This window comes from Hemiscyllium ocellatum, chromosome 9, assembly GCF_020745735.1.
Source record: "Hemiscyllium ocellatum isolate sHemOce1 chromosome 9, sHemOce1.pat.X.cur, whole genome shotgun sequence".
Classification (NCBI taxonomy): domain Eukaryota; kingdom Metazoa; phylum Chordata; class Chondrichthyes; order Orectolobiformes; family Hemiscylliidae; genus Hemiscyllium; species Hemiscyllium ocellatum.
The window spans coordinates 63152883-63297061 of record NC_083409.1 but is presented as its reverse complement, the minus strand read 5'-3'; the positions used below and the strand labels follow the sequence as shown (position 1 = coordinate 63297061).

Genomic DNA, 144179 nt, shown 5'->3' with positions numbered 1-144179 from the left:
AGGTTATAGTCCAACAGGTTTAATTGGAAACACACTAGTATTCGGAGCGACACACTATCACCTACATACAGTGTGGAAACAGGCCCTTCGGCCCAACAAGTCCACACTGACCCGCCGAAGTGCAACCCACCCATACCCCTACATTACCCCTTGTCTAACACTACGGACAATTTAGCATGGCCAATTCACCTGACCCGCACATCTTTGGACTGTGGGAGGAAACACCCGGATCCCTGACACTGTGAGGCAGCAGTGCTAATCACTGTGCCCACTATGCCCCCGGGTAAAGGAGCGGCGCTCTGAAAGCTATTGCTTCCAATTAAACCTGTTGGACTATAACCTTGTGTTTTTTAACTTTGCTGAAAATGTGTTGCTGGAAGAGCGCAGCATCCAAGGAGCAGGAGAGTCAACGTTTCGGGCATGAGCCCTTCTTCAGGAATGAGGAGAGTGTGCCAAGCAGGCTAAGATAAAAGGTAGGGAGGAGAGACTTGGGGGAGGGGTGTTGGAAATGCGATAGTTGGAAGGAGGTCAAGGTGAGGGTGATAGGCCGGAGTGGGGGTGGGGGTGGAGAGGTCAGGAAGAAGATTGCAGGTCAAGAGAGCAGTGCTGAGTTCAAGGGTTGGGACTGTGATAAGATGGGGGTGGGGATTGAGAAAGCTGGAGAAATCTGAGTTCATCCCTTGTGGTTGGAGAGTTCCTAGGCAGAAGATGAGGCACTCTTCCTCCAGCTGTCGTGTTGCTATGGTCTGGCGATGGAGGAGTCCAAGGACCTGCATGTCGTTGGTGGAGTGGAAGGGGGAGTTGACGTGTTGAGCCACGGGGTGGTTGGGTTGGTTGGTCCGGATGTCCCAGAAGTGTTCTCTGAAACGTTCCACAAGTAGGCGACCTGTCTCCCCAATATAGAGAAGGCCACATCGGATGCAGTAAATGATGTGTGTGGAGGTGCAGGTGAATTTGTGGCAGATATGGAAGGATCCCTTGGGGCTTTGGAGGGAAGTAAGGGGGGAGGTGTGGGCGCAAGTTTTGCATTTCTTGCGGTTGCAAGGTAAGGTGCCGGGAGTGGAGTTTGGGTTGGTGGGGGGTGTGGACCTGACGAGGGAGTCATGGAGGGAGTGGTCTTTTCAGAACACTGATAGGGGAGAGGAGGGAAATATATCCCTGGTGGTGGGGTCCATTTGGAGGTGGCGGAAATGATGACGTTTGATACGATGTATATGGAGGTTGGTGGGGTGGTAAGTGAGGACCAGTGGGGTTCTGTCCTGGTAGCGATTGTAGAGGCGGGGCTCAAGGGTGGAGGAGTGAGAAGTGGAGGAGACGCGGTGGAGAACATCGTCGATCACGTCTGGGGGGAAATTGCGGTCTTTGAAGAAGGAGGCCATCTGGGTTGTACGGTATTGGAACTGGTCCTCAAAAAATCAGAGCTGAAAATGTGTTGCTGGAAAAGTGCAGCGGGTCAGGCAGCATCCAAGGAGCAGGAGAATCGATGTTTCGGGTATGAGCACTTATTCAGGAATGAGGACTCCAGCATCTGCAGTCCCCACTTTCTCCTAGATGATTTTTAACTTTGTCCACCCCCTTAGCGTCAGCAGCCCCCACGTGATGCGACCCCAGTCCCAGATAGTCGTCATTGCGCAAAGCCCGCCCCAGCAGCGTCAGGCAGCCCCATGTGATCCGCCTCCAGTCCAAATGTCGTCATCGTGCAAAGGCCTGCCCCTTCTCACGGACTCAGGGAACCAGTGTTGCAACTGCGGTGCGTCGTAGAGTGTGCATTTACAAAACAGGACAGATTGGAAAACCTAGTCAGACTGTTCATGGAATGAAAGGAAAGTGACAACCAAATTAAGCACCCTGTCTCAAGTCTAAATGAAATTTCTGTATTTCCTATTACGATCTCCGGCTCCTGCTTTAAATATCGGGAGCCCATATCTAGGGCATAGGTTAGGGAAGAGAGGGAATAGAGTCGAAAGGGACCTAAGGGGCAACCTTTTCAAGCAAAGGGTGGTTCGTATATGAAATGAACAGGCAGAAGAAATAGTGGAGGCTGGTACAATTACAATATTTAAAAGACATCTGAATGGATACATGAACAGGAAGGGTTTAGAGGGATATGGGCCAAGTGCTGGCAAATTGGACTAGATTAATTTAGGATATCTGGTAGGCAGGGACGAGTTGGACCAAAGGGTCTGTTTCAGTGCTATACATCGCTATAGCTCTATGACTCTATGTGAAACTGTTGATTATTTATTTAAAGAGGTTTCACAATCAAATACAGCACAAAACATAATTTTTAAAGATGTACTGACAGCTGATGATTGTAGATTTTTAAAGACAAATTCTGTGATGAATTCATGTTAATGAATTGTTTGGTAAGTTGTACTTCTCTATCTGATAACTGCTAATACCGGTTATAGGTGTTAGCCTAAGTTCAGTGATGGCACTCCCGGTTTTATAGTCAAAATATCTCAAACAAAAAGTGTTCAATCCCAGAAATCTGAGCACATCATCTAGGCTAGCACTTCAGACATTAAACTGAAAAACTATATATCCACATCAGGCAACTCTAAAAGATCCCATGGTGCTCTTCAAACAATGAAAGAGTTCTTCTAACTTCATATCTATTGATGACCTTAAGAATTGTTGCAATGTGGTGCATTATTGTTTTTGTAATCATATTCTATGATATGTATTGCTTCTTCTGAGTTTATGAAAATAAATAGTAAAATGCTGATCCACACATCCCATGCATTCAGATGGGACCACAGGACATCTTCTTTCTTTGTGATTTCACTATCTTCTATCTTCATTAGCTCTTCCATGACACACCCAAAATAATTATACTGCGACAACTGCATTTCACAAGATATACAAAATCACATAAATTATAAAACACGTTTTTTAAAGTTTAAATTTCAAAAGAGAAGCAAGTTTACTCATAAATTACAAATTTTGAACGAAACCTTTATTAATTAGTTGAATTTTATACAATTCACAGCAAAGACTGTTTGAATGACACTTATTCTCCTCCTAATTATTGCATCATTTTGTAATTACCATTGTTACCACATCTTAGTTTACCTGTCAATCAAATGAGAAACAAGTTTGATTAGTAAACGTAACTGAAGACATTAAAACATAACATCAAATATCACTTCATGCAGGTGAAAGTATGCTCTACTAGTGGCAATCACGATGCAAATCCAGTGCGAATCCATTGCTCCAGCAATCTTTCAGTCACAATACTAAACAAGCGAAGAGAGGGGCCGGAGGAGCATGTAACTCCATCACGCAGTGTTAATTTAATGTGATTATAATTATACAACTCTTCCTTGAGACCTTTCCCTGCTTGGTTGATTCTCTATAATTTCAAACCTGAAAGAAGTAGTTTTTTTTAACAACGAGTTGTAATTTCACTGAGGAAGGTACAAACCCATTCACGTCGAACATCTGCAACTCTGCTCACATTTTGGCAGCTGTTAAAAATAAAATGATAGAGTGAATGCATCACAGTTTAAAACAATCAACATTTCAAATAAAACAATCCACATTATTTTGAATCAAAAAGTATACTTGCCCTATTTCCCAATCTTAGTGGATCCTTTAAAAATTCCTGTCACCAAGAAATTATCAGCTTTTCCTTGGGCAATAAACTAACTGTATATCAACTTTTTAAAAAAAATCTGTGAATTGTCTTTTGAGAGATTGTTTGCTGTCAAGCACATCACCACCTCCCACCTTCAGACGTAGAGATAATCAGAGAAGGGCTGCTTGATAACAAGCTGCTATCCATTCTTCACCGAGTTATTGTCTTGCCCACACAATCTAATTACACATGGCCAGCTTTCATAAAATAGAAGCCATGTTACCATGAAGAGTATTGAGTGTGGTGCTGGAAAAGCACAGCAGGTCAGGCAGCATCCGAGGAGCAGGAAATCATTCCTGACGAAGGGCTTTTGCCCGAAACATCAATTTTCCTGCTCCTTGGATGCTGCCTGGCCTGCTGTGCTTTTCCAGTACCACACTTTTGACTCTAATCTCCAGCATCTGCAGTACTAATTTTCTCCATGAAGAATATCATTGAATAGATGTTCAACAAGGTTAATGATGTAAAGATTCCAGTCTTCTGGAGGGGATGTCCAGTATATTATGAGTAGCCATCCCAATTCATGGTGGACTGTTGTAACATCCATCTCAGAAGGAGAAAGAACAAGGAAGCTTGTACGTGTGTGTCCCAAATGGCTTTTCTATAGATTCTTAATTTGACTGTCTCCTGTGATTAAAACCCAGATCCCTACTGTTCAACACTTTCATAAATTACTATCCCTCTGTTACAAAATATTGTAGGGTCCTTTTGGTATCATTCTGCAGAAATGATGAGGGTACTTGGTGGAGTGCATTACTTCGTCACACTATATAAACTAAATGTTATTACAATTGTAGAAAATACTGGAGAAATTCAGCAGGTCTGGCAGCACCTCTGAAGAGCGAGACAAAATTAATGTTTCACATCTGACAGGACTGTGAGATGCTGGAAATCTGAAACAAAAATAAAAATTGCTGGATAAACTCAGTGGGTCTGGCAGCATCACTGTCCTCATGACTTGTCCTACCTGCCTATCTTCTTTTCCACCTATCACTCCACCCCCCCGACCTATCACCTTCATCCCCTGCCCCACTCACCTATTGTACTCTATGCTACTTTCTTCTCACCCCCACCCTCCTCACATTTATCTCTCCACGCTTCAGCTCTCTGCCTGTATTCTGATGAAGGGCTTTTGCCCGAAATGTCGATCTTACTGCTCCTTGGATGCTGCCTGAACTTACAGCATCACTAATCCAGAATCTGGTTTCCAGCATCTGCAGTCATTGTTTTTACCTCGTTGATTTTAACCCTACTGCAAATCCTCTTGCAAGGATGCCTGCCTTGAAGAAGTTTTCCTCCTCTCTCTACAAGAATCTCAGGGAGTCCCTCTCCCACTGCAACTTCCAGGTCATTTCCTCTGTCCTGAAGCTCTTCAACCATGTCCTGAAACAAACTCGCTACCACAGCCACATTTGCTTCTTCAGTGCCTGCCTCCGTAACCAACTCATCTCACGTGGACTCTGGACCACCTTTAAACCAGCAGAGTTCGGACACGAACAGAACAAACAGTACAGACTACAGATTCAAAAACACCAGCAACGGTTCTCCTTCAAGATCCTCCGCTCCACACTCGCAGCAATGCGCTGGCACCTCTCTACAGTCTGCCCTGCCTCAGCTGAGGACCACACTCTCTCAGAATTGCAAAGGGCCCACTCTGCACTACATCCTCCGGAGAATTCATACTCTCAACAAACCTCCCCCAGGCTCCGTCTGATGACAGACGCTTAGTGACTTCTGCCCCCGCTACTGCCGTGTTTGCCACCACATCCGCCTCAACCAACGCCACTCACCTGCATTCTGCTGACACGCTCCCCACAGATCCCACTGTCGCCATCCCCTCCCCCCAGAACCCTGAGGGGAACACCACCCCTGCTCATGACTCCACCCCCATTCCCCCCACCACCACACCCACTCCAGTTACCGGCTCCTCCCCCACTCCCACCTCCACACCCACACCAGATACCATATCCCAGCCCTGCTGAGTTTTCACCATCCCTCCAGACCTTCCCCTCACTGAGGATGAATGATCAGTCCTCAGCAAAGGATCTCACTTTCATTCCCTTCTTCCACGCTTCAATGAACTTAATACACGCCGTGACGTCGAACACTTCTTCTGCTGCCTTCGCCTCCGAGCTTACTTTCACAACCAGGACTCCCGCTCACCTTCCGAGGACCCCTTCGCCCACCTCCAACACACTGCATCCACCTGGACACCCCGCACTGGCCTATTACCCGCCCTCAACCTCTTCATTTCCAACTGCCACTGGGACATTAACTGCCTCAACCGGTCTACCCCCCTCCCCCACTCCAACCTCTCACACTCCAATCTCTCTGCTCCAATCCCGACCTCACCATCAAGCCAACAGATAAAGGGGACACAGTGGTAGTCTGGCACACCGACCTCTACACCACTGAAGCCAAACGCCAACTCAAGGACACCTCTTCCTACCGCCCCTTCGACCATGACCCCATTGCCCATCATCTCCCAGACCATACAGACCCTCATCACCTCAGGAGATCTCCCACCCACAGCTTCCAACCTCATAGTCCGGGAACCCCACACTGCCCGGTTCTACCTCCTTCCCAAGATCCACAAGCCTAATCAACCTGGCCGATCCATTGTCTCAGCATGCTCCTGCCCCACTGAACTCATTTCTACCTAACTTGACACTGTCTTATCCCCCCAGTCCAGGAACTCCCCACATACGTTCGAGACACCACCCATGCCCTCCACCCCCTCCAAAACTTCCATTTCCCCGGCCCCCAATGCCTCATCTTCACCATGGATATCCAATCCCTCTACACCTCCATCCGCCATGACCAGGGCCTTCAAGCCCTCCGTTTCTTCCTCTCCCGATGTCCCCAACAATACCCTTCCACTGACACTCTCATTCGTTTGGCCGAACTGGTCCTCACCTTTAACAATTTCTCCTTTGAATCCTCCCACTTCCTCCAGACCAAAGGGGTAGCCATGGGCACCTGTATGGGCCCCAGCTATGCCTGTCTCTTTGTTGGCTATGTAGAATAGTCGATCTTCTGTAATTACACCGGCACCACTCCCCACCTCTTCCTCCGCTACATTGATGGCTGCATTGGCACCACCTTGTGCTCTCGCGAGGAGGTTGAGCAATGAATCAACTTCACCAACACATTCCACCCTAACCTAAAATTTACCTGGACCATCTCTGATACCTCCCTCCCCTTCCTAGACCTCTCCATCTCCATTAATGACGACTGACTTGATACCGACATTTTTTACAAACCCACCTGCACATCCACCAATATCATTTATTGTATCCGTTGCTCCCGATGCGGTCTCTTCTACATTGGGGAGACTGGGCACCTCCTAGCAGAGCGCTTTAGGGAACACCTTCGGGACACCCGCACCAATCAACCACACCTCCCTGTGGCCCAACATTTCAACTCTCCCTCCCACTCTGCCGAGGACATGGAGGTCCTGGGCCTCCTTCACCGCCGCTCCCTCACCACCAGACGCCTGGAGGAAGAACGCCTCATCTTCTGCCTCAGAACACGTCAACCCCAGGGCATCAATGTGGACTTGAACAGTTTCCTCGTTTCCCCTTCCCCCACCTCACCACAGTTCGCAACTTCCAGCTCAGCACTGTCCCCATGACTTGTCCTACCTGCCTATCTACTTTCCACCTATCCACTCCACCCTCCCCCTGCCCCCGACCTATCACCTTCATCCCCTCCCCCACTCACCTATTGTACTCTATGCTACTTTCTCCCCACCCCCACCCTCCTCTCACTTATCTCTCCACCCTACAGGCTCTCTGCCTGTATTCCTGATGAAGGGCTTTTGCCTGAAACGTCAATTTTACTGCTCCTCAGATGCTGCCTGACCTGCTGTGCTCTTCCAGCACCACTAATCCAACATCTATGGAGAGAAAGCTGAGTTCTTGGTTCAAATCCAGTGACCCTTCTTCAGGACAGGTTCATCAGTTCAGTTCTGAAGAAAGTATTCTGGACTTGAAACATTAACTCTGCTCTCTCTCCACAGCTGCTGCCAGAGCTTTTCCAGGAATTTCTGGTTCTCTTCAGTTTTCTGTCTTTTTTTCCTCAAGAGAACTGTGGCTGAGGCATCCGGACTTGAAAACCCTCAGGTAAGATATGGCTCCAAAGACTTCTCTAAGTAGTCCCACACTTCCTCCCAGTGATGGGGTAGGATCCTCAACAATTTGATGCGTACATCTTTGGACATCTGTACCTCTTCTCAATATTTACCAATATATTCAGCAAACAATTGACCAACTCAACTTATTTTTCTCCTGAAGGAAAAGGCTGAGTAATGAAGCATGCATGGATTTCCAAAAGACATTCTATGAGATGCGACATATTAGGTTATTCAGCAAGATAGACTCTGACAGAGTCAGGATAACGAACAGAGGATTGGGTAATGGACAGGTGTGATCATAAATAGGGCACATTCAAGTTGACCTGTGACTAGTGGATGCGATCATTGCTGTGATCTCAGCTTTTTACAATCTTTATTATGGATTTAGACAAAGAGACTGTGAATAGTGTGTCTAAAACAAAGAACTGCAGATTCTGGAGTTCTGAAGCAAAAAAAAAACAAATTGCTGGTGAAACTCAGAAGGTTTGGCAGCATCTGTGAGAAGAAAGCACAGTTAACATTTAAAGTCTAATGACTCTTCATCAGAACACAATGCATCTAAGTTTGTTGATGATAGAATAGCTATATAGAAAGATAAGCTGTACAGAGGAGGCAGAGAGGTTGCAAAAAGATATAGGTAGGTGAAGTGACTGGGTAACATGATAGAAGGTGATTTTTTATTTGATTTGATTGATTATTATCACATGAAAAGTTTTGTTTTTGCATGCAGCTCAGGCAGACCATATCATACAAAGCGCAGTAGGGTAATAAAACAGAATGAAGAATACAATGTTATAACTGCAGAGGAGTTGCCCTAAAGTGTGAGATCAACATTAAATTAAATGTTTGAGAGGTCCCTTCAGAAGTCAAATAATGCAGGGAAAAAGCTGTTCTTGAATCTGTTGGTATTTATGTCCAAGTTTTTTGTATTTTCTGCCGAATGGAAGAGGTTGGAAGAAATTTTAACTGGAGTGGGAGGGGTCTTTGATGATGTTGGCTGCCTTGCCAAGGCAGTGAGAAGTAAAGATGGAGTCAATGGATGGAAGGTTGGCTGTGTTCACAACTCTCTGGAGTTTATCACGGTCCTGGGCAGAGCAGTTGCCATACCAAGCTGTGATGCATTGGGATAGAATGCCTTCTATGGTGCTTTCATTGAAATTGGTCTTTATAGAGATGCTGATTTTCCTCAGCCTCCTGAGGGAGTAGAGGCATTGCTGTGCTTTCTTGATCAAAGCATCAACATGGGTTGACCAGGACAGATTGTTGGTGATTATCACTGCCAGAATCTTGACTCTGTCAATTATCTCCACCTCTGCTCCATTGATGCAATCATGCCCTTCCACCTTGTTTCCTGAAGTCAATGGAGTATGATGTTGAAGATGAAGTATGATGAGAAGAACTGTAACTTTATTTACTTTCCATGTAAGAATGGAAAAGCAGTAGGTTTTTTAAAATGTGTGAAACTTATGTGTTGACATACAGAGAGATTTGGGTGTAGCTGAAAATGTGTTGCTGGTTAAAGCACAGCAAGTCAGGCAGCATCCAAGGAACAGGAAATTCGACGTTTTGGGCCAGAGCCCTTCATCAGGAATGAATTCTTTCATTCCTGATGAAGGGCTCTGGCCCGAAACATCGAATTTCCTGTTCCTTGGATGCTGCCTGACCTGCTGTGCTTTAACCAGCAACACATTTTCAGCTCTGATCTCCAGCATCTGCAGACCTCACTTTTTACTCGAAGATTTGGGTGTACTCTTGCAAGGAACACAAAATGTTAACTTGAAGGTACATCAAAAAAATTAGGAAGACAAATGGCATGTCAGCCTTTATTACAAAAGGATTGAACACAGAAATAAACAGCCTAGCTACAATTGTACAGGGCATTAGTAACCCCAAATCTGGAACAATGTATAAAGTTTTAGTTTTCACATTTAATAAAACACATGTTTGCATTAGAAATGATACAGCAAGGGTTAAGTAAATTAATACATGGGATGAGAGTCTGTTCTACTGTGACAGGCTGAATAAATTGAATCTATAATCCCTGAAGTTTAGAAAAATGAGAAGTGATCTCAATGAAATATACAAGGTTCTAAAGAAGTTTCCTACTGTAGATGCTGAAAGAATCTAAAACACAGGGGCAAGTTTTAGAAAAAGAGGCCAATCATTTGAGACAGATGGGTGGAAATTTATTTACTCAAAGTGTTTTGAATCATTGGTATTCTCTACCCTAGAGGGTTGTGAATGCTCAACTATTGAGTAAAAGCTGGGATAGGCACAGTTTTGGTCTCTCGGGGAAACAAGGGATATGGGAAGTAGGAAGGACAATGGATTAAAAGTCCAAGGTCAGCAATGACCAGGTACAATAACTCATTTGATCCAACCATTCTCCTATTTATTGTGTTCTTATGACCTAATAAAAGTATTTAAAATTTTGAAATGTTTTGCTCGAAAGAACACAGACTGAATGTTTCCTCTTGAGGCCAACTAAGCCCAATAAATTAGTCAGTAAGAGAACTGCTAGGAAATCCAGAAAGAATGTCTTTGCCCAAAGAGTGAAGAGAATGTGGCATTTGATACTACATCAAGTGGTTGAAGTAAATTATACAGATGTAATTAAGAAAAGCTGGACAACTTTATGAGGGTCACAGAAATAGATGAGTTCATCACATAGTAATCGGTCAAACCCATTTTGTGAGTATGTAAATGTTTTGTTTGTTTTTTAAAAAGTATTTAAGCTTCAGGCTCAGTCGGGACCTGGCCTCCAGCTGTTAACTGACTGGATAGTTAGCTTGCCTGTCACTACATCTGCCATGTACAATTGCTTAGTAGTAAGTGCTCAACAGATTGTGACCAACGGTCAGTTTGTAATTGATACATCACAGAAGGGTGGAACAGAGATGACCAATGATATAAAAAGTGAATTGAGTGAACACTTGAGAGCTTTGGATTTTGTTATGACAGTGGTACATATCAAATGTTAATTTTCAACTTCTGTCATCTAATTGTCATACCTTTGACCTTTCATGGTTTAAAATTAGGTTTTAAGATGGAAATGTTCGGACCTAAAATGGTTGCCATGGATCCCTGATCACAGATTGAGGAATGACTACAGGACTATTGGAATAAACAAAGCCATCCACATTGAAATTACCATTTTGTTTTAAGAAAACAAATCAGGCAACTGAATTGCATGAAGCAATTTACATCTTTTGTAATTCACGTTTATATGATCATTTCATATTTGGAGATGAAAGACATGTCTGCCAGTTAGCCAACTTGGAATGATGATCATGCTGGCAGAGAGTAGGTCAAAAAGAGGGGCACTAAGTTACTCCGTTTCACCTGGTCATAGCAGGATAGAGATGGAGAACAGCACTGACAGGATATCTTGACAGAAAGTCTGCATACATTTAATGGATCAAATGTCCTTATTTGGTGCCATTGTATTAATGAATCGGATATGGGATAGAAAGTACTCCACCAAATTTATTTATGACACTCACATATGAAGGAAAGTTGCAATGAAAAAATAAAAAATGGACAAGTGGATATGGATAGCTTAGGTGAAGAGAGGAAGATTTGCAGCTGAAGCTTAACATGGATGAGTATGAGGTTAACCATTTCATTCAAACGAATAGAAAAACAATTTATTGTCTAAATGGAGAGAAACTTCAGTGTTTCAATGCAAAGAAGTCCAGATGTTCTCATGCATGAATCACAGATAACTCGAATTGAAGATACAGCAGTAAAAGGGAAGGCAAATGAAATTTTGACATTTATTGGTAAAGGAGGGATGTAATTGTATTGGAGGCAGTTCAGAGCAAGTTCACTAGATTGCTTATAGAGATGAGGGATTTGTCGTATGAAGAGAGATTGACTAGTTTAGACCCATACTCTCTCGAGTTGAAAAAAATGAGAGAAAATCTGATAGAGGTAAATATGATGCTAAAGGGGATTGGCAAACTAGATTTAGAAAAGATGTTCGGGTAAAAGGGCTTATGCCCGAAACGTCGAATTTCCTATTCCTTGGATGCTGCCTGACCTGCTGTGCTTTAACCAGCAACACATTTTCAACTTAGAAAAGATGTTCCCCTATTTGGGGAAATCTAGAAAGCGAGCTCATAGTTTTACGATAAGGGGTAGATTTAAAACAGAAGTTGAGGAGGAATTACTTCTCTCAAAGGGTTGTGAAAGTCCATGGCCAAAAATCTGCAGTCACAAACTCAACTTTTACACTATAGCACATCTGCATTCTTATGTATGCAAATATATTTCCATTTATACTCGGAACCTCACCCACATTATGACCAAGGTGAATCCAGAATAGCAACAATCTTGTAAAACTGTATGGAATTGCTCACCAGTGAATCCAAAGACTAAAGGTTGTTCTTATTCATCATTGATTTGTTTATTACTGAGAAAAGTGTTACTGTCAAAACACTTGTAAAATCTCAAAATTTAATTTGAACAAAATATGAAGAGCAAATCCATGTAATTCATTTGAACAATGATTTTGTTAATTTACAGTATGACTCAAAAGAAGCATACTTCTTTACAAATCTCTATTCAATAATTCTCCAGGCTTGATAGCTATAGCATATGTTGATTATGGATTTAAAATAATTATCTCCAATGGTAAACATTTTTCACTGCCAGTTTCTTGCATTTTTTTGTTTACTTTGCAGTACCCCCAGTGCAAACATAATATGTGGCTGAAGTGGGTGGCTACAATTCAGACTCATTGACAGTACATAATACTCTAGAACTTAAAATGCTGTAAATTCACCAGGACAAGTGCCACCGCAACAAGGTCAAGTGAGAAAACTACTATGCATTAATCAAATTTACTTTCAGAACACACTACATCACATTACTATAATGATTAATTCAAAAACAACCAACTGATTTGGAATATATTTATTCCATGAAAATTAAGGCCACATTTTCACCACAGAAATTTTCTGACTCAGGAATCCCATCCTTACTTAAAAAGCACCATAGGACCCAACTTTATTCCAGAGATAGAGAGTGGGATGAAGTAAAACCTACTCGGTCAGAAGCAGATCATAGATTACTTCCTTTTGGAAGCTATGAAGTCTTGCAGCCCTCCCCCTTACAACCCAACATACCCATTCACTCCCCATAAGCTCTTCTTAGTGAGATACCTGGGCCCTTGGGTTGATACCTCTATACCAAATTAGCCATGATCAACAATGGCAGAGCCTTGAAAACATCAGAATAAACTTCTAGCAATCCAATATATCTCACTTATACACACTGAATATGAGAAGAACTTGCTCTTATTTATGAAACTAATAAAATCATTAAATCTCCTCAAGGGGTTAACCTGTTATAAAAATGAATATTTCTATTTGGTAGTTACACTGAAGAAAAGTTATTCTTTAAATAGCTTCGTTAAATTGTTCATAAAGCTGTGAAATCAGAACCACCTGCTGAGATAAACTTTAGATTTTGAAACTTCGTTATGTATTCATAATGACAACCCATAATAACAAACTCATTTGAAAGTATGGAATAGGTGCTCATTTTTTTCTAACTTCCATCAGGTGATCTGTCAATTAAAACAATTCGACAGACAATTTTCAAAATTCTCTCTGACATCGTGTGCCTGGATTATTTTGCAAATTTAAAGAGGAGGGGATGAAATAGCTGAAACTGATGTTTTTACTCTTTTAAGAGTATTTTAAATTTACTCTATCCCAAAAAGTTAAGTAATAGTCAAAAGGGGCCTGTTTGAACTCAGTAATAAGTTGCAATGACCCTGCTGAGTTCAGGTTTACCACACAGGAAGATCATATACATTCCCAGCAAAAATATTTCAGAAAGTAGGTGGGAATTTTGGTGCTGGGCCCTGCATGTAATTTGTGAAGGGCTGTGAGGTCTTCCTGACTCCATGGAAATCTGGGCCTTAATCTCAGTGAAATTAATTCTTTGTTCTTCTACTTTATCTGTCATTTTCTCATTTTTTTCCCACCCTCCCTTGCAACTGACAACTTGCAGTGGAATCAAGATAAACAGACACTATAAAAATTTGCCCCAAGTACTTTCCTTCATTTGCAAGTTTGAACATTGTGAGTGGGCAACTGTTCCAACATTGATACAGCAGATTTGAGCTGCTTCCCCTTTAATGAAACTCCACGAAGCACTGCACATGGAAATGAGGTCATTGGATAGCTATCAGGATTGAAAACAGTAGCTACGTAGAGAAAGCAGAGTTAATGTTTCAGGTCCAGTGACCCTTCTTCAGAACTGGATCCAAAATGCTACCTCTGCTTTCTCTCCACAGATGCTGCCAGCCCTGCTGAGTTTTTTCAGCAATCTCTATTTTTGTTTCTGATTTCCAGCATCCACATCTCGCTTGATTGTTTTGAAAACAGTAGCACCTCTTTGTCTTGCTTTTCTACAGGTGCTGAGGCCACACCCTACGACATTAACTGAATCTGGTAAAGTCAGCTCCATTCTTCATCCAATGATTTGCAGAGGTATAGTTGGTGCATGTATGGAATGAGCTGCCAGAGGAAGTAGTGAAGGCTGGTACAAACTAACATTTAAAAGACATCTGGATGGCCAAATGAATAGGAAGGGTTCATAGGGAAATGGACCAAGTGTTAGCAAATGGGACTGCATTAATTTAGGATATCTGGTTGGCATGGACAAGTTCGACCGAAGGGTCTGTTCCTGTGCTGTACAACTCTAACACTCTAATTAAAATGATGAGATTTGATAACTCCAGGTGAAGATTTAGCACCAGCATAGACCTAATGGGCCTTTTATGAGCTATTAGTTTCAATGGTTTAATGAAATGGAAAGCTTTGGCTGATAATGTTCATCTGTGTGTTGAGATCCAGACTTTTCCCCCTATCTTTGTCTCAGGCCTAACACAAAACCAAAGAAGAGCACCATGCTGCAAGGCAGAAGTGAAATAGTTTCGGACATAAAATAATTTAAATTCAACATTTTCACTGGAGTTATGAGCACTGAGATAACATTGCCTCAAATCTCTAATTTGCTCAATTTTGGGAAAAAGAAAAGAATAAAGGATGTTGAGACATGGTTTTATCAAGTAATGAAGATAGCCAGTTGTTTTTGCCTGTTGTCAAGTATGTGCATTTTGTATAAATTGACAATGTGTTTTAATTTGTCATGATTTGTAAACTAATAAGATAAGACAGAATAAAACAACTGCTTCCACTTCCATAATATATACACAAAGTGAATGGCCTTGAAATCAAGGTTTTTGGAACAAAACTAAACTGTCCAAGCTATATTGAATGATTTATGTCATCATCTACACTGCAATTATTGTCACATATCTGATACCTTACTCTGCAACAGCATATGAAATGACATAGCAGACTTTGTCAACATTATCAACAGTATTTTCACACCAATTAAAGTCATAAGGATGTTGACTGTGTAATTGTATAGATTATTTAATCATTTAATCATAGATTCCTAGAGCAAATAAGAGGGTAATTTAACATATTGTGCCTAATCTGGCATAGTGTAACAATTATTTAATTAGTCTGTTCTCCATTGTTCTTTTTCCATAGCTTTTTCAAGTATGCATCCTATGTCTTTTGAAATTTATTATTGAATTTGTTTCCATCACTCCTTCAGGCAATATACTGTAGAACATGACAACTCATTAAATAAAGAAAAAGATCTCTTCTTCCAATTATTTTGCCAATTATCTAAATCTCTGCCTTCTAATTATTAACTCTCCTGTTAATGAAAAGTTTCTCAATTCACTCTGTAAAAATGTTTCATGATCTTGAACCCCTCAATTCTAAGCGAACAATTTCAGCTTCTCTCTACAAGAAAAATGGACCATTGGATGAGCTGATGAGGCAAACCAGCTCCTAGAACTTCCAGATTACAGATCCAGCCTTCAGAAAGATGTGGAAAGGAAAAAGAACAGAAGGAAAAACAATGTGCTGGGAAGTCCACAAGTAATTAATAGCAAAATTGTTGGTAGAAAATAAGCAGCCCATTTTATATCACTCCTGATTCTTAATTATCAATCTTACATTTCCAAACAAAGTTCAAGTTGACCCTCTAGTGTTTTACAGCAAAGTTATTGTTCACTTTTAAATTAATTTGTCTGTTCTTGAAGTTGCTACTTTCAGAATAGTTACTAATTTTGTCAGCTGGCAGAAAGACATTGCAGAATTATCTTTTTTTCGGATTTACTTCTCCAGCTTTTTAATCTTCAGATGTATTCCATTTTTCGAGCGGAGGACTATTTGGGGTGTTTTAATTGGTAGATTTATTTCATCAACCTCCAGTTCAAATCGATTAAGAATTAGAGCGGCAGCCACCTTCATTTCATTCATGGCAAAGTGCTGACCAATGCAGTTCCTAAAAATAATAAATACACTGGAGTTTACAAGTGGGAGTTATTCAATCTTTCTTCAAAAATCTACATAATCAATAAGTTAATATTCTTTACATAAATAATTACAGGATAATGCATTCTGCTGAACTGAATTGAATTCTGTTCCTGGTCAATTTGGTTATTTGTTTACCATTGTATTAGCCATCTCAGTTTTTGACAGGATAGGTTAGCACCCATTTCTAAACAATGTTCCATCATTCTGATAATTCACAGTATCCCAATAATCAGACATTGTCCCATTTCTTTCAAATCACTGTCATTACATACCCCAGGACACTGTAGAAATTTTTGTGGTGAAAAATCTGTACCTCAACATTCCAGCATAAGTTTTGGAGTATACCTAATCATTAATCCCTCTGATGTTTGTGGGTCAGGGAGAAATCTTATGATTTAAGTATCCTGGGCAAGTTTTTGAACAATTTGATGGAAAATCTTCAGTTCCATCCTGCTGAGCGGCAACAAAATGGAATAGTGAATGCCAAGTATTGGGGAATTGTTGCCAAGGCTTTCAGAGAAAAATATCAGAAGTGTTTCATTAGCTCCGTTGCTAAGGGGGTCAGAGGCTTTTTGGAAGTCATCAGCAATCACCAGGGGCTCAGGCCACAATCCTTGCCTGGATCATTATTTGGTAATCTGATATATTTGGTCTCATTTGGACGACTGGCTTTTGGGACTTTGAGAGAATTTTTTTAAAAATTGTTCACGTGATGTGGGTTTTGCTGGAATGGTCTTCATTTATTGCCTATCATACAGTTAAGAGTTAAGCTTCCTGTAGTTTTAGAGTCATATGTAGGCCAGACTAGGTAAGGATGGTAGTTTCTTTCCTGTAAAGATCATTCGTGAACCAGATGGGTTTTTAATAACAATCAACTGTGAGATTAACATCCATATGAATATCTATGGGCTAGCTTTTGACTCGTGCTTCTTTTTTTTACTGAATTCAAACCTCACCATTTACCTTAATTGGATTAGAACCCATGCATTAAGATCATTAACCTCGGATTCTGTGTTACTTATCCAATGTCAGTACCATGATGCCACCACTTATGTTTACTGAGGACTCCCATGTCATATTAAGGTCACACCCAAATCTATGGTTCTTTTGTCTAACTCTCGCCAATCCCTTTATTTCCTGAACCCTGCATGGCATCATTCCTCTCAACTTATAGAAACATACATAGAGACATAGGAAACAGGGCTAGCAATGGGGTATTCAGTCCTTCAAGCCTGTTCAATAATTCATTTTGATCATGGTTGATCATCCAACTCAATAGAGTGTTACTGCTTTTCCCCAATGTTCTTTGATCCTTGTAGCTCAATTTCCCAGATCTATCTCTTCATTTGATTTTATGTGACATATTCTCCATTCTGAAACACCATAAGTTATTCATTGAGCCATTCCCACCTTTGGAACTCTCTCCCTAAGCTTCTCCAACTGGATCTGATTAATCTTGCTTTGCTAACCTCATAACATTTCATCCTGCCTTTGGTCTCTTTCCATTAATGTCTTCTCATCCCATCCCGATAAACACAATTTTTTTTAACACGAGAAATCTTTACCTCACATCTCCCCAAACTTTATAATTTTTATCCTAATATTGTAGATTTCAGTATTACATATTACTTAACAGTAATAGAAGGATATGAAACTGTTCTGCTGAACTGGAATACATTAATACACCTGCTGTAAACTAGGTTTATATAAAAATAATTTGCGTCACGAACAACATCAAACTGGCAATCGACACTCTTATTATCATACCTTGGTCCGACAGAGAAAGGCATGTAGGAATGGTGGTGCCTATTTTCTGAATTTTCTGGAGTAAACCTCAATGGGTTAAATTTCTGATAAGAAAAGGCAATAGTAAACATCAGTTAGAAATGTGTAGTAGATGCTTGTACAAATATCAACAAAAAGCTAGGTTATGGTAAATCAGCTTCATAAAAATCCATGATGTTTATCATGTGATAGTGTTGCATGTTTACATCATCATTTAGAGAGCTATAGTATACTGAATTTCAAAGGGTACTTGACAGAAACTATAGATGAAGGGGCCCAAACAGTTGTTGGATAACATATATCAGGTTGGAATTTTCTCAGCCAGTGTGAGACTTGACCTTGGAACACAGATGCCGGCCTTTTGAGTATCGTTTAATTAGTTACTGTCAAGCTTATCATGTAATTAAGAATGAGAGGGTGGTGGGGTGCTACTCTTTCAAACTGCCACTTCAGTCATAGGGTCAGCAGTTGTGAAGCTTTGGCACCATTACCAAGGAAGTGCACTAACTGCAGTGGCTCTAAGGCAGGCAAAGTGCCTAGCTCCATTTTGAGCGACGACCTTCGTAGCTGAAAACTGTTTTTCTGTGCTGGGGCTTAGCAGGTAAGCCCTGACAACTGAAGGTGCTGGGGGCAGAGGTGGGGAGTGGTAGGGGTGCAGCATTAACCTCCACTGGTGGAGTCAGAACTGTGGGCTGGCCTTTGCACCACTGCTCCTTTGTTATGCCAAGGCCTCTCAAAAATGATGGTGTCCCAGTTGCTGGGAAGTGACTGGGAGACTGTTTCCATGCATTCAGGTGCTTCATCACATTGCAGGACTCAATCCAACCCTGGTAGCCCAGAAAAACTAGCCTTTAATTTGACCTCTAATTATTCAATACGTCTTCTGACCCTGGTCAGCAGAGTGGGAAGCCACTGTCATTATCACCTAAAAAGGGCTTGACAGTAAGACTGCTCCAGGGAGCCCTCCCAATGTGCTTCCCTGGCATTTTGCCACTGTCACCATAACAACCTGCTCTTCCAAGCTCACTTCTGATATGTATTTCTCACTCTCAAGTATAGTCAATTTTACAAAATTCTACTTGTAAATCACATTTTGGGTAGAACTGAACGTTTTCTTTCACCTCAGTAACTGAAATTTTGCATTCTACTGTGACACACAGTAAAATACTTCTCCATTTCAATCCTGTCCAAAGCAGAATGAATAATAGTGCTCTTATTTAAATTCTGTGATTAGGTTGTTGTAGAAATAATTGTTTATCACCATCATTCAGATCCAACTGTAAACAAAAAATACTTTAAATAATTGTAATTAATGATAACTTTATGTTATAGATAATAGCAAGTAAGCTTCAAGGTACCACCGTACGAAGAGACTGAGATCCCATTGATAAACTACAGAAGCTTTGTCCTGGTTGTTTGTTTTCTTTGATGTGTTTCTACTTTGAAACTTGCTACAATATGTTGTATACTATCCCATTTATGTTTTATTTTGGTCTCAATAATTCAAAAAAATCTCACAGCAATTCCTTAGCATGATTGACTTATTTTGATCTCTATCCCATTTTCAGCTGGTGATGTTCTTACGTGTTAAAGGCTGTGCTTGTGGGATTATTAGCAGCAATGAGGAATGTTGCATTTTACAGACAGCAACAGCTCATTCTCAAATGGGAATGCTCTCATCCTTGGTTTACTCATCTTCAGCTGCTTCACCAATGACTTTCTTTTTATTGTAAGGTTATAAGGGTTTTTTTCACTGATAACAATGTTCAGTATCACACATGAATCCTCAGATACTGAAACAGCCCACGTCCAAAAGATCTGAACAATATCCAAGTTTGGGCTGACAAGTGGCAAGTTACATTCATGCCACATAAGTACCAGGTAATGTCCATTTCTAACAAGGTAAAATCTAACAAGGTAAAATCTAACAATTGCCCCTTAACATTCAATGGCATTACCATTACTGAATCCTTCAGTTACCATTGACCAGAAATTGAACTAAACTGGCAATAAATATTTTGGCTACAAATGCAGGTCAGAGGCTAGGAAGCCTGCACAAATGACTCACCTCCTAGCTCCTCAAACCTATCCACTTTCTACAAAGTACAAGTCAGGAATGTGATGAAATACTCCTTACTTGCCTGGATGAGTGCAGCTTCAACAACACTCAAGAAGCTTGACACCATCTCGAGCAATGCAGAGTCACTACATGCACACCTCCTTATCAAAATAGTCCATCTCTCACTCTATGGAGAAGTATGTACTTGGTTGGCATCACGTCCACAAAAACTCATTCCCTCCATCACCAATGCTCAGTAGCAGCAGTAAGTATCATCCACAAGCTGCAGAAATTCACCAAGGTTCCAAAGACAGCACCAACTAAACCCAGTATTACTATCATCTGGAAGGACAAGGGCAGTAGATACATAGGAATGCCACTACCGGCAGGTTTCCTTCTAAGCTATTTAACACCCTGACTCAGAAATATATTTATGCTTTGTGAGGTCAAATTTCTGGAACTCGCTCCCTAACAGCATTGTGGGTCTACCTACAGCAAATCGATTACAGGGGTTCAAAGCTCACCACTTTCTTCTCACGGCTAACTAGGGATGGTCAATAAATGCTGCCACGGCCAGCATTGTCCATATTTGATGAATGAATAAAAACAAAAAAAGTTGGATGTATACACTTCTCCAAAGAGTGAGAAATGGAGCATTTTGGTAAGGAGGGGCCACGTATTGACTCATCTTGATACTTTGACATAGGATCCTATTTTGATGAGTGCTCCATCAGTCATGAGACAAAGTAATAACACTTCATCTAAGTGCTGTATGTGCAATGAACTCTTCTCCTTCAAGCATCACCTAGCATTACACATTTGAGTTTATTGCATTGTTCTTCTAGTCCATGTGTTTTGCACCCTGGGAGCTCTAGCATTAGCTGTATGCAATGTGACCCCAGATACCTCTTTTACGGTTGCTTTTGATTACTTCTGCTTCACCGAGGCTTCTATCTGCAATTTGCAAGGATCAACGACATAGTCAACATTGCCTTTAGACAAGGTGAATAGCTGAAAATGTGTTGCTGGTTAAAGCACAGCAGGTTAGGCAGCATCCAAGGAACAGGAAATTCGACGTTTCGGGCCAGAGCCCTTCATCAGGAATGAGGAGAGTGTGCCAGGCAGGCTAAGATAAAAGGTAGGGAGGAGGGACTTGGGGGAGGGGCGATGGAGATGTGATAGGTGGAAGGAGGTCAAGGTGACGGTGATAGGCCGGAGTGGGGTGGGGGCGGAGAGGTCAGGAAGAAGATTGCAGGTTAGGAGGGCGGTGCTGAGTTGAGGGAACCGACTGAGACAAGGTGGGGGGAGGGGAAATGAGGAAACTGGAGAAATCTGAGTTCATTCCTTGTGGTTGGAGGGTTCCCAGGTGGAAGATGAGGCGCTCCTCCTCCAGCCGTCGTGTTGTTATGTTCTGCCGGTGGAGGAGTCCAAGGACCTGCATGTCCTCGGTGGAGTGGGAGGGAGAGTTAAAGTGTTGAGCCACGGGGTGGTTGGGTTGGTTGGTCCGGGCGTCCCAGAGGTGTTCTCTGAAGCGTTCCGCAAGTAAGCAGCCCGTCTCCCCAATATAGAGGAGGCCACATCGGGTGCAGCGGATGCAATAGATGATGTGTGTGGAGGTGCAGGTGAACTTGTGGCGGATATGGAAGGATCCCTTGGGGCCTTGGAGGGAAGTGAGGGAGGAGGTGTGGGTGCAAGTTTTACATTTCCTGCGGTTGCAGGGGAAGGTGCCGGGAGTGGAGGTTGGGTTGGTGGGGGGTGTGGACCTTGACTCCCTCATCTTGAGCTGAGATTCCAACATTGAAAATCTGTTGCTGGAAAAGCGCAGCAGGTCAGGCAGCATCCAAGGAACAGGAGATTCGACGTTTCAGGCATAAGCCCTTCTTCAGAAAAGGTAGATTCCAACAATCTACCTTACTCCTAAACTACATCTGTCCAGTTTGGTAATGTCCATCGTTGTACAGCACAGATCATCATCGAGGCCAGTGGTGGGGAACATTTGTCACCCATTCTCCCATAGCATCCCAAGTCATCCCATGTACTACCAACTTCCCCTCTACGTAGATATCAAGTTTCCCTCTGCACTCCAGGCTGCAGCCTACAATCCTCAGTATTGATTGCCTCCACATCTTTACATTAGCCCAATGCCCTGACTGTAATGAGGCAGATTCCCTATCTGTGACTGTCCAAATGACAGCCTGTGCCCAAGCCCTACTTTGTGATTGGTTGCTGCTCTTGAATCACTTGACTGACAGCCAAGCCCCATGACTCAACTGAGGACTATTCCCTTTTGACTTGGAGGCATGACTATTTGATTGATAAACATGCAGTATGTTTGTCATGTAGACTGCTGGCACACGCTGTACATGAGTGATGGACATAACATGGCGTCATAAAGCAACACGTATAGCCTTTGACTAATAATTGTTGACAAGCTGACTACCATTGTGCCTTACTGTTTAGGGTACTACCTTAAAGCCTTAAAGTTTGAAAGCAGCCAGACAAAAAGTCAACAAGGCAAGACAAGGATGCAGTGAACATCCATGTGGGAGCTGAGTGAGTGATTGCCAAGAAATTGAGCAATTAGACCTGAGATGCAGCCTTGCCTGAACAGTGAGTTGACTGACCATTTCTGTATGCAAAACACCCTTGCACCAACATTGCAATGATAGTTGCCACGGTGATTCAAAGTGCAGCATTGAAGGACAGTAGCATTCTGTGAGTGGGTTTGAGGTATACCATGGTAAGTTGTAGCACACGTCAGATGCCAATCTCCATGGATGCAGGATGCATATGGCCAGTATCCATGAAGCATGTCATAGAGCCATAGACATGTACAGCATGGAAACAGACCCTTCGGTCCAACCCGTCCATGCCGACCCGATATCCCAACCCAATCTCGTCTCACCTGCCAGCACCCGGCCCATATCCCTCCAAATCCTTCCTATTCATATAACCATCCAAATGCCTTTTAACTGTTGTAATTGCAACAGCCTCCACCACTTCCTCCGGTAGCTCATTCCATACACGTACTACCCTCTGCGTGAAAAAGTTGGTCCCTTACGTTCCTTTTATATCTTTCCCCTCTCACCATAAATCTATGCTCTCTAGTTCTGGACTCTCCCACCCCAGGAAAAAAAAACGTTATCTATTTATCCTATCCATGTCCCTCATGTCCTGGGACATTGATGTTGTATGTCCAAGATGAAGGTTTGGAGGAGCATGCAGCAAGCTGGAGTCAAAAAGCACCCACCGTAGCTTTCATGCTGGGAATTCTCTGTGTCAAGTTTCTATCCAGTGGGTGGTAAAATAGGAGAGTGTAGATTAAATAAAACAAGATTAAATACTAATGCAGATGATAATTTGTGACGATTCTTGCTCATAGGGGTCTCGCTGCTAACCAGCAAAAATCTCAATCAAGGTCGGGAAATCTGTGGAAAATGGTACTTTTTGTTTCTGGTGATGAGAAAGGCCTATTTTAAATTGACACACAATTCTCCCAAATTTCTAGTCATAGGATCTGGTAAGATTCCACATAAGCTCTTGTGTGTCAGTGGGTATTGTTCTTTGCCTCTGAACTAGAAGTTCCTGAGTTTAAATCCTACTTCAGGACTTCAAAACCACAGAAAGTGCATTGATAACAAAGCTAAACACTTTATCAATCTTCAAATCCTTCTATCATGCCTATCTCAGATAATAATGGTAGAGAGTCATAGTCAGCCATACTTGATGTAGAATGGCATTATTATGTTCTTGGTTCATACTAGTGACCTGTTTTAGTTAAAACAAGCTACATACAGAAAACAGATGTAAACATGGACTTGGTCCACCTCAAGAGTATCTAGATGTTGGAAGTTATTTAAATTTGATTTGATTTATTATTGTCTCATGTACTGAGATACAGTGAAAAGTGCTGTTTTGCGTGCTTTACAGGCAGATCATACAAAAGTGCATTGAATAGCAGAACAGAGTGCAGATACAGAATGCAGGGGGAGAGATCAACATTAACATTTGAGAGATCCATTCAAAAGAATGATAACAGCAAGGAAGTGGTGGATAATAAGATTTCCATCATAAAATATTACACCATTTGGTTTATATTCAAATGTCAATGAGATACTCAGAAATATTACAGATAATACTCAAAAATTACAAATTAATAAATATCTAAAGTATTGTATCTTTGTTAAACATAAAGCAGATAAATTTGAGACTATTCAAATTATTGGAAAAAGTGAATCAAAGAGTCTTGTTTTGGAGGTCGGTAGAATGTCTAGTGACAGTGCACTAACAGGATGGAGTTCATGTAATGACTCTGTCAACTAATGTCTCAGTATTAGAAAATAAATTACCTCAGGATCATCCCAGAAATTTGGATTCCTGTGGAGGGAGTAGATACTTAATGCAACCAGACAACCTGTGAAAATATAATTCACACATTCAGTAGCAATTTCAGGCATATGACTCATTCTTCTTATTCTCCAAACTTTATATTGCACACTATTTCCCAGGCTATGGGGCAATCAGGTAGTCTGCTCTAAGGTTCCTGCTGGTGAGGCAATGAGTCTTTGAAGATACAATGGAAGCCTTTTGACATTTCCTCTTTGGGGAAAAGTGTCTGATTTCTTTCTGGCATTTTCCTGACATCTGAGATGTTGGAATTTGCTTATGTCATGTCAGTGACATACTCAGTAAATCATGAAAATCTGTGGAAACGTTTGGAATAATTATTGTACATAATTTCATCAATGAGCTTCAAAAAAATCTGATTATTAGAATTAGGTTAATGCTTTGAAATTCATTTCTATCAATTCTATTTCTAGCATTCAATTATTGCACATTCTTGCAGCTTCACATTTCTGTTCTCTGTTGCTTTTGAGACCATTGACTCCTTCATCAGGATTGAACAAATTATTTAACTGTAATTTTGGCAATGCTGAAGAGTTGGCTCCTTTATTGGTCCTACCACTACTTCTGCCACACTTTCTAGACTCTATAATATTCAGATTCCTCATCATCGTGTAGTAGCACTCAGAAAACGGAAAACGAAAGGAGGAAAAACTGAAGCAGCTTTTCCTCAGCAGACGCATTGATAATACTGAAGATGTTCCAGCAAGTAGGTAGATACAGCAAGTCATTATGTTGTAAAGTCATTCCATCAGCAAACACCAGGAGGTTCAAGGCCACCAACACTAAGTACCCATACAATAGCCAGTCATCATTTGCTTCACCAATTCAGGTAGCACTTGGACACATGCACAAGATTAGGATAAAAAGAAATGTGGCAGATAGTGTCATTAGGAGAAACAAAATGATTTGAGTCAAATAATGCCTAAGTATTAGCAGTGACACATTGAGTGACAACAGTTCACACAGCAATTGGAAAATTGAAGGTCCATGGAATTAGAGTCCAAGGAACTGATGAGAAAATTCACCAAAGTAAAATGTCCTTGAAAAAGAGATTCCTCACTGCACAATTGTGATGTTTACAACTGTCATTGCATCCATTCTTCAAACCTTACTGAGATTATAAGTTTACAGCCATTTTGAGGAATGTCCTAAGTAATCTTGCACTGTAAATTTGCAAATGCTCAGAATCAAGGAGGCTAAAACTCATCACTCAGAATCTCACTAAAACTGTTGGATACATTCCAAAGTTTTGACAGAAAAGAATCAATGATTTTCTTTGCTTGATTTTCACTAAGCAGACAAATGATGTGATGGCTATAACAGTGGCAGTAATCATCAACGCTTCGCGAGTGTCCATATCATCGTACATCTTTTCCATGACCCGTTAGCAGTTGTTTGCAGATGGATAATATTTAAGAAGAATGAGTACATGATTTATAATGAAGTACTTGACAATAATTTATGCAAATAATAAAAGATTCTGAAATATAAGACCTGCAGGTACTTGCTTTCCATCAGGGAATATGAGTGGCTTGCTCAGTTTCCTGGACACTCCTGGTAGAGGGGGATAAAGCCGTAGCGATTCCTTTAGGCACATTGTGGTGTAAGGCATATTACTTAAGAATTCCCTGAAAATAAATATTGAATACTTAATAGCAAATAAACAAAATTGGTTGACATATATTATTTGAATTAGATTAATTTTGCTAGCAGCAGAAACAAGGCTGCAATCAAAGTGCTAATAGTAAGCAGAACCAATTCTGAAGTTTGCAAATAAAAAATACTCTTTAATAAGACCCAAATCCATAAACTGTGATGCCCATAAAGCTGTGTTGCAAGCAGACAGTGAGAAAACAGCTAAATTCACTGTGAAACTTACCTAAATAATAGCATTTGTTTGCACTGACCATTAACAAGCATTTTTTTTTATCTCAGTGTGACATGGCATGGATCAGATATTCTGTTCTGACTTTTCTGACCCCACATTTATTCATATTGAGGTCTTCATTTACTAGAAGAGTCTCAGAAAATTGAGATTATGTTCTCTGACTCTACTTTCCTTGCTTAATTTAAAGTATTGCTCACTGAGCCCCCTGTTGTCTACCTTTCTCAATGGATCACTTTGTGTCACTCATCTCTGTTACAGTGAAGCAGTCCTGCTATTTTTCTCTTCTTCTTTGTCGTTGATTATGTTTTCCCCATGTTGTTGTGCCCAGAACTCAATGCAGCACCTGATATATGGGCTGAGGAATTTTACATCCTTAATCAAAGCACAATGGTGTAAAAGAATTCCATTTGAGAGTTTGTTTTTACATCCTATAAACACAGACAAGAGCAAAATATGCCCCATAATTCACCATTGAAATTTCTCCTGGCCCCCGAGGAGCTCCTGGATCTCTTGTCTACACTTCTGCTGGTGTTCTGGGTGTTGAGCCAAACAGTACAAGAGCCAGGAGATTCCACTCGCTGTAGTGTCATGGCCTTCAAACATGAATGTATCAACCTCTGCTCGTAGGTCTTCATCGGATAGTCCAATTCCATTTTCATCCTAAAGCAAAATTATCGTTACAATGAGTCAGAATCGATTGTCTGGCATTGACCGATTTTTATTGGAGAATTATATTTTTTTCAATTATTCTTAATCCATGCCAAGTCATGAGAAAGCGAAATGAGTTTTTTTCTTGATGTTTTAACATAGTTGCCTCAGAAATTGACAGTAGGCCTTACGTCTTACTGTGACCTGTACGCAGGACTTCCACACATTGAGTCTCTCCAGTGCTGAGCCTACAGTCACTTTCAAATGTCAGCTCACTTGATGAGTCATTTGTAGTTACAACTGCTTAACTTGAAAGTACAGGATTGGAGAGTGATGGTTGGAAATTAGGAATGCTGAGTAAATTGGGAAACAGCAAGTAAATCAGGTAGTTTGGCTTATTGAGCAGGTTGTTAGGTTATTGAACTGATTGGTTTATTGTGTGATCTGAAGTACTTTAAGTATGCATTTTCAAGTGGAAGACGTGGGAGTTGCCCAATGAAGCAAGTCAGGTATTGAGAAGGGGCAGTGTTAATGAGATCAACCGTCACTGTCTGTGGGATAAAATACAAAAAATAAATTAAAAAAAACACTTGAGAAAGAAACATCAAGCTGCTTGTGGAGGGAGATGACAGTGGTACATGAAATATGGCTTCTCTCAAACCCTTGGACTGCAGATATGTATTGGGGAAAAAAACATCATCTGATAAAAGGTGAAGTAGCATTCTTCCTTTACTTCCTTGCACTTACAGGCAGGAACATATCATTTGTTTTATGAACATTCTGTTCTATTGTTTATTATCTGGTAGATTTGCTGCCACCATCTTCTTTCCTGATAGGGATCAATAGGATCTGTTGGTCTAGTGTATTAGAGGAAAACAACGTGGTATCTATTGAGAAGAGACTCTTGTCTTAAACATGAAGTAATTTATTGCATGATAGCAACTAGTTAGAAGTTAAACTCATGTGATTAACATTAGTTACAGTGGCACGGTGGCTCAGTGGTTAGCACTGCTGCCTCACAGCATGACGGACCCGGGTTCAATTCCAGCCTCGGGCGACTGTCTGTGTGGAGTTTGCACATTCTCCCTGTGTCTGCGTGGGTTGCCTCTGGTGCTCCAGTTTCCTCCCGCAATTCAATAGTGTGCAGGTCAGGTGAATTGGCCATGTAAGTTACCCATAGTGTTAGGTGCATTAGTCAGAGGGAAATGGGTCTGGGTGGGTTGCTACTTGGAAGGTCGGTGTGGACTGGTTGGGCCGAAAGGCCTGTTTCCACACTGTAGGGAATCTAATCTAATCTAATGAACATTGTTACAGAGACTATAAGGAAGACCTAGATGGTAGGTACTCTTGTGATGCAGCAGTAGCATAGCTATCTCCGAGACTTAAGGCCTGGGTTAAGGTCCCAGCGGCTCCAAAGGTTTGTAATCACATTTCTGAACAAATTGATTAGAAAATATCAAGACCTAGACGGTAGGTCTTACTCCTTTGAGATCCTAATCTGTTCATCCACTAAGTGTGTATGACAACATCATATTGAATGGGGCTTAAGGAAATCCACAACATTAATTCTTTTAAATTCTTACCACCCTTATAGAAAGTACACACCTTCTACAATGCTGCAGCTCAGATATTTTTGGAAATGTCACAATGATCAGTTTGGCCTAGCCCTCTCAGCTTAAAAATCAATGTACATAAGCAAGATTATTTACAGGTACTGACCCTTGAACACAGAAGAATATCTAAGAAATCACGATGCTTCTTTTCTTTGATTCGTTCAAGTTCCTTTTCATCTTTCAGCGCCTCCTTCCTCTGATGTATTACTTTATCTAATAAAAGAATAGTTTAATGTAGAGAAATGTCCCAATTGAAGGATACATGGAGTCATAGAGACATAGAGATGTACAGCACAGAAACAGGCCACTTTTGGAAAATTGCGTGCAATTCTGGTCTCTTTCCTATCGGAAAGATGTTGTGAAACTTGAAAGAGTTCAAATAAGATTTACAAGGGTGTTGGCCAGGATTGGAGGATTTGAGCTACAGGGAGAGGCTGAATAGGCTGGAGCTGTTTTCCCTGGAGTGTCGGAGTCTGAGGGGTGACCTTACAGCGGTTTATAAAATCATGAGGGGCATGGATAGGATAAATAGACAAAGCCTCTTTCCTGGGATGAGGGAGTCTAGAACTAGATGGCATAGGCTTAAGGTCAGAGAGGAAAGATCTAAAAGAGACCTAAGGGGCAACGTTTTCACGTAGCAGGTAGTACGTGTATGGAATGAGTTGCCAGAGGAAGTAGTGGAGGCTAGTACGATTGTAACATTTAAAAGGCATTTGGATGGATAAATGAATAGGAAGGGTCTGGAGGAATTTGGGCCAGGTGGGACTAGATTGGATTGGGATATCTGGTCGGCATGGATAAGTTGGACCGAAGGGTCTGTTTCCGCGCTGTACATCTCCATGACTCTATGACTCTATAACTTATCCATGCTGACCAGATATTTTAAACTAATCTAGTCCTATCTGCTAGCACTTGGCCCACATCCCTCATAAAATCTCCTGGACTAAGTTATATGTTTCTGATGGAAAAAGAGTTTGCGAGATAAGTGTGAGGAAACATTGGTTGAAAAACATGGCCCCGAACTGGCAAATATGGCACAGAGTCTTGACATAATTAACCAGTGGAGCATCAAGTAGAAGTAATATTTCTATTCATTCATGGGATGTGGTTATTGCTGGCTATGCCAGGTTTTATTGCTCATCCCTAGTTGCCTTGGAGAAGATGGTGAGCTGCCGTATAGAACCGCTGCAGTCCCTGCAGTGTAGGACACTCATAGTGCCGGAAGCAAGGGAGTTCCAGGATTTAGCCCATACAACAATGGGGAAATGTGAACATAGTTCACTCTCAGATACTGTGTGACATTGAAGGGAATTTGCATTTAGTGTCATTCCCATGTATTGGCTGCTACTGTCCTGCGAGGTTATTGAGGTTGTGGGTTTGGAAGGTTAAAAGGACCCATGGCAAGATTACTGAGCCTGGAATGAGCTAAAAGGCAGGAAAACTGAAGGGGAGAATTTGACTAACCATAGAAAACATGTATAGGTATCTTGGTACATGGTTAGCCCATGATCATTCATCTCATTCAGACAGCATAATAAATGCATGGTAGCTGGTGCTTTATTATTGCATGCAGCCAGCTTTGGGCCCAATACTGAATAAGGTGCTCTGAGCCAGTGGGTAACTTTAAAAGAAAGGTAGATAGTGATTCGAAAAATTAGTGGGAGTCACTTGAAAAGGGAAGCTCTGAGCTGATACATTGAGTAATGATTAAACACATGAGTGTACAGCATCAAGCTTTTCAGACACTGTTTCAGAGGGCTTGGTACAACATGTGGTGAGGCATCCTTCTTTCCTATGGGATGGGTGTGGGTGTGTGGTGCAGGAGACCTCTACATATATGCTAGTGGAGTAAACAGAAGAGCAGCAAGAATACCAGAAATGTCTCTGCAAGAAAAGAGACATTTTTTTCAGGTGCAGTGCAGATGTTTAGCAACATCACATGGATTGTGAAGACTAGTGAATCCAACTTCAAATGGCATATTCTACCACTGCATCAATTTCATTACTCATTGATAAAGTCACCTAATATCTGGCATGCCTCAATCCCACCCATTCTCATGCAACATCCAAGTTAATATTTTTGAAAGTATATTAAATGGACAACTGGCTAAATGATTTTATATCTCTTCATTCTGATACTTTTTAAAAATTCTACAGCTTGTGCAGTTTGGTATTGGCTGACCACGGTCTGTGGGGAAGTCCTGCTTACCTGTGTGTTCATGAGCCAAGTTGCAGGCTCTCCGGAATCTGATCCCATTAGGGGTGAGGTAATAGATAAGGTCATAATGATGCTGGAAGGTTTTAAATCGTTCACTAGCTAGGAATCCAAGTTCATAGACAGCCTGGATATATGAGTTGTTACTGGAAAATGAAAACAGAATTCAGGTAAAAGAATTGTTGAACTTCCATTTAGTTAATGACTTCTGTCACACATCATGAACTACTATACTACTGTCATTTACAATAATGTATAGTAGTTAAGAGAGGCTTAAGAGAACAAAGAACAAAGAAAATTTACAACCCAGGAACAGGCCCTTCAGCCCTCTAAACCTGAGCCAATTCAAATCTATTGTCGCCCAATTCTGAAGCATCTGTATCGCTCTGCTGCCCACCTACTCATGCATCTGTCCAGATGCATCTGAAATGATCAAAGTTTGTGAGAAGATTTGTAGTTTGGGTGCTCATTGTTGTGGTTCTGTCAGCATTTCTGAACTGACAGCCAGAATGAACCAACATGAATTCGATTGGGACAACACTACTATTATAGGATAAGCCAAACAGAGAACAGCCAGGGAATTCCTAGAGGCGTGGCACTCACCCACAGATTCAATCAATAAGCACATCGACCTGGACCCAATATACAGACCACTGCAGCGGACAGCAGGAACTGACAACTGGAAGCGGCAGATTCAAACCACTACAAATGCCGGAGGAAAGATCACAGAAGCGCTTCAAAGGAGGCTCCCAAGCACTGAGGATGTCGCCTAGACAGAGGATGAAATGTCTGCAACACAAATTCCCAGCTTGGCGAACAGAACCACAGCATCTTAAATGAATCTACCGTGCCTGCCTCTTCCACCTCTTCTAGGCACCTACCACCCTCTGTGTAAAGTACTTGCTGCATGTATCCCCCTTAAACTTTTCACCTCTCACCTTGAAAGAGTGACCTCTCGTTATTGAATCCTTCACCCTGGGAAGAAGCTTATCTCTATCTACCTTATCTATACCCTTCATAATTTTGTAGACCACTCTATCTACCTGTGCAGCAACCTTCACGGTACAATGGACCTGAACTCCCAGATTTCTCTACTCATCAACTTTTCCCAAGGTTCTTCAATTTACTGTATAATTTGCTCTAGAATTAGACTTCCCAAAATGCATCACCTCACATTTGCCTGGATTAAACTCCATCTGCCACTTCTCCGCCTAACTCTCCAGTCTATTTATATCCTCCTGTATTCCTTGACTGTTCCCTATGCTTTCTGCTACTGCACTAATCTTCGTGTCATCTGCAAATCTGCTGATCATACCAACAATGCTCTCTTCCAGATTATTTATGTATATCACAAACAACGGTGACCCCAGCACTGATTCCATTTTGAGAAACTCCCCATAACTACTACTCTATGTCTCCTGTTGATCAACCAGTTCTTTATCCACCTAGCTAGAACACCCTGCACACCATGTGACTTCACTTTCTCTATTAGTTTACCATGGGGAACCTTATCAAGCACCTTACTAAAATCCATGTATATGACATCTACAGCCCATCCTTCGTTTATCAACTTGGTCACTTCCTCAAAGAACATTTTAGTGCAGTTTCCCCTGCACAAAACAATGTGGCCTATCACTGATAAGCCCATTCTTTTCTAAATATCAATAGATTTTATCCCTCAGTACCTTCATCAGCAACTTTCCCACCACTGACGTCAGGCTGACTGGTCTGTACTTACCCAGAATATCCCTAATACCCTTCTTGCACAGGGGGACAACATAAACAACTCTCCAGTCCTCCGGCACCTCACCTGTGTTTAAGAATGCTACAAAGATATCTGTCAGGGCCCCAGCTTTTTCCTCTTTTGCCTCCCTCAGCAACCTGGGATAGATCCCGTTGGTCCTGGGGATTTGTCCACCTTAATAACTTCTAGCCTACCCAACACATCTTCCCTACTTACGTCAACACGATCCAGAGTTATCAAACTTCTATCTCTAATCTCAACATTCATCATGCCCCTCTCCTCAGTGAACACTGATGCAAATTAATCATTCAGAATCTCACCCATTCTCTCAGGTTCAACACACAGCCTTCCTTCATTATCCTTTAGTGGACCAATCTTTTCTCGAGTTACCTGCTTTGGGATTCTCCTTAATTCTGCTCGCTAAAGCTATTTCATGACCCCTTTTAGCCCGCTTGATTCCTTGTTTAATACTGGTCCTACTCTTCCGATAATCCTCCAGGGCCTGTTCTGCTCTTAGCTACCTGGACCTTATGTATGCTTCCCTTTTCCTCTTGGCTAGTTGTACGATTTCTCCTGTCATCCACGGTTCACAAATATTGCCTTTCCTATCCTTTGCCTTCAATGGACCATGCCTATCCTGCACTACTGTTAACCTATCTTTGAAAACTTCCCACATGTCAAAACTGGACTTCCCTTCAAATAGTTGCATCCAATCCACATTTCCCAGCTCCTGCCCAATTTTGATATAATTGGTTTTGGCCCTGTTTAGTACTCTTCCCTTAGGACCACTCTCATATTTGTCTACTTATATGGCACCATGAAAACAATATAAAATTTCACTCTGTGAAAGTTGAGTTTACTAACATCTCTGGGACATCCTGAAATTGCGAAAAGCATTAATCATTTTTCTTTAACTAGTCAACTTGTTACTCTTTTGGGATCTTTCTGTGTGTGTAAGTTGGTTATTATCTTTGGTTATACAACAACAGTGAGCATATTTCAAAAGTAATTAACTGGAAGTGATTCTGATTGGGTAATAACAAATAACACTCCTAACAAATGCAGATTGGAAATACAGTACAAATGATGAAATATCATGTGCTGACTTCCAATACCTGCAATTGATCACAAATTTATTCCTTAGATAGATGTCAATTCTTTTTTTTCTTGAAAGCAGAATGGTTAATGTTCCTTGCAACCTTCCAGAAATCCCTTTCTTGCCACTACTTGATCATCTGATCTACCGACACTGGAAGATGTCTGATTTATCTGCAGATTGGCAATTGAATGAGCCATGCAGCAAAAATACACCAGACCTGAAACTCAATCTATTAAATCGTCTTTGCTCTGATTCTGCATCAACTTCTGCTTGAAACTTACTGTGATTAAAATCAATCCCATGGAGATCCAAGATGGCGGCGACTCAGCAAGTCTGAGTCTACAGAGCCCTTCCCAAAACCTGGGAAAAGTGGGTTTCCTGCCCCCACCACACTTGCCAAACCACCCAAAAAATTTCTTTAATCTTAATTAGCTGCTGAATATTATATTTAAATAGTCTAATACTGAGTGGATAATGAGTAAATCAAAGGGACCCCGCAGCTCTCAGAAAACAAAGACCCCTCCCCCACCCTCCTCTCCTCCGGCTGCAGCTGATGTAAAAACAGGCCTTATAGAGATGATTGCTAGATTGGAATCGACACTCGTCAATTTCATCGCAGAATCCAGACAGAGATGGAATGCATTCGAAGAAAAGCTGCAGAAACAGAATCACTCTATGGGAGAATTGCAGGGCCGAGTGGAGGGGGCGGAGCTAAAGGCCACGACCTCCGAGGCTGCAGCACAAACAGCTGCAGAACAGGTGCGAGCTCTGGAGCAGAGAATCAGGGCCTTTGAAATCTACATGGATGATATTGACAACAGAAATCGGAGAAAGAATATTCGATTGCTGGGCCTTCAAGAACAAGAAGGGAAAGAACAGTTAGTAGTATTTCTGGAGCGATGGCTGCCCCAGCTTTTAAACCTGGGGGCTGAAACTGACTGGGTAAGGGTGGAGTGGGCCTACCGGGTCGCAGCACGCGGATCTGGCCCAAACCAGCGCCCACGCCCGGTCCTGTTCCGGCTGCAGAGTTATAGGGAGAGGCAGATACTCCTGGATGCCTCCAGAAAGCTTGGAAAGGATCCTAAAGCTATGATTCATGAAGGATCCAAGATTATGTTATTTCAGGACTTCTCCCCAGCTTTGGCACGAAGAAGGAAGGCGTTTGATGAGGTGAAGAAATGTTTAAGGGACTTAGATATTCAATACACCTTACGCTACCCAGCGACGTTATGTTTTACCCACGAAGGATCCGAGTATAATTTTAGATCATCGGAAGAGGCCAAGAAACTTTTAGACTCTGTTAAATAAATCGTAAGAGACAATTTATGTTGGCTTGCCTCTCCCACACTCCGTGGGGAGAAATGGATACTTTATTCTACTTTACTTTTGCCTCTGGGAGCGGGGTTGTCTTCCTTGCTATGTTATTATACTTAACTGTAATCTGTTGGAGTTGTAATTTTATAGTTATGTGTGTTTGTACGTGGCATTGATGCTAGCAGATATACTCAGGTATGGGTGGGGAGGGGTGGGGGTGCAGCGCTCACTGTTAACTCTAGCTCGGTATTATATCTAAATCCTATTAAGGAGCGCCCGGGTTGAGGGTGGGACACTGTTTGGGAGAGGATATGGTGGAACGTTGGAAAGGTAGTAAGGCCCCCTGAGAACAAGGGGGAAGATCTCCATTCAAACATGTTTAATTTTTTTTTGTTCTTATTGTTTGGAAATAACTTCCTTTTTATCATACTGTTATGAGTGTATTAGAGAACATTTTCTCTTATTTGAAGGATGTAAGCGACTCAACTATACACTCTGGATGATTGTGGATTAGTTGAATTTTGATGATTATATATTTAAGATCTATTTTTATATTAATGTTTGTGCTTGAAAATTCTGCTTATTTTTGTAAATTTGTCAACATGTTAAATTCCCAATAAAAATATCTATATAAAAAAAAATCAATCCCATAGAGATTCCTCTGATTCAAATCTAGCCAAGTGAAATGAATGAAGGGCAATGGGAATCCATATTGGATTTATTTTCCACTTGTGGTGAGGATTCTTCATGTCATTTCTCATTTTGTTCCCTCACAATGAGCAGCTCTCCACTTCCTCCGCTCCAACCCCAACCTCACCATCAAGCCAGCAGACAAGGGGGATGGGGGCACACTGACCTCTACACCACTGGAATAATGAAGGCACCACCCTCCGGATCTGTCCATCACGCCCTGACCAATCACCTTCTCCCTCACCTTTATCCACCTATTGCTTTCTCAGCTACCTTCCCCCCAACCCTCCCCCTCCCATTTAGCTCTCAACCCTGGCCCACAAATCTCATTCCTGATGAAGGGCTTATGCCCGAAACAGTGATTCTCCTGTTCCTTGGATGCTGCCTGACTGGCTGTGCTTTTCCAGCACCACATTCTTTTGACTCTGATCTCCAGCATCTACAATCCTCATTTGCTCCTATTCTCTTCACTCCTAAGCTTGGCTGCATTGACCAGTACAGCATTCCCCAGAGTTCAGGCCCGGGCAGTCAACTGGGCTTTGATCTTTATTTCACCGCCTCACTTCAAAATTGCCTCTTTCCTGTTCCTGAAATTTTGTGATTTCTATCTATAACATAATTGAGTTTCCCTCATTGTTTGTCCATTTCCACCTCTTTGTATTGAAGTAAACATCACATAATTACAAGAGATCCATTCTTTCTCTCAACTGCAGCCTCCCTCATCACTGTCCATAAGTCATCAAGTTTGCCATACCCCATCGCAGTTACACTGATTGTTAAATATCACGCCCATTCAAATGCAAATATGACAAGAACATGTTCAAAAGCCCATGATGGAATGATGACATAGGTTGTCAAAATCTGACAAATCTAAACCAATTCCAACATGTAAACAAGTAGCCACATTGACTTTACAATTTAACCCAGAGATATGTGCATAGTTCCAAGTTTTGTGATTCATTGCTTTAAGGGAGGTGACCAAGTCCCTTACTTGTTGAACTGGCTCATCTTTGATTCTGTTGGAGATCTCTGGGTCATCAAATTTAAATAATATTCAGCTGGACAAACAGCAAGTGATATTGAGTGATAACTCACTAATATGCACTCCATCTTCAAACACTTCAATGGTATTCGCAAGGTTAATAAAAGTGTGACTGCAGCATACGTCCAATGCTGTATGTTTCAGAGGTTTCAAGCAACAGTCCCACCTTCATTAAAAAATGCTTATCTGAATTTAAAGTAAATTGTCATTACCTTTTTACAGTCACTTCCTTTGACAAGAGGTGACACAGTGGCTCAGTGGTTAGAACTGCTGCCTCAATTAGCACTGCTACCTCACAAAGGGTTAGATTCCAGCCTTTGGAGACTGTGTAGAGTTTACACATTCTCCTGTGTCTGCATGGGTTTCCTCCCATGGTCCAAAGGTGTACAGGTTCAATGGATTGTCCATGCTAAATTGCTCATAGTGTCCAGGGATGTGCAGGCTGGGTGGTTTAGCCATGGGAAATACATGGAGAAGAGGGTTTGGGGGGGTGGGGAGAGGTGTTGAGTATTGGTAGGATGCTCTTTGGAGGGTTGGTGTAGATTCGGTGGGCTGAATGGCCTGCTTCCGTGTTGTAGGAATTCCATTATTCTACCTGTTACAGCACTGGGAATTTAGTTACTGTTTAAGAAGTGATAAGTTAATCCTTAAAGTTTGATCATAGTTTTCATCCTTTGCATGTTAATGTTATTTTAAGATCACTGCAGCTTTAAATGCAGTCAAGGGCAGTCAGTCCCCTGAAACTTTGTCCCAATTATTTGTTACATTTTAGTCCATCTAGTCCACATCCTTCTTACTCCATCACCTCCTCACTTACTCCCCATGCAATCTCCTTTCCATCATGCCAGTACATGATCCACATCCCCTCCCAATGGCCCATCGCACCTCCCATATCAACCCACAGGATGTCTCAATGGATTCTCCATGTCTCACAGTGTGATAGTCCAATTGCTGATGGATTTGTTTATCCTGTCCAGCAATATTTAAGCAAGCGAAACTCGTATTTATCGTACATAGAATAAAATCTTCCCACACAATTCATATTGACAGATGACTAGAATTGGTGACTTTACTTGAATAACATTTTACTAAAGTTATGTTTCTTTTCACTTTCTTTTCGTCAATGCCTCAATGTTTATTTGCTTAAGCCTAAGAGGTGTGGATTGCTTCAAGTTTATGTTACTGATACAATTCTGTTACTGATCCTTTAGTGATCTGTTTCATCGACACTTTTGCAGTGTTGTGGGACAAATTCTATTTTCCAAGAATTATGAATTTCCATGCATGCTATTATTGCTATAGAGTTCATTGTTTCTGTACATTGTGTATATTAGGTAAATGGGCATGGACGTACTGTGGGTTGATATGAAAAGAGATTACCCTCTTCCCCCAGAATGAATATTATGCCATTTAAGACACTTTATAACAAACCAAGTATGGCAAGCCAGGTCTCAATTCAAGCTAGCCATCTCAGTAATGAAAATCCAGGCCCAACTGTCCCAATGAGATATGATTGGTAGCAGGTATACAGAACATTCCAGTTCAACTGTGTTGCAAACATCTTAAATCTAACACCAGCCCCAAACAGTCCTCTCCGCATTCCCAACCTAAGTCCTCCCAAAACCCATTCTCATTTAAAATGTCCCCAAAAGAAAGAAGTCAAACATTGATGAGGACCTGAGAAATGTATGAGTTACACAAGGCAGTGAATGGGAGAGAGATGGAGAGAGATGGAGAGAGAGAGAGAGAGGAGACAAAATAGAAACTACATGATGTTATCATATGAATTTCTGTCTTTGGTATTTTTAATAAAAGAATAAAAATTGAAATCAACGGTTTCATGCTGTGTTAATATAGCAGAGAAGAATTAGAAACTAGTAGGCTAAGTGATCAGGCACCTTTGTTCAATTCATTATAAGACTAGTGAGGGGATGAAAAAAATGAATTAGGAAAGAGACAGTTACAGAAAGAGGCAGACATTCTCATTTTATCTGATCCTACAATTAGTCAAAAGTATGCATAAAAGTTACTTTTTAAATCTTTCAAATCCTAACCTTTCAAGCTGACAGTTGCTGTGAAAACTGAAGGCACATTTCAGAATACTATCCAATGTCATCAGGCTGATGTGATGGTAGAGTTCCACAGACTGCTCTTTTGTGCTGAGTAGCTCCCATTTGTCCTGTGGAGACAGATATGATTAATTCACACCCCATCCAGGGCGGTAATAACACAGTAATTAGCTATTTTCTAATCAATCAGTTCAGTGATGTTATTGCATAGCTCTGGAGCAGGTGTGACTTGAGTATATGGTAAGTAAGTAAAAAGCTGGCAGAGCACCGAGAGCTGGGAAGTTCAGGTCTGAAGCATTGGGAAGCAGGGTCTGCCACCTTTCTGCCAAGATAGAATCCTGTAGCGTGTGTGGGAGAAGGTTGGAAATGTGAAGGATAGTGCCTGTTGAGTTAAGAGTAGAGAGAGAGAGGCTGCAAGGAGATAGCAGAGAATAGGAGGCTGAAAAGCTGTCAGAGAGAGAAAGAAAGAGAAGGAGAGAGAGATTGCAAGGAGGATTGGATGGGGATAGAGAGGGGGAGACTCCAAAGTGGGGGAGGGTTCGACAGGGAAGCTGCAGAGAACAGTTGTAAACCTATTGATAAAGGAACACTGAGACTGGGAGGGTGCAAGTGGTGGAGGTGGGAGATACAGAGACCTCAGGGGAAGCCAGTAAAGCTTGAAATCAATGAGGAAATGAATTGTTTGCAAAAGAATGTGGAATCTTTACCTTAAGGCTGCATAAATTCAGGAATTAATTTATGGGAAAAATGCAATGGATGCTCTTGTAACTATGCCAATTGTTAAATTTAAGTCTGAGATTGAGATCTGAAAGATGTTACAAATGTATTTACCATACTCTAATTTTGTGAATATGCGATGGAAAATGGGAAAGCTATAACCTCACTAGCCTAGAAGGTCTGTTTACAGTTGTTTGTGTATAGAAGAGTGTGCCAGATATTTTTTCAAAAAACCTTGTTGTTATTTTATGCCTGTTGTCTTATGCGAATTTAACTGCTGTGGTATAGAACATAGAACAATACAGCGCAGATGTTGCGCTGACCTGTGAACTATTCTCAGCTCGTCCCCCTACACTAACCCATCATCATTCATGTGCTGATCCATGTGCGTATCTAGGAATTCCTCGAATGCTCTGGCTTTGGGTATTAATGGAATTTTAATAATTGAGGATATTGATGAATTTTTCTGATCTACTTCTGTGAGAGCCCAAATACTCCATCTGGAAACAACTTAATATTATTATTTTAATATTATTATGGCAGGAAACCAGAGGAAACTCATAGGGAGAACATGCAAACTCCACACAGATAGTCACCTGAGGCTGGAATCGAACCAGAGTCACTGGTGCTGTGAGGCAGCAGTACTAATCCTTGAGCCACCATGCCATCCCAATACCAATGGAAATGGCGACACTCCCACCATCAACTTCTCTGTCAGGACACTCTCTAGAGGAACATAATTCTCCTAATGTTTCTTTGTATTATACTTTGGGCTGTTCCATTATGTTAAAATGGGATGTTTAATATGGGTTTATATAGTAACCCATGCATTGTTATTGCAGGCAAAATTGGCCACCAGATGGGGACATCTTGATATTAAATAACTTTCTACACTGAGCAAACTGAGAAGCTACAGCGGAAGCTGGCCCTAGAAGACACCAATGTTGATTGACAAGGTAATAGCACCATGTTTGGTGGGTGCACTTCTCTACAATAACACGGTTCAAAAGCCTTATCTGTCTCAATCACAACATTAGCTGCCTGAGGAAGGAGCAGGAGTTCCGGAAGCTTGTGGTTTCAAATAAACTTGTTGGACTATAACCTAGTGTCTTGTGAGTTTTGACTTTGTCCACCCCAGTCCACTGGCACCTCCACAATAGGGCTTTGCTGACTCATTCTTAGCAGACTGTTTTTTGGTGGATCCATCACATCAAATATCACGAAGGAAAGCCTGATGATTGTGAAAAGGAAGATGATGATGATGAAGAGAAGTAAAAACATCTTCATAGACTATGCTGATGATGATTGTAGAGAGAATAATGAGGATGAGCAAATATTTAAGCCCACCACAGTTCAATGGAACTACATTGTGCCTCAACTTTCTCCGATAGCTCCTTGTATAACTTGCTTATTCACTCCCAAGCAACACCTCCAAACATGAGTCAAAGTGAAGTGGGGGAAGGTGGCACTAAAATTAGTGCTGGCAAGGAAGGGTACTGATTGATTCATAGAGCAAAGAGGTGTAAGGTCCTTCAGCCCTTATGGCAGTCAAAATTAACCACTTATTCCATTCCTATTTCTAGCACAGCATGGGAAAACAAAAGGAGTGACATGCCAATGAACTGTGTCAGCTTCCTGGAGGAAGAAGCTCACTATAGCTATAGAGTTATGGGGCATAGTTGAGGAATAGTCACTTGAAATAAAGTCACATCAACCTGGAGCTGAAGACTTAATTCCGAAGATTTTGCAGCAATTGACAGCAGTGATTCTCAATTCTACAGCTCACTTTTCATCTAATTGAGAATTTAGGTCCACATTTGGCAAAGGCAGAAATTACATTCCCGGCACTTGTGCAGCTACCTGCGGGGTAAACCCCACACACAGCCCATGATCAGCCATGCATCCCACAGCCACAGAGCCCAAGCTTTCTGAACCAGTCGGTACTTGGCCATGCATTTCTGTCCACAGCCTCGGAGCTCCAGGAATATTGGAGAATCAGGAGATTGGCTGAGGGAAGGGGAAAGGAGGCCAGGTGGCATCAGCTCTAGTCAAATGTGGAGTCCAATTCCAGGGAGTTTACAGTCAGGAGGATCAGGCAGTGAGTTCTGGGAAGCAGACAGCCAGTCCAGAAGGATGTAACATGTACCAGAAGTAACAAGTTGCAATTTCTTTTCTTAAGATGAGGTTAAAATATTTTGTGGGGAAGCAAATGGGTCTTCAAGCTGGTTAGAGTAATCTTGTGTACATTTCAAGGTCTTGAACACCAAAATGCGATCTTTAACACAGAAAGAGGTGTGAATCAGTGAAATCTTCACTTATTGTGAAACCAACATGTTGTCCTATGCACCATTTGTTCCAAACCAAGTTTGGCACCAGGAAAGTGTGAATGCTTGGAAATCAGATTGCCCCCAGCAGCATTTGTACAGAAATTGCACATTGGTGCCATTATTAGTTTATAAACTTAAAAGGTGTAATTTTTAAATGCTTACCAAAACATCAAAAAATCATAAAATGAGGGAGAACTCTACAGAGCACAAAAAACCCAATCCTGATGGTGGAAGTTCTCATCGATGCTGTATTTGCAATAATGGTAAATGTGTCGCATTTTCTATGCAAATGATTCATGTCCATGTTGCAAATTAACATAAATTATTGAAAGTGGCAAGAATTATGCCTTTGAATTAAGCTAATGCAGTAATCATTTAGTAACAGATTCTGGTTGAATTGCATGAATCATGTTGTCATACATTGATGCAAGTAGAGACATTTCAGCACAAGTAATGTTAATTTTATAGATCAAATTTCAACCAGAATTTGCACTTGTTTACAGGACTCATTGTCTTTTCAGGACTTTTAAAAGTGACTGCATGTGACAGAGTCTCCATTGTGATAGTAATGAAGCAATTTTATTGCACAGTAACTTTGATTTTCAGTAGGTGATGTTTAAATCAAACAAGTGTGGGTTATACTTTAAAGAACTGTGGAACATCAGCAGCAGTATTGCAACTTGAAATCAAACATCTTTCTGAGTAGCATTGCATTGTTCACTGAAGATCTGGGGAATAGATGATACTTGAAAAAAGGTCTCAGTTATGCAAGATATTGTATACATTGTTCTGAGAAGCATTTCAATGTTTCGTGGTCAACTGTGAAGAAAGGACAATGCAAAGAATTGCCAGTATCACAGTGTGATCCAGTGGCATTTCGTTCTCTGATTAAAGTGAGGTGGCTGTCAATGTGAATCTCCAATGTCTTGACCAAGTATTGTCCAGGACAAGGGAGTAAGTGCAGTGACTTGGAGACAGTGAGGATTGCAGATGCTGGAAAGTCAGAATGGAGTTGGGAAAAGCATAGCAGGTCAAGCAGCATCAGTGGAGGAGGGGAGTCAACGTTTCATGTCGGGACCTTTTATCAGGTCTGAGGAGGGGGAAGGGGGCTAAAGCTGTGGGAAAGGTAGGTGCAGTGATCCAATCAACATTATCTGAAAATGCTCACAAAGCCACAACACCATGTCACCTTAACAACCCGTATGGTGTTTGAGTTCAACTGGCAACACTGTGCAAATTCTTGCAGAGAAACTGTTTGGCAACAATTGTAGCTGTGCATTTTGCAAAAACCAAGGTTAATAAACTGAAGTCTCAGTTTCAGATGAACACTTTTATTGGAATGATGAAGTTTAAGAAGATTGTCTTTTCTCGACAGTGATGCGCTGCTGCTATCCTTCAATTTGAGACTGCCTGGAAAGCAGATTTCCAGAAGTGGAAATATTGGAGTGGCAAGCATTTGGTTAGGCTGCAATCACCACAACAATCAGTTATGAATTTGGAAAGGACCAGTATTGAGCAACTAATATCAAGATACTCCACCCTTATAACAAACTATGGTGAAAGAACTATGCTCTGATTACATGGTTGTGGAAAATGTCAAGACTGGTTCCATTCAGATGTTCAGTGATTTGGTGGACAAGACAAACAATTTCTCCTGGACATATGTGAAGCATTTCAGGCATCAATTGCTGACTGTGAGTGTAGATTTTGCCTAATGAACTCAATTAAATCTAAACACAGAAATCGATTAGAAATAAATCACTAAGACAACTTGATGTGAATTAAATCATACATTTCACCTGAACAAGATATTAACCTGGATGCAGTTCACAATCATTGGGGCAGCAAATAAAACTGCATGAAAAGCTGCCCACAAAGGCATGAATAAATTACTAATGTCAGCGTTTGGTCACATGTTTTTACATGGTGCACACAACCTTACTATTAAAGAGGTCCCCTGACATCTGTACCAAGCAAACTATTTTTAACAAGTAGAATGCCTGTAACTGTAAAATAATAAATGCACACTTTAATAGTTAAACAGCGAAAGAAATTACAGTATGACCTCTGCTCAATGTGCCATTCATACTACTCCAAAGTCCTGAACTGGCACTGGAAAACTAAGAGGAAAATTTAACTGGAAAAGATTCCATACATTCCACCTCCAAATCCAGGACGAATCATTTTGGACAGGGGAGCACTAGGAGTGGGTTAAAGCTTGTATATGCATGGTTCAGAGGCACCTGTTAATGTAAAAGCACAGCAGTCTTCAAACAGGCCAAACTCCATCAGTAAGATATCAGAAATATGACATTAGGTAACCTTCAGAAGAGGCTAAATGTCCCATTGAAAAAGGATGTTCTTTTGGGTGGGGGGGGGGTTTCTAAGTCTTGTGAGAGGTCAGATGCCTTTTGGGAATGTTCAAAAGTAGACATGAATGTGCTTTAAAGTGGCTTAAACTCAGTGGAACTGTCGAGGCACTTAAATCTCCAAATTCTTTAAGTGTTTGCAAGAAAAAAAGTGAGTTCAAAAAGATCACTGTTTCCAATTTGCAAAAGGCTGAGGGCTACTATTGATAGAATTTGTGTGTGTGTGTGTGTGTGCGCACGCACGTACGCGCTCATGCTTGTGTGAGAGAGAGAGAAACATGAGAGGGATTATTTTGGCTTCCTTTAAAACAGTTGGGATGAAGTTCTGGAGCACCAAGGAAGGCCTTCTAAATAGTCCCTCTCTTCAATTGGCAGCTCCTGTGGCCACCCCCATCCTGTTTCTTGGTTGGAGGGCCAAACTCCTGTTACAATCTACATCCCACAACCCCCACCTACCATAGAATGAAAATCTAAATATCTAGGGCACTTTCTTCTGAGTTGGTTTGGAGTGGGGAAGCTTCCTGACTGCATGTCCCCATCATGGAAAAAGATTTGGCCCTTAGTTTCAAATCATAAATGCAGTCAAGATTTCTCTATGTGACTGTAACTTCATCACATAAATTGGACTTCCACCAAACGTAGAAAAAAGGAATGAGAAAACCATAAAGAAATTCACCTCCTGACCCATTTTAGTGCTGAGATGTCGATCTATCAAGAAATGGTCCAAACGCATTTCACTTTAGAACTTTACAAACAAGTTAAAAGTGAAGACTTTCATTCATCTGTCTCAGCTGGTTTTAAATGTAAGGCCCACGAGTGAGATGTTGGCACGCTAGCTGACTGCAATAATCATGGCTGTCTCGAACACTCTTGTCAGAATACCACAGTCTTATTGTTATCATCAGAAACCTCATTTTAAAAAACATACCAGCATGATCTTGGTGGACTCTGCAATCTCTTGTACGTACGACTTCAATATATCATAATGGAATCCAGGTGTCAAGAGTCGCCGATGACGATACCACTTCTGGCCACTGTTTATCAGTAAACCATCACCTGAAATTCATAGAACATGACTAAATACAGAAAACATAGGCATTGCTGCAATGCCACTGGGATAGTTACACTTCTGCTCTCATTTTATAAATAACTGAATGGCTAATACAGAAAAAAAAGCAATCATAAAATCATTTTGAATACTTATTTGGTGAGTGCTTTGCAAAACAGGGAAATAAGCTATAGAAATTAGGAAAATCCTGATTTGATTGTTTAAGTTATCTGAACTCAGCTAGCACAGCAATAGATTATTTAATGGGTCCAAATCCTTGAGGTACTTAGAATTAAAATCAGGATTACTATTCCTGATTGCTTTCCAGTTCACTTGAGATAGCACACCTGTGTGAGTGTTGTACTTGGACAATGACGCATGTCTGTGATGGCCTGTTATTCAAACATAAGAAAACAAGAAATCGGAGCAACAGTAGGTCATTCAGCTCCTCAAGCCTGCCCTGCTATTTAAGAAGGTCATAGCTGATGTGTCCCAGGGCTCAACTTCTCCTTCATGCAGGCTCATCATACTCAGCTCTGCAATTGGCTGAGAGGTGCGAGGGAGGAGCGAAGGACTTCTGGGAAGTCATATATTTGTGTGGTTACATTACCCGAAACACTACTTGGGTAGTGTCTCCCATCCATGCTCCTCCTCTAACCAAAAAAAAGGTTCTGTGTGCCAGATTGTTAAGGTAACAAGTTTATTTTTTATTCCTTATTTTTCAACAGTCTCTTTGGGAATTTAGAATAGTAGGAATGGAGGTTAGGGCAGTTGAATGTTCCTCCTGCAAAATGTGGGAGCTAAGGATCACCACTAGTGTCCCTGCTGACTACATCTGCAGGAAGTGCACCCAACTCCAGCTCCTTGAAAACCACATTAGGGAACTGGAGCTAGGGCTGGGTGAACTTCGGATCATTTGGGAGACAGAGGGGGTTATTAAGAGGAGTTACAGGGAAGTAGTCACTCCTCAGGTACAAGAAAAAGGCAGATGGGTTACAGTCAGGGGACAGGAAGGGAACGGGCAGGCAGTGCAGGGATCTCCTGTGGCCATTCCCCTCAACAATAAGTACATCGTTTTGGATACTGTTGGGGGGGGGGGACTTACTAGGGGAAAGCAGTGGGGCACAGGGCTCTGGCACAGAGTCTGTCCCTCTGCTCAGAATGGAAGGGTGAAGAAGAGCAGAGCAGTAGTCATTGGGACTCCATAGTTAGGGGGACAGATAGGAGGTTCTGTGGGGACGAGAGAGACTCATGGTTGGTGTGTTGCCTCCCAGTTTCCAGGGTTCGTGATGTCTCTGATCATGTTTTTGGGATCCTTAAGGGGGAGGGAGAGCAGCCCCAAGTCATGGCCCACATAGGCACCAATGACATAGGTAGGAAGAGAGATGGGCATTTAAGGCAAAAATTCAGGGAGCTAGAATGGAAGCTTAGAGCTAGGACGAACAGAGTTGTTGTCTCTGGTTTGTTGCCCGTACCACGTGCTAGTGAGGCAAAGAATAGGGAGAGAGAGGAGTTGAACATGTGGCTACAGGGATGGTGCAGGAGGAAGGGTTTTGGATTCTTGGATAATTGGGGCTCTTTCTGGGGTAGGTGGGACCTCTACAAGCAGGATGTTCTTCATCTGAACCAGAGGGGTACCAATATCCTGGGGGGGGAATTTGCTAAGGCTATTGGGGTGGGTTTAAACTAATCCAGCAGGGGGATGGGAACCAAAATTGTAGTTCGAGTATAGAAAAGGTTGAGAGTAGGGAGGTCCAAAATCAAGTGTCAGGGACACAGGATGGCACCGGCAAGCAAGAAATTGGTTTGAAGTGTGTCTACTTCAATGTCAGGAGCATTCGGAATAAGGTGGGTGAACTTGCAGCATGGGTTGGTACCTGGGACTTTGATGCTGTGGCTATTTCGGAGACATGGATAGAGCAGGGTCAGGAATGGTTGTTGCAGGTTCCAGGATTTAGATGTTTCAGTAAGAACAGAGAAGATGGTAAAAGAGGGGAAGGTGTGGCATTGTTGGTGAAGGACAGTATTGCAGTTGCAGAAAGGATGTTTGGGGACTCATCAATTGAGGTAGTATGGGCTGAAGTTAGAAACAGGAAAGGAGAGGTCACCCTGTTGGGAGTTGTCTATAGGTCTCTGAATAGTTCCAGAGGTGTAGAGGAAAGGATAGCAAAGATGATTCTCGATAGGAGTGAGAGAGACAGGGTAGTTGTCATGGGGGTCTTCAACTTTCCAAATATCGACAGGGAACACTATAGTACGAGTACTATAGATGGGTCAGTTTTTGTCCAGTGTGTGCAGGAGGGCTTCCTGACACAGTATGTAGACAGGCCAACAAGTGGTGAAGCCACATTAGATTTGGTACAGGGTAATGAGCCAGGCCAGGTGTTAGACTTGGAAGTAGGTGAGCACTTTGGTGATAGCAATCACAATTCTGTTATGTTTACTTTAGTGATAGAAAGGGATGGGAATATACCACTGGGCAAGAGTTACAGCTGGGGGAAAGGCAATTACGATGCAATTAGGCAAGATTTAGGAAGCATAGGATGGAGAAGGAAACTGCAGGGGATGGGCACATTAGAAATGTGGAGCATATTCAAGGAAAAGCTCCTGAGTGTCCTAGATAAGCATGTACCTGTCAGGCAGGGAGGAAGCTGTAGAGTGCGGGAGCCGTGGTTTACCACGGAAGGGGAATCTCTGGTCAAGAGGAAGAAGAAGGCTTACGTTAGGATGAGATGTGAAGGCTCAGTTAGGGCACTTGAGGGTTACAAGGTAGCCAGGAAAGACCGAAAGAGAGAGTTCAGAAAAGCCAGAAGGAAACATGAGAAGTTGTTAGCAGATAGGATCAGGGTAAACCCTAAGGCTTTTTATAGGTATTTAAGGAATAAAAGAATGACGAGAGTAAGATTAGGGCTGAAAATGTGTTGCTGGAAAAGCGCAGAGGTCAGGCAGCATCCAAGGAACAGGAAATTTGACGTTTCAGGCATAAGCCCTTCTTCAGGAATTGTAGGGCTTATGCCCGAAACGGCGAAAAAGAAGGGCTTATGCCCGAAACGTCGAATTTCCTGTTCCTTGGATGCTGCCTGACCTGCTGCGCTTTTCCAGCAACACATTTTCAGCTCTGATCTCCAGCATCTGCAGACCTCACTTTCTCCTCGGAGAGTAAGATTAGGGCCACTCAAGGATAATAGTGGGAAGTTGTGTGTGGAGTCAGAGGAGATAGGAGAAGCACTAAATGAATATTTTTCGACAGTATTCACTCAAGAAAACGACAATGTTGTCGAGGGGAATACTGAGATACAGGCTACTAGACTAGGTGCAATTGAAGTTCACAAGGAAGAGGTATTAGAAATCCTGCAGAGTGTGAAAATAGATAAGTCCCCTGGGCCAGATGGGATTTATCCTAGGATTCTCTGGGAAGCCAGGGAGGAAATTGCCGAGCCTTTGGCATTGATCTTTAAATCATTATTGTCTACAGGAATAGTGCCAGAACTCTGGAGGATAGCAAATGTGGTTCCCCTGTTCAAGAAGGGGAGTAGAGACAATCCTGGTAATTATAGACCAGTGAGCCTTACTTCAGTTGTTGATAAAATGTTGGAAAAGCTTATAAGAGATAGGAGTTATAATCATTTAGAAAAGAATAATTTGATTAGGGATAGTCAGCACGGTTTTGTGAAGGGTAGGTCGTGCCTCACAAACCTTATTGAGTTCTTTGAGAAGGTGACCAAACAGGTAGATGAGAGTAAACTGGTTGATGTGGTCTATATGGATTTTAGCAAAGCTTTCGATAATGTTCCCCACAGTAGGCTATTGTACAAAATGCGGAGGAATGGGATTGTGGGAGATATAGCAGTTTGGATCAGTAATTGGCTTACTGAAAGAAGACAGAGTGGTGGTTGATGGGAGATGTTCATCCTGGAGACCAGTTACTAGTACCACAAGGGTCGGTGTTAGGTCTACTGCTGTTCGTCATTTTTACAAATGACCTGGATGAGGGCGTAAAAGGATGGGTTAGTAAATTTGCAGATGACATTAAGGTCAATGGGGTTGTGGATAGTGACGACGAAGGATGTTGTAGGTTACAGAGAAACATAGATAAGCTACAGAGCTAGGCTGAGAGGGCCAAATGGAGTTTAATGCATACTAATGTGAAGTGATTCACTTTGGTCGGAGTAACCAGAATGCAAAGTACTGGGCTAATGATAAGATTCTTGGTTGTGTAGATGAGCAGAGAGATCTCAGTGTCCAGGTACACAGATCCTTGAAAGTTGCCACCCAGGTTGACAGGGTTTCCATCCAGGCATACAGTGTTTTAACTTTTATTAATAGAAGGATTGAGTTCCAGAACCACGAGGTTATGCTACAGCTGTACAAAACTCTGGTGCGGCCGCACTTGGAGTATTGTGTACAGTTCTGGTCACCGCATTATAAGAAGGATGTGGAAGCTTTGGAAAGGGTGCATAGGAGATTTACTAGGATATTGCCTGGTATCAAGGGAAGGTCTTACGAGCAAAGGCTGAGGGATGTGAGGCTGTTTTTGCTGGAGAGAAGAAGGTTGAGAGGTGACTTAATAGAGACATATAAGATAATCAGTGGGTTAGATAGGGTGGACAGGGACAGCCTTTTTCCAAGAATGGTGACAGTGAGCCTGAGGGGGCATAGCTTTAAATTGAGGGGTGATAGACATAGGACAGATGTCAGAGGTAGTTTCTTTACTCAGAGAGTAGGACGTGTGCGGATTGCTTTGCCTGCATCGATAGTAGATTCCTGATGAAGGGCTTTAGTCCGAAACGTCGAATTTCCTGTTCCTTGGATGCTGCCTGACCTGCTGCGCTTTAACCAGCAACACATTTTCAGCTCGATAGTAGATTTGCCAACTTTAAGTACATTGAAGTTGTCATTGGACAAGAATATGGATGTACATGGAATAGTGTAGGTTAGATGGGCTTCAGATTAGTATGACAAGTTGGCGCAACATCGAGGGCCAAAAGGCCTGTACTGCGCTGTAATGTTCTATGTTCTATGTTCTAACTCCTCAATGTTTAAAAAGTCTATCTATTTCCTCTTTAAATACCATGAGTGATCAAAATCTCTGGATATAAAATTCTAGACATTCATTATCTGCAAGGAGAAGAAATTAACATTAGATTCCCTACAGTATGAAAACAGGCCCTTTGTCCCAACAAGTCCACAATAACCCTCTGAAGAGTAACCCACCCTGACCCTATATTTACCACTGCCCAATGCACCTAACACTACGGACAATTTTAGCATAATCAGTTCACCTGATGTGCACATCTTTGGATTGTGGGAAGAAACCAGAGTACCCGGAGGAAACCCACGCAGACATGGGGAGAATGTACAAACTCCGCACAGATAGTTGCCCAAGGCTGGAATTGAACCCAAGTCCTATTGCTAACCACTGAGCCACCGTTATAAATGGTTATAAATGGGTATCCTCTTGCTTTGAATCTATGTCCCCTGGTTTGAGATTCCCTCACTAGTGGAAACATCTTCTCAACAGTTACCCTATATAACCCTCTCAGGATGTTGTATTTTTCAAGAAGATCACCCCTCACTTACCTAAATTCTAGAGAATAAAGGCCCAACCTGTTCAGTTGCTCTTGATAAGTCAACCCCTTCATTCCAGAAATAAGCCTAGCTAATCTCTGCTGAACTTTTTCCAATGCCAGAATATCCTCTTAAATATGGGGACCAAACAGTGCACAGTACTCTGGGTGTGATCTCTCCAATACCCTATACAGTTGTTACAGGACTTTCCAATTTTTAAACTCCCACCCTCTAGTGAAAGGCAAAAATTCCATTTGACAGTTTAATGACTTGCTGCACCTGGATGCTAACCTTTGTATTTCATGCGTAAGGATACCCAGACCCCTCTGCCTTCACTGTTTTGGATTTCTCTCCATTTAAATAAGTCTGCCTTTTGATTCTTTCTATCAAAATGCATGACCTCTGTACTAACACCTTCCTTTATTAATAAAGCTACCCCACCTCCTTTTCTCTTTTGCCTATTTTTCCAGAATGTGGTTATTCTTGAATATTGAGTTCCTAGTTTTAGTTACTCTGCAACTCTGGTATAGCTATCAAGTCATATTCATTTATTTCTGTTTGTGTTGTTCATCTATCTTGTTACAAATGCTGTGTGCATTCATATAAAGAACCTTAGTTCTTGATTTTTTACAATTATTTGTTACTCTGGCTCTAATTTCTGCTGCACTCTTCTGTGTATATTTTCTACTCCTTCATATCTGCTTGTCACTCATCTCTTCCTTCCCCTGCACCTCTGGTCTCTCCTTTCTTTTTTTAAAAGTCCCTTCAATTGAACTCTCCCCTATAAACTAACTAGTTTAAAGGCAAAAGTGAGGACTGCAGAGCTGGAGAAAAGCCTTATCTACAACAGTAGTTATTCGATTTGCCTGGATGCTGATCTCAGCATGATGTAAACAAAGTCCGTGCCAACAGAACAGCTTTCTTTTCTCCCCCAGTATTGGTGCCAGTGACCGAGGAATTAGAATCCGTCTCTCCTGCACCAGTCTTTGAGTCACACATTTAGCACTGCTGCCTCACAACGCCAGAGACCCGGGTTCAATTCCTGCCTCAGGCGACTCTCTGTGTGGAATTTACACATTCTCTCTCTGTCTGCGTGGGTTTCCTTCAGGTGCTCCAGTTTCCTCCCATAGTCCAAAAATGTGCAGGTTAGGTGAATTGGCCAAATTTATTTGCCCATAGTGTTAGATGAAGGGGAATAGATCTGGGTGGATTGTGCATCAGTATGGACTTGTTGGGCTGAAGGGCCTGTCACACTGTAAATAATCTAATCTTATTTACCTTAAGCCAATTTGCATGTGGCTTGGATAGCAATCCTTAGGCTATTATCTTTGTGGTTCTGCTTTCTAATTTAGTCAGGAGCTGTTTTTAATCCTTCAGCAGGACTACATTTTTGGGAGAATCCATGTGGACCACAACAATTCACTCTCACTCTAAGTTCTTATCCAGACCAGAAAAGATTTGCTTAACCTTGACACTTGGTAAGCAACATAACTTGCATTGCATCAAGACTCTTTGCACTTGCCTGAATACAGGTGAAAATGATTGTAATGGGATACGTTTCAGTGTCTGGTAAGACTTAGTGGTCAATTTATAACTCAGAGCCAAAAGATGTACTGCATAGTATTAATAACAGCGCTATAATATATAGTGGGGATTATTCCTATATAGTTTCCTGATGAAGGGCTCTGGCCCAAAACGTCGAATTTCCTGTTCCTTGGATGCTGCCTAACCTGCTGTGCTTTAACCAGCAACACATTTTCAGCATTATTCCTACATATGCAATGAAGACTATACTAATAGGCAATTAATATCAAATAAGAAATATACTGACTAGTGACCTGCTCTATTATATGTATCTCCTATTTTAAAGTATTCTTCTGAGCAGAGAGCAACAACAAGCTGTTTAAAACCTGTACATCTAATGATAAATATACAGACTGAGGCTTGACTGGCAGCTTAAACATGGCCTTAAGAGGGGAAGTAGTCAAAGTTACCCTTCAGCTGAAGCTAGTGAGAAGAACAGCCAGAAGAGACTGTTCTTTTAAACACCAACTTTTAACTTTGGTTGTGAGGTCATGGTGCTCTTTTTCACAAGGAAAGTTTAAGTATCCCCTGAACTAGGCTCCCCCTTTCTTAATTGTGAGACCTATTTACTTCAGTTTCAGTAGTGATCTCCTGCTAAATGATATTCTGCTTTTGCACATTGCTGCTGCTACTCCCTGCAGGATTTGGGCAGACTACAGACCAAATCAGACAACTAAGGTTCAAGCGCAAAAATCTCCCAGGTCTCATACTGCTGAGATCAAAGGTCATAGAGCCATAGAGACATACAGCATGGAAACAGACCCTTCAGTCCAACTCATCCATGCCGACCAGATATCCCAACCTAATCTAGTCCCACTTGACAGCATTTGGACCATATCCCTCTAAATCCTTCCTATTCATATACCCATCCAGATGCATTTTAGATGTAATTTTACCAGCCTCCACCACTTCCTCTGGCAGCTCATTCCATAAACACACCACTCTTTGTGTAAAAAGGTTGCCCCTTGGCTCCCTTTTGGATCTTTACTCTCTCACCTTAAACCTATGCCCTCTAGTTTTTGACGACTCCATCCCAGGGAAAAGATATTTACCTTATCCAAGCTCCTCATGATTTTATAAACTTCTATAAAGTCACTCGTCAGCCTTGGACACACCAGGGAAAATAACCCCAGTCTATTCAGCCTCTCCCTATAGCTCAAACCCTTCAACCCTGGCTGCATCCTTGTAAATCTTTTCTGAATCCTTTCAAGTTTCACAACATCCTTCCTATAGTGGGGAGACCAGAATTTTGCATGCAATACTCCAAAAGTGGCCTGACCAAAGTCCTGTACAGCTGCAACATGACCTCCCAACTCCTATACTCTTTGCACGTTCCTCAGCTGTTGTCAACTTGATTTCTACTCAGTGAAAATTAGGGTGTGGTACAATGAGACAATTAAATAATGTGGTGTAAGTGGTCCTCAAATCAAATAAAAGCACAAAAATATGGAAAGCCAGAATAATATTTCTCAAAATATACAAGCGATGTTATCTATTCAGAAACACAATATGCTTTTTCTGTACAATTTAATGCATAAAAGAAAAACACTCAATGTTGCTACTAAAGCTATGACCAAAGTTTAAGAAAATGCTCCAATACAATGATGCAGGAATAGATTTCACAATACATACCGATCCAAGGAAGCATAAACCGGTATGCCACATCATCTTTTGGTTCTGTAAAATATACATTTACATACGTATAAAACATATAGCACATAGTTTTGCAATCACAGTCCATCTTGTCTATTTCTGCATTCCACATTCCTCTCTTAAATTTAAAAAGTAGGACTATTTTCAGTCAAAATTTCTCTATTGAAAATAATTTCAGTTGTATGACTTTCTTGATTTATTAAAACCCCAACATCTGGGAATTTTGGAGTAGGTCAGTTAGCCTGTCGAGCATATTGCAGCATTTACATGGATTGTGGCTGGTCATCTATCTCATTGCAATTTTTCTGTGCCATCTATAAATTCCTTTAACAAATTAGTCCCCAAAGATCTGTTGATTTCTGTCTTGAACCTGTTCAATTAATGAGCTTCTACAGCCAGCTGGGGCAGAGAATTCCAAAGATTCATCACCTTCTGAATGCAGAAATTCCGACTAATCTCAGCCTTAAATGGTCTGCTCTTTATCCTGAGATTGTGTGCTTGGTTTTAAACTCGCCAATTGGGGAAACATCAAGGGCCAGGTTTTCTAAGCAGTGGCAATCTCAGGATAAAAGGACGGAGCTCCACATTTCTGAGAAGCGATTCGTCTCGGGAATCCTTCAGATGTACAGTGCCATACTTCGTTCTGATGTTCTCTAATTGTGCATTACTTGGGGGGAGGCAAACCACAGCCCCTTTTCACAGAGTCAGCTGCCATATTTTGACATTTGTAGGCCCAGACAGCCACTTTGAAAGCTGCTGTCAAACAGTAAGTGCCTAATGTAAAAGTGATGTTAGGATAAATGTAAATGTCATGTTAGGAAACTGGGAGGGTATGGTGACATGGCTGGGGGGTGGTGGCTAGTAAAATAACTTTACAGAGGCCAGTATCCCATCATCTAACACCATCTATTTATGCGCACGGAGTCCTTGACACTGATCCAACTTCCTAAGAGCCAGTTCCTCGTATGAACAGAATCTCTGACATTCGTATTTATATCTGTCTGCCTGGGATCCCTGACTGGACCAGATTAACAGCCCCAATCAGGGAGCTCATATTCTATGAGATCCACCTGGTTGATTGCATTACAATCACTACAGGTAGGATGCCAGATGGCTAAGTTGTCAGGTAGAATAGGAGGACTCATGCCCGAAATGTCGATTCTCCTGCTCCTTGGATGCTGCCTGAGCTGCTGTGCTTTTCCAGCAACACATTTTCAGCTCAGGTAGAATAGGATGTCAGGTAAGTAGTGGGTAAGGTGCCAGGGGATATGATGCCGTTTGGTAGGATGCCACATCGGAAGGGAAGGGGTTGGTGGCATAGAGTAGCATTGGGTCCAGCAGCCGTTAGCAGGAGATGAAGAGGGAATTCGGGTGCAGAATGAGAGAATAGGGGGAGCGGCATCCAATGGAAGAGGAATAGGGGTCCAGCCCAATGGTGGATGAAGAGCTGTTGGCTATGGTGGGGTCAAGGGGGCAATGTGTCCAATAGTGAGGGAATAGAGTGTTGGGTGTGGAAATGAAAAAGAAGGTTGAAGGGTCAAAAATGATCCCGTGGCAATGAGGGGAGGTTGGGTGCAGAATAGAGAAAGGGGGTGTCATTCATGCCACTGCTTAGAAAACCTGGCCCTTGATGTTTCCCCAATTGCCGAGTTTAAAACCAAGCACACAATCTCAGAATAAAGAGCAGACCATTTAAGGCTGAGATTAGTTAAGGCTAGAGTAGTGCAGTTGGTTGTGTCAGGTAAGTATGGGGTCAGTTTGATAGTTACTCAGAAATTATATTATGCATTTAATGAATTTCACAAGAACCTTTCAAATTCTCCAATTTAAATGGGGAGTTTTGGAGGATTCCAGGCATTGTGGAATTGCCCAGCGGAACCTTCAATTTGCCAGGCAGTTCCTTCAAAGTCTACAATGAAGGCAATTTCATAGGGTCTCCATGCACAACTCTAATCTACAATGGAATACTGACTGTCTGGCCATTGGAAAATCTGGGCCAATTATCTATATCCACTTTGTCAAACACTAAGAAACTTGTAACTTTCAGATAGAGCACCATTGACTCTTTGAACCTGTTAGAGAGTACAGACCTACTTTTACTAATCACTCCTCATTCCTCATGACAATCATACCATCCCAGGAATTAGTTTGGTGAACCTCCATTGCATCCCCTCTATGCAAGTATATTCTTCCTTACACAAGGAGACCTAAATTGGTCACAATACTCCAGGTACAGCCTCATCAAGGCACGACACAATTGCAACAAGACATCTTTACTCCTGTACTCAAAGCCCCTTGCAATGAAAGTCACCAAACAATTTGCCTTCATAATTGCTTGCTGGACCTGTATGCTAGTTATTAATAACTAATGAACATGGACACCCAAATGCCTTTGGACCCTGAGCTTTCCAATTTTTAAAACTTAAATATTGGGCAATTCTGTGTTGTTTCTACCAAATCTATTCTTTCACGTGTTCATCATATTCCATCTGCCATGTTCTAGCCCACTTACTAATGTCCAAGTTCTCTTTAGATTTCTTGTATGTGTCTCTTAACTTACATTCCCACCCAATTTGGAAATAAGACATTTGGCCCCTAGCGCTAACCTTTGTAGTATCCAATAATAATCGCCTGCTATCCTGAGAATAATCTGTTTAAGGTTGTTCTCTAATTTCTATCTATTAACCAATTCTCAATCCATACTAATCTCATGTGCTCAAATTTTAATTACTAACCTTCTGTGTGGAACCTTATCAAGAACTTACTGAAAATCCAAATATACCACTTTCATTGGTTTTCCTTAATTTGTGCTAGGCTAGTTGGTTAACACTGATAGCTGGTTTGTGATACAGAATAATGCCAACAGCATGGGTTCAATTCCCACACCAGCTGAGGTTATCATATAGGACTCTCTTTCTCAATTGTTACCCCACACTTGAGGCATGGTGATCCTCAAGTTAAACCATCATCATTCATTTCTCTCTAATGATAGAGAAACCCCATGATCTAGTGAGACTGTGATGACTTTACCTTTGTTATAATGCAACATCATCAAAATGCTGGAAGTTGCTCGAGGAAAATCAATTTATTTTTCTTTTGCTAAATACATGCTCTCCATTTTGCTGTTCTAGACACTTTGGGAGACTATTCTAATAATTCCTGCTCTTTTGAACATGATATAAGAAAACTCTTATTGTCTGATCTGTAACCTTTCTCTCACTCCTAGTCTATAATCTTTCTCGTTTCATTGTAAACTTTGTTACACGCAAACGGTATCAAAACTGTTAATGTCATTGCTTCATGAATTTTACATTGGCAGTATACATATGTATATTTTTACAACACTTAGAACAATAGGATAACTTGATATAACAGTTTTACATTTAAGTATCATTAAAAACATAGTGCTAAAAAAAGTACTGCATGTGTTAAAAACTTCCAGAATAAGACTTTATATAAGTTCCACACATTCAAGAAGCAAATTACTTTTAAGATTTATTGGGTTTGTTGATAAAACATCATAGAATCACCAAAATAACCTTGTTTCCTTTGCAAAGTGTGGCATATTTCCTGCTAGACAAATTGATAATCTTCTTTAACAATACAGATTAAGATGCACAGCTCATTTATATTGAAATAAATCTGTATTTCCTACCTGAGGATGCAAGCAATGCCTTAGCATAGTCAGGGTGGTATACAGCTAAGTATGCTGTAAATGGACCAAACCACACTTGGTGTCCATATGGATATTTCTGTGACCATACCACAGTCTTATCTAGATCTGTCCCATCTTGAGAAAACTGTAATGAAATCCAACAAGGTGAAACAAAAAAAAGCTAAACAAATCTTGGAAGATTTTCTCTCTGGAACCAAAGGCAATCTTGGCATATTCAGGATCCATCCAAGTAGGAAACAAATGGCTCAAATAGAAAGATTCAGCAGAAGAACACTGTTTTGACGACTGGAAATGAGCTAAAGCAGCATTCTTAAAGCAAAGTGAAGATAGTGCGGGTCTGGTGTCCTGATGTTAGATTTTTTTTTCCTTCCTCTCCTGAAAATGTTGATTCATACTAGGGCTTCACTGTAACAATTCCAGTACTTTGTTTATATCCTACCCAAGTGAACATTTTTCACAAGTACCCCTGCCTAGACTGTAAAACAAACAGGATCCAGGTCAAGCTCTTACATTTTCCAGCATGGATTACTAGATAACGAGGACCAATCTGGGATGATTTAATCTTCCTTTGCCCAGGATCATCTAGGCCAGAGAAGTGCCTATGCTGCTGTCCTATTTGTGGATTGCTGAAAAAAGGCCCATTTTGTTGAAGTTTTTCGTCTTGCACTAATCAGGGCATCTTCCAAGAATGCAAATTCGAGGAGAAAACCCATATTTATACTGCATGAGAGGAGATTGGTTGATGAGCTACTGAACTTTGATTAGGAGAGACATCGTCATGGAGAATACAACCTGTAAAAACCAAAAGAACTGTGAATGATGTAAATCATAAACAAAAACATAAGTTGTTGGAAAACGTCAGCAGGCCTGGCAGCATTTCTGAAGAGAAATTAGAGTTAACGTTATAGGTCCTGTTACCCTTCCTCAGAAAGTCACTGTAGCTTGTTCTTTGCTATCATATCTGCAAATTATGGGGCAATGAAACTGTTAGTCTTTGCTGTAGTTACGCTGAAAATTATAGAAACTTCTCGCATAGGTATATGCACAGTTAAATGCTGAAATCCTTTCAGAAGTTCTTTCAGTAATCCCTGTCACTCTACAGGATGCATTGTTATGATTCTCAAATAATTCATCAAGACTCCTTAGACAGCACTTTCCAAACCCACGACCACTGCCATCTAGAGGACAAGGGCAGAAGTTACATGGGAACACCACAACCTATAAATTTCCCTCCACATCGCTCACCATCCTGAACTGGAAATATATCGCTTCACCTTCAGTCTTGGAACTCTCACCCTAATGACAATGTGGATTTAACTACACCAAGGAATGGCAACTGCTACCACCTTCTCATAATAAATAAACGGATAATAAATAGTGGTCCAGTCAGCGATACCCACCTCCTATGATTAATAAAAGAAAATGGAACCAAAGAGGCAGAGATTTCAGGGACAGGAAACAATGAGTGGAATCCTACAAGATCTTTCAAGGTGGGTTTGGAGTTTGGATTGCGAGGGAAATAGGAAAGGTTGATGTCACATTTCTTGAAAGTGCCTATCCAACGGACAGAAAAACCTGCATCTACAGCCTAAATAAATCTGCCAGTGATTGCATTTCTGCTACACGGTTGGAGTGGGGGTTAGGGGAGGTTCACTACTAGCTTTGTCCCATGTAGCTCTAAGCACCCACCCATTAAAGATATTCCCGTGCTTTCCCTGTTCCCTGACTTTGCCCATCTATCCTGGTCAGGCTGCCAGCCTTCTGCTACAGTCCTCTGGTGGGGACCACAGGGAGCCACCAGTTAAAAGGCTGCATCTGGGAAGACTTTGCAACCGAATGAGACCCACTGAGCGTTCGGGAGAGAATCTTCATCTGTTCCAGATGGAAGAACATTTTCAACAAGTGATAAATTTGCACCCATTGCTTCCAAGAAACAGGTGAGACAATTCCATGGAGGAGGAGCAAAGTACTTCAATATCATTTGAAGAAAACGGTATCTGCTTCACACAATGACTCATTTTTTTATTTGAAATGACTACTATGTTCTAGGCAATTATTCCAACAACAGCAGTCTCTGATAAAGAGAAATTAATTGAATAACCAACTAATCTGCCTTCTTGGTAGCACTGACTGAGGGGAGGATTATGACATTCTCCCCTCAGCCTCAATGAGTTTACTTCAAATAGTGCCACAGATCTTTTGCTAAACGGACTGGGAAAAAAAAATTTCCAGACGGTTCTTGCTACAATTTCCTAACATGTGTTTCCAATGATCAAAGATCCCCACTAAAATGATTCATTTCTCGGAGGAGCTCTCTAGCAATACAATGCTGCTTCAGTACAGGACTAGAGCATCAACCTCAAATACTGTTTTAAGGCTAAAACTCAAAATCTATTGCTTGGAGGCAAGAGTGCTACTAACTGAACTGAGCAGTCACTTTGATACTTTAGGGTAGAAAGGAGAGAAATGTTCTCTCATTTTCTCATATTATTAAGCAGTGTTTTGAATAGTAATAAATATGGATGAATAACAAAATCATGAGAGCTGGAAGTATTGGCTAGTGTTGAGAGCATTCTAAAAGAATAAAGGCAACACCATTTGAATTATTTGTTTATTTCATACATACCTCATGTGCATGTCCATATAGCCAGTGTGCTGGGGGTCCAGGAAAAGGTTTCATTGCTGCTATCAACTTCCATCTCTTTTGAAAAAGTTTCAGTATCTTCATCAGAATACATGCTAAACAAATAAGAACTATTAGCTGAAATAGCTGAATTAGGTCGATTGTAAATGAGAACATTTTCTGCAATTGTGGGAATGGTATTTGCTGTCAAATCACTTGCAGGTCTGGAGTTCCGAGTGAGGAGAAGTTACTTGAATCTGCCTTTTAAGAGCCACACCTCCAAAGCAAATTTTGATAGCCAATCCACAGCACATCCGAGTTTTTTTTAATCCTACTATGTTTTCGCAATCAATCAGCGTTTTACCTGTAATCTGAGTATCTTTTTATCAATGATTTGATACAGTAACTGCAAATATTGTGAAATTTGCACCTAATACTAGGGTTACTAGTGTGGAACTTAGCCCTCATATACATCACTGTGACATTGTGGTTATCTTGCAATGGTGTCAAATTATGATCTAAGGAAAAACAATTGAAAAATACCATGAAACCTTCTAGAAAAAAAAGTATTTCAATGCAAGTTCCCACAGTAAATTTTCACGAACAATCCAAATATTGTGTAAAAAGAAGGCTGTACCAAGATTTTGAGGATTGGATATCATTCAGAATATTATCTAAAGGTGTTGCCCTGATTAAAAATGCTATAAGTGCCATTATTCCTGGCACACCCTGGTCAAGAGTAAGACAGGTTGAATGTATGATACAAACTCGTTTGACGCAGACTTAACAATTTCTGTAACTTTCAACTTAAAAGGGCAACTCCCTATGGCAGAGATTTTTTGCCTTGTTTCACAAACTTTAGAAAAAACTGCAATTTCACAATGACATGACATTGGACAAAATAACTGTTAAGTCATTCAACTTAAAATAATAGGAAATGTTCACAAGTCTTCCTAAGGATGGTACTAATTTTATTCAGAAACAAACTCAACAAAACCTTTCTTTTCTGAGGATATTACAGCCGGACTACTTTTTGCTGCTGTTCTCAAATTTAGATTTTCATGAAACTACTGACAAAATCCTCTACAAAAGGTTTATTTAACAATCAGTTGCATCCATTTCTTTCATCTCAGTCCACAGGCCAAACATCTCCTAAGTGCTTCCAAGTTTAGCTATAGTCTGGAACAGGGCATCAATGAGATTGTATCAAGAATAGTATGTGCAGTTTTTGTTCCCTCATTTAGGGAGAGATGTCTGTGCATTGGCATCAGTTAAGGGTTGGTTCATTAGGCTGATTCCCTGAGCTCAAGGGATTGTCCTATGGGGAAAGGTTGAGCAAGTTGGGCCTTTATCTACTAAAGTTCAGAAGAATGAGCGATGATCTGATACTTTTCAAAAAGAATGTAAGTGTATTTGTCTTTGTAGAAAATCTGGAACTCGGCATAATTTCAAAATAAGAGATTTCACACATTGAAGCTGGAAATGCAGAGAAATTACTTCATTCAGTGGGTCATTCGTCTTTTGAATAAGTTTTTTAGAAAGAACAATGGAGGTTAGGTCATTGAAGATATTCAAGACTGAGTTCGACAATTTTTGATCAGGGAGTTAAATGTTATTGTGGTGGTGTTGAGACAGGTTGATAAGTAAAGCCACAGTCAAATCCATCATAATATTACTGAATGGCAAAGCAGGTTTTCAGGTCCAAATGATCTTGTGCAACTCCTTTATACTTATGATCTTAGAATCTTCTCACCCTTTTATAAATCTGTATTTATACATTTACAAATTATCAGCAAGCACCCCATAATTTAACAATCCAAGAGATTGCGAGAGAGACTCAGCAGGTTTGGCAGCATCTGAGGAGAGAAAACAGAGTTAATGTTTTAAGTCCAATGGCCCTTCTTCAGAATTGAAGATTAAATCAACATCTATTTATAACGGAACAAGTGAATCCTAAAAACTTACAACTTGCCTACACCTAGACCCATCAATATACAATGAACAGTTGGCTCTATTTCTCTACCTGGTTACTGTCAGACACTGAATCAGATATTTCACAACCTTGTCATCCTATTTGACTCAACGATGTAAGGGGTATTGTGGTGCAGTGGTGGCATCCCTACCTATAAGACCAGGAGGCCTGGGTTTGAGTCTCACCTACTCCACAGTTATGTCATAACATCTCTGAACAAGGTGAATTAGAAAAAAATATACCCTGTGATGAGCTCTGACAATATATCTGTACTATCATCAAGACCACCGGATTCTAAGTTCATAATGTTATCGGTTTCCAGCTCACCTGCTGCAGAAACCTTTATCCTCACTTTTGTGGTCTATGGATTTGCAGTTCTACATACTCTCCTGGTAAGCCTTCCAACTTTCACCCTTTATAACCTTGGACTCTTCCAGAACCCTGCTGCTTATTTTGTGACTCACATCAAGGGCTGGATATGTAGGTACAATCTATCATGCCTCTTTCCTGTAAGCAATCCCAGTGGCAATGAGTTGAATCAGGCCTATTAGTGAGCCAAATTCAATGAGTTCACTGAAAGTTCACAGAGGGAATGTTGAGGTTTTAATGGAGGCTCATGATCTACATGTTCAGTGAGGAGCTGACCAAGTGCATAAAGATGGAAAGGGGAGCCATAAAACCATAAGATATAGAAGTAGAAATAGACCAGCCCATTGAATCTGGTCTGCCATCTGATCATGGCTGATATTTTTCTCAATCCATTCTCCTTTTTTCTCCCCATAATCTTTGATACTAATCAAGAACCTATCTATCTCTGTGTTAAATACACTCAATAACTTGGCCTCCACAGACTTCTGCATCAATGAGTTCCTCAGATTCACCACCACCTGGCTGAAGAAATTCCTCCTCATCTCAATTCTAAAGGGTCATGCCTTCACTCTGAGGCTGTGCTGACAGGTCCTAATCTCTCCCAGTAGTGGAAACATCTTCTTCAACTTAATCTATCCAGACCATTCAGTATTCAGACAGTTTCAATGAGATTACCCCTCACCCTTCTAAACTCCATCAAGTACAGAACCAGAGTCCTCAACCTCTTCTCATATGATAAGCCCTTCATCCCTGGGATCATTCTTTTTAACCTCCTCTGGACCCCCTCCAACATCAGCACTTCCTTCCTTAGATATGGAGTCCAAAACTGCTCACAATATTCCAAATGCAATCTGACCAGAGGCTTAAACAGCCTCAGCAGTACATCTCTGCTCTTGTATTCCAGCCTCATGAAATGAATAATAACATTGCATTTGCCTCCCGAACTGCCATTCGAGCCTGCATATTAATCTTAAGAGAATCCTGAACCAGGACTCACAAGTCACTTTGTGTTTCAGACTTCTGAAGCCTTTCCCTGTTTGGAGAATGCTCTACACCTCTGTTCTTTTGACCAAAGTGTATAACCTCACACTTTCCCACATTGATTTCCATCTGCCACTTCTTTGCCCACTATCCTAGCCTGTTCAAGTCCTTCTGCAGCTCTCCACTTCCTCAACACTACCTAACCCTCCAACTATCTGCATGTCATCTGCAAACTTAGCAGCACCACCTTTGTCCAAATTGTCAATCTATAATGTGATCAGATATGGTCCCAACACAGGTTTCTATCGAACTTCACTAGTCACTGGCTGCCATCCTGATAAGACATTTTTATCCCTACTTTCTGACAGTCAGCTCATCCTCTGTCAATGCCAATACCTTGTGCCTGACACCATCGGTTCTTTTTTTAGCAGCCTCCTGTGTGGCACCTTTTCAAAGGCCTTCTAGAAATCCAAATAGATCTCCTTTGTCTAACTTACTTGTTATATCCTCAAAGAGTTCTAACAGAATTGTCAGGCATGACCTTCCCATGATGAAACCATGCTTACTCAATCCTATTTTACTATGCACTTCCAAGTACTCTGCAATCTCATCTTTATTAATGGACTCTCAAATCTTAGCAATAATCGAGGTCAGGCTAACCAGCCTTTAGTTTCCTGTCGTCTGCCTCCCTTCCTTTTTAAACAGGGGTGTTACATGAGCCGTTTTCTTGTTCTTTGATGATGGTGGTTCCTGAAAGATCACCACCAGTGCCTGTCCAATCTCCTTCAGAACTCTGGGCTGTAGCTTATCCGCTCCATATGATTTATCTACCATCGGACCTTCCAGCTTCCCTAGAACATTCTCCATACTGATGGCCATGACCATCATCTCTGCCCCCGACTCTCTTTAAGCTTTGATACGGTGCTGGCGACTTCTACTGTGAAAACTGATACAAAGGATCTATTCAGTTCCTCCACCACACTTACTTTGTTCCCCATTACTATTTCTCTAGCTTCATATTACAAGCTAGCTTACTCTCAGAATGCACTTTCTCCCCCACTATTGCTTTTACAGTTTGCTCTGCTGGTTTTAAAATGCATTCCAGTCCTCTGGCTTCCCACTAATCTTCACCACATTGTATGCTTCTTTTTGCTTTTATGCTGAGTCTGAGTTCCCTTGTCAGCCATAGTTACCTCATCCTCCCATATGTATGCTTCTTCTTCTATGGGATAAATTTCAGCTGTGCCTCCTGAATTACCCCCAGAAACTCCTGCCATTGCTACTCCACTGCCTTCCTTACTTGGCTCCCCTTCCAATCACGTCTGGCCAACTCAGGTCTCTGTAGTGAACTTCACTCAATTGTAAAACTGTTACATCTGATTGAGCTAGTCATGATTGACTCATAAAAATTAGGCAGGCACATAAAAGGGTGAATGCCTTAGGTACCATTGTGGGTCTGCAGTAGTTGCAGGGAGAGGGGTAAGGGCAGAGGGACAATTGAGGCCCAGAATAGGAATTACAATAAAAAGAAAGATACTTAGATTTGACAGAGAACCGGTGTTGGTCTTTTGAAGGTATGGTTCCATTGCCTTGACTAGTCAGCTGCCACTCTGCAGTACATTCTGGTAAGCTTTATGCACATTGTGGTGGTCTGCTGTGTTCTTTGGAACATAGCCCTCTATGGATGGGTGGACCCTGGAGAGGGCATTCATGACATTGACACATTTATCAGAGAAAGAATAGGAGGAGAAGGAAGACGAACAATACAGTGACACATTGACAGCAAAGCAGGATGACTAAGCCACTAGTGCAGACTTCAAGGTTCTCAAAAGGATTCTACCAATGTCAGGAATTATCTGATCTAGACCTGATCAGCTGAGCTCTTTGAATCCAGAAAAAAAAACCCATGGTCTGGACCACATGTACAGCTGCCTGTGAGAGCATGTCCATTTAATGCACAGCCTCATACTCTCAATCAGGAATGTACATCTGTCCAACAATCTCACCAATTCCTTCGTCAGGTTTAACTAACCCTTATTGCCTTGCACTAGTTCATCACTCTATTCTTGTCCCACCATTAATAAAAGGAAGCTCAGATTTTATTTGATGATCAATACTTACCACTGCTCTGAAATACTGAAAGGGCCTACTTACAGGTGAGACAAACTCAGAGTTCTGGCTAACACCACGGCCTCTGTTCTTTGCCACTCATATACAGTGCTTCTCTTGTGGTCTTGGATAAGGTGGGTGCTGCCTGAGTGCTTGTCTCTGCTGCCGGCTGTGATACCCTGCTGTAGTCATGCTTCGTTAGCAGGTGCATGTTCTCCAGAAGCTGTTGTTTTGGCACCAGTGCAGAGGCAGTTTCTGTCTTTAGCCACACTACACAATGGGTCAGTCAGAAGTGCCAATGATGGTAATGAGATCTGTAAAAGTGGTATCCTCATTTTTTTTAGCAGTTGCCTTAAACCCTGATTATCACTTTAGATGCCACTTTAAGTTGGAGGGGAACAGTAATTGGGCTACATATGTCATCCCCTCCAAACATCTCAACATTGCCCGTGCCATTGACTCACTGTTTTAGATTGTCTAGATGGTAGTCTGTTAACATCAGAGCACAATTCCTGTGAAGTGCTGGGGTTTCCCAAGCAGCTGGCTCTTGGTATACTGTCAGATGAGCTGGAGGTCATGTTACCCATAAACTACACATTCCAGTTTCTATTCACCCACCATCAGAGATGTGTATTTTACCCCTCATGCATACTAGTGTATTTACCCTTCCTGGTGATCTTTTGTATTTCCTCTTCCATGATAGAGTTAATGTAAAGGATGGAGTCCTTTTCTACAGTCTGGGCTCTTTTCTGGGCATCATGGGCTTGTTTCTCCTGCATGGCCACATGATAAATGAGATATAAGGCTTTATGGCAATGTCATTGGTTCACTGCATATACCAGGCTTGAGGACAGGCAGGTCCTCAACAACATTTATGGGTGAGGGGCTGTAAGATACCTCCTGAAAATACTCTGCCAGCTCATGTTCACCACTAGCTCCATTCAGGTCAGCCCCTTACAGAAAGAGGTCCTCTCTCATTTTGCATGCTGCTTCCAGGATGTCCTCCTGCACAGTGTACAACAGCTGCTTTGAATTCCAACCTTCTGCCTTCCATGAGTAATATTTGATTCATGAAAATGGCAGCGATATTAATGACTGCTATTGCCTGTTTAAATTGAGCCTCCATCTAATCAATTTCTTCTGCTTCCATGCAAGCTGGTCAAAAATTGTGCACCTAAGTATTTAGTTAATGGGATTGATCTGGGTAACGAGAGTGAACTCTCTGGTATCAATATCTGGTCAACATATGCAATGCATAAAATAATAGGATACAGTTAATAGTGGACGCAATAAAGCACAGATATCCAGACATTGCCGCTTTACTGGTCAGACCACAACGCAAATAATGTAGCCATGGTATCACGATCACACAACAATATATGCACAAATTTGCATCAAAACTCGCTAATATATACACAAATTTGAAAGAATGTCAAGGACGGAAATAGAAAGGCTTCTTGGATGTTTCGAGAATTATTTCCTTAATTGGTATTTTGCATGCTTAATCAGCACTGAATAATGAAATAAAAGGAGCAAATGACATCAAGAAAGGACATACATGAGAAATAGCTCACAAAACCCCCTATTTTTACTGATACAGAAAACATCTAAAAAGAAACAGGAAGCAGAGGCATTGAACTGGAAAATTAATGAAAAATAATGGAATAAACAGGCCCAAATTAATTAGTTGGAAAAAAAATAACTCAATCAATATTGGGACATAGTTCAAAACAAGACATAAATAAGTGTTAAGTACAGAGTGCCACAATTTTAACAGAAGATTGAGAATTCTGCATATCAACACCAAAATGGACAGAGTGCTCTGAAAGGAGATTGGCTTAGGCCTTGTCTTCATGTCCATGGGATGGCTGAGCTGGCTGGTGGAGTGGGTTCTGCCTCCAGCAACATGTTTTACCTGATACAGCAATGCTCATGTTATGCCTGATGTGATATCCAACAAACATTTATTAGAGCTCACTAATATGTATAAATGTTATAACCACAGGTATATCAATATTTGGGCTCACATTAAGCAATTCAGCTGCAATGAGCAGCTTTCTTCCATTAGCATATCATTCTTCAAGATCGTAGAGTTATCTGAGATAGAACTTTGTCATAAAATCAGTTTTTTTGTGTTGCTTTGTGTCTCTGTGTGTTCTAAAGTTGGCAGATATTAGCTGTAAAGATTGCAAAATTGCAGGGTACAGGACGTTCCAAGATATGAAGCATTTGTTCCTGCACAGAAATAAAGGTGGGACTCCTTGAGAGAGTTTTGATAGGTCATACAGATCAATTCAAGGATCAGTTTAAGGGTCAATTAAATTTACTCAGTGAGAAAGTCAAGGCAAAAGAACAGGTTCCATCCAGCTGCCTGTGGAGCTACAGTTAATAGACATCTGACAGCACATAAGTTATCAAATGCATAGTTGTGGATGTAAGTTGTTTCTATGTTGTAGATAGTTTTACTTTCCTAACCTTGAACAGCAAAGTTTATTTTGATCAAAAATGTGGAATTTGTGGCATTACTGAGTCCCTAGGATTTCAAACTTTGTCTACCTCAAAATAAAGAAATAGTTCCAGATGGAAGCATAAATCAAGGGGCCTCACCTAAGATTTTAACAAGTGGATAAGTTCAATCTGCCTACAGGATTCCATGGAATCAAGCATTCACAGGTTGGCAGCCACAACCAATAGGAGTCCCCACATGATCCACTTTTATAAGTTCTAATCAGTCTGTTATAGATACACATCATTAATGTTGTTGAGTCATTAAAACTATTACTAAAGAGAGCACTGTGAGTTGACAGTGGGTGTTTACCTGATAGTAAAGTTTGTTTTTGTGTAGATGTAAAAAACCTTCACTTTTGCTACTTTGGTGTACTGAATTTACCAAGTCACATTTCAGCTAATTTTGATTTTATGCTCAAGATGTGAAAATTGTCTGAATCATTCTTAAGGTTGCAATTTATAGCATTATGGATTCAGTAAAAGGGAGAGAGAACTTTGTTTTATTCATCACTGGCACAGGCAAATAGTGTATCTCTGACCTTTATGATATATTTGAGGTGGTGCTGCCTGAAATATTTTCCAGATGTGACTCAGAGGCATAACGATTGAAGGTGGTGCATTATTGCAGTGCCACCTCACAGCATGTTTTTCCCACTATCTCTGTCCCATTGACCCAGCACGCAGCAAGTTTTCTTCTCGTTCAGGGCAGAGGTCAGCAAATCCCCATCTGAACAATCTCAGCCTCCTTAGGCTCCGCTCTTTGTTCAGGTATAGGAATGTGATTGCTGATCCTTATCTCCCTGTAAGGTGGGTGAGCTCTTCAGTGAGTAGTTCCTCACATCTGTTGTACATTGTGAGGACTTCCTGCAGCCCTGCTGCTTTAAGTCCTCTACTTCTCCATTTCTTCCCCATCCAGTACAGTGCAGCAACACCAGTACAATGATGAGGGTGAGATGGAGTTTGTGAATGTTCTCTGTGAGTCCTATTGTGGATCAATGAGCAAGGCTGTATGGTGCATATTAAAATATGAGAGAATATCTATTAGGTGGGTGACACCACCGCACGAGAGTCTATTGGCTTTTTCGCAGCTCAGTTTTCAGGTGCTTGTGGAGAATGTGAGGACTGCAGATGCTGGAGATCAGAGTCAAAACCTGTGGTGCTGGAAAAGCACAGCCGGTCAGGCAACATCTGAGGAGCAGGAGAGTCAATGTTTCGAGCATAAGCCTTCATCAGGAATGCGGAAGAATCAGGTGCTTGTGGCCAGTCTTCCTGGCCACCTGCTGTCATTCTTTTCTCACGTGTAACTTGCGGGTCTCCTGACTGTCTTATGAAAGCATGATTCAGAGGAGCAGGGGTAGACCATCTGGCAGTTGAGCCTGCTCTCTCATTCAATAAGATCCCAAGTAAGTTGATAATTGGAGGAAATGGTTGTGGTTCACTTGTATTTTAGGACCTTCCTTCACACTTCCAATTGGATAGCAAAGATAGACAGGCAGATTATTATTTGAATGGCAATAGATTGGGTAAGGAGGTGTAATGAGACATGGGTGTCCTTGTACATGAGTCACTGAAAGTAAGCATGCAAGTGCAACAGGCAGCGAAGAAGGCAAATGGTATTTTGGCTTTCGTAGCAAGAGGATTTGAGGGCAGGAACAGTGATTTCTTGCTGTAATTATACAGGGCCTTAGCAAGACCACACTTAGCAACACCTTGTGGTCTTGTGCAATTTTGGCCTCCTTATCTGAGGGAGGATGTTTGGCTATGGATGAAGTGCAACAAAGGTTTACGAAACTGATTCCTGGGATAGCAGGACTGACATATCAGGAGCGACTGGATTGGTTGAGACTATATTCACTGGAGTTTAGAATAATAATGGGAGAAATCTCATAAAAATCTATCAAATTCAGGAAAGATGTTCTTGAAGTAGTCCATAACCAGAGGGCACAGTTTAAGGATACAGGGTAGGTCATTTAAGATTGAGATGAGGAGAAATTTCTTCACTAAGAGTGGTAAGCCTGCAGGAATTCTCTGATACAAAAAGCAGTTGAGGCCAAATCTTTTTAAGAAGGAATTAGATGTAGTTCTTCGGGGTAAAAGATATGGAAGAAAGCAGGAACAGGGTACTGAGTTGAAGGTTCAGCCATGATCACCTTGAATAGTAAAGAGGTCTCAACAGGCCTACTCCTGTTCCAATCTCAGTGTTTCTGAGTTTTACACAATTCCACTTAATGTATAAGTTACAGGGGGAAAAAGTACTCACCTGGTACCTTTAAGCTATATAGCTCTGGCCAGCTTCTGTTTTCCAGTTTATTGCCCAAAAGAAAAAAAATATCCCTTGTGTTCGATGAATGTAGGTCTGTCAGTCAACTTTCAATAATCTAATTCAGCTGTCACTAGATGAGAAAAAAATCCTATTCATAAAATTTACAGAAAACCTATAAATCACAAATGGTTAATCTCTCATAAAAATAAACACATTGTGACATATACCTCACTCGAAAGGGGACTTCAATAATCCTTTCAATAGGCCTTTTAAACTGCCAATGAACCTGCAAACTCAGAAATCTTTGATTAGATATTTGGTGCTTTTGAAGCTGAGCCAAGCATTCAAAATGGCACAAGGTCAGTCTGTTATTTGTAAAGGCCCATGGGAGGGCACTCTTGTGACACAGTGGTAGTGACCTTATCCCTGGACTGAGAGACCTCAGTTCAAGTCCTACCTGCATCCAGACATGTGTAATAACATCTCTGAACAAGCTGATTAGGGAAATAGATTAAATTTTGAATAATAACTCAGACTTTATTTAATTAAATTTCTACACTTCCTATAATCTCTAAACCATTAGCCTAGGCCACTGGCTGCCTAGTTCAGTAATACAGACAATTGCAACTCAATATCTTCTGTTTATTGATTTTGATTTTGTTTTGTCTTCAACTTTTCTGGTTTCAGATCAGATGAAATATATTTTTGTTATCCGTATTATAAATTATCCTCAGAATTCTAAAATCATCAATTATTTCACCCTTGCAGCTTCTCTTTTCCAGTGTGAACATAGTCAATTTATCTAATTGGTTCTCTTAATCCAATTGCTCATTTTCTAATCAATCATATAGCACTCTTTTGAATCTTTTTAAGGGTTGGAGCATGACATCCATTTACTCCTATTCTCAACAAAAACTAAAAAGGTCAAACTCTCCATAAATGCAAGTTTTCTAAATAAAAATGTTTGTATTTTCTCCTTTTGACTTTTATAGCTATTTCTGTTCAGATCAAATTCTGTAATACTTTGCATGCAAGTTTTGGCAACTGCATAAACTTTTTCTTTATTGTATGACTTATCTCGTGTTTCTTGTTTTGTTACCTGATGTTATTATTTTAATCCCAGTAAAATAAGAACAAGGAAAAATACAGTACAGGAACAGGCCCTTCAGCCTGCAAACATGCCACATTTTGCCCTTCCATACTAAAACAGTTTCACTTACAGGACTCATATCTCTAGTCACTCCTTCCTAGTCAAGTATTCGTCCAGCTGCTTTTGTATCTAATTCCACTTCCATCTACTTCTACTTCCAGGCACTCATCACCCTTTGTGTGAAAAACCTACCTCGCACATCTCTTTTAAAACTCCCCCCCTCAACGCATCTTGAACCTTTGTCCCTTAGTAATTGACCCTTCCACCCTGGGAAAAAGCCTCATATCCTTCACTCTATCCATGCCATTCACAATCTTATAAACTTCTATTAGGTTGCCCCTCAACCTCTTGTGTTCCAGTGAAAACAAACAGTCTATTCAACCTTTCTTCATAGCTAAACTCCCCCCATATCAGGCAACATCTACGTCAACATTTCCTGGAACCTCTCCAAAGTATCTGTATCCTTATGGTAGTAGAGTGATCGGAACTGTACACAATATTCTAAGCGTGGCCTAGCTAAAGTTCTATAAAGCTGTAGCATTACTTGCTTATCCAATGTACAAAGACAAAACTATTAACAAATTAATTATTGACAATGATCAAAAATATAAGCAGAGGAACAGATTATGTGCATTTTTGTAATAAGTAAGTGCTCTTACTTGCTTAATTGTGAAAGAACGAAGATTTGTCATAAATTATCATTCCTCAATGGTGTTACTTAATAGGAATAATGTGATCAAGGATAGTCAGCATGGTTTTGTGAAGGGCAGGTCATGCCTCACAAACCTTATTGAGTTCTTTGAGAAGGTGACCAAGGAAGTGGACGAGGGTAAAGCAGTAGATGTGGTGTATATGGATTTTAGCAAGGCGTTCGATAAGGTACCCCATGGTAGGCTACTGCAAAACTTACGGAGGTATGGCATTGAGGGTGCATTAGAGGTTTGGATTAGGAATTGGCTGGCTGGAAGGAGACAGAGGGTAGTAGTTGATGGTATAGGTTCATCTTGGAGTGCAGGCTACACTTTTCAACTCTGGTGCAGAGGAGGTTTACCAGGATGTTGCCTGGCATGGTAGGAAGATCGTATGAGGAAAGGCTGAGGCACTTGGGGCTGTTCTCATTGGAGAAAAGAAGGTTTAGGGGAGATTTGATAGAGGTGTACAAGATGATTAGGGGTTTAGATAGGGTTGACAGTGAGAACCTTTTTCCGCGCATGGAGTCAGCTGTTATTTGGGGACACAGCTTTAAATTAAGGGGAGGTTGGTATAGGACAGATGTTAGGGGTAGATTCTTTACTCAGCGGGTTGTGAGTTCATGGAATGCCCTGCCAGTATCAGTGGTGGACTCTCCCTCGTTATGGTCATTCAAGCGGGCATTGGATAAGCATATGGAGGTTATTGGGCTAGTGTAGGTTAGGTAGGCTTCGGTCGGCGCAACATCGAGGGCCGAAGGGCCTGTACTGCGCTGTATTTTTCTATGTTCTATGTTAAACGATTTATCTTCAAGCTGAAGCCAGGTTCTTGCCTTGGGATAAGGCTGTTTGGCTAGTTCCCAGGCAATTACCTTTTTAGCAGATTTAAAACTACAAGGAACTGAAAGGTACTTCTTATATAATATTCTTTAACAATTGTAAAATACATACAAAGGTTGGGCATAATTAAAAACACAAAATCCCATTTTCAAGTTCCTCCAACATTCTTGTTAGGAGGACTTTCATTTTTCTGACTGAGATGTTCTCAATAGATACTGGCATGTACTTACCTCAATTGCTATGGTTCATCCAGTTGGTAATGCCAATTATTCCATGTTATAGATTTCCTGCAAAACTTTTGTGGGCTATTGACCTCAAAAAAAGTGTGTTCAATATTGGGTTGAATGTTGGTTGTAAAATACAAAATTCTATCACCGTCATCTCATTCCCAGCAAAACAATGACCCAGGAATGTGTTGCAAGGCAATTGTGGCTATATCAGAAGAATATTTTACTCTTTTATAATTGATGTGCTTTGTTTCACCATACTTTGCGAAATTTGGTTTGAAAAAAAGGCTAGAAAAGTTATAATAAGCATTAATCCTGCTTGTAAAATGTACATTCAACCAGAAAGAAGCACCACAGCTACTTTATTCTGTCTATATTGCCAATAAATGATTATTATCAATATAGAACACTGTTTCACTGGATTCAGCAAACGATGAGGGGAAAAAAAAACTATTCCAAGCTTCTGAACAATTTGCAAATTATGGAATAAACTTGGACAGAGCTGCAGACATGTAGATCCAGTTCATGAGTTTTCAGAGCCGGAAAATGCTAATCAGAAATCTTTTGTTTTTGATTCTGCTGAAGTTGCTGTGATCAATGAGAGGTTCTTCCATTAAATACCATGCCAGGTTTTAAGCAATCTGCGTGGACAGCGAAAAAGAGAATTGGGAATCTGCAGCTACAGACAGAATGATCAAACATAGTGCATGCATAGCTCTGGGAGCACATGCCATCAGGATTATTGTTGGAATGTTCTGGTGATGTATGTTTATTTACAAATCCAACTTCCCTCAGAATTAAATGCGTCAATACTTGGTCTTTTGGTACAGCCAAATCACTTAAATGCCAACACAAATTCAGGAATTTCCAAAAGAAGTCTCTGCATTATTACATATAATCCACTGAATTTCATCATATATTCTTACATGGTACTAGCTAGTCTTTCTAAATTTGTCAAAATCTGACCAACAACTCATCAGCAGTTAAAGAATCATCTTTTTGATAAACTTTATTCATGAAAGTCAATAATCAGTCCAAAATCTCGACTGTGTTCAAATCATCAGGCTCTAATTCTGAAAAATAAAGTTAATTCTACTCTTGCTTCTGTATAACAGAAGTGTTGAAGCCATCCCTTGCTTTCTTTTTGGTAAAGAAGTATCCCGGGTCCACATTGTTGCTTCATTCTTCCACAGGTCATAAGGCTCACTTTCAGAAAATAGTTGTGAACAATCTTACCTCAATACTTCACATTTTCAATCAACCATCCTAGGCTACCAATGAAAATAAATGTTCTTGAACAGAGTCTAAATCCACATCTTTAATGAGAGCTTTATTTTCATTAACCACCCGCCATAAAACTCACACCCCATTGATTACCAACTCCCCATAATTATACAATCAAATCACCTCTGACAAATCCTTGTTTGTCACGTGTTTCCTTGCTTCATTAGGCTTCATGAATCACTACAGACGATGTCAGATAGCTACAGTAGGTGCGCCTAGTGTTGCTCCTGGCATGATCTTCAGCACCCTTCACTCACCATCCAGGGATGATGTCTAAAATTATTATTATTAAACTCCCAAACAAAAGCATAATATTTTTAGTAATCCATCATTTATCAAGTATTGCTTTATGCAGAAAAGTTCTTTTCTTTTATAGCACCTTTTCTCTGAAACAACCAAAACTTAAAATGCTACTGACTTTCAGAAAAAATAAGTAATTTACTGTATTTGGCACTTGGAAAAAGTACAGACAGCTGCGTCAATCACTTCAGATGTTGGCCTAAATTTTACACTAATGTTAGATTTATCTGATTTATTCAGGGACTGGGATAAAATGGATTAAAAAGTCCAGGGGAAAACTCAGTTGCATAGAATGAAGCTGGTGAAGGGTGCTTTGAACCACAAGCATTACTGGAGTCCAAAGAACTTGTTTAGTGTTAAACAACAATTCACAACATATGCCTGTTGAATCACAGGTTACCTTTGAGCTACGTTTAATTGCAGATTGAGTTACATGGGTTAAAAAAAACTTTCTTTGATCACACAATAATGGTCTCCATTGGTAAACAATCATTCTGCCCCATCCTCCCATGATCAATGGATTCACTCTTTTATACATTTCAGTCCACATTGGCAAAATGTGGAAGTTGCAACAGAAGAAAGAAATTGCTGTGATTCATGTTGGTTGAATGTTCTTCCCATCTGTTATCTGCAATAATGGTGCCACTTTATTATATGCTTTTTGCATTTCCAATTATTCAAACAAAAGCACAATTTTTGTTCATAAATATTTAGATTACATTAGACTTACAGTGTGGAAACAGGCCCTTCGGCCCAACAAGTCCACACTGACACGCCGAAGCGCAACCCACCCATACCCCTACATTTACCCCACCTAACACTACGGGCAATTTAGCATGGTCAATTCACCTGACCCGCACATCTTTGGACTGTGGGAGGAAACCGGAGCACCCGGAGGAAACCCACGCAGACACGGGGAGAACGTGCAAACTCCACACAGTCAGTCGCCTGAGTCAGGAACTGAACCCGGGTCTCAGGCGCTGTGAGGCAGCAGTGCTAACCACTGTAACTGTTAAAAACTTGGGTGGTACTATCCCCTCCTAGTAATTTACTCTTATTGTTTGTTTACTTGAAAATATTCAAATCACAAATGGTTAATCGATGAGTGTAGATATCATTGCACATCAATTGCATGAGGCTGTCAGGCTGTCAAGTTTTGAAAAGTGTAGTGCTGGAAAAGCTCAGCAGGCCAGGCAGCATCCTAGGAGCAGGATTTCTGAAGAAGGGCTTACACCCGAAACGTCGATTCCCCTGCTCCTTGGATGTTGCCTGGCCTGCTGAGCTTTTCCAGTACCACACTTTTCAACTCTGGTCTCCAGCATCTGCAGTCCTCACTTTCTCCAGGCTGTCAAGTTTACTAGGATATTCATCAACTACAAACTAATGAAGTCCTTGAGGAGTACAGATAAATTAAGAATGAACTTAAATGCAGAAATAGAAAGGCTAAAATGGCCATAAATGTCTTTAGCAAACAGGGACACGGTTAATCCCAAGAAAGAAGCTAGCAAGCTAGGTCCACTCAAGGACAAAGGAGGGAAGTTATGCATGGAGCCACAGGAAGTGGGAAAGATCCTTAATGAATACTCTGTATCGGTGTTCATTAAGGAGAAGGACATGCCTGATGATGAGATCAGGGATGAGTGTGTGAATACTGCAGAGAATGTCAATATATTGAAGGAGGAACTTTTGGGTATCTTAAATTGCTTTAAGGTAGACAAGTCCCCAGACCTAACTGAGAGGCAAGGGAAGAAATAGCTGGGGCATTACCAGACATCTTCACATCCTCTTCGACCATAGGTGAAGTTCCAGAGAAGTGGAAATTAGCGTTGTTGTTCCCTTGTTTAGGAAAGGAGCACAGATAATCTAAGAAATTATAGGAGGGTAAGCCTGACATCTGTGGTGGGGAAGCTCCCGGAGACAATACTGAGGGACAAGATATTTACACATTTGGAAGAAACCCGACTAGCTAGTGACAAGCAGCATGGTTTTGTGCAAGGAAGGTAATGTCTCACCCAGCTGATTGAATTTTGTGAAGGGGGCTAAGGTTGATTGATGAAGGAAGAGCTGTGGATGTAGTTTATATAGACTTTGATAAGGCATTTGATCATGTCCCACATAGCAGATTGACACAAAAACTAAAATCACATGGCATTTGCAGTAGGCTTGCTAGATGGTTACAAAACTGGCTTTCTCATAGAAGACAGAGAGTAGTGGTGGAAGGGATCAGTCTTAGGTTCTCTGTTGTTTAAAGTATGTATAAATGACATGGAGGAAAAGGTGGATGGTCTGATAAGTACATTTGCAGATGACATGAAGATTGTTAGAGTTGCTGATAGTGTCAATGATTGTGAAAGGACACAACAGGATATAGGTGGATTGCCAACTTGGGCACAGAAATTGGCAGATGGAGTTTAATCCAGACAAATGTGAAGTGATGCATTTTGGAGAATCAAATTTAGGTGTGAATTAAATTGCAAATAGCAGAACCCTTAGCAACATTAACATACCAATGGACCTGGGTGTGCTTGTCCACAGTTCCCTGAAAGTGGCAAAACAGGTAGCCAAGGTGATTAAGAAGGCTTAAGGCATGCTTGCCTTCATCAGCTGGGACAGGGAATACAAGAATTGGCAAACCATGTTACAGCTATATGAGACCCTTATGAGGCCACATTTGAAGTATTATGTGCTGTTCTGGTCACCACATTACTGGAAGGATGAGGAAGCTTTGGACAGAGTGCAGAGAAGGTTCACCAGGATGTTGCCTGGTCTCAAAGGCATTGGCTATGAAGAAAGGTTAAAAAAACGAGGAATGTTTTCACTGGAAAGACGGTGGATGAGAAGAGACCTGATAGAGGTCTACAGAATTATGAGGGGCACAGGTAGGGTGGATCATCTGAGCCTTTGTCCCAGGGTTGAAGTTTCAATTACAAGGGGGCAGAGGTTCAAGGTGAGGGGGGAACGTTTAAGGGAGATGTGCAAGGAAATTTTTTTCATGTAAAGAGTCATAGGAGCCTGGAATGCACTGCCAGAAGAGGTGATAAAAGCAGGCATGGTGGCGACATTTAAGAGGCATCTGGATGGTTACTTGAATAGGGAGAGAATAGTGGGATACGGACTACATAGATTTAGCAGGCTTGTTTTTTTAGTTAGTTAGGGCATGATGATCAGCACAGGCTTGGAGGGCCAAAGGGCCTATTCCTGTGCTGTAGATTAGATTAGATTAGATTACTTACAGTGTAGAAACAGGCCCTTTGGCCCAACAAGTCCACACCGACCCGCCGAAGCGTAACCCACCCATACCCCTACATTTACTCCCTACCTATCACTACGGAAAATTTAGCATGGCCAGTTCACCTGACCCGCACATCTTTGGAATGTGGGAGGAAACCGGAGCACCCGGAGGAAACCCACGCAGACACGGGGAGAATGTGCAAACTCCACACAGTCAGTCGCCTGAGGCGGGAATTGAACCCGGGTCTCTGGCGCTGTGAGGCAGCAGTGCTCACCACTGTGCCACCGTGCCGCCCCACGGTGTATATCTCTTTGTTCTTGTTCTAACAATAGATTGAAACAAATTAAAACAATTTACAATGAACACCAGATGCAATGGGAAAAGTATGACATATAGAGCATTAATCTGGTTGTGGGAATCAAAGGAGGCGGTCAACCTGCATATGCTGAGCTGATTTGAGCCCTGGCCAATATTTCACCCTGAACATGTTTTGAAATAATACTGCAGGGACTGGTAATAAACTTCTTCAATGCAGGTTTTCCTGTTTATTTTTTAATAATCTTTACTGCCACAGCAAGTTTGCTGCAGTTATCTCATTAACAGATTGATTTGATTGATTTTGATGTTATTAATTTCTTACTTTTCTAAATTCACTTATTCTTGCAGGTTAACATTATTGCAGTTTTTTAATCTTCAGGTGTATCCCATTTTTAGATCGAAGGACCAGCTGAGGTATTTTAATTGGTGGTTTTGACTCATCGATTTCCAGTTCAAATCGATTCAGGATCATCGCAACAGCCACCTTCATTTCGTTCATGGCAAAGTGCTGACCAATGCAATTCCTATAAAAAAAAGGAGGCAAGTTTTGAATCCAACACGTTTAGACCATAAATGTATTTTGTTGGAATCACTACACAATCCTAAGTATGAAAAGGTGCAGTACCAACATATTTAGATGGAACATAGAAAATTGAAACTGGAACACGTCATTCAGCCCCTTGAGCCTGCTTTGCCATACATAATGGTCATGGCTAATTAGATTACTTACAGTGTGGAAACAGGCCCTTCGGCCCAACAAGTCCACACCGACCCGCCGAAGCGAAACCCACCCATACCCCTATATTTGCCCCTTACCTAACACTACGGGCAATTTAGCTTGGCCAATTCACCTGACCCGCACATTTTTGGACTGTGGGAGGAAACCGGAGCACCCGGAGGAAACCCACGCAGACACGGGGAGAACATGCAAACTCCACACAGTCAGTCGCCTGAGTCAGGAACTGAACCTGGGTCTCAGGCGCTGTGAGGCAGCAGTGCTAACCACTGTGCCACTGTGCCGCCCACCGTGCCGCCAATGATCCAACACAATAGTCTGTTCCTATTTATTCCACAAACCCTTTAATGCCTTTAGTTCCAAGAGCTACAATTTCTTCCTGAAATCTTAACATATTTTGCCCTTGCCTACTTCTCTGTGTGCCTCAATCTTTCATTATCCGTGAATTGTAAACTTTCAACCTATCAGTCAGATGTAGATCAAGGGGAGACATTTGCATAAATTGAGCTCTTCAATTATATGAAGTTCCTCTCAGTGAAATATATAAATAGAGCTGCTGTCAAAAATTCAATGATCTTATCCATAATGCTGCTGGATAGAGTTTCCCACCATACCTTATCTCCTAACTGTCTCTCACTAGCACTTTTTAAGCATAAAAACAAATAAAATGGGCAAACCTGAAAGAATCCAGCTGTGGAAGACTACAATGTTTACTGTTACGAACTTGCTCAGTTTCCTTTTCTCACCTCACCTCATGAACCTGTGATTGAGTTTCCATTAAATTGCTGTTTCATATAAATATGTATTTGCACCTCAAGTTGTTAAATACCTTTTACAATTTGTGTACTATAGTTGTTAGAAAAGGTAGCACATAACAAATAGTTAAAGAAAGCAATTTATATCACAAGAAATTTCTGCAAATGTCATAAATAGTTAACAGAGATTACTGGCAGTACCGCACTGTTAAACTGCACACAATCCCACCCCTTATTCCCCCAGAGTTGGCAGTTCTACTGACATAGATACATGGCTAACTTGTAAGAAAGCTTCCTGAATTCTAATCTGCACAATGGAAAATGTAGTTTTGCAACTTTAATGGGAAGCCTACAATTTTAAACAATGGATCTTAGTGTGGGAGGTAGTAACTCCCAAAAGAACCAGGCCATGGTATAGTTTTATTTACCTTTGAAAATTTGCCTTTGTGCAGTAACTCCCAATATGAAGTGTTAGTCAAGATTAAAAAAGAATTTGGAATTGTTCCAATGAACTGGGACCTACCCATTTGATAAACTATAAGCCAGGCCTTTATTAAAAAAAAGGTCAAGAATAAAAATAAACTAATTTCACTAATATTTGAAACATGTTGCTACCTTGGTCCAGCTGAAAAAGGCAGGAAGGCGTGTGTGTGTCTGCTTGCTGAATTTTCAGTGGAAAATCTTAAAGGGTCAAAAACCTATAAAAGAACAAAGTACTATCAATCCGCAGTGATCAGGAATATATGATTAATGAGATTTCAAACACACAAGTTTATTAATCAGATCTGTAAAGAATTCATTTGTCAGTTACTGGTTTGAACAAGTATTGCAGTGGTAAAATTATCAAAGCAGCTAAGCTCCAACAGATTTTGGATTCTAACAGAAATTAAGATATTCAGACATGAATTGGACATGGAATTCATCTCAAAAGACAGTGTCCTATGCCTGGTATCTCAGTAAGTAGCACTGCTGTCTCACAGTACCAGGGATTTGGATTGAATCCATCCTTGGACAAGTGACTATGTGGAGTTTGAATATTCTCCCTGTGTCTGCGTGAGTTTTTCCTGGTTGCTCCGGTTTCCTCCCACAGTCCAAAGATATGCAGATTAGATGGATTGGCCATGCTACATTGTCCATAGTGTCTAGGGGTGTGTGGGTTAACCATGTAAAATGCAAGGTTCCAGGGATAGAATAAGGGGGTGCGTCTGGATTTGATGCTCTTTGGAGAGTCAGTGTTGAATGGCCTGTTTCCACAATGTAGGAATTTTATTTTGAGTGGGGCCAATTCATATCAATATTAATCATTTTTCCACTGAGTGAGAACATGATTCAATTCCACATGGCACTACTGAAAACAAAAAATGCAAGTCAGGCAGCATCCAGCACCTTTTGTTTTCAGATTCTGCAGTAATTTGCTCCCATATTGCACTCCATTTGGGCAATGGAGACCAAATACAGTCTTCAAGTGGAGCAATATTGGAAGGCCAACTAGTAATTGCTACAAGATCAAAAAAGAACAGATGCTAGACATTGAATGTGGAGTTGGGAGGTGGTGGGGGGAACATGAATGCAGGATGAATGCTAAAAGGGGAGTAGGAATAGGAAAAACTGAGCAAGAAGAATATGTAATCTCACTAAACCAAGTATATCATCTTTTAGTGTGTATATCCCTTAACTATGTGACAGCAGAATAAATGGCTTTTAAAAATATACCTAATAGATACTTTCCACATTACATTTATATTTAAATTTAAAATGTGCTTGCTGTGTTATAAATCCATTAAATGAAAGAATACCTAATGGCACTAGTACGGATGCAGTGTGACAATATATGAAGGCAAAGAGTACATATTGTTAAGGTAATTGTATGAATCCTCATGTTCTACTTATGGAGAAGGAAGTTACCTCTGGGTTATCCCATATCATAGGGTTCCTGTGAATACAGTAGATACTTACACCAACCAAGCAACCTGTGAAAATGCAAATGAACATTAGTAACAGTTTCACAAGCATGCAGCTTTCTGCTGGTTTCTTGTACCTCTTTTAAAGTGCAGTATTTCCCTGCCATTAACATTAACTCAAAATAACCTCTTTCTCTCCACGTCTGGCAGTAAGATTCAGCAATGCAGACAGAAACAAATGTGACACTTAGATCTTAATTGGTCATTTGGCCCTAAACTGTACGCAATGATAAGGCTGTGGTCTGCTTTAAGCAAAGTCAGTGGCCATCAAAATCAAGGCCAATCCAAAAATCAGACAATAAGCAGCAAGTCCACCTGGTAAACTTAATCCCATTCTTTCTTTATAGGATCAAAAAAGTGGTAGGCACACAAACCCAATTCTAATTAAGTTCTCGTTTCAAAAGAGATGTTAAAGCACAGGAGAATTTCAATCACACTCAGGAAAGCTGTTGTGTTTGATATAATTTTGAAAAGTACATTTTTAGGAACGAATAACAGAGTGGATTAGATTTTCATCTTTCAACTGAGTGGCTTGAGCACAAATGCAGTGTCAATTTCTCCTCTGGCTGGGTCGATCTTGGGTGTGTGGCCATTGGTTTCAGAGTGAGGAACTTTAATGCCATAAAGTGAAACAAGTAAGCTTGGTAGACAGAGGGGTGGTCCAGCTGCTCCTCCTAGCCCACAGGCATTATTATAAAGACACTTACCTTCTGCTCAAACCAGTCTTCATTCCCCTTTTAGCTACATGGATCCCTGGGACCCATCAAATCAACCACCCAGGATGAAATTTAGAACTCCAAAGTTGAAGCATATTGCTTCAATATAATATTTCAACATCTAACCTATTTCTTGGAAGCACATTAATTATCCACTAACAACCTCTTACCATCACCTCCCCCTCTCTGCCTCTCTCCCACACTAAAACCATCTCAATCACATTGAAAAAGGTAACAGGTTGATTTGGAGGTAGGTTAAAGATATTTTAAAATTGCAACGCTCATCTACTTTTTGCGGTTAAAATCACACACACAAACTTTGTGAATCAGACATTTCAGTTTCAGTGGCATGAGATCAAAGCTTACATCATTGATTTAGCACAAAACTAGCATTCTCACACTGGCGTATGGGGAAAATGTCCAACGTAGAGCATGAGCCTCTGAACTTGGACTAAGGCACATGCTGGGAAAATGATTCTGCATTTCAGAGTGACCTGGAAGTGTTTGACATCGAGTCCCAATATTCAACTCAAACAATGGGAATTATGCACCACAGAACTGAAACACTGTGTACATTCAAGTCTATTATAGCTTCTCTGCCATATTTACTGGAACCTTCCTTCCACTGAACAGTATAGACATCAGCCTTATTGCTGCATGTAAATTGGAGTCTTATGATGTACATGACATACCAGCTTCAAAATGACTTGGGCTTTCTGCAGGCAATTAAAATCTACCCACTCAGGTTTTCAAATTGGATCAAAATAATTTCCTTGATAAACAGCAATGATTAGTTCTGAAGTTAAGAACATAAAGCAGGCATGACATACAGTCAACAACAAGCCAAATATATACTCATGTACTTTGGGGAACACAGTACATGGTTGTACAAGGTGTTCAACTTCTTGAGGGAGGTGAAATTGCCTCGATCATTAACCCTGTGAAATTTCTCCATAAGGATAAAAGTAACAGGAGAGGAGGGCATCAAATTAAACAAATTATTCATTACATTTTCCAAAATTGATCAGTTGCTTAAACTAGAGGATCACAACAGCTCTTGATGGATAATCCATATCTACTGTTATCTTTATAACTAATTCATTTGTGACTGTGTTTGATAGGAGCATCATGAACATCTTGGGCAACAGCACCAAACAAGCCAGAAAACCTATCAATTCTCTCGTTTGCAAATCTCACAAAATCATTAACAGAACAAACAGCTGGAATACCATTTAGCAATCTGTTGTCCAGTGAGGTTTATTCATCAAGGCTTTGAATTTTCTTTTGAAAGGTTCTCAAATCCAACACTGTGACCAGAATATTCCCTGTTTCATGGATGGGTCTTTGTGGGGACACTCTGAAACAGAGTTTGAAACTTGTCTGTGTGATCAGCCTCCAGATTTAATCCTTCTATGGTGGGGAGCCAATACGGAACCAAATGTGGAATAATTGCTGTTGCTGTCAAGTTTTCCTGGCATCAGACTGCCCCCCTGCTGAGTCAGCTGGCCCAGTAGCAGCAGGGAAGCAGCTCTCAGCACTAGCTGGGAAAGGCAAGGAGGCCATCATTAGTCTGACCTCAATTGGAGGCTGCCATCCATCCAGTTCAGAGGGCATGTCTACTGGATGATATACTTGAATATAATAGTGTAACACTTTAATTTAAAAAGTGAAGGAGACAAAAACGTAGACAATTATTGATCAGTTGGCCTAATGTCTTTTAGTGGGAAAATATTTGAGTCTATTCTAAAGGATGTAATGGCAAAGTATTTAGAAATAACATGATCATGCAGGGTCAACATGGGTTCCGAAAGGGATAACTGTACTTGACAAATCTACTGGAATTCTGAGCAGGTAGCAAGTATGATAGACAAGGATGAAGCAGTGGATGTAATATATAAAGATTTTCAGAAGGTATTTGATAAGGTACCATGCATTGGACTACTTAATGAGATGAGAGAGGGGCAATGAGGCAGATGCGTTGGGGGTAGTAAATAAGCATGGATAGAGGATTTGAATAAGTAGGGGAAATTTCATAATTATAATCCTTAATTAGTGGTGTGCCACAGGGATCACTGCTGGTGTCATAATTATTTACAATATATATTAATGCTTGGATGAGAAGAAAAATTAATATACTATAGCCAAGTTTGCAGATGATACAAAGAAATTGCAGAGGCATACAGACAGATTGAGTGAGAGGGCAAAAACTTGGCAAATGGAATATAATGTGGGGAAGTATGTGCTTATGCAATTTGATGGGAAGAATAAAGGGAGCTAAATGTTATTTAAATGAAAATAGTGCACAACAGAGAGATTTGGGAGAGCTCATCCCTGAATGATAAAAAACTAGGAACTAGGTTCAGAGGGTAATAGGGAAGCACATGGGATATTGACCTTTATGTAAAAGGGAATGGAGTATAAAAGTAGCAAGGTTTAGCTGATACTACACAATGTGCATATCTATCAGACCACTGCTGAAATATTATGAACAGTTTTGGTCATCCTTATCTGAGTAAAGATACACTATCATTGAAGACAGCCTAGGGAAAGTTCATTGGGCTGGTACCAGGTACAGGAGGGACTGGCATATGAAGAAAGGTTGAGTAGATTAGACCTGTGGTTGTTGGAATACAGAAGAATGTGAAGTAATTTTATTGAAACATACAGTTCTTACGGGACTTGACGGTGTAGCTATGGATTGGCTGTTTCATTTGTGGGAGAGTTTAGGAACACAGGATATAATTTCAGAATAAGCTGTTTCACATTTAAGTGGAACAAATTTTTCTCTGAAGAGGTTGTGAATTTGTGGAAGAGTGGAGGTCTGTTGAGGCTGGGTCATTACATATATTCAATGCCGAGATAGACTGATTTTCATTGAGTGAGCATCAGGTGTTATGGGGAAAAGTGTAATTGAAGATTATCCGATCAGTTATGATCTAATTGAACTGTGGAGCAGACCTGAATAGCCTACTTCCATTCCTAATGTTTATGGTTATGATCTATTTAAGGAACCCACTCACTGTCCTTAATTTAATGAGGGAGAAGGTAAGCTGTTAACCAATTTGATACCTTACAGTGTGACAGATAAGTCATGAGAGAATAGGAAGCAAAATCAAAAAGCATAAAGATATCGAATCCATAAGCACCAGTAAGTTCAAAGTTCCAAAGTCCTGCTTTTATGAAGTACATTCTTTCTTAAGCTTAACTCATTAAGTCATAATTTTGATTAGATAAAGGACTATTATGGTGCTGGCATATGACATCATTTCCTGTCATACTCATAATGTTATTCAGATTGTGTAGATGATTGGAAATATAGTCATTGTTGTCAGTAAAAACTCAAGTATTTACAATTTAATAAGAATTATCTAATTTCATAAATGTACAAATAAATGAAACCTTCAGGAGCCTTCCTCCCATCAAAGAATGTGAGTGGTTTGGTCAACCTCCTGGATATCCCTGGGACAGGAGGGCAAAGTCGCAGAGACTCCTTAATGCACATTGTAATGTAAGGCATCTTACTGAGCAACTCCCTGCCAAGGAACAGAAAGGGTGTGACTTAGTAAAACAAGGGTGAACACGTGTATGCAAAAACTAAAGAGCAGAGGGCTGAAAATTTGTCAGTGTTAGATAAGATTACAACCTCCTCTCAAACTTGGTGGCCCAACAGCTGATCCAAAGTTGAACCTCAGGCCTCACTAAATGACCACGCTGCTAAACCCTGTTTTGTCCATTTGAAAAAAACAAACTCAAAAGTCATTCAACTGGCATACTGTGGTGTCAGGAAGCACTCAAAAGGTGCCTCAAAACCAGCAATAATCCCCTTTTTACAAACTTGTGGTACTATACTTGTAAATACTTAGCTTTAATTTTCCAAATAAGACTCGTATATTTTGTAAGAAACCACATCCCTGACTTGTATCTGGAAAGGAATTCTGGTAAGAAAATTGTGAGGTTAATGTCTCCTCCCACCCACACCCCAATTCAGCTGATCTCAACAGAGGCATAGCCTCTGCATCGTTGAGATGTGTTCCATCAGGTATCCCACTGACAACAATTGGTCAAGTGGAGTGGATTTTGAGGCAACAGCACCTTGACCAGCACCAAAGGTAAACTCTGGTACATTGCAGGGAGGGATATTTCAGAGGATCACACTGTATGGAGGGAGTGGGGCTCTTAGTGACTCTCAGAGCAGGAAGTCTTCAGAAATCCTGGGCTCCAACTTCTCTCTTCCATTTCTCTTCACTTGGCAGAAAATCCAAAAGACCTTCCCCGGCTAAAATAATCAGATCGTGATCTGGGGGTAAGGGCGAACTTGGAAGTGCTAAGGACTGGGACAGTCTCATTAGAAGCAGGTTAGTGGGCTTCCTGCCATGTTTCTGGCCACATTGACAGACTGCTGGCCAGGAAAGCTGGCAGTGAACAGTTACAGCTAAGGACCATTGGAGATTTTCCCAGGCAGATGGAAAACATCGTAAGTTAGTCAGAGAATTGCAATGATATCGGAAGGATGTTGTGAAACTTGAAAGGGTTCAGAAAAGATTTACAAGGATTTTGCCAGGTTTGGAGGATTTGAGTTATAGGGAGAGGCTGAATAGGCTGAGGCTATTTTCCCTGGAGCTTCGGAGGCTGAGGGGTGACCATCAAGAGGTTTATAAAGTCATGGAGGGGCATGGATAGGGTAAATAGACAAGATCTTTTCCCTGGGGCTGGGGAGTCCAAAACTAGATGGCATAGGTTTAGGGTGAGAGGGGAAAGATATAAAAGGGACCTAAGGGGCAACCTTTTCACACAGAGGGTGGTGCGTGTATGGAATGAGCTGCCAGAGAAAGTGGTGGAGGCTGGTACAATTACAACATTTAAAAGGCATCTGAATGGGTATATGAATAGGAAGGGTTTAGAAGGATAGGGGCCAAATGCTGGCAAATGGAGCTAGATTAGGTTAGGATATCTGGTCAGCATGGACGAGTTTGACTGAAGGGTCTGTTGCCATGCTGCATATCCCTATGACTCGATGACAATCATGGGGATAGAGAACAAGGAGAGGTTGCAGGTTTGCCAAGTGGCTGAGCTCAGCAGAAGATTGGCTTGAGAGTCCCTGAGGAAGTGTTCCTGTTCCATCTGGATCAAAAGCAGCAAATTCAAATGGGCTGCCAAAATCTGTGGAAGAGAATTACACTGACGTACTATAATCATGACTTACTTGGATGATTCTCAAACACACTGTGGTTAAAGTAGAAGTGGGAAGTTCACAGGGCTTTTTGTGCATTTATTAATTTAAGCCCTTCTACCCACCATGATGTGTGGGGGAGTAGTTCAAAATGTCTCCCACGGTTTCCTTTAAATATGAATTTCATTGCGCTTATATTAGTTTTGCAATACCATTAACATTCTGTTCACATGAACATTGAAAGATGTTTTCTCACAAGACTGGTGACCTCATCTCTTGATATGTGAACCCACCGCACTGTGGTTGACTTACAAAACTCTCCTTGGAGGTCACTCAATTTAATCAAATAGCTACAAAGTTTGAAAAGAATGAAGCCAGTTGAACCCTGCATTACCAGGGCACTTGGAATTACCAGCCAACTCGACCCTGCAGAGTCCTCCTTACATCTTGGGACTTGTGCAAAAGTTAGAGAGCTGCCCCACAGACTGGCCTATCAACAGCCTGACATTTTCCCCACCCTACCACTACTAAAAGCTAGGGATTCAACCCTGGTTCAAAGACGAGTGCAAGTGAGCCTGCAGCAGCAGGCAAAAGTTAGCTGTCAGCCTGATGAAGCTCTAACATAGGGCTATCTGCATGCCAAAGAGTCGAAGCAAACAGTATTGAAGCTAAGCAATCCTACAACCAATGGATCGGTTCTGTAGTCCTGTGCCATTCACTTATGAATGGTAATGGAAAATTAAGCAGCTTAAAGGAAGAGGTTCCACAAACATCCACATGCTTGATGATGGAAATAGTACTGAAGGTTTGTGCTCCAGAATTAGTTGTACCTCTAGCCAATTCATTGTAATATTGTTTCAACACTGGCAACCATGCAGGCATGTAGCAAATTGCTCAAGTAGGTGTTTTGCACAAACAGCAGGACAAATCCACATGACCACATCAGTCTACAGTCGACTGTCAACAGGACAACAGAAGCAGTTGATGACAGTGTTTTCAAATGCTACTTAATAGCCCTAATCTGTTCGCTAGTGCTCAATTTGAGTTCCACCAGAGCCAGGTGGCTTCTGCTCCTATTAAGAAATTGGTCAACTCAGGAAGTGAGAGAAGATTGACTTCCCTTCGCAGCAAGGCAGCATTATCTAAATATGATATCAAGGAGCTGCAGCAAAGTAAATGAAAATCAGGAGAAAATTCTTCATTGCTAGGAGTCATACCTGACACAAAGGAAAATGGTTGTGGTTGTTAGACATCACGGCACGGTGGCACAGTGGTTAGCACTGCTGCCTCACAGCGCCAGGGACCTGGGTTCAATTCCCACCTCAGGCGACTGACTGTGTGGAGTTTGCACGTTCTCCCTGTGTCTGCGTGGGTTTCCTCCGGGTGCTCCGGTTTCCTCCCACAGTCCAAAGATGTGCGGGTCAGGTGAATTGGCCATGCTAAATTGCCCGTAGTGTTAGGTTAGGGGTATGGGTGGGTTGCAGGTCGGTGTGGACTTGTTGGGCCGAAGGGCCTGTTTCCACACTGTAAGTAATCTAATCAGTCATCTCAGTTACAGGATATCTCTGCAGGGGTTCCTCAGGGTAGTGTCCTTGGTGCAACCATCTTCAGCTGCTTCATCAATAATTTTCTCGCCATCATAAGGTCAGATGTGGAGATGTTCACTCCTCAGACAGTAAGGGAGTACTGTTTGTACACAGCATGACCCGGATGATACCCAGGCTTGGGCTGATAAGTGGCAAGTAACATTTATGTGACACAATGCCATGCAGTGATCTCCAAAACAAAAGAACATTGCCACCTCCCCATGGCATTCAAAGGCATTATCACTTCAGACTCCCCCACTGGCACCATTCTGGGACTTAGCATTGAATTGGAACTAAACTGGAACAGCATTTAAATACTGTGACTACAAGCACAGGTCAGAGGCTTGGAACTCATGACTCCCCAAAGGCATGTCAGACAGCTACAAGTCACAAATCAGTAGTGTGATGGAACACTCTATATTTTCTTAGATGAAGACAACTCCAACAACACAAATGATGAATACCATCCAGGAAAAAGGAGTTCAGTTGATTGGCACCCATCACCATCGTAGACATTCACTCCCTCCACCACTGGCAAACAGCAGCAACTATGCATACCGTCCACACGAAACACTGCAGCAATTCATCAATGCTCATTCGACAATATCTTCTAAACCCATGATCTCCACCAACTTGAAGATCAAAGTTAAAAATCACACAACACCAGGTTACCGTCCAACAGATTTATTTGGAAGTAGTAGCTTTCGGAGCGCTGCTCCTTCATCAGGTCGCTGTGGAGCAGGATCAGAAGACACAGAATTTATAGCAAAAGATTAGTGTCCAAACCTAGTTTGCTGTTAAATATATCATTTCAGTTGCATGACACTGTAATCTCTTACTATAAATTCTACATCTTGTGATTCTGCTCCACAGCTACCTAATGAAGTAGCAGTGCTCTGAAAGCTTGGACTTCCAAATAAACCTGTTGGACTATATTCTGGTGTTGAGTGTGTGGTGCTGGAAAAGCACAGCAGGTCAGGTAGCATCTCAGAAGCAGGACAAGCTATGTTTCAGGTTTTTATCTTTGTCCCCCAGTCCCTGGCACCTCCACATCTTGAAGATCAAAGGCAGATGAATGGGATCGCCACCAGCTGAAAATTCTCTGTCAAGGCACACACAATGATTTCAGACCATGGCGCCAATTTTTCACTTTTGCTCGTTTAATATCATGGAACTCTCTTCCTAATAGCACATGGGTATACCTTTAATGGTTCAAGAAGGCAACTCTCATCATTGTTTTCTGAAGGGCAATTTAGGGATGGTCAACATACACCGACCTAGTCAGTAACTCTCACAGCCCACGTGTGATTAAAAAAAGTCAAATTGCGTGCAACAAGCTTGCATATATATCAGTGTGATAACATCCTGATAACCTGTTGTTTTGGTAATAATTTTTCAGTGACAATAATAATATTAGGACATGGCGCACAGATTTCCTACTCTTTAAATAATATAATGGGATCTTTTTCATCCATTTATGAAAGCAAGCATGCTTTACTTTCAATGTTTCATTTGAAAGACCACACCAGCTGTATTTATCATAGAAAAATAGAACAAAATTAAGACATAATAATGTAAGTAATTGTTCAGTGGTGCAATTGGTTTCAGCAGCACAGATAGATCCAAAATTGCTAAAGTATTAAAGCAGCAATAGTTATGCAGCCTGTGTTTTGCAAGTGAGAAGTGTTGTATTGAATGCTGGAAATTAATCTGGAGCCAAACCCACCCACAGCGGCTGTTTATTGGCCAAAAGAAATTCTGCAGAATCATTCTGACACAATGACTTCCAAGTCTCACTAACTGCAGTAGATTCTGTATCACGTAACCACAAAAAAAAGCAAGATTGGATTAAAACTCACCACTCTATTTGCTTGTTGCTCTCCAGAAGCTCCTGGATTTCTTCCCTGCACTTTTGCTGGTGTTCTGGGTGTTGGGCCAAACAGTACAGGAGCCAGGAGATTCCACTTGCTGTAGTGTCATGGCCTTCAAACATAAATGTGTCCACCTCTGCACGAATTTCTTCATCTGATAATCCTTTTCCATCTTCATCCTGCACAACAACATTAAGCACCCTTTGATAGAACTCAGCCTTGACGTGCAATCAGGATTTTTGAACAGATAGGGCAAGAAAAACTCCTTAAACAGCACTGATGTTCCACCAGCTCTGATGAAGAGCCATCTAGACTCAAAACATTAGCTTGCTCTCTCTCCATGGATGCTGTCTGACCTGCTGTGTTATCCAGCATTTGTTGTTTTCAGTACTGATGTTCCACCAGCTATAACACATACATTAGTTCATTCTGGACTCCATTCAATGGGGACAATCTCCTCTGTTGGTTATAACCAAATTGTAAACACATTCAGAAGATTTCCTTCTGAAATCGTTTTGACCATGTTTACTCCAGAAATTGTAAACCAAGGAATTATAGCCAATAGTGTATGCAATATGCGGCACGGTGGCACAGTGGCTAGCACTGCTGCCTCACAGCGCCTGAGACCCAGGTTCAATTCCCGACTCAGGCGACTGACTGTGTGGAGGTTGCACATTCTCCCCATGTCTGCGTGGGTTTCCTCCGGGTGCTCCGGTTTCCTCCCACAGTCCAAAGATGTGCGGGTCAGGTGAATTGGCCATGCTAAATTGCCCGTAGTGTTAGGTAAGGGGTAAATGTTGGGGTATGGGTGGGTTGCGCTTCGGCAGGTCGGTGTGGACTTGTTGGGCCGAAGGGCCTGTTTCCACACTGTAAGTAATCTAATCTAAAAAAAAAATCACTTCCTTTTTTTAAGCAATACCCAACACAGATTTTGAGTGGCAATGGATGCAGAAGAATTTACACCCAAAATTTGATAAGGAAGTCAAAGGTTACAGGGAGCAGGCAGAATCAAATTAGTCATGTTTTTAGATGAACATGATAGTAGAACAGTTTCAAAGGTGCGAGTGGTCTAATTTTGGTCCTTTTTATGTATACTACATGTATGTGATTGAAGTTGTTGTAAAGAGACTGAGTATGTTTTAATATATTAGGTGAAAACTGCAAAGAGGGAATGGGGAAGAGGCAGAACAGTGGAGTTGAAGCTTATCAGGTCAAACATGATCTCATTAAAAAGCACAACAGTCTCGATGGGCTAAATACTTCGTTCTGTCTTATGCCAGCAGCTGAGAATATCTTGTGCTCACTCAGTGGAATAAACAACAGGGAGGAAAACTAGTAAGCTCTGGACATAATACTCCAATCCTCCTTAGAGAGATAGCAAGTGCCAGAGAAAAGGAGAATTGTATATGTTGCATATTGTTCTAAAAAGTTAAAAAGCACACAACACCAGGTTAATTGGAAGCACTAGCTTTCAGAGCTTTCATCCGGTCGTTGTGGAGTACACAATTTTCAGACACAGAATTTATGGCAAAAGTTTACAGTGTGATGTAATTGAAAAATACATTGAAAAATACCTTGATTGTTGAGTCTCTCATCTGTTAGAATGACCCATGATAGTTTCACTTCTTTCATATGTAAATCACAAAACTATTTTTAAAAGTTACATTTCAGGGTTAACTGTAACAATTGGTGTCAGCCAGATAAGATGTTGAAGGTGTTAGCCCCCTGTGTTCCCTGCCTGTGCCATAATGTTTAGACTGACTCTAATCTAAAAAATGAGTTAACAGAGTCTTACATGGATTCAAGCAGTTTTTGAGCAAACTAAAATGTAACTCTGCAAGTACAAATTCACCCCACAAACGTATATGTGCATGTTTGCATGTGGGTTTGTGTGGTGTGTGTGTCTGTCTGTCTGTCTGGGGTGGGGGGTCATGAGTGTGAGAGAAAGTGTGTGTGTGTGTGTGTGTGTGTGTGTGTGTGTGTGTGTGTGTGTGTGTGTGTGTGTGTGTGTGTGTGTGTGTAAAGTCTCTAAGTTGGTGAGAAGGTGCATGGGTGTGTGTGGAAATGTGTGCGTCTGTAGAGTGTGTGGGATGGGGGGTTGTGAATGTCTGTGAGAGAGTGTGTGTATGCTTGTGTGTGTGAGTGTAAAGTCGTCTAAGTCAGTGAGAGGATACATGTGTGAGTGTGGGAGTGTGTGTCTGTAGGAGTGTGTGTGTCTGGGTAGGGGGTTGTGAGAGTCTGAGAGAAAGAGAGTGTATATGTCTGTGAGAGTGTTAAGTGGTCTAAGTCTGTAAGAGGATACAGGTGTGAGTGTGGGAGTGTATGTGTCTACAGGAGTGTGTGTGATTGTCTGCGTGCGTGTTTGTATATACATGCGTCTGTGTATGTATAGGAGTGTGTGTGTGTGTGTGTGTGGTGCAATGGTGGTTACCTGTAATGTGACATGAACCCAAGGTTCTGGTTGAGGCCCTCCCTATGGGTACCGAACTTAGCTATCAGCCTCGGCTCGGCCACTTTTCGCCGCTGCCTGTCCCAAAGTCTGCCTTAGAGGATGGTCACCCAAAGTGTTAGGGTCACCCATGGTTCTTAGTTAACATAAAATGCCATGGTTTTAGTTGACAAAAAATGGCCAAAGAAGACTGTTCGCTGAAGCAGTCATTTACACAGTCAGACTTATGGCCTTCATATTCATAGCAACCAGATAAGATATAAAGCATTGCGTTAAAAATCACACAATGGGATCTTATTAAGAAGGAAAAAAATGTCGCCACTGTTTACACAAACACAGGTTGATAATGGACAAACTTGAGAGGCATAGAGACAAACCCTGTGTGCAAGCTAATTCAAAGTTTAGTATTTATTATGGGTTAGAATGGGATACAAGGAAAAAGTGAGGTCTGCAGATGCTGGAGATCAGAGCTGAAAATGTGTTGCTGGAAAAGCGCAGCAGGTCAGGCAGCATCCAAGGAACAGGAAATTCGACGTTTTGGGCATAAGCCCTTCATCAGAAATGAAGCCCTTCATTCCTGATGAAGGGCTTATGCCCGAAACGTCGAATTTCCTGTTCCTTGTATGCAGCCTGACCTGCTGCGCTTTTCCAGCAACACATTTTCAACTAGAATGGGATACACTTGACTAACATTAATTAAGATCCCTTAGATGACTGTAATCACATATAAATGTAACAGACATTAACAGATTTAATTGAATTCCTATGGACAGACAGTAGGGAGAAGCCCTCAGCCTCTTAGCAGAGAGGACTGTATAACATGTGCAGAAGTCGGCAGTATTGGAATGCGGTTGAATAAAATACATTGTGAAAACCCTAGGATAGATATTAAGGGTGTCTGGTCAACATCATGAGATCATGGCAAGACCTATAACTGTCCATCAACAGATAAAGTCAGAATTCATGTGACACCAGGTTATAGTCCAATAGGTTTACTTTAAATTACAAGCTTTTGGAGCGCTGCCCCATCAGGTGAAGTCACCTGATGAAGGAGCAATGCTCCGAAAACTTGTGATTTCAAATAAACCAGTTGGACTATAACCTGGTGTCACATGATTTCTGACTTTGTTCACCCCAGTTAAACACCGACACCTCCACATTGTCAACAGATAATGCAGTCACATGATTGACCTGATTGGATGTTGATGTAAACAATCAATAACACGATCGGTTTGCAATTGGTTTGTACATGCTCACGTGAGCTGTAAAGAAATATATAAAAGCTTATGTTTTTCCTTTATTCGGGAACCTTAGAGGCTTTCTTCCCAGCAATGTAACATCAATAACCACATTGGTGCTGGAATTGGACTCCGGGTGTTGAAAGATTCATTTAGCCATTCCGTCCCAACACTAGGATCACAATTTAGGAAGGTCCTAAAGACTTTGGAGAGGGTGCAGAAAAATATTACAGTCATAGTTTCGGTGATGAGAGATTTTATTAATAAGGAAATGGCAAAGCTGTGGTTACTCTTAATTTCAGAGAAAACCGAAAGGATATTGGGTAAAGTTGTTTAAATCACGAGAAATCTAGTTTAAAGACTGCTTTTTATTTCTCTGTATTTTGAATTGTGGACTGATGTGAGAAAATAACAGGTTTTAAACCAAGGATTTCTGGAGTATTACTGATCTTTTCAAAGCAATTAACCTTACAATCATTGTAAATATTGGTTGCAGAGCTGCTGGTTCCAGTAGGAGTTGAAGTGTAGTTATGGAAGAATTGGAGCCAAGGGGTTTTGTACAGATGGAGCTGTGGTTGGCTGATTAGTCAAAAATCCCAAGGAAGAAGAAACATATTACGGGTAGGATAAGCTAACCATGGCTACCAAGAGAAGTCAGGCACAAAAAAAACTGCAGATGTTGGAATCCAAAGTAAACAGGCAGGTCCTGAAGAAGGATTACACCTGAAATGTCGACTTCTCCACCTCCTGATGCTGCCTGTGTTCTTCTAGCCTCCTGTTTGTCAACTAAAGAGAAGTCAGAGACAGTATAAAAGCAAAAGAAAAAGCAATGCAGTGAAGATTAGTGGGAAGCCAGAGGATTGGGAAACCTTTAAAAACAAACAGAGGATAACTAAGAATGCAATAAGGGTGGAGAAGATGAAATATGAGGGTAAGCTAGCTATAAAATCAGATTATAAGCATTTGTTTAGATACATGAAAGGTAAGAAAGAAGCTTTGGCAGATATTATTCTGATGTAAAATGAGGTGAGAGAAGTCGTAATGGGAGACAAAGAAATGGTGGAGGAACTGAATAGGTACTTTACATCAGTCTTCAACATACTAGAACTTCAAGAGAGTCAGGGGTCAGAGGGGAGTGTAGCGACCATCAATAAGGAGAAGGTGCTGGGGAAGCTGAAATATGAAGCTGGATAAATAACCTGGACCAATTGGACTATAACTCAGAGTTTTGAAGGAAATAGCTGAGGAGATTGTGGAGGCATTGGTAGTTATCTTTCAGGAATCACTGGAGTTTGGGAGAGTCCAAGAGGACTAAAAAATGGCTAATATAACACCCCTGTTTAAGAAGGGAGGGAAGCAGAAGACAGGTAACCAGAGGCCAGTTGGTCATTGGTAAGGTTTGAGAGTCCATTATGAGTTTGCGGAGTACTTGGAAGTGCATGGTAAAAAAGGGCTGCATCAGCAAGCTTCGTAAAAGGAAGGTCATGCCTGACAAATCTGTTACAATTATTTGATGAGCAAATAATAAGTTAAACAAAGGATGTTATCTATTTGGATTTCCAGAATGCCTTTGGTAAGCTGCCAACAGGGGGTTGCTAAATATGATAAGGACACTGGTATCAGGGGCAAGATACTGGCATGGATAGAGGATTGGCTGACTGGCAGATGGCAGAGAGTGGGGCTAAAGTCTTTTTTTCAGGATGGCAGCTGGTGACTACTAGAGTTCTGCAGAGATTAGTGTTGGGAGCACAACTATTTATGTTATATGTTAACAATCTGGACAAAGGAACTGAGGGCATTTTGCTAGGTTTGTATATGATACAAAGATTGGTGGAGGGTCAGGAAGTGGGGAGACTGCAGAAGGACTGTGACAGGCTAGGAGAGCGAACAAAGAAATGGCAGATCGAGTACAATATGGGGAATTGTGAGGATATATACTTTGGTAGAAAGAAGAGAGACTGAGACTATTTTCTAAATGGAGAATGACTTCAGAAAGCTGAAGCACAAAAAGACTTGGAAGTCCTAGTTTAGGATTATCTTAATGTTAACATGCAGGTTCAGTTGACAGTTAGGAAAGCAAATGCAATATTAGTGTTCAAGAGGTCTAGAATACAAGAGCAGAAATGTACTGCTGAGGCTGTATAAGGCTCTGGTCAGACTGCATTTGGAATATTATGAGCAGTTTTAGGTCCCATATCTAAGGAACAATGTCCTGGTATTGGATGGGGGTCCAGTGGAGGTTTACAAGAATGATTCTGGGGACGAAGAGCTTGTCAAATGAGGATTGGTTAAGGACCCTGGGTCTGTATTTGATGGAGTTTACAACAGTGAAGGGGATATCACTGAAATTTACAGAATACTGAGAGGCCTGGATAGAGTGGATGTGGGGAAAATGTTTCCATTCGTAGAAGAGACCAGGACACAAAGGGCAAAGAGTCAGATGATCTCTGAAGGGACAACGCTTTAGAACTGTGATGAGGAGGAATTTATTCAGGCAGATGGTAGCTAATCTGTGGAACTCATTGCCGCAGAAGGTTGTGGAGGACAAGGAATTGAGTGTATCAGAGACAGAGCTAGATGGGTTCTTCATTCATAAGAGGATCAAGGACTACAGGGTGAGGGCAGGACAATGGTGTAACATCGGCAATGATTGAATGACAGAGCGGAATTGATGGACTGAATGGTCTAATTCTGCTCCTATAGCTTATGGTCTTCACCCCATGAATCAGTCAAGTGAAACTTCTTTGAACTGTTTCTACTGTTGTTAAATTGTTTGTCAAGTAAAGAGACTAAAACCACACACATCACTGCACGATTCGTCTCAGCAAACGCTGTACGAGTGTAGTGATATATTTCATTTATGGAATAACTGACTGCTGTATCACTTGTTGTATCTGCATACTAACATTTTTTGTGACTCATGTACAAGGATACCTCGGTCCATCTGCACCACAAAGTTTTACAACCTTTCGTTATTTAAATAATTTACTATTTTTCTACATGTTTTTGCTGTCAAAGTGGACAAGATTACATTTTCCCACTGTCATTTTCTGTGCCCATGTAACCTAGCTAAATCTCTCTGTAGACTCTTCATGCCCTCTATCTATCATTGTGACATCAACAAACTAGTTATGATACATCTGGTCCCTTTACCTAAGCCATCTATATAAAATGTTGAGGTCCTCAGCATTATTGCCTGCAGCACCCCACTGGAGACAGCTTGTCAACAAGAAGATGATCCAAAGATCTGGTTATGTGTAGCACAATTCAATCACAAAAAGGTGAAATTGCATCATAGCTAATTAAACTGAGAAGCCAATTGAGAGTAAACTGAGGAAATCTGATTTGGAACTGACAAAAATAGAGAAATTCCCAACACTCCTGGCTCCTGAACCAAATCATACCAGCTCAAATTATTTTGATATTTATCTGCAGGAGGGTAAAGTTTAAGATTGATGCTGTGAACATTTCGCAAAAGTAATAATGAAACAAAACAAATATTAACAGTGAGGTAAATGGGGGTGGCACGGCTCTCACAGCGCCAGAGACCTGGTTCAATTCCCGCCTTGGGCAACTGTCTGTGTGGAGTTTGCACATTCTCTCTATGTCAGCGTGGGTTTCCTCTGGGTGCTCCGGTTTCCTCCCACAGTCCAAAGATGTGCAGATTAGGTAAATTGGCCATGCTAAATTGCCCATAGTGTTAGGTGAAGGGGTAAATGTAGGGGAATGCTCTTCAGAAGGTCAGTATGGACTTGTTGGGCCGAAGGGCTTGTTTCCACACTGTAGGGAATCTAAATAATTGATGTATGACAAGTACAACATGCTTTTACTCCGATGCAAGAGCATTATTTTAAGGACTGGGTGTTGAGAGTTTATGCTATGGTTTCTGTAATCCCATTATGAATAAAAAAGATGATGCTAAAAATTGACTGCCCTAGTCTGGATACTTGTGAGTTCTTCTTTCCTTCTGAGAGTTTCTTTGGTTATTGTTTAGAGGCAGCTGCAGGCCTATGAGGGGTTGTGAGTTGACAGTCACTAACCTTTCCTTGGAGACTTTGCTGGAGATTAAGATCTCACTACAAACTGCAACTCTCTTCACTGTGCCACAATAAGACATGTCTCCAAGTACACTGTACACAGTTTTAAATTGGATCATGAGCATGCTTGACATAATTGGCAGGAGTACTGTTGAGATATCCTTCAACATGACTGCAGAGAACTGTTGAAACTTCTGCAAACTTCATAACAAAACTTAATTAAAACTGGTTGAAAACTATTTGCCAAATGGTTAGTTAGAACAATTAACTATTACCACATGCAAATACTTACCCTTGCACAAAGTAGAATATCCAAGAAATCCAAATATCTCTTATCTTTGATTTTTTCCAATTCCTTCTCATTTTTCAGCATTTCTTTCCTCTGCCGTATCACTTCCTCTGTCAAACAGAAAGTTTCAATGGGACTAAATGTACGTATAAATTATTTCATAAGCAATTACGTAGAATTGAATTACACAGAATTACATAACAGGCCCTTCGACCCAACAAGTCCACACTAACCCTCTGAAGAGTAACCCACCCAGACCCATTCCCTTACCCTATTATCCAATATTTACTCATAACCAATGGACAATTTATCATGGTCAATTCACCTAACCTGCACATCTTTGGATTGTGAGAGGAAACCGAAGCACCGGAGGAACCCACAAAGACACAGGGAGAATGTGCAAACTCCACACAGTCGCCCGAGGCCTGAATCGAACCCGGGTCCCTGGTACAGAACCTGAAGTATTTCTGAAAAAAAGCCGCATGTTTTGCCAAAGCTTTTCACCTTGCATGCATCAGACAATTTGCAAGAATCAACAATATAAAGGGAAAACAAAAATTATATCGAGTGAGAGAACAGCGCTGATTGTTTGGCAAGTGGACTCTGATTGGTAAAGTTTTTGCAATGAAGAAAGCACCAGTTAGATGATGACTGACAGATAACTGATAAGGTGCTTTATAATTTTAAACTAAGCAGGTTGACCTTGACTGGCTGAGGCATTTCCCCGAGAAGTGGGCCAGATAATGGCCATTAACTATCTTGTTGAGTTGAAAACATGCAGTGTGTGCACGTGTTCTTTCTGTCTGTAAAGAACAGACAATCAACAGGCATGAAGAAACTGGAGTTGATTTAGAACATCTGAATACTGAATAGCTAGTAGGTTCAAAATGCCATATAAACTACTCCAGCTCCTAATTCTTAGTTCTTACTACTGTGTCAACATCAAACACTCTTATGTGAAGGATTGCAAATTTGGAAGCAGAGAAAATCATGTCACACAAATTACTGAAGAACTTTAATATGGAAGCATGGCATTCAGCTCAAACCATTCATGTTAATAATTACCCTTTACATCTTAATTTCATGTGCACAGTTTATTCCTACCTATCGCCATTCCTTTCAACCACCTGTTCTTAAATATTGACATTATTCCTGCTTCAATCACTAATTTATATTCCTTATACTCCTAACCTTCTGACATTATATCTACACTACTTCTTTCTGGGCTGTTCAGCTCAGGAAATAGTCTGTTTCTATCCATTTTGAAAATCATTCATACTTTTAAAAAACCCATAACATTACATGTATAATATCTTTTGATAAAAAGTCTGAGGTTTTCCAGTCTGAAAGCTGGCATCATTCCAATCAACCTGCAATACACTCCTTAGTCACCTGAATACTATAGTTCCATTGATCAGGAGTTCCAATTTGTTCACTGTAGGCTGAAGTTTGTTTTTCTTTGGCAGTGGCAGTGGGGGGAGTTCGAGGAGAGGGGGAGGTGAGTGGTGGCGAGTATGGGATGGGGCAGGGAGGTGAGGGGGTGGCTAAGGGTCAGAATGGACAGAGGAAAAGTTGAGGTAACCCTGCTTAGTTGAACTGATATCTGATTCTATGGTCTGCAGTCAATTTACTAAATGGCATTCTTCTAAAAGTTAAAAGCAAATTACTGTGGATGCTGGAATCTGAAACCAAAAAAGAGAAAATGCTGGAAAATCTCAGCACATCTGGCAGCATCTGTAAAGAGAGAAAAGAGCTGACGTTACGAGTCTAACTGACCCTTTGTCAAAGCTTGAGCTTTGACAAAGGGTCAATTAGACTCGAATCGTCAGCTCTTTTCTCTCCTTACAGATGCTGCCAGACTTGCTGAGATTTTCCAGCATTTCCTCTTTTTTCTTTTTTTTGGCTTCCAAAAGTTAAGTTCATCCATTTGGAGGGGCAATGGCTCATCACTGACAGCAGCGCCACACAGTGGCCACTGGTGGGACTGAACTGTGAGATGAAGGCAAGTCGAATGGCCTCACTGGGGCTAGTCAAAAGACACTGCTTGATAGATGGGGAGTGGCAGGATGTGTGGAGATTGCACATTCTCCCTGTGTCTGTGTGGGTCTCCTCCCACAATCCAAAGATGTGCAGGTAAGGTGAATAGGCCATGTTAAATTGCCCATTAGTCAGGGGTAAATATAGGATAATAGGGTAGGGGAATGGGTCTGGGTGGATTACTCTTCAGAGGGTTGGTGTGGACTTTTTGGGCTGAAGGGCATGTTATTTAATTCTATGCAATTCAAAGGACTAATTGCTAAGTATGGGGGAATTTTTCCACAGGGGCACCCTTACTGCCAAATGTGGGTCACAGGATAAACAAGTAGAAAGGAAATCCTCCACGTCTATAGGAAAATTGCCAGCTTTTACTGGGCCAAATGTCGTACAACAGCACCACCCTGCTGTCCCCAAACCCCTCACACCCACCCCATTGCGAATTGCAAAATGTCAGCAGTGGAATCAGACTCTTAACTGGCTTTGGGTTCCCGGCTCAATGGTTGTCCTGACTTTCTCCATTCTAAATGTCATTTAGTAAATTGACTGCAGACCACAGAATCAGATATCAGTACAACTGAAGCAGGGTTACTTCAACTGTCCCTCCGTCCATTCCGACCAATTGCCCACTCCTTCACCTCCCTCTCTGGTTGAATTTTGAATTCACTTTGATCCAGTGACTTCCATTTGGATTTTCTGTACCACTTGCCATAAAACCTAACATTCCCCATCTCCTCGTAAATCTGAAAAACAATTCCTTTTGTCTTTCCGCATCATTCACGGATCAGCCATCTAACTTGCTGAGAATGAAAACAATGACAATAATTGTTTACATTTAAAACCAACACTTGGCATGTAACTAAACTGGATAAACTTCACAATGAACTTAATTGAATTGATCATTGTTAGTCTGTGCCACTGTCCTTACACTTACCAGTGTGGTGGTGTGCCAAGCTGCAGGCTTTCCGAAAACGATATCCATGTGGACTCAGATAGTAAATAAGGTCACTGTGATACGGGAAGGTTCTGAACCGCTGATTGGCGAGGAAGCAGAGCTCATACACAGCCTTGATGTATGAACTGTCACTGAAAAATCGAGAGAGTCCTTGAAATTTAGTTCATAATCAGTCACACAGCATACAATTAAAATGTCATCAGTTAAAAGTTAGTCATGACATCACATTTGATATTCATTAGTTTGTGAATAATGATTTAGAATCATTGAATCCTACAGCACAGAGACAGGCTCTTTGGCCCAAACTGGTCTATGCCGACTAAAATGTCCATCCATGCTAACCTCATTTCCCTGCACTTGGTCCATATGCTTTCCTATTTATGTAATTGTCCAAATGCCTTTTAAATGTTGTTAATGTACCCACTTCAATCACTTCCACTGGCAGTTCATTTCACATGAATATCACCCTTTGTGTAAAACAGTTGCCCCTTAGGTTCATTTACATTCTTTACCCTCTAACCTTAAACTGATGTTCTCGAGTTCTCGCTTTCCCAACCCTGGGAAAAAGACTGACTGCATTCACCCCATCCATGCCTTTCATGATCTTATACATCTCTATAAGAACTCCCTCAGTCTCTTATGCTCTAAAGGGAAAAGTCCTAGTCTGTCCAACCTCTCTCTATAACTCAGACATTGGATCCAGGCAAAATCCTTGTAAAATTATTCTGTGTTCTTTCTAGTTTAATAACACCCTTCCTCTAACAAGATGACCAAAGCTGAACACAATAGTCCAAGTGCAGCCTCACTGATAGCCTGTACAACTACAACAGAACTTCCCATCTTCTATACTCAATGCCCTGACTGATGAAGGCCAGTGTGCCAAAAGCCTTCTTCACTGTCCTATCTAGCCACGACTCCACTTTCAAAGAACTGTGAACCTGAGCTCCAAGATCCCTCTGTTCCACTACATTTCTTAAAGTCTATCATTCACCAAGAAATTCCTACCTTGATTTAGATTGGACTGTGCAGCAATTTTAATAGGGATCAAAGAAAATAAGTCTGAACTTACCTTCAGCTCTGACTGACACCCATCTCCAGGCACCGCCAAGCTGTGGGTTGGATATGGAATTGTTGAGGGAAGTGGGACAAGGAATAGGATTTGATTCTTTTGGAAATAGTCTCTGTCTTTGTCTAGCAGCGATGCCACTGCTTTCTCATTGGCCTGTCTTTTCAATGTTGAGTGATCACTAACCTGAGGAGTGGGTGATGGGGATGAAGTGTTCCCTGAACTATTCCCTTCCCTGTTTATCCAGAAAGCAGAGAATTATCAGTTTGTTATTTTGCAACTTTTAAACTAACAAATTTATTTGATTCAACTGTTATATTCAATAGAAGGATGTCAAATTTGACAAGATATCCACAGAAGAGTTTATTTAATTTTTTTTCTCAGCAAACTTGGTTGATTATTAAAGAAACAACTTTAGAAGATTATGACTTTGCAAGAGGCTCCAAAGTTCAGTGGTTGACATTTTAGTAACAGACCTTCTTTCTCTAATTTGGATTTGTTAAAAATCAGTCAAAATAAACTTTGACAAGTCAAACTTCAGTTTAAAAGCTTCTCTGTGAATGCTGTGTCTATTCTTTGTATTTTTGTTGGATAGTGTAAATAGCATTCCAGTGGGACTAACAAAATCACTGTGATGTTACCTTCCTCCATTTTCCATCATCCTAAATCCAACTGCTTATAATGTTACAAATGCACATTATCCTTTAAAAGGTTCTGATACATGACCACTAAAAGCTGGAAATCCAAATAAATTGTGTTGGACCATATTGCATCTTTCATTCAGCTATTATGATGGGAATTCTGACTCCAACATCCTGTGCACCATCTACAATGCACAAGTCAGGAGTATGATGTTATCTTCGCCACGTATTTGGATGTGTAAAGCTCCAACAGTCAGAAACTTGACAGTATCCAAGACAAAGCAGCCTTGATTGTTACCCAATCCACCACCTTAAGCATTCCCTTCTGCCACTGTCAGTGTACATCCTGTCAGCAGTGTGTATCCTCGACAAGACGCACAGCAGTAAGATGCCAAGCTTCCTTCAACAACATCTTTCAAAAACTTATGACCTGTACTGCCAGGAAGGCCAAAGGCAGCAGATGCATTTGAAAATTTCTCTCCAAGTCACAGGACATCATGGCTTGTCTACATTGCCATTCCTTCACAGTCACTGGATCTAAAATCTAGGACTCCATTTATAAACAGCATTGTGGGTGTAGCTGTACAGATGGATTGCCGTAGTTTAAAAAGGAGGCTTACCATCACTTTCTCAAGGGTAGTTAAGGATGGAAAATAATCTCCGGCCTTGCCAATATGACTCACCTCCCAGCAATGAACATAAAAGGATCGTTCATCATTTCCTTCATTTTCTATGACAATGTCCAAAGATTTGTTAGGCAAAACTAATTTGTCTAGATGTACCTCTCAGGCATTTATGAAAATAATAGATGTCTCACCTCTTCTGTGTACTGTTGTTTTGAAAACCCATCTACAAGAATTTCAAGTAAGCACATGCCATCCTCTGTTAGGTTTTGGAATTTTCTACCCTTCCTACTTCGGATTATATTGATTCCAATTTTAAATCAACCAGCCGGGCAAGTCCCAAAGCCATGTGTATGTATTCCACCATCTTGACCTTTCTGCACTGATCTAGATCAATTTTGACAAATGACCAAGCAGGAGAAATCGAAATTCCTGAAATGCAGCAAACAAAGTGTCTGAGAGGTATTGCGGCTTCCCTGTCACATGACCACATTTGGGACTTGATGTGTACCTTCTCTCCATTAGGGGCACTGCTTTGTTTATAGCTCTGAAGTTGATCACAGTGCTTCACATTAAAGGGATACAGATTATAAGATAAAGCAGATACCGTAGAAGAATTACCCTTTCGTGTACATGTCATAATTTGAATTTAGGGACTGAATTTCATGGAGTCAGGAAGAAGAAGGCCAACTCTATTTTCCTGTTTGCTTCCCATAATCCTTGATTCCCTTACTGATTTAAAGTCCATTTATCTGAGCCTTGAATATATTACACGACACAGCCTGAATAGCTCTCTGTGCAAGGAAATTTGCAGATTTACTTCTCTCCAACAGAACTAATTTCTCTTCATCTCTGCCCTAAACGAATTACCTCTTACTCTAAGATTGTCCTTTGATCCTTGTGTGTCCCACAAGGAGAAACATCCTCTCAGCACTTATCCCGTTAAGTCTCCTAAGAATCTTGTATTCAATAACAAGGTCACCTCTCATTTCCCTAAACTCATTGAGGACAGTCCAATCTACTTGACCACTCCTCATAAGACAATCCCTCCATATCTGAAATCGACTTAATGAACTTTGTCTGCTATGCATCCAATGACAGTACATATTTCTTTAATTAGGGGATCAAAATCATTCACAATATTTCATGTGTGATCCAACTATTGCCTTTGTGCAGTTTTAGCAAGACTTTATTTTTGATAAACCATTCCCTTTGAAATGATGGTCAACATTCTATTTGCTCTCTCTATTAACTGCTGAACTTGTACATTAGCCTTGTGTGATTCATGAATGAGGAAAACTAAACCCATCTGTGCTGTAACATTCTGCAGTCTATCTTGATTTTAAAACTTTTCAGTTCCTCTATTCTTCCTGTGAAAGTGCATAAGTTTGCAATTTCCCACATGAAATTCCATTTGCCAAGTTTATTTTGCCTATTCACTTAACCTGTCCACATTCCTCTACAGATTCTTTGTGTCATCTTCATTACTTGTCTTTCCAAATGTTTTTGTGTCATCTGCAAACTTAGCGATAGTACATTCATTTCCCTCATTCATTATTCATAAATATTGTAAATATTTGTGGCCCAGTATTGATTCCTGTGGCATTCCATTAGTTATAGATGCCATCCTGAAAATGCCCCATCCCTCATTATCCCAGCTCTATTTTTTATGAGTTAGCTAATCCTTTATCCATGCTAATGTAATATTCCCAACACCATGGGCTCTTATCTTATTAAGTAGCCTCATGGACAGCCTCTTGAATCAATGTCTTTTGAAAATCCAGATATCACTTGAGTCAGAAACAAACTGTGCGAAACTTTGGTCAGGATAATTACAAAGGGATGAGAGCAGATTATCTGAGGTTGACTGGGAAAGGAATTTAGCAAAAAAGATAGGTGATCCACAAAAATCCACATTACATCTACTAGATCCCATTTATCTTGCTTATTACCTCCTCAAAGAATTCTAATAAATTTGTCAGGCTTCATGAAGCCATTCTGTCTCTGCTTCTTTTATCTTGTATTTCTTAATGTTCCATGATTAAATCCTTTATAATAGATTCGAACATTTTTCCAATTGAAGATGTTATGCTAACTGACCTATAGTTATCTGTTTCTGTGTCCCTCACTTTTTGAATAAAAGTGTAACATTGACAGTCTTCCAATCTCTGGGACTCTTCTACTTTCGGAAGAATATTAACTGCACATCCTCTGGGGCTTCTTCATTCAATATCCTTAGATGCAGACAATCAGGCCCTGAGGACATGTACATCTTTAGCTTTCTTCGTAATCTTTTCTCTCATGATATTTATTGTGTTAATTTCCTCTCCCCTCTGTGTTTCGACTATTTAGTATTGTTGGAATGTTAATAGTACCTTCCACTGTGAAGACTGATGTATGGTATTTTTCAACTGCATTGTAATTTTCTGGTTCATTATTATCATTATTATTTATTCAACTTTATTCTCCAAGAAGCCTATGTTCACTTTATCCTTTCTGTATATTTAAAGAAGCACTTACTGTTCATTTTTATGTTATTTGCTAGTTTACCTGAAAGTTTATGTTCTCCCTTTGTTGGGCCTCTTGTTGTTTTAAACTTTTTGTTCCCAAGATTCTGGTTTACAACTAATCTTCACCACATTGTATGTTTTTGTTTCAACTTGACACTATCCTGAACTTCTTTGGATATTGTTGGTTTATCCCCTTTCCAGAATCATTTTTCCTGAGTAACATTTATCTTTATTGTGAGTTATGAACATGTCTGTCATTGTTCACCATTTACTTATTCTGGCAGGTACCTTTCCCAGTTAACTCCAGGCATTCCTGAAGAAGGGCTTTGCCTGAAACATCGATTTTCCTGCTCCTTGGATGCTGCCTGACCTGCTGCACTTTTCCAGCAACACATTTTTCAGCTCTGATCTCCAGCATCTGTAGTCCTCACTTTCTTCTACCCTCATTCCCTTTTTAATTACCCTTATATAAATTTCAACCTGTTGTTTACTGAACCAACATTCTCACTCTCAAACTGAACATTAAATCTTACCTTGTTATAATCATTGTTCCCTAGAGGAACTATTAATCTAAAAAAAAATTATTAAACCTGCTTCATTAAACTTTCCAGATCCAAAAAAAGCCTGATCACTGGATGGATCCACAACATCTTGTTTAAAAAAGAAGTTCCAAATACATTATAAATTCTTTCTCAGGCTACCACTGCAAATTGAATTTCCCAATCTACATGAAGATTAAAATCATCTATCATTCTTATTTTAAAAATGCCACTTTTACATGGCCTCATTGTTTCCTAAAATATTCTCTGTCTTGCAGTATAGCTACAGTTAGGGGGCCTATAGTCTACTTCCAACAGTGTCTTCTCCTTGCTATTTCTGATCTCTACTAATATGAATTCTATGTCTTTCATTTTTTGCTATCGTACTAATTCCATCTTGTACTAACAAAATGATCTCCATCACAATGATCACCTTTGTGGGATTGTATTATAGACCCCTTAACAGTCAGAGGGAAATTGAAAAACAAATTTGGAAGGAGATCTAAGTTATCTGTAAAAATAATAAGGTGGTTATGGTAGAGGATTTTAACTTTCCAAACATAGATTGGGACTGCCATATGTTAAGGGTTTAGATGGAGAAGAATTTCTTAAGTGTGTACAAGAAAATTTTCTGATTCAGTATGTGGATATACCTACTAGAGAAGGTGCAAAACTTGACCTACTCTTGGGAAATAAGGTAGGGCAGGTGACTGAGGTGTCAGTGAGGGAGCACTTTGGGGCTAGCAACCATAATTCTATTAGTTTTAAAATAGTGATGGAAAAGGATAGACCATCACTTGGAATGCAGGTTCATATCTCCTTGAAAGTGGAGTCGCAAGTAGATAGGATAGTGAAGAAGGCTTTTGGTATGCTTTCCTTATTGGTCAGTGTATTGAGTACAGGAGTTGGGAGGTCATGTTGCGGCTGTACAGGATATTGGTTAGGCCACTTTTGGAATATTGCGTGAAATTTTGGTCTCCATCCTATTGGAAAGATGTTGTGAAATTTGAAAGGGTTCAGAAAAGATTTACAAGGATGTTGCCAGGGTTGGAGGATTTGAGCTATAGGGAGAGGTTGGATAAGGTAGGGCTATTTTCCTGGAGCGTTGGAGGCTGAGGGGTGACCATATAGAGGTTTATAAAATCATGAGGGGCATGGATAGGATAAATTTCTCTGTGGTAGGGAAATCCAGAAAAGGGGCACAGGTTTAGGGTGAGAGGGGAAAGATTTAAAAAAACCTAAGGGGCAACTTTTTCACGCAGAGGGTTGTATACCCAGTTTCAATTGTACTAGCCTCCACCACACCAGAGGAAGTGGTGGAGGCTAATACAATTGCAACATTTAAAAGGCATCTGGATGGGTATATGAATAGAAAGGGTTTGAGAGATATGGGTCAGGTGCTGGCAGATGGGACTAGATTGGGTTGGAATATGTGGTCAGAATGGACGAGTTGGACCGAAGGGTCTGTTTCTATGCTGAACGTCTCTATGACTCTATGACCCATTCCTTTTCACTTGTCCATTTGAAAAATCACACATCCCCCGAATATTTTGTTCTCAGCTTTAATCTCCCTGTTGCCATCTCTGCACAATTGCTATTAGATCATAACGTTAACTTATATTTGTGTCATTTATTCATTTACTTTATTCTGAATGCAATGTGCCATTAATTTTGCATGTTTAATCATGTTTCTCCCTTTGATCCTGTTTTTTGCTTTGTTTTTAGGGCTTGTACTCTCTCTCTCTCCCTTCCTGCCCCACACTGGCTATCATAGTTGCCCTGCTATGTTGCGCATGCCTCGATATCCCCTCTCCAAAACCCTTCCTTCTACTTTAAAAGTAACACTTAAAAATAGCAGGAGCATCCCAGATGCCAGAGTTCCTCTATTCTCCCACTGCTCCATTTCTAACAGATTTAATTTTTGCGAACAGGGAAAGTTGGTGATGCATGATTTGCACAGGAGGGCAGCCTGCACAGTAGCGCTTGACAGCTGGTTCCCGTAGAACTAAGACAGGATTCGTAGCAAGACCCCCCCCCACCCCTCCACCTTTGAAACCCTTGTGGCCACCTAGGCACTGCCTACAGGGTCAGTCTGCCCAGCTCTACCCCATCCTGATCCTCAGGCTTGAAAATTCCACTTTTTGGAATACATATAACGGAGTCAGATTGGACCTCAGTGGACAATTGCCAGCCTTAGATATCTGGTTGAATTGCAGTTATATAAATGAGAGAATTATGAGAGAGGGCAGAATCTTTCTAAATTAATGTAAGTGGTCAAATGAACATCTTCAGCAGTTACTTGCAACAGCTGAAATCGACTTGATTTAATCTGGAGTTTGATGATTTTTCAGGTATCCTTGGCACACAGGACCTTAGTCAGTCATTAAGCATTGTTGCACCCAAACAGAGCAGCATTACGGCTTTCATAAAGACTCTTGACCTATCATAGATTATACAAAGGATGAAGGAACTCAGTAGAGTCCATTCCTGTGTCAAGCAGTATTAACTCAATCCTTTTTTAAATTAAGCAGCTCTTCCTTGATGCCTTTTCCCTGGCTAGTGGTGCTCTGTAACTACAAAGCTGATACAAAATTATATCTTTCTTATTAAAAACTTCCATCCCTATGTAAAGCCTTCCAAAAATCAGCATGGTGTGGCATGGTGGCACAGTGGTTTGCACTGCTGCCTCATACCACCAGATATCTGAGTTCAATTCCAGCCTTGGGTGACTTTGTGTGGAACTTGCACATCCTCCCTGTGTCTGAGTGGGTTTCTTCTGGGAGCTCCGGTTTCCTCCCATAGTCTAAAGATGTGCAGGTTGGGTGAATTTGCTGTGTTAAATTGGCCATAGTGTTCAGGGATATATAGGTTAGGTGCATAAGATAGGGGAATGGGTCTGGGTAGAATACTCTTTGGAGGGTTGGTGTGAACTTTTTGGGCTGTAGGGCCTGTTTCCATACAGTAGGGGTTCCAATTTTAAAGTCTGCTCTAAAAATCCTGAACGTAATGACAATGCTGACAAATTCCACCACAGTTGCTTAGCCAATCCATAACATACTAAAATGATCAACAACATTCTGAAAATGTTAATCAATCTAAGACCCAGATATATCTACATTCACCAAAAGCTAATTAGTTCTTTAACTTATAGACTATCTATGCAACCAATTTAATTGAAATCTTTCTCCTGGTTTTGGGGTTGTATTGTTTACAGACTAATAATCGGGGCCAGAGCATTATCTACACCTACCTACAGTAGGAAAATGAGGCAGTAATGAGGTTTATAAGTTAATCATCAATTTATACTGGTCTATGTTTAAATCACGGCAACTCAATGTGTAAGTGTTTTAAGACAATTGCCTCCTGATCAATGATATAGCAAGGCTGACATTAATGGGAGTATTTAATATTATTTGTTACAAAAAAATATAAGATTATATGTAGGACAATTTATGCATGTATGTGTCTATTTTCATTCATTATGAGAAAACTGTAATAAAAACTACTTTGTAACGTTTTTCCAATGCTAACCTTTCAATCTGGCAGTTGCCACAGTAACTGAAGGCACATTTCAGAATACTGTCCAATGTCATAAGGCTGATTTGTTGGTAGAGCTCCAGTGTATGGCTTTCTTTTGTGTAAATTTGTTCCCATTTATCCTGTACAGACAAATAAATTAATTTTCAACTCATTTTAAGAAACCCTTAAGTGAATCAAAAAGTATGAGATTATTAAAAAATTGAAAAAATACAATGCACTATTTTTGTTGATTTGTCTTTTTTCTCTACTTCCTCCTTCTTCAGTTTCTTGTGAAATACAGCTGGTACATTTCCAGAACTGAGTGAGAAGTCAGGCTTATTAGGGGCTGGAACACTTAAATCTTAGCGCTGAAGTGAACTGGGGAAAATTTCATGTTGGTGAGGTCTAGTAGTAAAGTTTAAAGCAAGCAAAAAATAAAAACCCAATAATAAAACAATCAGACATTAGTTATATGCCTGCAGTTTAAGCTGAGACAAACTCACTTACAGTCACATTTCTTGGATACTAACATTCAACTGCCTGCAAAGAGAGATGCAGGGATTGTGATGTGCAATTGAGCAACACTTGTTGATTGTGTTAAAAGATGTGGGGTGGTCCTGAACAAACATGCGGACACATGCAAGCTGCCAACTTGCCAAGGGGGCTGGAGCAAAACAAACCCAACCCCTCAGAACAGCCGGGAAATGTCAGAATCTGTTTATTCTCCTCCTCTGTCGAAGAAAGCTTGGAGGCTGACTTGGACATGGTGTATGCTGCAGCCTCAATGCCTTTACCACCTGAAGAAGAGGATGAATTTCTTCCGAGATGCCACAAGTGGAAGGCTATAGTATAGTATATGTCACCCATATCCAAGGCTAAGAAAGGCTCCAAGGTAAAGAACTGGTCTACATCCCCAGACTTAGGGAGGGGGGAATGTAGTGATTGTAACAACATCAGCCAGGTGGACCTCATGGGATAGGAGTTCCCTGATTGAGGCTGTTAATCTGGTACAATCAGGGAGCCCTGGCTGACAGATATAAATAGGCGTGTCAAACGTTCTGTTCTCTGTGAAAGCTGAGGAAGCTGAACCAGTGTCAAGTACCCTCCATGTGTGAACGAAGTGTGACTTGATGATGAAATACCAGCCTCTGTGGAGTTATTTTAACATCAGCATTCTTATACAGCCTTCCCCAATGAAGTTCCCATCTGAGTCCTCTGTAATAAAACTCACACCTATGTTATCCTAGCTCCCTGTTCAGTGTCTGGCCACATGCAGATGCCACCTCTACGACCCTTGAAATGAACTGTTTTAGAATATGAAAGGGTGGTTGTGTGTGTAATCAATTGATGGTACATCTTCATTTTCACTGTCTTCTTGCTAATCTTCTGCTCCCTGCCAGAAGGTACTTAGTATGGGAAAAGGGTAAAGTTGTGCTGGGGAGAAAAGGCATACACACACACACACACACACAAACACAAACACACACAAACAGCAGCTTGGAAGTCAGAATGAAATGTGAGATGAGGACAACGTGGGATTGAGATGGAGGATTAGCTACAAAGATGTTTTGATAATTTCAGTTCTGCTACAATGTATGGTCTCAGCAACGGGCATCCTGATAACTATCCTTTAGAATTAAGACATGTAAGAATGCCAGCCCCTTCCATTTCACGTTGCTGATTCTGGGTTGGATTCACCTTGCCCTGAAAGAACATCAAACTTGTCAGTAAGGAGTGTGCAGTCTATTTGGCTAATGCGACTGGTATAGTTGAATAAATGGTAGTGTATGCAAGCTGAGAGATGTGGATGTGAGGCCTGTAACAATGCTAAGTGTATGAGGTGCAGCAAAGCATACAAATGCATTGTGCTTATTGGTCGGTGACAGGCAGGACTCCGGTAAATTGAGCAATCGTTAAGTCTGGTGCTGCAGTTATGGTACGACAAATAGATCCTGTGTATTTAACACCTAGTTCTCCATGCTATTAGCTCAGAGAGCATCTAAGTGCTCCTTAGAAGTGGCTGGTTCCGTGCAGATATGGGACATCTCTCCTATGTTTCATTGCATCTACTAAGTCATCAATGTGCAGTTTATGTAAACCTTAGAGCCAGCTTTCTCCTGTTGTATTATACTTCAATGTTTCACATGTCAGGTTTCCTTACTACATGACCTGCTCCAATGTACCTTTCCTTTTAAAGCTGCAGGTTGCTACAAGTTACCATTTTAGGCCCACTGCTGGTGTACTCAGTTAATGAAAAGCAGGCAGCACCAAGTTGCCATGTGACCTGTACTGTTCACATGAGTTAATTGAGCGTACTGATCAATGCACCCATTTTCAGGAATTATCCAATTTGGCTCGAAGCAATGCCTATTTTCCTTTTGTAGAGCTGGAGTGGGCTCAGTTGTTTTTCAAGTGGTTCAACATTTGTGAGTGGAGATGGGGATGGTGAAGTTTACTTTCAACTTACATTTCTTAAAAATAAATGTCCCTTGTCCTTTTTTACAACAGCAACATTCATTTTTTCAGGTACGACAAGCAAAAGGGATTACTAAAAGTTGAAGTTTCTCATCTTATACGTATTTGGACTAACAGACAAGAAACCAAATATAGAAAGGGAACACCAATATATAGCACAGGAAGAGGAGGGCGAATGGTTGGTCTATGGTCAGCTTGGACATGCTGTTAACTGTAAACTGTCTATTTTAGTTAACTGAATAAAACACAAATCAATAGGTAGACTGTGATTAGTCAGAGTGTAATCAATATAGTAAAATATGTTCTAAGTGTAATAAATGAGTATACTTGCTGCATTGAAATGATCTCTTTCCTGCCAGCAAAAATTAATAACTACGTACTGGAAAATTAAACCATAATACAATTAAGCACCTATTTAAAAAAAGAACAGAACAATGAAATTATAATGAGTTAAAGATTTTTGAAAAGAACATACCAACATGATCTTGGTGGATTCCGCAACCAGTCTTACATACATCTTCAAAACGTCATAGTGAAACCCAGGTGTTAACAGTCGTCTGTGGCGGAACCATTTCTGTCCAGCACTCACCAGTAAACCATCACCTGGGAATCAAAGATATCACTTCTTAATATCATTAAATGTTAAAGTGTATACATTAGTTCCTCATTAGTGTTGCAGTTGTGTTCCCAGAAGGTGCTGTGAATGACAGCTTGAGACATGAGTGACAAGAGACAGAAGGCCGGTCCTGGGCCTCCTTCACCGCCGCTCCCTCACCACCAGACGCTTGGAGGAAGAACGCCTCATCTTCCGCCTCGGAACACTTCACCCCCAGGGCATCAATGTGGACTTCAACAGCTTCCTCATTTCCCCTTCCCCCACCTCATCCTTGTTGCAAACTTCCAGCTCAGCACTTTCACCATGACTTGTCCGGACTGATCCAACCTGCCTATCTTCTTTTCCACCTATCCACTCCACCCTCTCCTCCCTGACCTATCACCTTCCTCTCCTCCCCCACTCACCCATTGTACTCTATGCTCCTCTCTCCCCACCCCACCCCCCTCTAGCTTATCTCTCCATGCTTCCAGCTCACTGCCTTTATTCCTGATGAAGGGCTTTTGCCCGAAACGTCGATTTCGCTGCTCGTTGGATGCTGCCTGAACTGCTGTGCTCTTCCAGCACCACTGATCCAGAATCTGGTTTCCAGCATCTGCAGTCATTGTTTTTACCTAGAAGGCAAACTACAGAGTGAGATCAGTTTTGAGTTGCAGGGTAATGGAGGGGAACTGCAAAAGGAGAGGTAGTGAACCAGAGGGTCAAATGCAACAGGATCAATGGCTGGGAAGATATGCAAACAGGAGTGTTGATGAGCATGAGGTGTAGCAAATGGAGAGGTGACTAACAGAGTGAGCCAGTGGGAGGTAAAGACAGGTCAGAAGGCAGAAGGAACAGCCAAGAAAGTGTCAGAAAGCAGCAAGGGGACTTGCCAGCAGGAGGGGCCACACCATAATGGCACCAAACATGACTCTGTCACAGGAAACATTAACATGAATCAGCAACATGAACTGCAAATACTGGCCCTATTAAAGACATGATATTAAATTGAAACAATTTAACATGGGACAACTTAAAGTGATGGTTTATGTTATTTCAATTTTTAATTGAAATCGCTAGCTCTGTATCCTGTATTTTTCCAGTGACAAAATGTGCAAATGTTCTATATATGAAGTAAATGCAGTCTGTGTTGCTTAATTATTGGTCTTAATAGAAATTGTTGATTTTCAGTTAGGTTGGTAACCAAGCAGTACAATTGGATTCAGCATGATTAAGCATGAAACAATACTAGCTTAGGTGAAGTATACTAACTGTAATGATGCCAGATGGGAACAGGATTTACTTCAATATGATGGTGACTATTATGACAAAGAATTGCAAGCTAGAATTACACTTGGGTGAAGTTTTCAAGGTAGGTAACACTCATGAATAACTATGAAACAATAGTCAAGTCGACTGACAAAAGCGAATAATTTTGCTTCAAAATATTCATGCCATTCCTTATGGTCATGTTCTACTGACTTAAAACCTCAAACTTTCAATGTACATTGTGTTTAGAAATTTTCCTCCTCTCAAAAAATGATTAAAGCACAGTACCAAGCTACAAAATAAAGAAGTCCCAAGTCCAAGTGCTTTTCCTGTTTGATTTAGTTGGTTATAGCTGGGTGACTGGTGAGCACTACATTTGGTCTCAGCATTTGTGCTTGGGACGGAAATAACTCAGAATGATATCTAGTTACTCATGTTCAAAAAGGAGGCAAATAGACTTTGGATGGAAGAACAAGACTTGGTATTGTTGAGATATCTTCCAGGTTCAAATCCTGCTCATGCTGTTTTTATCAAAACAGGAATGGCTACCTGAGGAAGACGGTATTTGCCAGGGAACTGTATGCTATGAGCAGTAATCATCAACATTCAAGTAGAGCACACTGACACTTGGAGGAATTAAAAATATAAACTCCTGTTGATCAGAAAGTGCATCGCCTCAATTTTATTCCAAAGTGACAATATTTCCAAATTCAAATATGTAGCTAGAACAGAGTTGGCTCATGTGGAATTTGGCTTTAGAGGAAGGAAATTGTGGTCAGTCCTTTAGCCTGACTTAAGCAGGTGAGGTGTTAACAGTTTTATAATGGAAGGATAACCAATTCTATGTTTCCCAACTAAATTGATGCCACAGTGTTTATGATTTGAGCCTCTCCTTATCCAAATGCCACATCATAGAATCCCTACAGTGTGGAAATAGGTCCTTCAGCCCAACAAGTCCACACTGAACCTCCAGAACGTAACCTACCCATACCCCTCCACTATTATCCTATAATTACCCCGGACCAATGCACCTAACCTACACATCCCTGAATACTGTGCCCCAATTCACCAAACCCACACATCCTTGGACTGTGGGAGGAAACTGAAGCACCCGGAGGAAACCCAGGCAGAAGTGGGAAAAATGTGCAAACTCCACATTGACAGTCGACCAAGGCTGGCATCGAACCTGGGTCCCTGGCGCTGTGAGGCAGTACAGAGCCAACATGCTGCCACAAATGCTTTTAAGTCACACATCAGTAGTTGTCTATCCAAATATCCAATTCATGGGAGAACAACACTGTTTCTCAAGTACCACTCCCCTTTCAGCACATGAGCACAGAACAGTTCAGGAATGCAGGACCATCATAGGTGTTACCTTTGGCATGAAAATGATGAGATTAAACCTAACTCAGGTACAAAGGAAATTATCAAGTCATGTTGTTCAGAGAGCAAATGTTTCTTCTGAAGGCTTGGTCAAACATTTCTTCCTTAACAAGGAAGCAGGAAATTACAAGATAGACTAAGCGAATAGAAAAAGCTATGACAGATAGACTTAATACAAGAAAATATACGATTACTTTCTTTGGATCTAAGACTATTGTTTTTCACTGGTGAAAGACGAGGAAATGTTGGCTGTTCGTGGATGTGCAGGCTAGGTGGATTAGCTTTGGAAAATGCAATGTTATAGAGTCATAGAGATGTACAGCACGGAAACAGACCCTTCAGTCCACCTCATCCATGCCGACCAGATATCCCAACCCAATCTACTCCCACCTGCCAGCACCCAGCCCATATCCCTTCAAACCCTTCCAATTCATATACCCATCCAGATGCCTTTTGAATGTTGCAATCATACTAGCCTCATTGCCCCTTAGGTCTCTTATATATCTTTCCCCTCTCACCTTACACCTATGCCCTCTAGTTCTGGACTCTCCCACTGAGGGAAAAGACTTTGTCTATTTATCCTGTCCATGCCCCTCATGATTTTGTAAACCTTTATAAGGTCACCCCTCAGCCTCTGACACTCTAGGGAAAACAGCCCCAGCCTGTTCAGCCTCTCCCTATTGCTCAAATCCTCCAACCCTGGCAATATCCTGATAAATCTTTTCTGAACCCTTTCATGTTTCACAACATCCTTCCAATAGGAAGGAGACCAGAATTGCATGCAATTTTTCAAAAGTGGCCTAACCAATGTCCTGTACAGCCACAACTTGACCTCCCAACTCCTGTACTCAATACTCTGACCAATAAAGGAAAGCATACCAAACACCTTCTTCACTATCCTATCTACCTGCAACTCCACTTTCAAGGAGCTATGAACCTGCACTCCAAGGTCTCTTTGTTCGGCAACATTCCCTCGGACCTTACCATGAAGTGTATAAGGAGAAAGTGAGGACTGCAGATGGTGGAGATCAGAGCTGAAAATGTGTTGCTGGAAAAGCGCAGCAAGTCAGGCAGCATCCAAGGAGCAGGAGAGTCGACGTTTCGGGCATGAGCCCTTCTTCAGGAATCGCCGATTCTCCTGCTCCTTGGATGCTGCCTGACTTGCTGCGCTTTTCCAGCAACACATGAAGTCTACAAGTCCTGCTAAGATTTGCTTTCCCAAAATGCAGCACCTCACATTTGTTTAAATTAAACTCCATCTGCCACTCCTCAGCCCATTGGCCCATCTGATCAAGATCCCATTGTAATCTGATGTAACCTTTTTCACTGTCCATTACACTTCCAATTTTGATGTAATCTGCAAACTACAAATTTACTAACTGTTAAAGGGGTGGGGTAGAGGAGGTGGGTCTGGGTGGGATGCTCTTCAAAGGGTGACTGTGGACCCTTTGGGGCAAATGGCCTGCTTCCACAGTGTAGGGATTCCATGATTCTAATAGCTGATCCCCAACCCAAAGAGGACATCCCAGTATAAATGGCCATCTCAATAGTTCCAACATTGCATTCACTCCTCTGGTCAATGTGGCTGATCAGCTTGACCCTGATGCAGTAAATTTAAAACAACATTATCTGGCTTTCAAAGCCACCTTAATATGAAGGTTCCCTCTCCTTCATCCTGTACTGACTACAGTTACCACCTTGGCCAGTGACATTTCTGAGACCACTGAAACTCCAGTTGGGTCTGCAGCTCTAAGAAGTGGGCATCCATTCTCAGAGGGTTGTGGGTCTATAGAATTTCCTTCCTCAGGATGCAGTGGATGTAGAATTTTTAAATATTTTTAAGGCAGAGGTGGGTAGGTTCTTGATCATCAAGGGATTAAAGATTATTGGGAGTATGAATTGAGGTTAAAATCAGATTAGCAATGATCTTATTGAATGGTAGAGCAGGCTTGATTGCCAAATTGCCTGACGTTGAATCATAAGTTTGTAACAACACCTGCAAGTTCCCCTCCAAGTCACACTGCATCCTGACTTGAAAGTATGTCACTGTTCCTTCACAGTTAATAGGTCAATAACCTGAAACACCCTTGCTAATCACATAATGAGTGGACCCAGATTGCAGTGAGTGCAATGATTCCAAAAGGTGGTCACTACCATTTTCTCAAGGGCAACTAAGGATGGGCCAAACTCACTCCTGATGAAGAGCTTATGCTTGAAACGTCGACTTTCCTGCTCCCCAGATGCTGCCTGACCGGTTTTTCCAGTACCACGCTTTTTGACCCAAATCAATGTTATCCTTGCCAACAACATGCACCTCCCATGATTAATGAAAATAAAAACTGTAATGATGTGGGATACTTACCAATCCAAGGAGTTATAAATTGGTAAACCATATCGTCTTTTGGCTCTGTAACACATTTAAGTTCAAACAGATGTAATTCAGAGATGTTTACTTTTTTTTTCCCAATTATTCAATGTAAAACGCTATAAAAGAGTAAAGTTAAAATCATCAAGGCACATTATACTACAATACGTAAAGGAAAGAATAAATCATACACTCCATTGAACTCTTCAGTATGATGATGGCTGACCTTCAGCTTCAATTCCGCTCTTCTGCCTGTGCCCCAGATCCCTTGATTCCTTGACAGACTTCAGCAGAGATCAGTCTTAAATATAGTCAATAATGGAGCATCCACAGCTCTCTTGAAATCAAGAATTCCAAAGATTCTCAATTCTTTGTGTAAAGACATTTCTCCTCATTTCATTTGTAAATGATCAATTCTTATCCTAAAACAGTGCAAATATGTTCTAGATTTCTCAGTTTCTCAGCCAGGTGAGGCATCTTCGCTGTGTCTATCCTGTCTAACCTCTTCAAAATTTTGATTAAAAATCTTCTACCTTTACCAGTATCATCAAAGTTTTGAGCTGATTTCTAAAATACTCCTAATCCTGAAATTGCTACTGCTTGTCACATCTCACTGGGTTAGCACACTGGAGAATAGGCCCTATTGTTCCCAGAGTTGTCACGAAAGTTAAAGACTTTAAAAAGTACACAAAATCCCCCAATGGCCTTGTCTTCTAGACACAGGTTTACAGAAAGTATAGACGAGGTTTCTGTACTCAATAAATGTGACAATTTAATTAGCCTCCAGCTACAAATAAGTAATTAGCAGCATATAACTCTATTAATGAAAACTTTCACCCTCTTACAAACTCCCCTAACACCCATACACACAGACAGGAAAGAAACATGTCATAACGTGTCTGAACAGGTGACTGAAAATAATTTTCATTTAATGAAATGCTATTCTTAACTTCTTGAGCCTACCACAGACAGACTTACTTGCTGAGTTTAATGGAATCTACATTATTTAACATTTTGATTTGTTTGTTTGAATGTTACCCATTCTGACTTCCATGTTGAGAATTCTTAATGTCTAGATCGTCCGGCACATTTGGTAAGAAAGGAAGCTGCGTATTAATGAGATGAGCAGCGGAGTTAATAAGATACAATCCTCCTTAATTTGCAGATCACTGCTGTTGAGTGAAAAACTCGCCTCATCACAAATGCATGAAAGATCCTACGAGATGTTGCAAGTATTGAAATAGACTTTGACAGACATCTCAAATGATTCTGACACAAATGTTCCCTGGCCCACATTGCTCAGGCCATTGTAAGATCCCACCCTTTGTTCTTTCTTGACTCACTCTGTTTGTCTTTACCCATGTTTCTACACAATTCTGTTGCCTCAAATTTTCTCCTTAGATTTCTAAATCTCCCTTACGAACACCTCCTCTCCACTTAACAAGTGCTCCTTGTATGTTTAAATTTCTACCAAACACGAATTATATAATTCACTACGGCACTGGTAACGTCTCTATGACATCATTTATCCTGGCATCAGGGAGGCAACATAGCTTCATCAAATCATACAATCCTTACCATGTGGAAGGGGGTCATTTAGCCCATCAAGTCCACAGCAACCCTCTGGAGATCATCCCACCCAGATCCACACTTCAACACCATCCCTGTAACCCTGCATTTCCCAAGGCCAATGCACCTAAGCTGCACATTTTTGGACTGTGGCAGAAAAGTGAAACACCTGGAATAATCTCATTCAGAGACACTGGGAGAATCTGCAAACTCCACACAGACAATTGGCAGAGGCATCCTTCTGGTCCTGACTCCAAAGACCTTGCTGACATCTTCATCAAAATGGTACTCAGCAAAGACTTGCTGGAATTGTACGCATGTTGTCCAGATGCCATTTATGTTCATAAGTAGCAATGTGGTGTCACAGCCATAGGTGCTATGGAGCCCAAAGTTGCAACATTCTTTGTTTTATCAGCACACCATAAAGCCAGGGCACAAAAAGTACAGTCTCAGCTCTCTGATTCTGAACTTACTTCTTCTCAACCTCCTCTTTCATTCACCTGTCAATGTCTCTCCCACTTAAAATGTTCCTATTCCAGATACAATTATCTTTAAGGGGGCATTCAGAAGGCATTTTCTAATCAACTTGTTCAGAGATGGGACAACACACCTCAGGTGGCAGGTGGGACTTGAACCTAGGCCTCCTGGTTCAGAGACAGGGACACTAACATTGCACCACAAGAGCACTCCAAGGGTGATAGTCTGAAAGGGCCCTTGCATTTTATCAGGAGCAAAGCCCTCCTCAGCCTATGGTTGATCTACCGATCCTTATTTACTCTGCTATACAAAGTTCTGATTGAAAATATGTGGGCTCACCAGCGAAGTGATGCTGCTCAAGTCTAGAGGATTAGTGGTAAGTCAGAAGATTGGACAGAATTGAAAAATCAACAAAGAATGTCTAAAACAAAAATGAAGAGTGAAAATTAAAGTCTGAGAGGAAGTTAGCTGGAAATATATAATTAAGTGGTAAGGCAGGAGTGTTCTCAATGATGGGAGGGTCTCTGGTTTTGCTAAAGTAATCTTGAATCTGAGATGTTCCACCTCTGAACCTGGCACTCAAATATTCACCTTGTTTATGGTTATAACCACTTGCTTCTTCCAAATGTCATTCTTTCAAAAACTCAATTTCTGAGTTCAAAAACTCACTGCCCAACATGGATTGCCCTTGACAATGTGGTATTATCCTGCCTTCTTGAACTACTGTCATTCATTTGGTGGAGATACACCAAAAATGCTGCTAGGGATAGAAGTCCAGGATTTTGATGCAGCAATAATCAAGGAACAGCAATGTATTTCATGATAAATGGCTTTGAGAAGAACTTGCAGGCAGGTGGTGAAATTCCCATGTATTTGCAACCATATTATTTTAGATGATAGTAGTTGTGGGTTTAAAAATGCTTTCAAAGGAAGTTTGCTGCGTTTCTGAGTGCATCAACTAATACACAAAACAAGAGCTCATCGTATAGGGGATAACATTTTAGCATACAGAGAGAATTGCTTAGCTAACATGAAGCAGACAGTCAGATTAAGTGGGTTATTTTTAGATAGATAAAATGTAATTGGTGGATCAATTACAGGGATCAATGCTGTGGCTTCAATGATTTACTGCCTATACAAATGACTGGAATGAATGGTTTAAATGAATGATTGCTAAATTTGCTGATAACACAAAGGTAGTCTGGAAAGCAAGTAAGGAGGATGGAAGGAGACTGCAAAAGGATATACAGAGATTAAGTGAATGTGCAAAATTTAGCAGATGGAGTATAACGTGGGAAAGAGTAAACATGTCCACTTTGGTAGGAATAGAACAGAAAAGCAACATATTATTTTAATGAAGACAGATTGAAGAATTCTGTGGTACAGACAAATCTGGATGTCCTGGTACATGAATCAAAACAAGTTAGCTTGAAGGTATAATGAGTAGTATCAAAGGGCATATGGTGCAGAGACAGAAGCAGAGTTGAAGCCATGATCAGATTAGCCATGATTTTATGAATAACTGGAGCAGGCGAGAGTTGTCAAATCATTTACTGCTGCTCCTAATTCATGTCTAGGCAAGATAGTCACAATGAAATCTGTTGAATAACAGGAAAAAATACAATGAGCTTTTAAATTCACAACAAATTGAGTCATTTGAAAGAATAACCTTTGATAGAAAAGAAGTAGTTATAAAAAAAACAGACAAAAATCATTTAGATAGTTTCCATGAAATTATTGCAACCCACGTTTAGATTTTTTTTCACTTTCTTCCAACTGCTAAACCAGATGAATTCAAATTGCTCTTTGGAACAATTTCTGTTGCTCTGTAACAGTGCCATGAAAGTCAACATTACACCATCTTGAATACTGACTCAATCAATGAATAACTAAAATTTGAGTAAGATTCAAAATGCCACTAGTCATGCAGAAATAAAGGGTTTGTACTCCTGTGGTGGTACTGTAAAACAAATGGAATTGCATCAGAAAGTTTTTATATTCCTTGCCAGACAATCAGTTCCATGAAAAGTCAATGCAAAGGAACATAGAGTGGAACATATAACTAGCAACCGATGTGACACTGCCTCTTTGGCCATAGCCTAATTTGAAATTCTACCCCAATTTCTCTGTTATAATTTTGTCAAATGGGGTTAAGATGAAAAACGTCTTTAATGCTTGGTTTATCTGACATATAAAATGACATGTTATTAACTGTTAAATTAAACACATATTTTCTATCTTTGCTAATCAATGTTTCTATCTAATCATAAATCTGCTACCTTGTTTAAGTTTCTTAGTTACTTATTATGTGGAAAGATCACCTCTGTTGTTGCAATATCATGAATACATTTATAAAGGATATGTTTATACTTTTACCTGAAATAACAAATTGAGGATTTATTTCTGCCAAGTGAGAAAGGAAACTTGAATAATGTCTACTGCTGCATCTTGTTTCTTTCACTGCTAACTCTAAATGTATTGACAATAACAGCTCTCAGCTGACCAATCTTCTCATAATGCTAGCTTAAAGGAGGCAATCTTTCTGCATCCCAGAAAGGAAAGAGGAAATTTTGTAAGAGTTTTATCTTGGTGGCTTTAAAATCCTCAGAAACTTATACACCACACACAATCAAGAAATTCTGACACCTACATCACAAAACATTCAAGGATTTGAAACAGTAACAGTTATTGGCTAGCTATACATGAACAAAGGACTCTTTATCATAAGAGAAGCTGTGTTGCAATGTATGGAGATTCCATCCCATTTCTGAATCTCTTACTGTATCCTTTTGTGAGAATCTTCACCAATGCCACATTTATAACAACAATAGCTTCTCTTGCAAAAGTATACTCTTTGTTTCTCTACATTTGGAGAAAGTTGGGAATACACAGAATTTTATAAAATGACAGCAATGTCAATAGGGGACAGAGAGAGAGAGAGAAAGAGACTCATCTATAATGAAATTTTGCTTTGGTCTTGAGGTATGAAAGTTGTGTTAGGAAGCTTAAGATTTAAAAAAAAGAGGCTGGTTCACTTGATCACCAGTTCTATTGCCTTCGTTATTCAAGATGAAGCGCTTTTGATTAACTATGTAGGATACACCTTAACCCTGCATTTTATCAACCAAGTTACAGATTCCCAAAGTTGCAGGAAGGACCCCAAATGGGATTGTGAGTTGATGCTTTGAGGTGTAAGCTAAGATACATCAAAGATTGCTCTGGAGCTTTAACTTAGATAAGGTTCCCCATGGTAAACTAATAGAGAAAGTGAAGTCACATGGTGTGCAGGGTGTTCTAGCTAGGAGGATAAAGAACTAGTTGAGCAACAGGAGACATAGAGTAGTAGTTAAAGGGAATTTCTTGAAATGGAGAAAGGTGACCAGTGGTGTTCCACAGGGGTCAGTGTTGGGGCCACTGCTGTTTGTGATAAAAATAAATGATCTGGAAGAGGGCACTGTTAGTATGATTAGCAAATTTTCAGATGACACGAAGATTGGCGCAGCATCAGAAAGCATAAGGGACTGTCAAAGAATACAGGAGAATATAGATAGATTGGAGAATTGGGCGGAAAAGTGGCAGATGGAGTTCAATCCAGGCAAATGTGAGGTGATGCATTTAGACAAGTCTAATTCTAAAGCGAATTATACAACGAACAGCAGAGCCTTGGGAAAAATTGATGAGCACAGAGATCTGGGAGTGCAGGTCCATTGTACCCTGAAGGTTGCTGCACAGGTGAATAGAGTGGTCAAGAAGGCATATGGTATGCTTGCCTTCATTGGACAGGGTTTTGAGTATAAGAGCTGGCAAGTCATACAAAAATTGTACAAGACTTTGGTTCAGCCACATTTAGAATACTGTGTACAGTTCTGGTCGCCACTTTTCCAAAAGGATGTGGACGCTTTGGAGAGGGTGCAGAGAAGGTTTACAAGGATGTTGCCAGTATGGAAGATGCTAGCTATGAAGAGAGGTTGAGTAGGTTAGGCTTGTTTTCATTAAAAAAAAGGAGATTGAGGGGGGAACTTGATTGAGGTTTAGAAAATCATGAAGGGTATAGACAGGGTAGATAGAAATAAGCTTTTTCCCAGGATGAAGGATTCAATAACGAGAGGTCACGCTTTCAAGGTGAGAGGTGAAAAGTTTAAGGGGATACATGTGGCAAGTACTTCACACAGAGGGTGGTGGGTGTCTGGAACGCGTTGTCAGCAGAGGTGGTAGAGGCAGGCGTGATAGATTCACTTAAGATGCTTCTGGACAAATGCATGAGTAGGTGGGGAACAGAGGGATACAGCTGCTTCGGAATTGGGCGACAGGTTTAGACAGTAGATTTGGATTGGCTCAGGCTTGAAGGGCCGAAGTTCCTGGGCTGTAAATGTTCTTTGTTCTAATTGTGCTCCTACTCCAACAGGCCCCTACATCACTCTTAGAGTTTTCACTAAAAGGGCTCCAACAATTTTTAAAGCTTAGTACAAAACTGAAGCATCTAAATGCAGAGAGATAATAAACCATGGGCCACATTTACAGAAAACTAAATGTAGCATACCAAATTAATTCCACCCACCCACCCCCCACCCACAACCCCACCCCAACATATTTCCAACAATTCCAAATTTTTCTGACAGGGAAGGGGATAGGTATAATTCATATAAGAGGAAAATCCAAACACAGCAGGATCATTTGACCAGGGTTCTCATCCCATGTTGGCTATTCCAATGTCATTAACCCACAGTGCAGATGTCGCAAATTGACAGAGTACTTATAAACGCTATCCATGGGTGAATGTGATCTGTTTAAGTGCCATTTAAATATTTTAGGCACCCTAACTACCTGACTCTTTGATAGACAACCTGTCAGGAATCCTACCCCTCTGACTCCTTAACTTCACACACCGCTTCAGTGCATAGCTAAGTACTTAAGCAATGTACAGTTTGATATTTTAATCTCACAATATGATAAGTACTGCCAATAAATAGATTTTGACCTTCCCCAACTAACTTGCACGACAAGGAGTTTCTGAGTGAGCTATCATTGGAATCTTTTGCCAGAAATGCAGCGCTCTGCTTTAATGTAAACCAAGATTGCAGCAGAGTAGGATGCTTCAGCCAGACTTTGTCTGCTCTGTCTGTTCCTTTCTCATTTATTTCTCTTTTGTTTCTCTCTTTGTGCTTTTTTTTGTCTTTTCTTCATTCCTGGCTCAGTGCAGACCCAGTGAGGTGTCCTCTTAGCACTGTCTGGCCCGTGGCAGTTTCTCAATGACACATGGTGATCTCTCGATAGCACAGTGTGGCCTCTCAGTCTGATGTGGCGGTCTCTCAGCCTGGTCTCTTAGCAGCACGTGGTGGTCTCTCAGTCGATGTGGTGGTCTCTCGATGGCACACGACAGTCTCTCAGACTGGACACTCGGCAGCCTGTGGCAGTCTCGCAGCCTGGTCTCACGATGGCATGTGACAGTCTCACAGCCCGGTGTGGTGTCGTCTCAGACCAGACACTAGCTGGCCTGTGGCAGTATCTCAGTGTGAGAATGTGTCTTGCCCGGGAATGTTCCAGAAGCAGCAGAAGGAGCCTGGGGAGGTAGTAGCTTCAGCACTAGCAGCAGCAACGGCAGCACAGCCAAACACGGGAAGAGCAATCGGTAAGGGACATCCCCCCACCCCACCCCATGTCTGCAGTGGTGATGCCCAGAACAGGCAGCTGAGGTCTTTCAGTGAGTGAGCTAAGTGGAGGGCTTGTCAAAGACTGTTGATCATGTAACTTTATTCCTTTCTTTTGCTGGTTTATATTAAGAAGGACTTTACTGTTAACTATTACCTTATGTCTTTATTTTTCTACTTGTTCTACGAAGGTAATGATTAGTTTCTTAAACTTTGTCTCTTTTACTACTTTGTACCTGTGTTTTTTGTATTTCGGTACCTTCCTACTTAAGATGGTGCTGTGTGTGGCAAGAGTACATACTTTTCACTGTACTCTCGTATTTCTGTACTTAAGTACACATGACAATAAAATCTAAATCAAAACAAACCAATGGGAAAAATTAGGAAAAGACTGGCAATCGTCATGCGAAGGCATTCATCAGAAAGTCAAGCCCTATGTTTTTTGTTTCATCTCACTGTGCAAAGTGTGAACAGAATGTAAATATTTGTCTCAGTTATGCTTCCCTACTTCAACCTTTCTATCAGCAATACATCGTGCAAAGACTGAATTATCAAGGCAGAACATTTTGCTGTTTTGAAAGTGGTGCAAAGTCAGATAAAATAATCTAATCTGCTAATTAGGAATTACATTTATACAATCTGACTTCACAATAAACACAACAGCATTTCCAGTATTTTCTTGTTTTATTTCAGATTTCCAGAGTTCGCAGCATTTCACTCTTGCACATATTAATTTTTATTATGGAGAGGCAAGAGACTGTCAACATGATGTATTGCTATCATTTGAAAAGAATAGGAGGGTACAGTGGTATTACACACGATTTTGATGCAATTCATTGTTTTCGCAAGACTATGCTATCCTAAACACTTTTCACATTCAAGTCATGTTTCAGAACCTGGGGTGGCACGTTTATTTATGGAAAATTTGACAGTGGATGCATGAAGAGAAATGGAGCATCCAGACAGTGGTAAAATTCACACACCTTCACTCATCTGAAGGAATAATGGCAATCAAGTGAAACTTTAAATCTCTGACCTCCAAGGTGATGGCAGCTTGTGTGATTTTCAAAAAAGACAGGGTGTGACTGTAATCAAGTAAAGAATTGTGTACTGTCCCAAAGGTATTTTAGTCCAGACCTTGGACTGTAGCATCAGCTCTGACAGTAACTTAAATATTTGCTTTTAGAGGAGGGTACAGCTTTTAGTCTAAGTACATTGAGTGCTGATCTCTGTTCATTCCCCTTTGTGGAGATCAGAAAATCAATCTCACTGTCATTGGCACGTATTTTACCTTAATCTGACAAAATACCACAGATATAGCTGGTTAACTCTATTTCATAATAAAATAAAACAAAGAATTTAGGATGCTGGAGATCTGAAACAAACAAATACAGAAATTGCTGGAGAAACTCAGCAGTTCTTCCAGTATTGCAAAGAGGAAACAGAGTAATTGTTTCTAGTCCAGTGACCATTCTTCAGAAATTCTAAGTTCTAAAGAAAGGTCACTGGACTCGAAATACTCTGTTTTCTCTCCACAGATGCCGCCAGACCTGCTGACATTTTCTCCAGTAAATTCTATTTTATCTTTATATCATGTGAAGAAATTTCTGTTGCTGTAGAACAAGCAACAATCACCACAGAATCATGACCTGAAGCATGTGGACAAAATAGATACAGTACTACCTACTTTTATGGATCCCACTCAAGTCAACACCCCACCTTTGTCGATGTCACAATAATGTCCTGAACTATTTTTGCCTTTGCAGTTTGCGCTCCGCCATCAAGATGTTGACATAGACAGGCGACCTGCTCAGTCCACAGCCATCTTTGTTCCTATCCCAAAGTCTTCTATTTGAAACCCACATATATTAATACCTTTGACATTCAATATTTCAAACAACTGATTTTTGAAAATAAGCTGCTATTTTCTTTATTTTCCTCCAAATTCATGCACCTGTATTAGCATATTTGTCTAAACAAAATTAAGAAACATTCATTTAGAGACAACTGTGACAATATAAAGTTAACCAGGCAGTACATTAATCTTGGATGACTTTAATCTTCATATTGATTGATGATCTTGTAAATTGACAGAGGAAGCCATGAGGAAAAATTCATGGAGTGTATTCAGGACAGTTTTCTCAAACAATAGGTTATGGATCCAACAGGGATCAGGCTATTTCAGATCCAGTGATGTGTAATTAGGCAAGTTTAATAAATGATTTCTGAATAAAAGATACCCAAGGAAACAGTGACCACAAATGGCAGAATTTGGCATTCAGTTTGAGTGGGAGGAACTTGGATGAGAAACATTTGTGCTGAGCTTAAGAAAAGTTAATGACAAGGGAATGAGAACAGAATCTGCTGGTGTCGACTGGGAAAGCAGATTAACTGCAAAGACATTTGAGGAACGATAGCAGACATTGAAGAAAATAGTTCATGATTTACAGCAAGTATCTATTCCAATGCAGAGAAAAACTCTAGGAAGGGAACAAGCCAACTGTGGTTAATCAGGAAAGTAAAGGATAGCATCAACTTTAAAGAAAAATATACAGTGTGGCAGAGATAAGTGGTAAATCAGATAATTGGGAAAGTTTTAAAAACCAACAAAAAATTACCAAAACAATTATAACAAGGAAGAAGATTAACTTTGAGGGTAAACTTCAAGTAACATCAATACAGACTGCAAGTGTTTCTTCAAATATGCAAAAGGAAAGAGAATAACCAAAGTAAACATAAATCCCTTAGAGAATGAAGTTGGGGAAATAATAAGAAACCAGGAAATGGCAGAGGAATTGAATCAGTAGTTTGCATCAGTTTTCACAGAGGAAGACAGTAATAGCATTCCAAAATGACTAAATGATCAAGGGGCAAAAGGACGAGAGCAAATAGATGCAATAACTATCACTAGAGAAAAAGGACTAGGGAAACTAATGAGATTAAAGACCAATTCATTCCCAGGTTGATTGGATACATCATAGAATACTAAAAGAAGCAGTTAACATTATAGTAGATACGTTGGTAGTAATCTTCCAGGAATCTTTAGGTGCTGGAAAAGTCCCACAGGATTGGAAAACTGCCAATGTAATACTTTATTTGAAAAGGGAAGGAGGTAAAACAGGTAATGATAGGCCAGATAGCTTCACGCCTGTTCTTGGGAATACCATAGTGTCTATTACAAAGGAGGTAATAGTGTAGCATTTAAAAACACACAATAAAATCAAGTATAGTCAGCATGACACAAAAACAAAATTTGCGAGAGAAACTAGGCAAGTCTGGAAGTTTCTGTTGAGAGAAAGCAGAGTAAATGTTTTAAGTCCAGTGACCTTTCTTCAGAACTGCTGGTAGCGAGGAAAAGGTAACATTTATGCTGATGACAGGCAACGAGGAAGGAGTGACCATTAGATGCAAATGGATACCAGGGAGAGAAAGAAAGTTAGGTAACAAAGGGATGGTTGATAGTAAGCCAGGGAAGGAGAAAAACTGTCAATGGGGACAATGAATGAGTGAAAATGGATTTACTATGCTGAAAGGGCATGACATGGCCTTGGGTGTTGGTAAGCGATATGAAGGAGGTATTTAGTCTCTAAAGTTATCGGACTTCATATTGAGTCCTAAAGGCTGCAGGGTCCTAAGTGGGAGATGAGATACTGTTCTTCCAGCTTGCTAAATACCTCCTTCATATCAGTTACCAACACCCCAGGCCCTGTCATGCCCTTGCAGCAAAGCAAATCTATTTTCACCTACTCATTATCCCCATTGTCAGTTTTTCTCCTTCCCTGACTTACTATGGTTGCTTTGCAGAACACCTACACCAAAATTGGAAACAGACAAAATCTATCAAGTTAAATCATCAAAATGCCAAGTTAACCCACTCATAATTGCTTAGCATGAATATTAGTTGCCTACAAAGATGGAAGATTTGGAACATTTCCCCAAAATACTTCAATTTATTCTTTGAAACATGTAATCTATCCAAATGGTGACATGGCTGTTTTGGCAGAGAAAGTGGTCAATTTATAGTGTCAGAGTCTTGTTGGGAAATACTTGGGAGTCTCTTTGCTTTTTCTTTTAAACTTGGCACCTCTCCAAAAGAGAGTGAGAGTTACATCATTTCCATACAAGACTTTACGTAACTCCCCATTCACTTTCCCCGCTTATTGCTGTGAGGTCACAGAAATGCCACCTTGGGCCTTCTCACACATCATGAAGTCTGCGTGACTCGAATTTCATGGGGATTCCTCTGTCATTCCATTTTGAGATCTTAACAGTAATAATCTGTAGGTCCACTGAATAACATTCAAACAATAAAAATAATTCACTAACATTTTAAGTAGGTACTGATAGGAAAACTTGGATCATTACTGGATAAATACAGAAGAAGATCTGATGTTTATTCAAAAATGTTATAGTAACTTGAAGGGATAAAGGAAGTGATTTTAATTTTAGTCATTATGGTAAAATGATGATTTCACAGTTGCTACCTAAAGTTGACTGGGCAAATCAAATAATGAATGATTGATCTGACATCATCCATGTTACACAATTACCAGAAATTAAAATTAATTTCTTATGCATAAAACAAAGTATCCTATTGCTGTTCCTCTCCTTGCAATGGTGATGTTAGCAAATAATCTGTGGAAATTGGTCCTCACAGTTAAATAAATAATTGTTGATTGCATAACAATACAAAGAGAACTTGTTTAATATTCTTACCTGTAGTTGTAAGTAATGTTTTAGCATAATCAGGGTGGTTGATACTTAAGAAAACTGTAAATGGACCAAACCACAATGGGTGGGCATATGGATATTGCTTTGTCCATGTCACGGTCTTGTCTAAATCTGTCCCATCCTGAGGAAACTAAAATGAGATTTAACAAAATAGAAATGAAAATTCAACAAATTGAAATACTTCATCTTGAGCAACTCTTCTTCACATGCTAAGCAGATATTAGATATGAGGTTCAAAACAGTCGAAGTTAGCATATGCATGTTTTGTTGACCACTTCAAGAAGTTAATTGGTCTGAAATCTGCAGCAAAAATGAAAGTCAGATTTTCTGTTTTCCTTTGAAACTGACAGCAACTTTGGGAATTCACACCTGCCATTGTTAGGTGTGGCAACCCAGAAGTTACCACTGCTGATTCTATGCATCAGGTACTCTCTTGCAGTCTCCAAGGTCTGTAGACAATTATAAGTCACTGAACTTGATGAGAAATGGGCCTTTAGAACATAGAACATAGAACATAGAACAGTACAGCACAGAACAAGCCCTTCAGCCCACGATGTTGTGCTGACCTCTGATCCTCATGTATGCACTCTCAAATTTCTGTGACCATATGCATGTCCAGTAGTCTCATAAATGTCCCCAATGACCTTGCTTCCACAACTGCTGCTGGCAACGCATTCCATGCTCTCACAACTCTCTGTGTAAAGAACCTGCTCTGACATCTCCTCTATACTTTCCTCCAACCAACTTAAACCTGTGACCCCTCGTGTTAGTCATTTCTGCCCTGGGAAATAGTCTCTGGCTTTCGACTCTATCTATGCCTCTCATTATCTTGTATACCTCAATTAGGTCCCCTCTTGTCCTCCTTTTCTCCAATGACAAAAGTCCGAGCTCAGTCAACCTCTCTTCATAAGATAAGCCCTCCAGTCCAGGCAGCATCCTGGTAAACCTCCTCTGAACCCTTTCCAAAGCATCCATATCTTTGCTATAATAGGGCGACCAGAACTGGATGCAGTATTTCCAAATGCGGTCTAACCGAAGTTTTATAGAGCTGCAACAAGATCTCACGACTCTTAAACTCAATCCTCCTGTTAACGAAAGCCAAAACACCATACGCTTTCTTAACAACCCTGTCCACTTGGGTGGCCATTTTAAGGGATCTATGTATCGGCACACCAAGATCTCTCTGTTCCTCCACACTGCCAAGAATCCTAACCTTAATCCTGTACTCAGCTTTCAAATTCGACCTTCCAAAATGCATCACCTCACATCTATCCAGGTTGAACTCCATTTGCCATCTCGCAGTCCATCTCTGCATCCTGGTGGTAAAAACAATGACTGCAAATGCTGGAAACCAGATTCTGGATCAGTGGTGCTGGAAGAGCACAGCAGTTCAGGCAGTATCCAACGAGCAGCGAAATCGACGTTTCGGGCAAAAGCCCTTCATCAGGAATAAAGGCAGAGAGCCTGAAGCATGGAGAGATAAGCTAGAGGAGGGTGGGGGTGGGGAGAAAGTAGCATAGAGTATAATAGGTGAGTGGAGGAGGGGATGAAGGTGATAGGTCAGGGAGGAAAGGGTGGAATGGATAGGTGGAAAAGGAAATAGGCAGGTAGGACAAGTCCGGACAAGTCATGGGGACAGTGCTGAGATGGAAGTTTGGAACTAGGGTGATATGGGGGAAGGGGAAATGAGGAAACTGTTGAAGTCCACATTGATGCCCTGGGGTTGAAGTATTCTGAGGCGGAAGATGAGGCGTTCTTCCTCCAGGCGTCTGGTGGTGAGGGAGCAGTGATGAAGGAGGTCCAGGACGTCCATATCCTCGGCAGAGTGGGAGGGGGAGTTGAAATGTTGGGCCACAGGGCGGTGTGGTTGATTGGTGCGGGTGTCCCGGAGATGTTCACTAAAGCGCTCTGCTAGGAAGCGCCCAGTCTCTCCAATGTAGAGGAGACCACATCAGGAGCAACAGATACAATCAATGATATTATTGGATGTCCAGGTAAAACTTTGATGGATATGGAAGGCACCTTTCGGGCCTTGGATAGAGGTGAGTGAGGAGGTGTGGGCGCAGGTTTTACAGTTACTGCGGTGGCAGGGGAAGGTGCCAGGATGGGAGGGTGGGCTATAAGGGGGCATGGACTTGACCAGGTAGTCACGGAGGGAACGGTCTTTGCGGAAGGCGGAAAGGGGTGGGGAGGGAAATATATCCCTGGTGGTGGGGTCTTTTTGGAGGTGGCGGAAATGTTGGTGGATGATTTGATTTATGCGAAGGTTGGTAGGGTGGAAGGTGAGCACCAGGGGCATTCTGTCCTTGTTACGGTTGGAGGGGTGGGGTCTGAGGGCGGAGGTGCAGGATGTGGACGAGATGTGTTGGAGGGCATCTTTAACCATGTGGGAAGGGAAATTGCGGTCTCTAAAGAAGGAGGCCATCTGGTGTGTTCTGTGGTGGAACTGGTCCTCCTGGGAGCAGATATGGTGGAGGCGGAGGAATTGGGAATACAGGATGGCATTTTTGCAAGAGGTAGGGTGGGAAGAGGTGTAATCCAGGTAGCTGTGGGAGTCGGTGGGTTTGTAAAAAATGTCAGTGTCAAATCGGTCGTCATTAATGGAGATGGAGAGGTCCAGGAAGGGGAGGAAAGTGCAAGAGATGGTCCAGGTAAATTTAAGGTCAGGGTGGAATGTGTTGGTGAAGTTGATGAATTGCTCAACCTCCTTGCAGGAGCATGAGGTGACGCCAATGCAGTCATCAATGTAGCGGAGGAAGAGGTGGGGAGTGGTGCCGGTGTAATTACAGAAGATGGACTGTTCTACGTAGCCAACAAAGAGACAGGCATAGCTGGGGCCATACGTGTGCCCATGGCTACCCTTTTGGTCTGGAGAAAGTGGGAGGATTCGAAGGAGAAATTGTTAAGCGTGAGGACCAGTTCGGCCAAACGAATGAGAGTGTCGGTGGAAGGGTATCCTGTCAATGTCCCACTGCAGCCTACAACAGCCCTCTATACTGTCAATGACACCTCCAACCTTTGTGTCGTCTGCAAACTTGCTGATCCATCCTTCAATCCCCTCATCCAAGTCATTAATAAAGATTACAAACCGTAGAGGCCCAAGGACACAGCCCTGTGGAACACCACTCACCACAGCCTTCCAGGCAGAATATTTTCCTTCTACTACCACTCGCTGTCTTCAGTTGGCCAGCCAATTCTGTATCCAGACAGCTAAGTTCCCCTGTATCCCATTCCTCCTGACCTTCTGAATGAGCCTACCATGGGGAACCTTATCAAATGCCTTGCTGAAGTCCATATACACCACATCCACAGCTCGACTCCTCATCAGCTTTTCTAGTCACATCCTCAAAGAACTCAATAAGGTTTGTGAGGCATGACCTGCCCTCACAAAGCCGTGTTGACTGCATTTAATCAAGCCATGCTCTTCCAGGTGGTCATAAATCCTATTCCTCAGAATCCTTTCTAACACCTTGCAGACGACAGACGTGAGACTTACTGGTCTGTAATTGTCGGGGATTTCCCTATTTCCTTTCTTGAAGAGAGGAATTACATTTGTCTCTCTCCAGTCCTCAGGTACGACTCCAGTGGAGAGCGAGGATGCAAAGACCTTCGCAAGTGGCGAAGCAATTGCATTCTCGTTTCCCAAAGCAGCCGAGGACAAATCTGGTCCGGGCCTGGTGACTTGTCAATATTAATGTTTGACAAAATTTTCAGCACATCGGCTTCCTCTATCTCTATCCATTCCAACATGCTCTTCAAAGATTTCATTCACTACAAAGTTCGTTTCTTTCGTAAAGACAGAAGCAAAAAATTCATTTAGGGCTTCCCCTACCTCCTCAGACTCCACACACAAATTCCCTATGCTATTCCTGAACGGTCCTATTCTTTCTTTGACCATTCTCTTATTCCTCACATAAGTGTACAATGCCTTTGTGTTCTTACTAATCCGTTCTGCCAAGCCTTTCTCATGCCCCCCTCCTGGCTCTCCTCAGACCATTTTTGAGCTCCTTCCTCGCCTGCCTGTAATCCTCTTGAGCTGAGCTTGACCATAGCTTCCTCTACCTTATGTAAGCTACCTTTTTCCTTTTGATGAGAAGCTCCACCACTCTCGTCATCCAAGGTTCCTTTATCTTACCACTTCTTGCCTGTCTCAGAGGGACATATTTATTCATCACTCGCAACAACAGTTCCTTAAACAGTCTCCACATGTCTATAGTGCCTTTACCATGGAACAATTGCTCCCAATCCATGCTTCCTAACTCATGTCTAATTGCATCATAGTTTCCTCTTCCCCAAGTAAATATCCTCCCATTTTTGCCGAATCCTCTCCTTCTCCATAGCTATGTAGAATGTGAGGCAGTTGTGGTCACTATCACCAAAATGCTCTCCCACCACAAGATCTGATACCTGCCCTGGCTCGTTTCCGAGCACCAAGTCAAGAATGGCCTCTCCCCTCATCGGCCTGTCAATGTACTGAGTTAGGAAACCCTCCTGAACACACCTTTCAGAAACAGCTCCATTCAGATCTTCTGCTCGAAGGAGTTTTCCAATCAATATTGGGAAAGTTAAAGTCACCCATTACAACAACCCTACTACATCCACACTTTTGCAAAATCTGCTGACCTATGCTTTCTTCCATCTCCCTGCTGCTTTTGGAGGGCCTGTAGTAAACCCCTAACGAGGTGACTGCTCCCTTGCTGTTCCTAATTTCCACCCATACTGACTCGGTAGGCAGACCTTCCTCGACAATGGAAGCTTCTGTAGCTGTGATACCCTCTGATTAGTAGTGCTACACCCCCTCCTCTTTCTCCCCCCTCCCTATTCTTTTTAAATGCTCAAAACCCTGGAACATCCAGCAACCATTCCTGCCCCTGAGAAACCCATGTCTCTGTTATGGCCACAACATCATAACACCAGGTACTGTTCCATGCTCTAAGTTCATCACTTTTATTCCTGATACTCCTTGCGTTAAAGCAAAAACACTTTAACTGATCCCTTGGTTCCTTCCCAGGAAAATCACTCCCACTAGCTGGTCTACCTCTTGCTATTGCCTCATCTGCATCAACTCTCACCTCCGGTATACAGCTCAGGTTCCCACCCCACTGCCGTACTAGTTTAAACCCTCTCAAACTACTCGAGCAAACCTTCCACCCAGGACATTGGTCCCCTTCCAGTTCAGGTGCAACCCATCCTTCTTGTACAGGTCCCACCTTCCCCAGAAGGCATCCTAATTATCTACATATCTGAAGCCCTCCCTCCTACACCAGCGCACAATCATGTGTTAAGCTGTGCCCACTCCTGTTCCTCACCTTGCTATCTCGTGGCACCGGTAGTAAACTAGAGAACACTACTCTTCCCCAAGTTTGTCCTGCTCTGCAGCTTCCATCCTAACTCCCTGAAATCACTTTTTATATCCTCGATCCTTTTCCTGGCTATATCATTAGTGCCAATATGTAACACGATTTCTGGCTGTTCGCCCTCCTCTTTTAGAATCTTATATACCCGATCGGAGACGTCCCAGACCCTGGCACCAGGGAGGCAACATACCTTCTGGGAATCCTGATCCTGACCACAAAATCTCCTGTCTATTCCCCTAACTATCGAGTCCCCTACCACGAGTACTTTTCTATTCTGCTCCCTTCCCTTCTTTGCCAGAGTGTTCGGCTCAGTGCCAGAGAACAGACGGATATGGCTTTCCTCGGGTAGGTCATCCCCCAGCAGTATCCAAAACGGTATACTTATTGCTGAGGGGAATGTCCACACGGGATCTCTGCACTGCTGACTGTCCCCTTTCCTCCCCCTAACTGTAACCCATCTATCCTTGTCCTGATCCTTAGGAGTGACCAACTCCCGGTAACTCATCTCAATTACCCCCTCAGCCTCCCGAATGATCCATAGTTCATCCAGATCCAGCTCCAGCTCCAATTCCCTAACACGGTTTTCAAGGAGCTGGAGTTGTGTGCACTTCCCACAGATGTAGCCGTGGAGACGTGCGCCATGACTCCCACCTGCCACATTTTGCAGGAGGAGCAAGCAACTGCCCTACATCCATACCCGACTTATCTGAACACCCACTCAATACTAAAAGTAGAAAGCTTAGATCGAGTTGCTATAAAATTAATAACAAACTTATATTCCATAGAGGAAGCTTAGAATGAACCTTACCTTATTAACTAGGTTAGAGGAGGAGGGCGGGTGGGAGACACTACAGTTGTAGAGTCTCGAGTTTAAACTATGTATCACTCTAAAAACCAAACTCAAAATTTTACACCTTGTTGAATGAAGTGTTATTGAGTTCTTAACAGCAATCCTAGTTCATAACTATTTCTTATCAACCTTACTGGCCCTGAAAACCTAATTTTACATCTGTGGATTGTCAGGTCTGTGCAATTTAATTTTTAACAAATCACATGATTTACTGTTATATAATTAAAAGTTTGAGCATATACCTACCCTCCTGCCTCAATTCAAATTGTTTATTTTGAACTGTAAAAGGTATTTAAAATTGAAGGATAACAACCCCATTTTACTTTCTGATATGCAGTCTTTGAGGAAATTTCAATGCTGTTGGCTGAATATCTTGCTTGAAGACATTACTATCGCTGAGACTTCCTTGACTGGAAGCCTAGGTTAAACTGGCATCGGGAAAGGTGAAATCCACTGTACATTAACGCTAAATATTTTTGGGCAGTTTTCTTCATGGTCAACAACTCTTTCAGTGCTGTGTCAGTTGTGAGGTCACATGACCATGAAATCTGACTCACTGATTCCTTCATCAACTAGCTGCTGATAAAGAAGGACAGCTGCTATTTTAAATTATAGTGGCAAAAACTAAATCTCTGTAAATTTTGGGTTGTTCTTAATTACATACCTACAGTTATATATATGGCATAGAAAGAAAAGGGAAAAAAATTAGCATCAGAACAAGATTTTGAAACATAAAGGTTATTGAAGAAGGAGCATAATCATAGAAACCTCTATTGTGGAAACAGGCCATTTGGCCCATCAACTCTATACTGGCCCTCTAAAAAACACCTGACCCAAACCCCTACCCTACCCCTGTAACCTGCATTTCCCATGGCTAATCCACCTAGTCTGCATATCCTGGACACTGTGGACAATTTAGCATGGCCAATCCACTAAACCTGTACATCTTTGGACTGTGGGAAGAAGCACACAAAGACACAGGGCAAATGTACAAACTCCACACAGGTAGTCACCTGAAGCCAGAATCCAAACCAGATCTGTGGCGTGTGAAGTAGCAGTGTGAACCACAAAGCCACTGTGCCACCCATAAGCATTCCTGATGAATGGCTTATGCCTAAAACATCGATTCTCCTGCTCCTCTGATGCTGCCTGACCTGCTATGCTTTTTCAGCACCACACCTTTCGACCTATAAGCAAACTGACTGTCCTTCCTCTGTCACATTTTTCCCTATCATCACAGAAAACAGCAGCAAAAAATAGTGAAATACTTGGGGAAACATCATTTTCCAAACCTTTAAACTTGTTAAGGCTGGAGAGTGTTTTACTGTGCTCCTTAGCCTAAGTTAAATCACTTGCTGACTTTAACCATATCAAAACCTTTCATTACTTTCAAGCCAATTTCAATGATCTCTTCTTTAGTGCAATTAAGTTTAAAGTAATTAGTACTCTGAAAGTGCTTTCTTTACAGCGAGATAATTTCTGTTAAGAAGAAAATAAATGGAATAAAACAAATAAGCTGGATTGTGTGGTCAGCAGCAAAGTACAGTAGCACCTCGACATACAAACAACACCGTTCACGAACAAATTGGTTTATGAACAGGATTGTACGTAAAACTTTGCTTCAACGTACGTACGAAATTCAAGGTATGAACGAAGGTACGAACGCAAAAAGCCCGGGTGTGACCACGTGGTTTCATTGTTCTGCTTTGCTACGCGCGCTTTGAACGCAAAAGCTCTCAGGCCCCGCGAGATCTCATTCAGTTCGTCTTTGGCGTGCGCGCTGTGAACATCATTCGTTGCTATGTCCAAGCATTCTTACGCTATTCGAACCATGGGAAAAATTGATTCAGTTCACGAAATTTTCGGTTCGCAAACCGGGTCCCGGAACGGATTAAGTTCTTAAGTCGAGGCGCTACTGTAACAGAATTCACCAATAACTCAAAAGAAATCAATCCAATCAATCAAGTGTTTTTTTTTCTCCTTTATCAGTGGCCACTTAATTCTTGCATCAAGTCAAGAGGATGTCCTGGCATGCAAGAACAGTGATGTCAGGAAGCAGGTAATCAGCCAATCACATTTAATTTTTCTCACTGTGTTGTCATCCCTATAGAGACTGATCGCCTCAAAATATTTTTTTCCCAACAACCAATGAAAATAGCCATTTTATCACAAGATTTTATCACAAATAAAAACAGGAGTTGCTGGAGGTCTGGCAGCGTCTGTGAAAAGAAATCAGAATTAATGCTTTGGGTCCAGAATTAATGCTGAATTAATGTTTCCTTCCTCAGAATTGAAATGAAACATAAACTCTGATTTCTCCTTCTGATTTACAGTATCTGTAGTTTTTTCAGTTTTTATGGGGAGATTTTCTGTTTTAAGGCTTTCATTGTAACTGATAAGCTAATATCAAGGTAGTTTAAAATTACCTAATAGGGCACTACTACACTGAACTAAGAAGAAGATATTTCTGCATTAACTAACAAACACAATCAAGATACATCTTATAACTACTTTCACTGTGTGCTGCACTTTTTGAAGATAAATAGAATTATGAGATCCAGACCCAAAATTAGACAGCTTCCCACCAGGTTTACCAGTCCCTACCAGGCTACACCTTCCAATTTCTTTCAAAACTCATCCCACTCAGTCTGAGCACTAGTGAACTGCTCTTCACGGGCAAAATCCATCTAGGCAACTCCTTGTTCCTTAAATCTCCAAAGTTCCCATGTGTTCTGTCCTAATCTTATTGAACAGAGACCTATGCGTATGCAGCATCCTGCTGGTCTGCTAACACATCCACTGTCTATCCCTCTTCTTCACAGCAGCTCCACTGTCTCTTGCTTTTGCTCTCTCTTGGTCTCTCTTTGTCTCCACAGGCTTCAGCAGGTTGACTGCTTGCTCATTGGAGATTATAAAAACAAGTGGTAATATTTTTGAAATATATAAGATTCTGAGGGGGCTTGACAGAGTAGATCTATTTTGTTCTTTTATGTTGGAAAAAGGTGCAGAAATGCAAGACATGGAATTATATATGGAGTTGTTGGTGATGTCACCAATGATAAGGTACAGTTCAGAGTGACGCTGTGAATGGTCACTTGCATGATGCTTTGAAGGAAGTTGACACCATGATGGTGAAAAGGCTACCTGTAGAATACAGTATCTAACAAACTGGAATGCCAGGAATGAGTTAGGATCAAGAGCATAGGCATGAACGTCAGGAATGGGGAGAAAAACTACCAGCCAGTGTTCCGTTCCTCCACTAGATTTGGCCATCTCTGTAAAGAGATGCCTGCACTGAAGAAGGCAGATTGGAAAATAGCTCATGTTGTCACACTTCCTCACCACATAAATTCCCTTCAGTAAAGTAACTTGGCTGAGATATGTAAGAATGAGTGGAATCCTACACCAGCGTTATATACCCAAAGGAAGAAGTGATGTTTTGGGCTTCTATAGTAAGCCCACAATCAAGCTGCCTATCCTCTTAAACCAACTGGCCACCACTCTTTAAGGACTACAGTCCAAACTGAATGTGACTCCAGAAGCTATCCAGCAAATCATTGATAACATGTTAGCACTCAGTAAAACACAACTAAATACAAACAAGTGTTACACTGGACTCGAAACATTTACTTTTTCCCTCTCCACAGATGCCACCAGACCTGCTGAATTTCTCCAGCACTTTCTCCGTTTACTTTGCACTCCAAACATGGGAATTAATTTAAGTTAAAACAGGACGTATCCCTGCTTTATGCTCATAAAGTGGGTTAATGATACTTTGCGTTCTCCTCAGATTGCTGACCTAGGTCAACTACTCTTGAGTTATGCAGTCAGTTTGGCATTTTGCTTTTAAAAAACACGGACTTATTTCTCTGACCGTTTAGGATGGGTCAATGGTTTAGTGTTTAAAAGTAACAGCAATGCAAGGAACTGGACAAACGCACACACATTTGTATATCCAGGGTTGTTTAGTCACTCTAGTGTGTCATGTAAGCGAATGAATACTGACCTCTGATACGTGACCAAACAACCAGTGGGTTGGGGGTCCCGGGAACAGTTTCAATGCTGTCATCATCTCCCACCTTCTACGGAAGAGTTTCACTGTTTTGATCAAGAAAGACACTAAACAAAACACAGCGATCAAATGGAACAGCCGACAGACTTCCAAGGGGAAGCACAGCGACTTCATCGCTTCCACAATGGCCATTTGGTACAGGCAGAAGAGAGAATCCAGCAACAGCTACAGATCTGATCGTCCTTATGTCATTAAACTGTATTTGACTTGCTAGCCGCGCCCATACGTCAACAAATCCGACAGTCCGCACTAGGTTGCTCTATTTTAAAGGTGGATTCCCTGATTTCCAACTAAACTCAACCATCCACCTCCCATCTGATTGTTATTTTAGTGTCGCTGCGCAATACCAAGACGTAAAAATCAAATATAGCCAACAGAGTGAAGCGGGAATGGAAAGTGAATACTTCCACCAGAGCACAGAACTAGTCCCCAGTCTAAAGTCCTTGAGCTCACAATTCTGGGCTGAATTCCAGGTCAGGATCCCAGAGCTGGACCTGGTGGAACAGAGGAGATTTTCGATGAAAGGGCCAATTAAGGAATAGATTCTGTCCTTACTGCCCCTCCCCCCATCCGCTCTTTTTATTAATATTAAAGCAGTAAGCCAGCCGCTGGGGGCGCATTGCAATAAAGGTAACAGCCAACTGATTTATTGTTGTTATATGTACCTAAGTCCAGTATAGTGAAAAGCTTCGTTTTGCTAGCAGTACAGGCAGCTCATAACATACAAATCGTAGAGTTTTTAGACAGACTGAGGCATATAAGGACACTGCTGCATAGGAAGTGCACAAAGCAAGATCAACATTATTTGGAGTCCATTCAGCAGGGAGTTCAAAGTTAAAACTCACACAACACCAGGTTAGAGTCCAACAGGTTTATTTGGACGCAGTAGCTTTCAGGTGGTTGTCCTGATGAACCACCTGATGAAGGAGCAGCACTCCGAAAGCTACTGCGTCCAAACAAACCTGTTGGACTATAACCTGGTATTGTATGATTTTTAACTTTGTCCACCCCAGTTCAACACGGACACCACCAAACCATTCAGCACGAAAGAAGCTGTTCTTTAACCATCATTCAGGCTACTTCTATTGTTCCAAGATTAAAAAGAAATCCAAGGCATCACAAGCTGTTTACTGGATTTGAGCAGGCTGTTTGTGACCTCTGTCTCAATGTTTCTTCATAAAAATAGCAGGACAGAACAAACCTCGTAAAGCCATAGTATCATCACAGGAGAGAGAGAGAGAGGAAGAGAGTTCACAACTCACCAGTTTGCTTCAACGAGAGGGACAGCAGATAGCAATAGTGAGCATAACAATACAGAGGCCAGAGGCTGAAGACAAAAACAGGAGATATCGATTGTCAAATACAAGGATTGATGGAACTGTTGTCGACAAGACAGCCACAGAAAACAGTAAATGAAGGTTGTTTGCTAGGGGGAATACTGACTTTCAGGCAGACCCTGCAACTCCCAGAACCCAACGTGAATGGTGTACTATCTTCAACTAAATGCCAGGTATTCAGTAATGATGAAAAATGTCTGCCAGCACATAGAGTGGGCAGAGTAAGTTTATTAGGTTTTGTCTGTGGAGATAAGGTAGACTTGTGGGTACTGTGAGGCCTTTCAAGGGGCAATTGACCAGGCATTGATAGATTTATTTGATAATAGCATACATCTGCTATCAAATTACTCTTAGAAAAGCAAAATATTGCAGATGCTGAAAATCTGCAATTAAAAAACAGAAAATGCTGGAGAAACCCAGGTGATTTGGCATTTCAATGAAGAGAGAAACAGAGTTAAAGATATCAGTCCAGTACGACTTCAAGGTTCCTGTTCACCAATTGGTGTACTAATTTTATCTTTGCTGCTTAAGTGAAAACAGGGGATGATTGGCAGAAATGCCATTAACATGTTACAATTTTTACAAAAATCCAAAATGTAGAGAACATGTGGAAGCTGAAGAAAATGTGACTGAACCAGGTAGAAATGAAAATAATGAAACGATTATTGAAAAGACGGTTCAACATCTAGATATTCAATAATAAATGAAAAAAAGTGTTAATTGTAAGATAAGAACACTACTTCATTCAGGTATTAGTGCTTATTTTGATTATAGCACAAAGTCAAACTGA

At 41.1% G+C, this 144179-nt stretch overlaps 2 protein-coding genes across 2 annotated transcripts; both read right to left on the bottom strand.

The window, feature by feature from the left end:
- Positions 1-15985: 15985 nt before the first annotated feature.
- LOC132818517 (cytochrome P450 4B1-like) lies at positions 15986-64528 on the bottom strand. Its single transcript, XM_060829577.1, has 14 exons — positions 64364-64528; positions 60331-60405; positions 57684-57828; positions 54008-54052; positions 45104-45231; positions 38748-38872; positions 38074-38076; positions 30799-30950; positions 28696-28802; positions 26798-26988; positions 25935-26068; positions 24383-24447; positions 17957-18039; positions 15986-16157 (listed from the first exon to the last, which is right to left on the bottom strand). The coding sequence occupies exons 1-14, from the start codon at positions 64526-64528 to the stop codon at positions 15986-15988; spliced, it is 1590 nt and encodes a 529-aa protein (XP_060685560.1).
- Positions 64529-78730: 14202 nt separating this feature from the next.
- On the bottom strand, positions 78731-142571 carry LOC132818739 (cytochrome P450 4B1-like). The gene is made up of 12 exons (XM_060829790.1): positions 141987-142571; positions 131759-131903; positions 119346-119390; positions 114215-114342; positions 111277-111404; positions 102346-102497; positions 99381-99487; positions 91353-91543; positions 86137-86270; positions 81966-82030; positions 80676-80758; positions 78731-79093 (listed from the first exon to the last, which is right to left on the bottom strand). The coding sequence occupies exons 1-12, from the start codon at positions 142182-142184 to the stop codon at positions 78925-78927; spliced, it is 1545 nt and encodes a 514-aa protein (XP_060685773.1). The 5' UTR covers positions 142185-142571; the 3' UTR covers positions 78731-78924.
- Positions 142572-144179: the final 1608 nt, after the last annotated feature.

Coding starts and splice junctions, on each gene's coding strand:
- LOC132818517 (XM_060829577.1), bottom strand. CDS start 64,528: ATGGCCATCAGTATGGAGAATGTTCTAGGGAAGCTGGAAGGTCCGATG. Junction 57,829..60,330: donor TATATGGACATGCACATGAG/GTATGTATGAAA, acceptor ATTTCATTACAG/TTTTCTCAAGATGGGACAGA. Junction 26,069..26,797: donor GGCCAGGAGAAATTTCAATG/GTGAATTATGGG, acceptor ATTTATTTTCAG/GGAATTCTTAAGTAATATGC.
- LOC132818739 (XM_060829790.1), bottom strand. CDS start 142,184: ATGGCCATTGTGGAAGCGATGAAGTCGCTGTGCTTCCCCTTGGAAGTC. Junction 114,343..119,345: donor ATTTATAACTCCTTGGATTG/GTAAGTATCCCA, acceptor TTTGATTCCCAG/GTGATGGTTTACTGGTGAGT. Junction 102,498..111,276: donor GGCAACTGCCAGATTGAAAG/GTTAGCATTGGA, acceptor TCGATTTTTCAG/TGACAGTTCATACATCAAGG.